At 36.6% G+C, this 144,179-nt stretch overlaps 1 long non-coding RNA gene and 1 pseudogene across 1 annotated transcript; one reads left to right on the top strand and one right to left on the bottom strand.

The window, feature by feature from the left end:
- Window positions 1-12,191: 12,191 nt before the first annotated feature.
- LOC121493886 lies at window positions 12,192-117,038 on the bottom strand. The gene is made up of 4 exons (XR_005988579.1): window positions 116,928-117,038; window positions 116,556-116,642; window positions 13,591-13,613; window positions 12,192-12,729 (listed from the first exon to the last, which is right to left on the bottom strand). It is a non-coding gene; the product is annotated as an uncharacterized LOC121493886 (long non-coding RNA).
- Window positions 117,039-143,676: 26,638 nt separating this feature from the next.
- Window positions 143,677-144,179, top strand: part of LOC121492496 — a 772-nt pseudogene continuing 269 nt past the window's right edge.

Consider the following 144,179-nt stretch of genomic DNA (forward strand, 5'->3'; position numbering starts at 1 on the left):
CTCTAGGAGGGTTTATATATTTAACTATTGCCAAGTAAAAGATATTATTTTAATACATAACAGTTTCTTATATTAGGACATGGATCCAAAAGCAGTAAACAAATTATGTTTCTTGTGTAACTGGCTTTCTATGTTCATAAAAATTCCTGTATTTTGCTGACATTATTTCAATCATTAAAAATAAAGAAATCCACCCCCATTCCATATGGCTAATATTTCCTTGATACCTTTGAAACTATTAACAGATTTGGTAGCTCTCTTGTATTCCTTAAATACAACTGTTGGCACATTTCAGCAAATGCTAATAGAAACTTTATTAGAAAGTCTGCCTTTAACAGTCTGCTAGAAAAATTAAAATTAAGAAAAACAACTCATCCATCAAGAACTGCTATGCTGGATACTTCTCACAGTTTTCTTTCTAGTTTTCTCAACCACTTTGCCCTTCTCTCAACCTGGCCATTTACCAGAAAGCCTGGGACCTGCAAGTCAAGCTTTCTCACACTGTAATCTATCCAATTCTCAAGCTAGTAGATGTTAGCCAAACCCTACACTCACACACAATGTTGTGTCTTGATTAATCATTTGTTAATTTGAAAGCAAAGTGCTATATTTTCTAGTGGAGAAAACCAAAATAATCAGATGGCTTGCATATTGTTTTCCCTATTTTGGCCCAGGGCTGGTGACAGTGAACAAAGCAGAAACTCATCACTTGGGGGAAAGGCTCTCAGTTTTAGGCCTACATCCAGCATGGGCATGGCACACAGAAGTAAAACCTTGAAAGCAACTTTAAAATAAGTTTAGATTAAAAAAAAGATGGGGACCCTTGGGTGGCTTAGCAGTTTAGCGCCTGCCTTCAGCCCAGGGCATGATCCTGGAGTCCTGGGATCGAGTGCCACATCAGGATCCCTGCATGGAGCCTGCTTCTCCCTCTGCCTGTGTCTCTGCTTCTCTCTCTCTCTGTCCGTGTCTCTCATGAATAAATAAATAAAATCTTAAAAAAAAGATAAGAATTCATTTTCAGACCTGAAATGTTTAGGGCAAATACTATAATCATTTGAAATCAGAAGCTAATAATGCTCTTGAATTATTGTGATGGTCCCAAAAAACGATTATTTGGTAGTGCTTAGGGAACATTATTTTTAATGGCAATCTTTCAGATCTGTGTAGAAGTGTTATTATTCTGCTCTTTCTCTTTTGGTCTGTGGTGGTTTTATCTGTGTGGCATTCTCCTTCCATGAGCTATGCTCCTGGGAGCCTCTTAAACATGACTTCACACTCTCCTCCCCAGTGACAGGTGTGGAACAGTCTCATCCAACAGTACTACCCTACCCACCAACAATAGCAGCTGGTTCAAGAAGTGAGCACAAGAGCCAAGCAGAGACAGATGCCTTTACCTGGAGAGAAATATGGAGACTGGGGAAAAATGAAACAGTCCATCCACATGATTGTTGTCATGCCTCGGCTTGCAGCTGCCATATTCTCTACTACATGGAGAGATCTGATCTATAGTTAAATACAATGAGAGAAGAGCACAGACAGGCAGAAATAAGAGCTGGGTGGAAGCTGTGTTGTGGCTCATCTGTTCCTTAAATTCAAGGATCTCTGAAAAATAGTGTTTGTAAGTGGGCTGGAAACTTCAGTGATGACAAAGTGTATTTCCAGAGGCAGCACGTTGTATTTTTTTATAGTTCATATTGTTCTTCCAGGTTATCAAACAAAAATTTCCCCCCTGTAAATTACATTTTGATCGGCTCTCCAGAATAATGGAACGAGCCATCTAACTCTGGTATGACAGCTTTCTACATATTTGAAGCTATCTTACATTCCCTGAGCCTTGTTTTCCCCAAGATAAACATCATCATTTAGCTCCATTAAGAGAGACAAAGCTCTTTGGGGTTGAGTATGAATCTGGTGCAGCAGGACAGATCTTTTTGTTTCTGAGAAGCTTCTCTGCCAGGTCAAGGATAACAAACAAGTGAGACAGTAGAGTCTTTGATGCAATTCGAGTGTAGAAGGGAAGTATAGGAAAGATAGCACAAGGCAACACAGAAGAACATCCTATGCTAGAGATAAGATGTTGTGAAATGTCTCATGAGCAGTATTATTCGCATTTTTTATAAAGAGTGGGTGGAATAAAATAGCTGAGCAAAAATGTAAAATTCGAACAAAGTTCTGTCCTTTGCCTAGGAAGTGCTAGAGGGAGTTAATGGGGAAAAGTCATTCAGTAACAAATTAAAAATGGAAAGATGAAGCAAATTTGAAAAATAGTGGCATTTCAGGATTTTCAAGTTGATCAGTTTACTGACAGACCATCCAATTTGTTCTTAAAACAGGTTACAGAAAAGAAGATTAAATTGAGACTACCAAAATATGAAGATAAGAATTTAGACCAAAAACCAAAGTATGATTGGTTGAGGGGACAATTTTCCTTTGTGTGACATCATCCCAAACTCCAGTATTATGTCAATTCTGAGTGGTTTCGGGACAATTCTGTGATCTCTCAAAGCTGGAGTAGTGGTTTTAAAAGGTCTAATAAAAATTCCTAGGGGTATCTGGGTAGCTCAGTGGTTGAACATCTGCCTTTGGCTCAGGTCGTGATCCCGGGGTCCTGGGATCGAGTCCTCTCTCTGCCTGTGTCTCAGCCTCTCTCCCTGTGTCTCTCATGAATAAATAAACAAAATCTTTTAAAAATTCTAGCTTATGTTCTAAAAAGACAGTAAAATTAAATCCAATTCAATAATCATGCACCTATTTAAGGGTAAAAGATAGGACCACCTGGGTGGCTCAGTCGGTTAAGCATCTTCGGCTCAGGTTACAGTCTCAGGGTCCTGGGATTGAGCCCCTCTGTCAGGCTCCCTGCTCCATGGGGAATCTGTCTCTCCCTCTCCCTATGCCCCTCTCCTACTTGTGCATACTCTCTCTCTTTCTCTCTCTCAAACAAATAAATAAAATCTTTAAAAAACTGTTAAAAGTTACATTTTAAAAATAGAAATTATTTTAAATTATCTGGGCCAGTAGTTTAGCCTCATACATAAAAAAGTCTTTGTGTGGTAAATCTCAAATAAACCCAACTTAATGTTATTTCAGCTTTTGACTGAAAAGGGGACATAATACTTTTTTCAATTCTTTGTAGATGATTTTTTTTTCATCTACAGTAGATGACAGTTTTTATATGATTCCAAAGAATACCTGTACCATGCATTTTTTGGTCCTTCACTTGGGCATTCTCACATCCTAGTGACATAAAAGGATTTCTCTAGACTTCACTCTGGGGTGTCATCTCTGTCCTAGTTTATACAATGAACCCCAAACAGTTATTTTCTTGGTAGTGAAATTTGCCTTACTACAGTGGAAGAATGTACAGCAGAGCAGAGAACGGTTCTACAATCATCTTTGACATCAGAAAAAATCCCGGCTTCAACTCCAAGCTCTCCAACACACAGCACCTTTTGAGCCTTATTTCCATATCAATAAAACAAAATCATACTGTTTATCAACAACAACAAAAATCTGGTTAAAAAATGTGCAGAAGATCTGAATAGACTTGTTTCCAAAGAAGACATGTAGATGACTGACAGGTACATGAAGAGACATTTAACATCACTAATTATCAGAGAAATGCAAATCAAAACCACCATGAGAGAGCACCCCACACCTGTCAGAATGGCTATTATCCAAGAGACAAGAAATGGCAAGTGTTGGTAAGGATGTGGAGGAAAGAGAACTCTTGCACACTGTTGGTGTGAATGCAAATTGGTGCAGCCACTATGGAAAATAGTATGAAATTCCTAGAAGAATTCAAACTAGAACTATCATATGATCTAGCAATTCCACTTCTGGGTGTTTACCCAAAGGAAATGTAAACACTAGCCCAAAAAGGTATTTGCACCCTCATGTTTACTGTGGCATTATTTACAATAGACAAGGCACACATAACCTAAGTGTTTATTGATAGATGAATGGGTAAAGAAAATGTTATGCAAAGACACACAATGGAATAGTATTCAATCATAAGAAAGAAGAAAATTGTGCCATCTGTGACAGAATGAATGGAATTTAGGGAAACTATGCTAAGTTAAATAAGTCAGATAAAGAAAGACAAATACTTTATGATTTCATGTATATGTAGAATCTTAAAAAAGTCATATTATTTGTTTTATTGGCTTGTCAGGATGTTTTATTTTTTCCAAGGCCCTTAGCATGTTGTTAAAAATATTAATCTAATAGAAACTTCTTTCATTAATACAAAAACTTGGGATACAACTTAGCTAAAGAGCAATACATTACAATTATTAAAGTGGAAATGCATAAAAATGGAACATAATATCTATGACTCACGTTCAGAATTGGAAGATATCATTAGGATACCATTTTTCTCTAGAAACTATTTAATTATCTTTTGCCTCGCACTGTGGTTGTGCTTGGAAATAGGTAGTTGAATAATATCAAGCTGACCAGGCTATAGTTTAGAAGCAGATGTACAATTTCAGAGTTGTGTGCTAATTACAGTGTTTGATCTGTCTATAAGGTATTTCAACCCATGCAGGGAGTGCTCTAGTCTCAGGTTAGGTGAGGAAAACTATCTGTTAAAGCTTTTTGGAGGAGGTAACTCACAGGATAGTTTTGAAGGAAGTGCAGGAACTAACCAGGAAAGAATGTCCTAGATAGAAAAAAAAAGGTTAAACATACTGAGGCAGGTAAAATGTGACCAAGAAACTGTAAGCCCTTTGATGACACTAGATTGATAGTTTCAAAAATACACACTTTAAAACTTTAACATTCCATGAGATTCCCATGTTTGACCATATTTCCAGGATAGAGAAAAAGGCCAAAAGCATTTTGATAAAATGACTAAAGTCAATAAACAGAATCATTCATTATTTTGAAAATATAGCAGCAATCCCGTTAGGTTCAGACAAAGGATGCCCACTAATGTTTAATATTTTTATGGCCTTCCTGGTGATGCAATAAAGCAGGAAACTGAAATAATATTTATTATATTAACCAATATCAGAGAAAATATAAAACTATCATTATTTGTATTTAACAAGAACTTCTTCCTGAAAAATCCAACAGAATCAAACTATTAGAACTAAGATATAAATTTGATTTTATTTACACAACTAACAAACATATAAAACTTGATGGATGTCTTATGTAACTAATAATATTATCAGATAGTCAACATACTGTGGGAAAAGTTTCCATTCATAACAGGAGCAAAAACAAAAATGTTTGGAAGTCATCGTAATAATAACTCTTCTGAACTGAACCAATCTGAATGTTTTTTGCTGAGAGATGCAAAAGAAGGTTTAAAAGTGGAGAAAATACCAAGTCCACAGATGGGAAAATTAAATATGATAAGCCAATTCTTCCCTTTTTAGATTTTATGCAAATCTAGTAAAAATCATAGTGTGACTTTTTCTGAACTTGACAATATGAATTTGTGACTCATTTAGAAAAACAATCATTGAGAGTTGTGAAGAAACATTTTAAGTATAACAGCTAGTTTGCATTCAATTACATTATTTATAATCAGTCATAAACATTTTTAATAAAACTATAACAATTAAAGCATTTTAGTATTGGAACAAAAAACACAGATATGCCAAATAAAATATTCACAAAATAGACAAACATATGAATTTATAACAAACCAGGAGGTAGATTCAGTAGGAAAAAAATATTTAAAAATAACACTAATTTGCTAACTCCTTTAATTACAACTTCTATAAACCACACACAAATATAAATTACAGAGAAAATGTAATAAATGACATTAAAATGACTAAAAAAAGATAGGTGGAAATTTACCTGACTTAGGAGAAGGTGTGATTTTACAAAAATATCAGAAGTCTCAAAAGAGAAGTTCTATAAGTTACCTCATCCACAAATTTAAGGTTATTGTGCTTCAAAAAGTATCATAGAAGTTAAATATAGAAAAATTTGCAACAAATATAAGAAAGGTTAATAGCCTTAATATGTTTGCAGAGGCTTTTAAATAAAACAATAAGAACTTGGGGGGAAAAAAAGAAACAGGGGTTTATAGGTTATAAAATATGAATGTCAAAAATGCATTTCAATACATGACTACCCTGACTGATAAGACATGAAACAATAATAAAATCGATGTATTATTTCTTTTGCCAGTTAAGGAGAGCAGAGTAGTTGTTTGTTGTTGTTCCTTCTCAAAAAAAATACTCACGGTTGGTGTGGCGATAAGGCATCCACACCCCCTGCATGGAAGTACAAGTCTAGGAAGCACAAACTCTTGGAAAATAATTGGTTAGTGTGTTATCAAGTGATATGAGAAGTTTAGAGCTCTAGATCATGTGATATTCTTTCTAACAATTTTTATTAAGGAAATGAAGAATCCTGAAAAAATATTTATTTTAAATAAGGTCTTCATCACAACATTATTTTTTACTCAAGCTTTTGATTTGAGAACAGCTTTAGACTTGCATAATGATTGCACAGATGATACGGAGGGGTCGCATGTACCCTTCATCTGGTTCCCCTGTTAACATTTGAAATTAGTACTGTAAAAAAAAAATGAAATTAGTACTCTGTATTCATCATGGTGGATGAACTGATATTGACATACTGCTAACTGAGTTTATACTTTTCCCCCATATTTCCTTAGTTTTTATCTAATCTCCTTTTTCTTTTCCAAAAATCCCATCCATGATACTATATACTACAGTTAGTATCAGGCCTCCTTAGCTCCCCCTTGCTTTTGGATGACCTGGAGAGTTTGGAGAAGTACCGATCAGGTATTCTGTAGAATGAACTAGATTTGTGTGATGTTTTTGTAATGATTATACTGAGTTTATTGGTTTTGTGAGGAAGACTGCAGAGGCGAAGTGTCATTTTCACCACATCATATCAAGGATAGATACTATTACCATGTCTTAACACTAGAGAGGTCAATCTTGATCACCTGGCTGAGATACTGTTTGTCAGATTTCTCCACTTTTTATACCTTTTACTCCTTTTATATACTGTACTCTGGAGAAAGTCATTATGTGTTGCCCTAGTACACTAATGGAGTGGGGAATATTACTTCTGAAAAAAAAATAGTAGCTTTACTTCCAGAAATATAAAACTAGTTTATTCTGCTTTTTCTATAAAATGAGTCATTATGTATATAAACATTACAGATGACATTTAAAAGAAAAAACAAGCTGACTTAAAGTGTTTTTCCCACAAAAGGAATACATATAACAGGTGACCTGGACACATTTATGTTGGCTGGGCAGTGTATTCATTCTCCTGGTTGGGCTGCAAGTCCACAAAGCATACTTTATTGTGTTCCCTTTTGGCTCACTTAATAACTGACCCCCCAATGCACACACACCCATACTCATATAAACAAATACATATTCTTCTTTAGGTTTTCTAATAGCATACAAATATAATATTAATGGTCATACATTACCAATGTCCTGACCTGTTACCCATTTATAGACTTGTATTGAATGAGGGATCTTGCCCATTGAAATTCTTGTCTTTGTTTTTCAATTTTTTTTTTTTTTTGGTTTCTGACAAGATCTAGCATATTGTCATTCTCCTACTATCAAAAAGTTAATTAAACTTTTTACTCTGAGGAAAACATCAATCCACAGGCTGCCCTAAGAAAGAATACAGAGAGATCTCATGAAAACTTTATTCAGTTTCCCTCAATGGGAACCCCTTTTAAGACTAGTATAATAGTGCAACCAGGATTCACCTTTGATACAATCCACTGATCTAATTCAGATTCTGCCTGCCTTGTACTCACTGGTGTGTGTATATTTGCTTCTGAGCAATTTTATCACATGTGTAGATTTACGTACCTACCACCACTGTCAAAATATGAAACAGTGCTAACACTCCAAAGATCCTTCACATTAACCTTCTATTAGAACATCTTCCTCCTTGTGGACCTCTTTGTCCCTTCTCTAACTCTTGGAAACCATTAATCTGTTCATTGTTATAATCTTGTCATTTTAAGGATGTTCTACAAATAGATTCCTATTGTCTATGCCCTTTTGAGATTGATTCCCTACTTCCATCAGCAAAGAATTCTCTTGAAATTCATCCAAGTTGTTGTGTACATCAATAATCCCTTCCTTTTTATTACTGGGTGGTATTGTGTGGTATGGTTGCACTACTGCTTATTTATTTACTGCTTGTATATTTATTTATTAAAAGAGAGTTTGACTGTCTCTGTTTGCTGTGTTGGACTCTAATAGATAAATCCAATATAAATAAATACTTTATAAAGGTTTTGGTGTGAACCTTATTCTTTATTTCTCTGGGATAAATGCCTAAGAATGCTTAGTTGCATGTCAGTTTTCAAGGATTTGCTGAACCATTTTTCCTTTAATCCTCTCCTTCCTGTATACCCTATTAGGAAAGGTGTATTTGTGAGGTTAATCCATGATTCTGTATACTGTGGCTCATACCATAGTTCATCCATTTCCATTGCTGTGTAATATTTCATTGTATGAATCTACCACAATGTAGTTACCTATTCTGTTGTTAAAATAATGATGATGATGATGAAGATGATGATGATGATGATGATGATGATGATGATAATAATAATAATAATAATAATAATAATAATTGTGCCTGGGTGGTTCAGTTGGTTGAGCATCTGACTCTTGGTTTTAGCTCAGGTCATGATCTCATGGGTCGTGGGATTACATCACGCCCTGTGCTTGGCTCCACGCTCAGTGAGTAGTCTGCTTGAAAGATTGTCTCCCTCTGCCCCTTCCCCCACCCACCCTCCCTTTCTCTCTAAAATAACTACATCTTTTTTTTTTAAGGGAAATGCATTAAAAATAACAATAGCTAAAATTCTTGCTACACGTTGTCAGAATAGATTCAGATATAAATACTTTTCATGTAAATTTTAGTATGTAACCTGAAATGTATATGATCAGTAATTTAATAATCATTTACAAGATTTACACATCAATGCTTTCAGCACCTAGAGCAGGTATCAGAACATTACTCGAATCTTGGAAGATTGCTCAGGTCCCTACTAATTGTACCCATAACTCACACCTTTGAAGTAAACACAGTCCCAATTTCTAACACTACAGGGAGCTTTTGTCTACTTTGCTTACATGGTTTCACATAATATGTACTTTTGAATCTGGCTTCTTTTGTTTAACATTCCCATTGCTGTGTAATATTTTATTGTATGAATCTACCACAATTTAGTTACCTATTCTGTTGTTGATACCTTTCAATTGTTCTCAGTTTTTAGCTATTATGGACAGTACTAGTATGTGCATTTTATTATGTGTCTCTTAGTGAACATCCAGAAGTATTTCTTTTCATTTTTAATAAATATTTATTTCAGAAAGAGAGAGACAGAGGCAGAGAGTATGATTGGGGGTGGACAGGCAGAGGGAGAAAGTCCCCAAGCAGACTCCCCACTGAGCACAGAGCCCAAGACAGGGCTGGATCCCAGGATCCTGAGATCATGACCTGAATCAAAATCAGGTTAGATGCCCAACCAGTTGAGCCACCCAGGCACCCCTAAAAGCATAATTTTGAGTGTGTACTTATCATGTGATCAGCTACTCAGGTGATGTGCAAATATTCAGCTTTAGTAGATATTGCCAAATGGTTTTCTAAAACAGTTGTGCTCACTTATGATCCCACCAGCAGTATATGGGGACTCCATATCCAAATATGTGTTTTAAATCTCCTTTTTTATCACATGTGAAAACAGAGATTAAAGCTATTAAAAAGTGGGGCACCTGGTGGCTCAGTGGTTGAGCATCTGCCTTTAGCTCAGATAGTCATCCCGCGTCCTAGGATCAAGTCCCACATTGGGCTCCTCACAGGGAGTCTGCTTCTCCCTCTGCCTATGTCTCTGTCTCTGTCTTATGAATAAATAAATAAAGACTTTAAATTAAAATAAGGATGTTAAAAAGTTTTGTTTGTTTCTTTTCATGTTACATAGCGAATAAGAGAAGAATCCTTGGTTGATACTCCGGTTTCCCTAATACCAATAATACTATTTTTCTTTTTCTTTTTCTTTTTCTTTTTCCTTTTTTTTAAGAACTTATTTATTTACTCATGAGAGACAGAGAGATGCAGAGATACAGGCAGAGGGAGAGGCAGGCTCCATTCAGGGAGCCTGACATGGGATTTGATTCAGGGTCTCCAGGATCACACCCTGGGCTGAAGGCAGCATTAAACCTCTGAGCCACCTAGGCTCCCCCACTATTTTTCTATTAGATCATAAAGTTAATTACTTGACTATGATCAATATACTTCAATATATCTCCTTTTTTTCCATAAATGAGTGCTTCATATGTTTCGTTCTTCTGATGCTCTTCTACTCAAGGTCCAGCACAGGAAAATCATGGTTCCTCCTTAATTTCACCAGCTCACAGCTATCTCCTCCCACTTTTGATCAGCCTTACTAACTTGCCACTACATCACTTCAATAAATGCTCTTGTTAAATATTTAACTTTTACATATTCTTAGTTGATATCTTGCCATCTAGAGTGCAGGCTCTTTGAGAGGTAGATATATCCTTGGATATCTATTCTCTTTATTGATGCAGATAATTATCAATTACAATTATCAAATTAATTAATTAATTTAAAAGTTTTAGCTATTGCAAAGTTAATAAGGTCATCTAAGGTTTAAATGAGGTAGTATACCAACTCAAAGCAAAGTCTGGAAACACAAAGTTTTAAGGAATCCTGCACATACATAGCCTGGAATGGCAGACACATGGAGTTCTGGCACAATGAGTTGAGTTAGGTTTTATTTTGCAATATTATTTATAACTTATTGAGTTCAATAAATTTGAATCAAATAAAAAGCTCAAATAAAAGTGAGTTGAAATATATTACTTGGGGGAAATATAAATTAAAAGTAATAAGTCGTATGCTAAAAGTTGGTTTAGATGAAATGTGAAAAATCGGGAATTAATGAGATAGAAACTATCTGACAATAATTATTCTCAATCATAAGGTCCACGAGGGAAAGATTCTTACCTCTACAAAGGAGATTTTTGTTTAATTCATCTTTGTTAGGAGAGTACTTGCTACATATGTCTGAGTGTTTTAGATGCTTTGATATGAATTAACAGATGGGAGAAAGAAGAGATAATCTAAAGCCATAAAAAACACAAGGAAAACCGTGGCTAATAGTTTGTTTTGAAACTTTTAACAAAAGAAAAAAAAAGAAACTTTTAACACATTTTTTTTTTTTTATAAAATGGCTTTGTTTAGATCTTTAGAACTTCCTATTAGGTCTTTAGGATGGTTCCCTATAAAATTATACACTAAATAGAATCCACAATTAAAATAATGAAAATAGTTCACCACTAGAGAAATTTAATTTCTAATATCATTTGATCATGTGGCTTCTTGTTAAATAAAGAAAATTTGTAATGAGTCTACTCTGAAATGGAAGAACTGAATTTGTACCACAAGTCATTGGTGAAATCAAGCCTCAAAAGTGTTGCTCCTGGCCTCATTTATAGATTCTGGTCAGTGAAAGGCAAAGCTCAGAAGCAGAATTTCAATATTTGATCTGAGGTCCTCTTACTTGAACATTTACATTCCTCTACTGCCTGAGTAATAATGATTCTACTGGAACTCTTTCTGTGCAATTCAAGTTTCTTCAGTGGGATACAAAAGACAAGTAACCTAAGAAAACATGCAAATAATTGCATAATAAACTTGAAAACATGCTACAGTTTTAATGATCAGCAATCCAAATCATAATAACGAAATGCCAATTCCTCCTGTCATATTGCCCAAAATTAAAGGATTTATGAAATCTAATACTGGTATGTATGTGGGGAAAGAGTCACCCCCATACATATGTTGTGAGGATATTATATAATACAACACTTTTAGAGGGTAATCATAATCCAAATTTGAAAAAAATATATCCTTTTACTTAACAATTTATTTGTAGAAATCTATAACTGAAAAATATTTGCTCAAGTGTTTAAGGATACATGTATATGTGTTTGTGTTGTATTTATACTACATATAATAATTATTATTACATATATATTTATATCAAAGTGATTTGAAATATAAAATGACACCTATTATAGAGCCATTAAAAATAACATCCATAACCATTTATATACAGATTTAGAAGAGTTAATTCAGATTGTTAAATGTAAAAAGCAAATTGCACAAAATATATGTATAAGATAATCTAATTTTTTATTTTGTAAATGAAAATTCACATAGTATACTTTGCGTTTTAAAGCATATATCACACAAGAGTAAAAATCTGTGAAGGAGTGGTGCAAATCTGCTTGGATGAAACAGAGAAAAGCAGTCCTGCTGTTCATCAGTCTAGGTGGAAAAACAGATGCAGATCCAGTCAGTCACCAAGTTACCAGCAAACAGTCTTTCTTCCAAAGTCATGCAGCAGCTGGATCGTGCCTCAGAGACACTCTGAATGACGCTGCTTCTTTGCACTGATGCATCTGGTATGGTTTGCTACCCCCATCTGCTATTGGGGATACCTGATGGCTAACCCCTCCCACCTCTGACAGCTTCCAACCCCTGGTAAATCTCACTTCTCCTACCCTCAGAAATCTCAGCCAGTCCAGAACTAATCCCAGCTTCCACCAGGTCCCCATTAGACCCCTCAGTGAGAGCCCAAACCATATACTTGATGCTTTCCTTCTCTGGCTTGTCAAGAGGCATCTCATGGTTTGTCTGGTGCATCTGCTCTGGATTCTGTGAGTTGAGAAATAAAATTCTGTCAGACTACAAATTTAATTAGATTTTAACAACAATATGAACATGCATGTATACAGAGAGGTATATGCATGTATCTGTCTACCCACTCATCTATTATCTCACTAGGTAAAACAAAAAGTTCTGGAAGGTACATATCACATTTAAGCAGCTGTTACTCTGAAATAAATAGAGGAAGGTTGAAGAAAGCTTTTTTTTTTGATCATTTAAATTTTTCTTATTATAATGTTTATAATTGATCTGTATGACTGGGTTTTTTGTTTCTTTTCTAAGAGGGAAAATTAATGATTAAAAACATTATTCTACTTCAGCCAATTCTTTGTGTCTCTAGAACTACACACTCATACCCACACCCACATATGAACACACATACATACACATACCCTTGCTAAGAAAGCTGAGTGGCTCAAGTGTAGATTAAGAAACTATAAATATAGGTGATTATTCCTTCCACTCTTTTACGAAATTCAAATCTACTTTAACTTTAATTCAAAATGTATTTTCCTCAAAGGAAAACTATTAAAATGAGTAATAGCATATTATGTATACATGTAATATACAATTATATTTTTATTTATGTATATCGCTTTTTATATTATATGATATACTTTAATTGTTTAATAGATATTTATCTACACCTATTCCCATATCTAAACCTAACAACTGCCTGCTTAAAATAAACTGGGACCAAGAACCAGAGTAACAGTTTACCTGACCAGGATTTGATTAAACTACTCTCAAGGTGTGCTTCTCCCATACATTCGTGTTGGCAAAGAGCATGTGGACTAGAAAGGAAACTGAGTACTCAAGAGGTAATGGGCCATAGTTAGTCTTAATTACCTGCCTTTGCTGTTTCTTCTTCTCTGAAAGGAAACACAGATGGAAGAGTAATTAATGCAAACACTAATTAGTCATCTCATTTGCCAATTGTACATGATAAATAAAACAGATTGCAGGAAATGCTCAGCAGGTTGAAGTAAGGTGAGGCCAGTAGGATGAGATAAAGAGATGCTTATGGTTGGATTGGTAGTTAATCATAAAACAAATCCTGCATTTCCTTACATATAATTTTAACAGAGAGGCAACAGAAAGAAAGGTAAATCTAAGGGTTTGCCTGTTTTTAAAAAAATAAAATAAAAATGTGACCAAGGACATTTTATACTTTGTCAGAAAGTATTTTGGCAAAGAGTTTGATTTAATGCAAGTAATTATTATGCATAAATCCAATTTTTGAAAAACCCATCCAATATACCAATGTAAAAACAATTACTGACTTTTTATAGAATGTCAGATAAATTTTCAACACTAATAGTTGATATAAAAATAGAATTTTTTGAGGTGTACCTTCTCTTTGGAACCTTTTAGTCTGAATTAATTTACATCAGAAAAATATTTATGCATAAGTCTTGGATACAAGGCAGTGTGTTAATGCTGTGAATGGGATTTCCATATACTTTATTAAAAATTGCAGAAACTGGTAGAAATTAAAGTCAAAGTGTAGCGTAAATATCATCTGTGCCCCTTCCTCTCGATGTTGACTGGGCTCTTCTTCGTAGTTAAGTAAGAACTTTTGAAAGCCTGTGGGGGGAAAAAGTCAAGATAATAGACAATTGAGAGATGCCACTTTCCATGAGGCAAGAACAAGTAAATGAGTATTGAAGAGACAAATAAAGATTTTAAACATTTTTTAGTCAATCTTCCATCTCATTTCTTATTTTAGGAATTCCTAGTAAACAAGTTGCCTAAACATTTAATGGTGAAGTTGGGCCTCCAACACATTGACTTCCAGGCCGGTGACTTTTCCATTAACAAAGGGTATCACTAGTAGTGGGAAAGAGGATATAAAGGATGGACAGAGTCATTCTTTCAGTTGAAAGAAATGTGAGTCAATTTCCTTTTCTTTCTTTCTTTTTTTTTTTTTTGATTTTATTTATTCATTCATGAGAGACACACACACATAGAGAGAGAGAGAGGCAGAGGCACAGACAGAGGGAGAAGCAGGCTCCATGCAGGAACCGACATGGGACTGGATCCCGGGTCTCCAGGATCTCACCCTGGGCTGGAGGCGGCACTAAACCGCTGAGCCACCCGGGCTGCCCCAATTTCCTTCTTTTATGTTTGATTAAGTTCAACTTATTTCCCTCTATCCCACTCTCCCTTCCTTCTGTTCTCCCTCTCATCATTCTCCTTTTCCCCTTTCTTCCTCTCGTGCTTCCCTTCTTCCCTCCCTCCCTTTCTTTCTTCTTTCCTTCCTTTCTTCCTTCTTTTCCTCCAACTCCCTATTTCCTGTACAGAAATATCAGAAGCAGAAGATGAATCAGAAAGAACATGTGATATTTTCAGCTCTACATACAGCAAACTCTTCTACAAATCCCACAAAGCCACTCGGTGACATATTTTGAGAAAATCTAGACCATGGCAATATAGTGAAGTTATTTTTCAACAGCAATGGAAACATTGCTATTGAAATTTTGTTGGGAAAAAAATATTCATTACATGGGACTCTTTGGCACCTTGTAGGACACTTAGTATTCTTGGCCTTTGACCCTAAATGAGCAAGCTACACTCAAGGGTTGTGACAACTTAAAAAGCCCCACACTTTAAAACACCAAGAGCAGGATGACTGTATGCCTTATTAAGAATTAAGAATTAAGAATTCTTAAGAATTAAGAATTAAGAATTACTTAGGCTTCAAAAATTAAGGCTTCGATTTGTGTTCAGCTCTTACCACTTAATGGTCGTGAAAAAAAAGAAATAAGCAAACAACTTTTTTCTTTTATTATAGAAAGTTCATCTCCTTTATTGGTTCTTATAAGTTCAATATGACATGTTTGTGAAACCATTCTTTCCAAATTTCAAAAGGTCATATGAATATGAGAGTGTGTTCTCATTTTCCCTAAACTTTGAATATAACCTTACGTTATTACCTATTTTTTTTTTAGTAAATAGAGTGATCCTAAACAGAGTGATCTTTAGTTTCCTTCTAAAGAATAATGTAAGGAATTCAGCATGTTGTGTAGAAGCAACTCTCTTCCATGGTTTCCAAACGCATCCTTCAGAGCCCAGAGCCCAGCGTCCCTCTGAAATGCAAGCAGAAGTTGGATCAGACAACTAAACCCCACGCTTCTCAGCTCTACTTGAAACCAAGCAGTTCTGCTACTAACTTTTTTTTATAATGGACTTTTCTTATCTTTGAACATAAGGTTTTGTAGCTTAAAAAGTTCTCACAAATATATTTATGGAGCCCATATTTCGTATTTTTTCTGATTATAGTTCAGCCTAATTATAAAAAGGAATGGGGATATAATTTTGTTCTTCGTGCGTAGGAAAATTCTCCATAACCCTGAATCTAAAAATAATCACTGTTGAAATTTGGCCTCTATTCTTCCGGAACTTCTCATGTGGATATGTGCTTATATAAAAGAGATTGCACTCTGTATACTTCATAATGTAAAGCGTATATCTAGCCACATCTGTGTAAAGTCTATGTCATCCATTTTTATAATTTTATAGCATATAATCTTCTAAATTTTCTTTGCAGCTATTTTATTTGCATTTAACACTTCATAGCACATATAATTTGCATAGTATAATTATGCATTTCATATACAAATTGATCAATAAAAGACTTGTTGGGAGAATAAAAGGACAAAGAGGCAGTCCTAGTGAATTGTCTCCTTTGGACAGAGAAATGTTTATGCATCATAAATTAATGACAGATAATAACAAATTTATTTTTATTAATAATAGAAAACTATATGCTTAAGATGTTTTATATTTTCAGAGTGACTTCATACATATGATGTGTATAATCACTAGAGTATCCCCATTAGAAAAAAAATGTTAGCTGCAATTTTTTTGCAATTATTTTGTTTTGATATTGAGCTGACAACAAACACTGAGAAATTTAAAAAAATAATAATAAAGTCTCACATATGGGCAGCCTGGGTGGGCTCAGTGGTTTAGCTCTGCCTTCAGCTCAGGGTGTGATCCTGGAGACCTGGGATCGAGTCCTATGTCAGGCTCCCTGCATGGGGCCTGCTTCTCCCTCTGCCTGTGTCTCTGTCTCTCACTCTCTCTGTGTCTCTCATGAATAAATAAATAAAATCTTAAAAAAAAATGAAATCTCAAATATGATCAAAGTCAACTAATTTTTTCCAAAATTATTATTTTCCAAAATAGCATAAGCAGTTGCAAACATATCTAACATACACCCTATTTAGAGAACACAATTCAAAGGCATATCTCACTTAATTTTAACAACAATAATGCAGCTAGTTAATCTTTGTTTTGCTCTTAAAAATGAGTAAGTCAGGGGTGCCTGGGTGACTCAGTCAGTTGAGTGTTGGAATTTTGGTTTCAGCTCAGCTCGTGATCTGAGTCCCAACATCGAGCCCCGAGTCAGGCTCTAGAGCCTGCTTAGGATGCTGTCTTTCCTCCCTCTGCCTCTCTTCTCTCTCTCTCTCTCAAAGAAAAAAAAAAAAATTATCAATCAAAATGCTAAACACTCCTATGTAATATGTGTTTTAATCTTCATAACAAACACGAGAGAGCCCGTATTCTCTTCTCTAAATTTACAGATGAGGAAACTGAAGCTCAGAAAGATGACAGTTGTCCCAGGTAATTTGCTTAAGGAAGAAGTGCCTATTGAATTCTGGACTCATGGAATTAACTACTATTCTATTCTGTTTCTCTAATACAAATCACTGCAAATTATTAATATATTTAATTCTATAATAGAACTCTTCATCTATATTGTAGGGAAAATCTTAGATTCTAGTAATCTAATTTTCATTTCAGTATAAGGGAGATAAAGAAGCAAACAAACACAAAAAAAAAAAAAAAAAACCTCTGAATGAAAAAAACAAGTATTCTATCAATGCAGTCACAAACATTAATTTAGTGTTTACTTTCTGCTGATTGCCTTAGTAATGCAAATATTGCTCTAATGAGAATCTTGCCCTTAAGGAGCTATGATCTCACACATGATGTTGAATCTCTAACAGATGTGGTCACTGATCACCACTCATGCTCGCTTGACATGAGTGTGTCCCGGTTTATCACATTTCCGGGTCAAGAGGCTGGGGTCTGTGTCCTAGGGCTTTCTGAAGATTTTTGTGTTTGTCATGGGCTGTGCTGTTTCCAAGAGCAGTTTCTGTGCATGGACTGGAATACGTGTGTTATGCCATTTTTATTTTTATTTTGTGGTGAGAGACATTTGTCCTGAGTCCATCTTTTTCATTTTTATTTCTTTAAACATCATTTCACTTCCTTCAGTTTTTTCTTTCTTTTTTTTTTAAGATTTTATGTATTTATTCATGAAAGACACAGAGAGAGCAAGAGACATAAGCAGAAGGAGAAGCAGGCTCCCTGCAGGGATCCCAATGCTGGACTCCATCTCAGTACCTCTCCCCCTCCTCCCCCCTCCAGTCATGACCTGAGTCTAAAGCAGACACTCCACCACTGAGCCACCCAGATGCCCGACCCTCAGTTTCTTTTTGCTGTTCTGTGCATTTTGATGTTGGAAAGTTGACAGAGAGACAGGTAAGTTTAGCTTTATAGGAAGCTTCTCTTTTAGTAGCGGTCAGAAAAAAAAACAGACATTTTTCTCTCATTTTTCATGAGTGGACTACAGGACTTTCTAGGGAATATTTCTTGAAATGCCAAACCAGATGTTGTAAAATGTCTTCTACCCTGTGCTAAAACCTTTTCTCCTAAAACCTCTTAAACTTTAATAGCAGAAATATATCATATTAACGCCCAGACTGCTACATTAAAGTAACATTAGTGTTCTTGAGTTACACCCTCCATGATCTAGTAAATTCTGAGAAGGAGCTTCCACTCTTGGTTTTGAGCATCAACATTGCAGTATTTAAGGTTTACAAAGGTGGATATTCAACGCAGGAAATAATTTATATTCGCCAATAGGCACTGACAGCTTGGGTCCAACAAGGTTATACATTATATATTTCAACAATTGTCAGGAATATTTATTGAGAGCCCATTGTGTGTGAATTGGTGGACTTCATGCCTGTGGGGGCACACAAAATAAAATAGATGGCAGGGACCTTTACCCTCAACAAACTTAAGAGTTTTTAGAAAGGATCCATAAATCTAGTTGAAGATTATATTAGATGACTTCTGACATTTTTTTCCCAACTGTGAACTTCTAATAGTCTTTTATAGTGTCCTCCTTCTATATATTTCAATTTAATTCCACTTGACCAGAAAGAAAAAGAAAAGAAAAGAAAAGAAAAGATTTGAGGTGGTTTATTACAAGGACTTATTTATTTAGTCTAGGAGACTTAAAAATAAATGGGTAATTGTAGCAGGAAGTTGAGACAAGATGGTTACTTAAATTGAGCATTATATTATGCTACTGTTATTTATAAGAGTGATACCTGAAAGCCTTCATACTCTACTCTGGGGCAGGAAGAAGAGAAATAAATGAAGCAGCTCTCTCAGACTTTCCCATCAAAAAGACCAACTTGATTGTTGTTTTGAGAAAGAGAACTCAGAATTTCATTCCAGTCCGTGCAATTGAATTCTGACTTAAACCAGGAAAAAAAATATTTTCTGACTTACATCAGGAAAAAAAAAATAGTTTCTACAGTTTAAAAAAAATAATCCTGTAAACTCCGTGATAGAGGAGAGAAAAGGAGAAGCATGATGATTTGTACTCCCTCGTGAATTTATTATCTCCTTAGTTGTGGAGTAAATGTTTGGAAGTTAGGTGGCTAGAACTGTCATCAAGTTGTATTTGCTTAGAAAGCACACTGTTCTACCTCAATAATTTGTTACAGATTAATATGCTGAATAAGATTTATAAAGATGAATCCTTCACCCTTTGTAAGATGTTGATAAAATAAACAGTTTCCATATCAAAAACTATCATCAAGATTGTTATTGGAAGGCTGGCTTTGTAAGGTAGAGAAAGAAGTAGGTGCTGGTGGTGGGGCTGGGGGGGAAGTCAATCTGTGCCCCCCCAGCCATGACACCATCTCCATTTAAATCATCCTTTTGTCAGATAAAGAGAAGTCTTCCAGTTCTTCAGCGTAGTCACTTTCTTGGCATGGGATTCTAGAAACAATTTATAGATGAGCATTCAATTAAGTCATTTTGAGGAATATAATAGAAAATATACCTTTAACAGGGATTTTGCAGAGGATATAAATGCATTTTTTGTAGTGTTGCTTTTTATTTATGCGAGCTTCAAGATGTGTTCAAAATGAGATATCAAATTGTAGTTCAACCGAACAATATCTGTATATTCCTTTTAAGTCTGAAAGAGAGTTCAGAAAATCCAGAGAAATGAAATTTTTAAAAGAATTTATTTATTTATTAATGAGAGACAGAGACACAGGCAGAGGGAGAAGCAGGCTCCCCGAGGGGAGCTCAAGGCAGGACTTGATCCCGGGACCCCGGGGATCATGACCTGCGTCAAAGGCAGATGCTCAACCACTGAGCCACCCAGGTGCCCTAGAATTAAATTCCTAAGTCCAATAATACTGTCTAGAGAAGTAATTATTGGGCCAACATATAGGTTTTTGTTTTGTTTTTAACTAGAGGGAGAAGAAAGGAAAAAACAGACTTCTTGAGTACTGGTAAGTGTGCCACGTGATGGGCAAAGTGTTCTCCAATCTGTCTTGTTATTTGATCTTATTTTGTCCACATATCAGTCTTAGAAGAAAGTTTCACTCTTTCAGTTTTTTAGAACTTTTACAGGTTCAGAGAAGCTAAGTGACTTGCCCTTGATGAGGTCATGTCATGAATAATACTCTCTATCAGAGTATGATTCCAAACCTACAGGACTTTAAAAGTCAGGCACTTTTTGCTGCAGACTGGCTCATTTTGATGGCAAAAATGTTCCCCTCTTGGATATACTATGACATTTACCTTTCAATGTAATACTGATTACTTAGTCCCTCATTATAGATTGTAAGCCCTTTTGAAAATAGACTGTACCTTACTATCATGTTCTTGTCTCCTGTAATTTCTACCCCAATGCATATATAATACTATATAGCCCCATTTCTACTCCAGTGCATATATAATATAATGCAGCCTCTGTCCACCTGGAGTCTTTCCTCTTTCCTAATTTAAGAAAATCCAGATGTGATTTTTCTAAGGGAGACTTGTTAACGTTTATTTGTTGAAAACAATTTTAGACAGAGAAATTGTACAGGAACAATTATAAATCAATGTGTCAACTGGTTTAAATTTAAAGTAGTTGGAACAAGTCACTTCAGTGCTGAAGGAAGGGCTTCATGAAATAAATACATTTCATGCCAGGTTTTGAATGAGTAGTTGAAAATGGATTGCCAGAGGATGTGGGAATTAAATCTGATGACTTCAGATTCAGCCCTGAAATGATGGAAGGACTGATTCATGTTTTTAAAAAAAAGATGAGATTGGTTACAAAGCTCACATTGACAATCAGGAGATATCAGACCATTAGTAATGGTAGTAATAATAGTTCCAATTTACTGAATACCCCTCTGTGTCAGACGCTACGAGATGCCCCTTGGCAAATCAGTTTTTACTTATCCTTCAAAACACCTAAGAGGTTACTTTTTCAAATACTCATTTTACAAATGAAAACATTTAGGGATAGAGTCTAAATTTCTCTAAGTTTCGATAATTACTAAATGATAGAGGCATTTTTTTTCTTTTTTCCTTTTCTTTCTTTTCTTTTTTTTTAATTTTGAGTATAGTTGATGCACACTGTTACATTAATTTCAGATGCACAACATAGTGATTCAACTTCTCTATAAATGCTGTGCTCACTGCAGGTGTAGTTACCATCTGTCACCATACAACACTATTCCAGTACCATTGACTATATTCCCTATGCTGTACCTTTTACTTCCATGACTTATTCAGTCCATAACTGGAAGTCTGTCTCCCTCTCTCCTTCACTCATTTTCCCCATCCTCTGACCCCACGCCCTTTGGCAACCATCAGTTTGTTCCTTGCATTTATAGGTCTGATTCTGCTTTTTGTTTGTTTATATTATTTTTAGATTCCATATAAGAGTGAAATAACATGGTTTTTATCTTTCTGACTTATGTCAGTTAGCATGTATACAGCTTCTAGGTGCATCCGTGTTGTCTCAAATGGCATGATCTCATCATTTTTATGGCTTCATAATATTCCTCTGTGTGTGTGCATGTGTGTACACGTGTGTGCACCACATTTTCATATTCATTCGTCTATCAATGGATATTTAGGTTGCTTCCATATGAGAGTCAGCATTTAAAAATAGGCCTGTTTGACTTCAGAATCAAAACCTTTACCTTAGAAAACAATGTCATGTTATGAGTGAGATATGACTATGTTGCACTGCCTGGATTTGAATTTGAGTCCACTCTTACAGGTTTGTGACTTCCACCTCTAAAATATTCTGTTTTCTCATTCTCATTCTCAAATTTGGGTTGTTGGGAAAGTTAAAATGCGGTAATATGCCTCATATGCTGCCTGACACAAAGTATGTGATAAATAAATACTATGTATTGTGATGTTGATGATGTTGGGTATGAAATTGATGACGATGATGAATTTATGAGCTATATATTGATACTTATATACCCAGTATCTTGTGCAAAGTGCAAAGGGTTAAACATATAGGGCTATACTAACTGAATGTTCATAGATGTTTGCTAAATGAGCACTGAGAGAGTGTAAGGAAGATATGAGTCTTATTTGCATTTTATTCTTGGTTCTCTAGAAAGGCAAGCCCATAGCCTGTGAACCTGCTCATATACCCATTTTGGGTAGAAATCCCATGAATGCTATTATTTATGTTTGAAGGAAACCTTTCCAGATGTAAGATTAGAATAATTAAATTGTACTTATTAAATTTCTACAAGAAAAAAAATGAGAAAAGGGTTCACTGGGTTTTATGGAGAAGCTCTTCCTTCAGATATTTCGTAGGAAAATGGAGAGTAGTTTGGAGGAAATGAGATACAGAGGAAAGAGCGATTATTTACTAAATCCTTTCAGAAAATTCATTTGACAGATCTGTTTGGAAGAATTTTGTTTTTACTCCTTCCTGAGAATTGTTAATAACTTTTCTAATCCTTACATAACGTCATTAAAACCCTCAGCTTCATAATTTCTCTCAGGAGAAGACCTTGAATTTTTGTTTTGAGAATAAAAACAATAAAAAAAAAAGTTTAAGGTAAAATCAGAGCAATGTTGCCAAATAAACTTATATATTTGAGATTAAACAGTCCCTGTTTTAAGTGCTGAAGGGATTTGGGAAGGACCCCATAGACTGACCCTTGACTGTAGTGTTAACAGGGGAATTCTTATAAAGTAGATAACAAATGGCCATTTGCTGGAAATGAGGACAGTTTTTCAGTATGTGTGTTACTTCCAGTGCCATTCGCTGTTTCCCTGAAGAATTCTCCAGATGTCTAAATGCTGTGTAAACTGGCTCAATGCCAAGTGTAGTGGACAAACCTATTTTTTCATCTTCCTTCCTCCCCTCCTCTATTCAGTCTCTCTCTCCTCCCCCTCTCTGTCTCCCATTTTACACCCCCTGCCTCCTGCCACCACAACTATCTCTCTCCCTTCCTTCTGTTTTTCAATAATACCATGAGGCCTTATTTTGTCCAAAGATGATGATAGATGTTGGGCAAACAAAGGTGAGCATCTGCTAGCCCTGTTCTCAATGGCCTTATTGCCTGGACAGGAAGACAACAATTAAGGAAGAAGGAACATATCAGGGTAAAGCTCCTAAAAAAGTTAAACTAGAGGCAAGTGGCATTCCAGGGAGAGGCAAGAGAGAAGACAAATCAGGTTAAATGTTGACAGAAATGCAAGACAGTTTACCATAAGAATATGCCTTAAGCAAAATTGCTCTTGTTTCACATTCTATGTTATCTTTTTCCCTGTGGTCACGAAGGAACCAAAGTGGTATTAACCATGATGGCAGCACATTCTCCTTTTTTTGATCACTGGACTCGTACTTGACTTCTCCAAGACTTTTGACATAGATGATCACACCTCTATCTCTAAATACTTGCACTGTTGACTTTCAGGACACCACACTCTCCTGTTTTTATTCTATTTTACTCTTTCTCAATCTCTTTTGCTGAGCCATTCTCATCCCTCTTACATTTTCCATTTTTAAAACACCAGAGCTCATTCTCCAGACCGCTTTTCTATGTACTTTCTATAGCTACTACGTCATCTGGTGGATTTATCCAGCTTCAAGGCTAAAGATAGTACTCTAATATATCCAGTCCAGACTTCTTATCTAAAATCTCTTGTTTCTGTTTTATTTCTCCTCCAAATATTTAATACTTTCTAACACAGTATAGAGGAATTATTTTGCTTATTTTCTATCTCCTTCTACTTAAATATAAGCTTTACAGACACAGTGCTTTTTGTTACTTACTCACTACTTTTCCTAGGACTTGGAATAATGCCTGCTCAGAACAGGCACTCAGTAATTGTTTTCTTTTGTCGTGGGGCTGCACGAGAAGAGTCAGAATTTTTCAAGACACGCAAATATTCCATCGAAGTGTTACAAGTCCAAGAGTTGAATATGTACAAGGGCAATCAGTGTAATGTGTGTTCACAGCTGCCGTGGAATCCACTATAAACTTGAAATCAGGAACTTTCATTTTTAAATTTTGTTTTAATTGACTCTATTTTCTAATACAACGTTGCTTTTGAGGAGGGCTCCTGTGCTTTTACTAGCACTTGTTAGATTTGAGGAACTGGCCCTCTGTTTCCTTTTTGAACATTCATTTATTTCATTTTCTATATCCTTAATCCACCATAACATTCTAGAATATGAACTAGGGCAGCAGATGTGTATGCACCTCACAGTGGCAACACTTTATTATATTTTAAATTCTTTATGATGCTTGGCTACTGTCATTGTATATGATATATAAGGTGGCAATTTATATACAGAATTGAGATGGTATGTGTGAACACGAGTAATGCACACTTCAGTTAATCCAGAATTCTTCACCTCACTTTTGCTTTAAGGAGTTCTATTAACCAGGATGTAACTCATTTGTGTGCACAGTGAATAGAGCAGCCCTTCTCTACCAGTTCATAATTTAGCCAGAGGGATTCCAGATTGATTCTCAGCTGGCAGCCACACAGAACAGAATAGCTCCATAGGGCCAGATGTGAGCGTTGTGCTGGTTTTCATGCTTGTTTTTTCTTTCTTTTTTCCTTTCCTTTTTGTAAGTATTATTATCATGAGTCATCCACCTGAAATCCAGAGAGAACTAGCAACTGGTTCTTTATTCAACAATGAAAAAGACACAAGACTTGGTAAAGCGGTTCAAATAATCACACTCAGAATCCAGGGGTTTCAACTGCCACCTGAGTATCCTTCCCCACCTATTACCAAAAGAAATAGCAAAACAAACCAATAACAAACAACCAACTTGAGAGAATAAAGAGGTACCGTATCCTTGTAGTGCTTCACTGCCTCGCTCTTTTAACAGCAAGTCTACAACCTCCCGTAATATTTTCTATATTCTTTTCTTAGAAGAAAATTATTTTTGATGTTGCATATTAAAAGTGTTCATAAATGTACTCTACTATTGCTGAGTTCTAGATCTACATTTTACACTAACTATCACAGAATTACCTGTTTGTAAATAATGGTTAAGAAGGCAGATTCTTAAATAACCCTCACTGGAAAACTGGAAAGTAATTGCCACACTATAACTAGTTAAGTGGAAATGAAGTAAATAAGAATACAGGAGTAATTGCTGCCTTTGGGTTAGTTCATACCTGTAATCCACTGTGAGACTGAAAATTTTCTCTCAAAATGCCCTTTTTAAGTTTTATCTTATTGTAATAGATGTCTTTTGAAACCGCTAATAGCATAACTTCACATGCAAAACCTGTTATTATACTCTCTTGTCTAGGCATTCCAGTGGAACCTTAGCTCCTGTTCCACCAAATGTAATTATTCATCGAACTGTGATTTATTCATTATTGCTATTTTACACTATCTCAGGCACTTGAAATTGGAGACAGGTATTTCATTCTTAAAAGGGAGAGTCTTGAAAGCCTTTGGCTCACTGTTCAAGTACACTTTTGGGCTATTCCATCTGATACTTGCTCAGCATCTTGTGTGTTACTTTCATGATCCAACTTCAGTTCCTTTGTAGAGACAAACACATAAAAACAAACAAACACATCATTGGGAGTGACAGAACTATCTCTGTCAGTTACAATACAGAGGCAAGGGAACAAGAAACTTTCAAGAATAAAATGTCTTACCTCCCATTCCTACTCAAGGAAGAGATTTCTTAGCAGAGTCACACTTCTTTCGGTCTTGGTTCTGATGAGAGATCTTATCCCTTACCTCTTCCTTCCAGGGTAGACTTCATTTACTACCTTGCTAGATGTTTTCTTTCTAAATTTACAGCTACTCGTTCAATGTCATACACTATTAAAATACTGAACCTGGCTTTCCAGGCTCACAGGTTCATAGTCTGTCTACCTCAGTTGGTGGCCAGGTCTAGGGGAAAAGTCAAGCTTGAATACATGGTTTCTCTATATTCAGATATTGTCTTTTAGATAACTTCCTTTCAATAAGTCTTTTGAGAAAAACAAAAATGAAACACTACTTGCTACACTAAAAGTACACATTGAGTTAGGATGCATTCTAATCCCAGAAAATTTTGAATTGAAAATAAAGGAATATAGTAATTACTGTTGGTAAGCTAATCATTTGGGTAATTTGGAGAGATGATGGGAGACTTTTGCTTTTTCTTTCTCCCCTCTTCTCCTTCTTTTGTTCTCTTACTCTATTGATAATGTCTTCCTCTATCTGAACTCAAGTCCAGTCATTAGAGAGGCCAACAGCTTTTTAGAAAGCAAAACTTGGATACAGCTCACTTTCTTGAATGTTTGTATTTTGAAAAAAAAAAAAATTCAAGATTTGTTGTTGTCCCTCAAACACAATTCTCAGACACTAAAGAATCATTTATGATGAAAAATAAAAAGAGGAAGATAAAATGAACTTTTAGAATTTGAGGTGAAGGCTATCCACCTTGGAATTTACAGACTGGAGCATACCTTGAGAAGAAACATTTTTATGGCCTTTGAGATTTATGATCTACTGGTACATTGAAAATAATTGGCCGTGAGAATTCACAGGAAGCTACTTGTATAGCACCCACTGGGTGAGCTCATTTTATTTAAGCCATAAATTTCATTGAAAAAATTACTGAAAGTTGATGAAAAGTCTGGGAAAAAAAAGGAAAAAGAAGCAAAAACAAATAACACAAAATTCTCCAGAAAATCTGATGATCCCAGAGACAGGTAATGTAATTTCTCAGAATCACATAGATAAATGTGTTTAAATGAGTGCCAAGAAATGGACATTGAAGACACATTCCTGTTCAAAGCCAATATTCAAGCCCAGGAAATCACAACATAAAAATATAAGAACACTCAAGAGAAAGAGGTTAATATGTAGTTTCTTAAAGTGAATTTTGAAGTTCTTTGAAATAAATGGCATAACTGCTAGGAAAATATATATCTACCTGTATAGACTACACTTGCTGTAACTCACTGTTACATTCATAAAGTAGTCTTACCAAATAATGGATTGTTCCTTGACTTTATTTTGTGATAGGTAAAGGTATAAATACAGATATGAATATATATGTATATATATATATAGATGTATATTTAAAGATAAAGATATACAAATTGGTCTGTGAAACCTTTCTTTGTTCCTCAGGATCACAGCATATGCATATTTCCCACTTTCTATGGTAAATAATGCCCTGAGGATATTTTAGCCATGAATTAAATATAACTCTTTTAAAACCCTGGTGATGAATGACAATGTATTTTATTCAGCATAGTAAATGTTTCTAGCCATAACTAAAAAAATAATTGAGTCATCCTTATAGGTGCAAACATGAGAAAAAAGAAAAGAAAAAGAAGAAGACTAGCTCTATCTTACCCTGGTCAAAGTCTAAACCTGGAATTGGTGATGATTCATTCGGTAAAGAATGCTGATGCCCAGGCATAGGCATTCTGCTTTAACCAAATTTATTGTTTTTAGGTTGCTTGAGGTTGGAAAGGGAATTTCCAGGAGCATCTTTATCTCTTCATTTCTCTCCACACTCCAGCAAGCGCATCATTTGGACTGTCTCAGAGAGTGAAGAGAATCAGATTCATTATCTAGTTCACCTCATCCTGGTTGCATGAAACGTACATTAAATGTTTCATTCATATCAGCAGAGTCTATGCTGATGGAACTTTCTAATCATATGTACTACGTTTTGTCTTCACAAGTTTAGTTACTATTAAGATAGAATCAACATCAACTAAATACTTAAAAACTAGCAGTTTTTGGCTTTTGTTTTTGAATTAGGAGTACATATCCTCTACTTTAGAATTCTAGATCTATTCCAAATAAGAAAGAGTTTTTAATAACTTTCTTTAAAGAGAGTAAGGGGAAAAAAGCAGAGTTGAGAGGTTTTGGGGTTTTTAAAAATTATTTTGTCTGCAAAGCAATCTCTAAGCCTGCCTAATAGCATGTCCTTGTGAGAGGGAGTAAGCTCTAAGCAAGAAGTATGGGTGGAGAGCAACAGAAGTGAGAATCACATCAAAGAAAAACCAGTTAAACTGATAAAACCTGTAGGCAGGAACACTGAAGGAAAATATGAATTGTTTATGCAGATGTGTTTTCCTTTACAGAGCCTTGTGTGCCTCAGATGTGAATTCTTATCCCTAGAAAAAGTTTCTGGAGTTCAAGGAGCATAGGGCACGAAACTAATGTTCTCAAATGGCATATTGCTTCAATTTTCTACCTAGATCCACCGACAGTGACATTTCTTCCAGTCAATCAGATGAATTGTGTCCATGGATGTGAAACCGTGAAGCACTAACACTTTTGTTGTTGTTGTTAAATAGCAAGATAACCAGAATGTACACATTCAAATGAGAGCTTTGCTTCAAAGTAGTTGTCTTACAAAGTTTTAACTTACTCCAGTGATAAAGATATCTTCACAACTTCTCAGATATGTTATGGACACTGAAAAGGGAGTATCTGCCTTGATACTGAAATTATGTTAACATTAAAAAAGTGTAGATATGGGCACCTGGGTGGCTTAGTGGTTAAGGGTCTGCCTTTGGCTCAGGTCATGATCTCATGGTCCTGGAATCAAGTCCCACATCAGGCTCCCTGTAGCAAGTCTGCTTCTCCCTCTGTCTCTGTCTCTGCCTCTCTCTCTGTGTCTATTATGAATCAAAAACTAAAATCTTTAAAAAAGGGCATAGATAAAGTGCAGTTCCTGGAATTAATTGGTTCATATTAAATATGTTTATAATAACTCATGTAAAAACATACATTTCAATAGACTGTGTTTTAATAGAACAAATGATCAAGACTTAAAGTGAGAGGATCTGAGGAGAAATATTTTAGGAAGAGCAGGACCAAAGGCAAAGAGGTGTCACAGATAAAATGTTCTGGACTATTGCTGATATGATTCTCGTATTAGGATATCAGGCTGGAGAAGCATATTCCATTGACGTTTTGAAATGGCTCTTTTTGTAATATTTTCTCACCTATAAAATGAAAGTATCACTTTTCCACTTTGCTGGCATAACCTGAGAACTTAAATGAGGAAATGTATGTGTAAGTGCTCTATAAAATGAGGCAAGATGCCTGGGGCGCCTTGGTGCTCAGTTGGTTAAGCATCTGCCTTCGACTCAGGTCATTGATCCCAGGGTCCTAGGACTCCCTGACACTGGGGAGTCTGCTTGTCCCTCTCCCCCTGCCATTACCCCCAATCCCCTGCCCTTGCTCTCTCTTTCTGTCTTTCAAATAAATAAAATCTTAAAAAATAAAATAAGAGATGCAATTATTAGGCCTAATTCATCAAAAGTATAAAAACAATACTCAGTAAATTCAGAAAAATTGGTCCAAAGACATCCAATGTAGGTGTGTTAAGGTCTGTGAAAGTGGAGAAGCTTGGGTTGGGACTGAGGGGCAGCAAGCATTGTAGAAAGGGAACAGAGAGAATGTTTTGGCTGGGATGACTGTACTGAGAAGGCTCTGAGGACCACCGTGCTTGTTTATTTCATTCACTGTCAATCAGCAACTTGTGTAGCATGGTACAGATCTGTTCTAGAGATTTCCCTAGCAGATACACATATGCTTTGAAATGCTAATTCCTTCTCTAGTTTGTATTGTAGAATGTAATTTCCTGTAACCTTCTAACCATTTGATTCTCAGTAGGGAAGTGTGAACCCTGTGGACTCACTAATGGGTCAACTGTGTTCAGAAAAGGCCACTGAAGCACAATTTCTCCTTTATTGATAGTAGTATTCTGGTCTTTGTTATCATCATTTACATATACATCATCCAAAATAAGTATAACTTGCTTTCTTCCTCCTGGAATGAGTATTTGACTCTGACTCTGCTATTTATCAGCTATTGAAAGATGGATCAACTGAACTTTCTCAGCCTCAATTTCTGTGGGGTTATTTGTGGAAAATGAAGATAATAGTTATTCCTTTCTTATAGACTGCTCTAACAAGTAATTGAGGTAATTCTGTTAAAGTTCTCAGTGCAATTCCTGGATCATAGCCATTACTTGAAAAAAAGTTGTCTGTTGTTACACATCATGATAATTCTAATAACACTTGCTCTAGATCTATTGTAGGTGATATTTTATACAAATTCATATGAAACTGGTTCATATGGATGCAATAATAATGAACATAATCTCCTTAATGAAATGGTTTATTAAAGATGTTCTCAATATTTTATCTTACTAAAGATCAGATTCTATCTGGCCAGAATGAAAACCAGAAAATTGTGAAAGTGACCAAAACTATTTTAAAGACTAGGATGGCTCAGTATCCTGTGTGACTTTCTTATGATTGGCAAGTATTTAGACTTACTGGTCTTCAAATTTTGGCTGGCTACTGTGCACTTACTGCTGTGATACAATGCAGGAACAGACTCTGAAAACATGGAAAGGGAACCAGCGGGACTGAGGTGTTTTGTCCATATTGCTAAAACTTTCTTACCTTATTTACTAAAATAAAGATATACAGAAAGACAATATAAGAAAATACTACCCATAGTGTTGTGGAAATAGAGGTTCTTTCTGAGCAGGACAAAAAATAAAACAAAACAAAACCACAGAACTTCAAAGAAAATATTGACAGGTTTATACACCTCAATGAGAGATTCAGAAAGACAAAATCCAAATGACAGACTATGAAATCACACACACACACACTCACAGAAGACAGGGTTATTATGCAGAATTACAGAAAATATACATATTTCCTATAGATCAGTAAAAAATGCAAAAATATACTATAGGTAATTCACAAAAGGAACTAAAAATAATTAATTGGTAGAAGAAAAGATATTTAATGTCACTTTTGACATAAATTCAAATTAAAATACTATGAGATATACTGCTTACTAAACTGGTAAGAATTAAAAAAGTGGAAGTTGGAACTATTACAAATGGTCTTTGGTGATCATGTCCATTCACTTCCCTTAATTCCTAGGGGACTAAGGACTGTGCATTTGCTATAATATAACAGTGAAAGTAGGAATGAAGCAACAAAGAACATATAAATTGTATTTGTTTTTGAAAATCATGTATTGGAGATTTTTAAAAAACCTCGCAAGATGTTATTTCACAATACTCTGAAGTTATAGACTAAGCAGGGAAAAGATGATGGATGTTAGTGGAAAGAATATCTCTAATCAAAATAAAGAATAATACACCTTTTTTTGCAAATTACTTTTTCTCATTGAAAAAGGAAGACTTTAGTATTTAAAAAATAAATAAAAATTAGGCACTACAGAAAAAGTTAAAAATTCAATTCTAATTCCAGCATCCGAACATAACTTCAATCTTTTTCACTTTTTATCCTTCAAAATATACACGTACATGTTTCTCTAAATAAATGAAACTGATTTGTTTTTATTGTTTTCTAAAACTCACTGTAAAAGTTTTATGTGTCAAAAACTTTTGGTCTTCATAATTTTGATGGTTACATAGTATCCCATCATATGAACATAGCATATGTTATTTATCTCACCTTTTTTTGATGGATATTTGAATTTATTCTTAAAGAGTAGCTTCTAAGGAATTGAGTGCTCCATAATGAAAGCTAGCCAGGAAAGAATGATGGTATTAATGGTAAGACAGCAATAGGACTTGATCAACTCTGTGATTTTTTTTTTGGACCCCAAGATTCTATTATTCTAGAAGTATTGGGCTGAAATAACATTTCCTTCCCAAATTCACATTTTTCCTAGAACCTCAGAATGTGACCTTTTGGGAATTACAATCTGTGCACATATAATTAGTTAAGATGAGAGCATACTGGAGAGGATGGGATCTGAATACATTATGACTGGTTTCCTTATAAGAAGAAGGGGATGAGAGGAACGTAGGAAGACACACAGACCCAAGGAGAGAAAACTATGTGAAGATGGAGGCAAAGATTGGAGTGAATCGCCTATAAGCCAAGGAACATGAAAGATTGCCAGCAACACCAGAAGTTAAGAGAGGGGCATAAAACAGATTGTCCCTTAAAGCCTTCACAGAACACATTGCCCTATGACATCCTGATATCTAGCCTCTAGAACTTTTGAGAGAATACATTTCAGTTGTGTTAAGCCACTCAGTTTGTGGTAACTTCTTATGGCAGCCTTAGGAAACTAATACACCCGGTAAATTTTGGTAGCTTGGCTATGAAATGGGTGTAGACAGATCCTTGCCAGAGTGTTGTGCTCAAGGAAGTTATGCCCAGCTGATGTCAGCTGCTTAAATAGAATTCCAGGCAGATAGAAAGATAAAAATACGGTTCTATTATAAAATACTGTTTATCTATGGGCACCAGGAATCTGGAGAATAGTGAATAATAATAAAAAAAGAGCAATGTAAAATCTGGGGTAGGCTCTACAGTACAATACCTTCATGGTCATCCTTGACACCTCTCAAGGAGCATTTCATAACTCCTTCCTTAAGGAACGACATTGATTTACATACTGTACCCTGTAAAAACAATGAATGGCCTCTAGTCAAGGTGTCTTGGAACTGCTTGCCACAAAAGAGGGACAATCTAACAATAAATAAGCCATGCTGTTAGATAAGAAGGAGTCAGATAAACCAAGCTGGGCCAATCAGATGAATCTTTCTGAGAATCTGTAAATGATAGAGAGAGAGTTGGAAGCTGAGACATAAGGAATAGCCCGATAGGCAAAGACCATTAACTTTAATGGTCCAATTCAGGTTGTGCAGTTGATCCTTTCCTAGGTCCAATTGTATCATTCTACCTCAGACTCTATGAGCTACCTTCTTATCCTCTCAATAAACATCCTTTTTTACTGAAGCTACCTTGTGTTGGCACGTCAATCAGGTACTGTTGTATAATAAACAACTGTAGTGTCTCAAGAACAGGCAACAATTGGCATTATTTACCTCAGGAGTATGCAAGTTAGCCAAGGGTGATCTAATCTAGTCTGGGCATGACTTGGGGCATTTCGTGTTTCCTCATGTTTCTTGACCTCCTCCTGGGATCAGTATGCTAGACAAGGCATGTTCTTCCATAAAAAGAGCACAAGAGAACAAATGGAACAAGCAAAGTTCCTTGATGTTTAGTGTCTGAGCATGCTGGCAATTCCTCATTCTGTTGGCCAAAGTAAGTCTTAGGGACCACTGAAGAAAGCACCTCCCATCCATAGAAAGAAAGTGTTAGAGTGTTATATCGCCAAAGACAGATATAGAGAGGAATGAAGAATTGGATTGACTTTCTGTTATTGCAAATAAAAGAGTTGTTAATTAATACAGATTCATGTCTCTTTCCATTATAAATTAGTCATAGCTTATAATATGTCTAAAGTACGTCATAGTCTATATAGTATGTTATAGTTTATATAACGTCTAAAGGCATCTTGAAAAATTCAGAAAAAAAAAGAAAAAAATGTGTGTTTTCTGTACCACGATGTCTGGGATGCGTGATGCTTTGCCTTTCTCTCCTCCTCCCTGAAGTGAGGAGATGAAACTTGCTTTTCTTCAAAATGTTTATTTTTCATAAAAGGAAAAATCTGTACTGCTGGTGACTCTTAGTTCTTCCCACAATTTAGCATTTCAAACATTTGGAATTGGTTTGGCTAAAAAGGAAAAAAAAAAAGTTTAAAAATGTTAGCTGGCAATGTTCTAACATATTCTAAAACAAACAGAACCAAGTCCCTGGCCACCCATGCCGGGACTTGCTGCCTGGACCTATGTGATTAGTCAAAATGCTCTCACAAGGACTGTACGTATTTCTTTGGAAAATCTGAGCAGGGGATGGCCAAAATGCTGCATGCTGATATATGTGTTTTAGCCACAATCTGTTCAATCTCTTCCTGTACTTATACTAGCTTTAACTTTAGGATGCTAATTATTATTATTTTTTTAATCAACATCAAATGTTAATGGAAAAGACTAAGAGCTGGTGTTTAAGAATCAGATAGCTTTTTGTTTAAATTTTGGCTCTGCTACTCTCTTGCTGTGTAGCTTTAGATAACTTAACCTCCCTAGACTTCAATTTCCTGAGGGAAAAAAAGATTATCATACCTGCTTCATGGAGTTGTTGTGAAAAATCAAGAAAGTGATGTTTGCCTAGCTCCCAGCATATAACAAGTGATGAAAAAAGAGGACTCCTCACAGTGAATGTTCTGCGGTCTATTAGTTAGTGTTTGCTGACCACACTGAAGGTTTATTTCTCACTTCCATTTTATTCTGCTCCAGGCTGAACTTGAGCTCTGCCCCGCATCTTCTTCATGCTGGTATCCAGGGGAAAGAAGCAGTACTAATCTTGCCTACTGGTGTTCCTGTGGCAGGTGAATAGGAGTGAGGGTGGAACCACACATCACCTTAAAATGTGTGCTTGGAAGTGGCCAGAGTCACTTCCATTGACATTACATTGGCCAAAGTTACTCATGTTGCCAAGCCTGCCTCCAATTAGATGGGAAGTACACAAAATGTCCCACCAGGACAGATCCAGTAGGGAGAGACAGGATGCAAATATTTTTACAAGTGTGCAGCATATTCCGGTAAGTTTGCCTATTTGTGAGCAACCCAGCTTTAGTGGGTGAGAACTGCACAATGAATCACAATTCGACACATGACTCCTGATTGTGCCAACAAACTAACACTGAGATCCCTCAAACTCAGTTTTTTATCTCAGAAAAACAAATTCTTTCCCATTCTACAATTTTAAATTCTCAAGTAAACTTATTATTTTTTTGTAGACAGAGGATAGAATTACTTTTGATATATGACTACATGGCGGCAGATTTTTAGTTAAAAAACAAATTATGTGTTATAACAAGGGTGTACTGCTGAATGAGTTTGTACATAAGAAGCAAATGTGAAGACTGGCTATGATGCTTCATTTACTGAGCACCAGATGTGTGCTGGGCACTACCCTAGGCTCACGTGATGTGCCAAATGACAAAAGAGGCAAAACTCTTTACCCTCCTGGAGCTTACATTCCAATGGAAGAGATAGACAAAAACTGTAATAAACACCACATAGAGTAAGAAGCATAGTGATCCAGATCAAAGAATTAGAGCAAGGTAAGGGGATTGAGAGTGTAAGGGCAAAGAGCAAAGGGTCAGGTTAATGATCAGTCAGGTTAAGTGCCCTTTGAAAAGAGATTTTTGAACGAAGACTTTAAGGAGGTGAAGAGAAACTGGGTTCTATGTAACAGGAATTGCTAGGTACAAGATGGCCCTGTGTGCCATGTTTGAAGAATAGCAAGGTCAAAGTGGATAAACCCAGCAAGCAACTGGACAAATAGAAGGAGACGAGTCCCAATAGAAAAAGGGAGAGGGTGGATCCAGAGAGCCACCTGAAAACCATTTCGCTCTTACTCTCAGTGACGTGGTGAGCCTATGGAGGATCGCAAGAAGACGAGGTGGATTATTTCACTTACTTTTTATTTATTTTTTATTTTTTTAATAAATTTTTATTTATTTATGATAGCCACAGAGAGAGAGAGAGAGGCAGAGACACAGGCAGAGGAAGAAGCAGGCTCCATGCACCGGGAGCCCTACGTGGGATTCGATCCTGGGTCTTCAGGATCGTGCCCTGGGCCAAAGGCAGGCGCCAAACCACTGCACCACCCAGGGATCCCTTCACTTACTTTTTAGAAGGCCATTTTGGATATTTTAATGGGAATACACTGTAGGGATAATGGGCAGAAAGAGGGATGCCTGTCACAAAGGCGATATGGTTTCCACACAAAGGATAGTGGTGCCTTGAAACAGAGTCCTAGCTCTGAAGGAGGTGAGAAATTGGTAGGAGCTGGAGATATTTTGATGGTAAAGCCAATAGGATTTGCTTACAGATTTGGTGACTTGAATCATATTGCCAGAACAAGTTTGGGCAAGAAGACGAGGAGTTAAGTATGGTCATCTCATGTTTGAGCTGCTTGTTGCACAAGCAACTGGAAACAGAGTATGTGGTTGGATTCCAGAAGTTTCACCCTGGAGATACAGTTTTGAGAGTCCCTGAAACTCAGTGGGTACTTAAAATGATGAAGCTGGCTATGATAGCAGGAGTGATTATAGACAGAAAGAAGAAAAAGCTTGAGGAGTGAGGCATGTGTGAGTTTCCTAGGATTGCTGCAAAAAAGTACCACATGCTAAGTGGCTTAAAAGCGAAATTTATTGTGTCATACTTCAAAAGGCTAGAAAGCTAAAAACAAGGTGTCAGCAGGGCCATGTTTCCTCTGACACCTAGACAGGATTTCACATAGCATTCTCCCCCCTTGCCCCTCCCCGTCTCTGTGTGTCTTCTCTTCTTACAAGAACACTGGTCACGTGGCATTAAGTGTCCCCTGCTACCCTAGTATGACCTCATCGTAACTAACAACATCTACAATGACCCTATTTTCAAATAAGTTCACATATTTGGGTATTGTAGGTTCCAAACTCAATATATGTCTTTGGGGGGGCACAATCTGGTCTTTAACGGAATCATTACATGTTAAAGGAAATGAAGTGCACACTATCTTAAAATCATAGAAGCATGTGTCTCCATCCCCATCCCATTCATATATGTAAGCCCTAATATGCCGTGTGACTCTATTTAGAGATAGGGTCTTTAGGGAGGTAATTCAAGTTACATGAGTCATAAGGTAGGGGCCTCATTCCCATGCAACTAGTGTCCTTGTAAGAAGAGGAAGAGGCAGCAGGGCATGCTCTTCTTCTCTCTGTTTGTACACACAGAAAAAGCCATGTAAGGACACAGTGACAAGGGGACCATCTAAAGCCAGAAAGAAATGCTCCACCAGAAATAGACACCTGATCTTAGAGTAGCAGTCTCCAGAACTGTGAGGACATACATTTCTGTTGTTTACCCAGCCAACCTCCAGTATTTTGTCATGGCAGCTCGAGCAGACCAATACACCAACCTGTAGTTTCTCTATTCCTCTGATCAGTACTGGAACTTCCGCATGTTACTTGACACTTAGCAGGTACTCAGTGCATGTTTGCCATGTGATTTTTTGCTACTGGTTTCATCTTCTGCAGGACTCCTAAAACTAACCATTGAACAGGGGCGGGAAGGCCAGAAAATCTAAGTTTGGACAGCTTACCAAAAAAAGAGGAAGAGCTGTTACTCTGTGATTAGAAAACCACTGAACTCTCTAATAAGCCTTTAAACTCTGGAGAGATAAAGAAGTGTCATCCTAACAATGGATGAGCAGTTGAAGGATATTAAAATGGCCCCTATGCTCTGCCTTCAAGATAAAAGGAGGAGTTGCTCAAGTGGCCTCAGATAACTTTTATGCATGTAATAAGACCATCCATTCTTCTCTGTGTCATTCTGGAGAGCTGGTGTGGAGTGATAAGTCCCTGGTTGGTGAGAAGCTCGGTGGAGAGGGACCCACCATGCAGCAGACACTACGTACAGACTTGGTATGACCTGGTCCTTGACTGGGAGATGAACACATGGCCAGATTATATTTACATGCCTCTGGTCCCTCCTATCACCTCACCCTGTCAGGATAAAGGAAACAGGGCATTGTTATTATCACTTTTTTTTTTTTTTAATGGAGAAAGGGGTAAGTATCAGAATGCTGTATTTCTAGCTAGAGGTCAATTTTAATAGTTTGTTTTTTAATCGGTGGTTAAAATACTAATCAGTGATTACTATTTTTTTTCCACTTATCCCTGGCTGGTCAGATTGCTCTTGGTAAGAAAGAGGAAGAGCTATTGTTTACCTGTGGTGTTGTGACTCTTACAGATGTTCAACAGTGTGGACCAGAACCAGCTCCTTCTCTCTCGACTGAAATTTGTTACTGGCCTTTTGTCATTTCTCCCTCTGTGTGTGTGTGTGTGTGTGTGTGTGTGTGTGTGTGTGCACGCGCCTGTCTGCCCACAGTTTAATGAGGTTATGTCACCAAGGGAGGCATGTGATGTTTCCGTTCTGCAACGCTGCCAGCTCTTATATCTGGAGCCTTTCATTTAGAAGCTTTAATACATTATTTCAATTACCTCATCAGGCTTAAGTCGGCAGCAAATGGGGGGATTTTTTTTTCCTTCTAAGGTGAGATTACATTTAAATGATAATAATAAGTGCCAGAGTAATGTGAATGCATATGCCAAAAGGGGTGATGCCCTTCCTGGCTGACTGGCTTTCCACTGGGCGCTTGTCATAACTCATCAGCTGTAATCCTTGTGTGGAGCAGAGCAAAGGGACTCCCAAGTTGATGAGAATTCTCTTCAGCAGGCCCGGGTCATGAGGCTGCCCAACATGTGTTGTTGGGGGGCTAGTTTCTGCTAGTTATTGCTGTGATCGGCTCAAGCTCATCATGTTTTGGCAAATGGCATTGACTTCTGTCTCTTTTCCCCCCTCGCTCTCTCTATAACCTCCCTTGTTTTCATTGTTTAGAGAGTATTACCTCTGCAGGGCAGCTCCAAAGATGCCCCGATTCTTTCTTAAAAAATAGGTCTGTTTTATATAAAATCCCTTTCCACGTAGCCTCACCCACGTTTGCTTGTTTTCTTTAGCGAAGGCCAGATCTTAAAATAATTAGTCTAAGATGAGGGGGAGGGGAGGAGCACCAGTGTCAGGGATGCTTTGTAAAAGGAACCCCGATAGCTTAATGTGAATATTTCATGTTTTAAAATTGTAAAATGAGCTAAGACACAAGAGCACTAGACTCCTAACTCACTCACTCTTATCTCCCTGCTATCTATACACGCAGATATGTTTTTGAAATTCTTTGGTTCTTTCGTGGGTATATACATACTGAGATTTTTATCTGGATATTTAAAATGATGGAAGTGGAACAGCAGTTGTGAGTACATTTTCTGCATTCCTCAGTGTTACAAAGGAGCAGTTGAAGGGTGTCCTGAGTCTCCTACCTTTTGAAGAATGCCTAAGTATTTCTTATGTTATATGATCAGTGATTTACATTTTATTTTTAAATAAACATGCTCCATTTATATCTTTGTGAGCTTTGAAATTCAATGTTTAAGTTGAATATTTTTCTCATTGAGCTCTAGAATTTCTTACATGAAGCTTCACCTTGAGGAAAGCCCAAAGATAGCTAGGTGGGGCTCCAGAAAAGAGAGTAGGACATGTGGCAGTAGGTAAGGGTGATTAAAGATAGGTACTTTACCCTCTTTGCCTTTCAAAATAAAAGAATTTTTACTTTTACAAAGATCATCTATGTAATTCCAGCAAAGTCAAAGGAACCAAATATCTATTTGTCTAATCTGCAGGAGAAAACGAAAGGGTCAATAATTTCAAGTCATCTTTAAAATCCAACTTTAAACAGAATGACCATGTCTGTCATTTACAGTGGTCTAGAGGCTGGAATCCGTTTAGCAGTGGATGCATTTACATTTACCCCTTCAAGGAAACAACCGTGGGCAAAATTAATGGAAACCTCCTGGTGAAAATCATCAAAGTCCAGGGTATCTTTGGGTGTAATTTGAGTCTATGCTATTTGAGTTCGGCAAACAAGATGAATCAGTCCAGCCTGGGAGTTCTTGCTCCCACATTACTCATAAATAAACTCTGCTCTTATAGCTAATATATTTAATACTGGTTTGTGGAATATTGGATTAATGATGAGCAGGCATTAAAATTGTTTGTATTTCAAACTTGCTTCAGATGATCTGGCAAGTTTCAAGCCCTCATTTGGAACAAGTAAGCACACTTATCCCATAAAATCATATAACCTCAGGAGGCACTTATTTTCAGAGGCTAGTGAAACTACTCAGCCGGACCACCACCACCACCACCACCACCACTACTACTACTACTACTACTACTATTCTTCTTCTTCTTCTTCTCCCTTCTTCTTTCATTTGAATCTCTGTGGTTTCCTTTTCAGTACCAAATGAAAAACAGAAGCTTTAGGGGTAATTCCAAACCCTCAAAATTTGCTGGACAGGTTGACCAGGAAACAGATTGGAAGACAGAAATTTGTGTGCAGAAGCTTTATGGAAGACTGCTCCTAGGAATAGCACCTGTGAAAGAAAGAGGGGACAGCAGGATTACATAGAAGGAGCTCTGAGGTGGTCCTTCAGTATTGTCTGGAGCTGAGACAAGGGGTCTGGATGTTTATATCCCCACAAAGAAGATCCCTGGGCATTGGAAACAGACCCCATGGGGAAGAGCTCCCTTATGTTGAGATAATTCTCAGCAAAGGAGGAAGCATTCAACTGGTGTGTCCATGGCAGCTTAAAGCTTAGATGACCTAGTCCCCAAGGGTAATCTAAATGGAATGACCTATCATCCATTTCAGCCCTCATTTTCAAAAGAGTACAGTTTTCTAAAATGCTAGGTCTTTAATTTGGAAAAAAAAAAAAAACTAGCTTTAGAAGTTGAGGTGAAGGGAGGCCAAGGAAAAGAGAACTCTTTAGGAGGTATATTGGATTCTATTTTCATATTTTAGACATTATTTCTTCATTGAAAAGCAGGAATCTTTGTTTAATGGAGCTACAATTTGTGATACAAGGCTTAGTTTAAAGATTATAGAACAAGGAATCCTAAAATGATTTAAATTAGCATGCTATCCCCAAAATGCATCCACCCGATTGGGACGAACACAAGAAAACCACATTAGGTTTAAGGAAAAAGAGAAAATAAAGACACCATGACAGAGGAAGAAAGGGAAAACTAAGTGGGGAATTTTATTTACACAGATATCTAAAGGCAAAAGAGATAATAACAACAATGATACTAAGGGCGGTAATAATGGTGTTGGTGATAGTGGTGGGAATTACTTACCATGTGCAGGGCACTGTGAGCTAATCACACTATACTATGTGGATGGTTTAATTTTTGCCCAACCTCTGAAGCTTTTCACCTTTGATGGGATAGAAATATGCCAACAATGTTGGAATTATTCAGGCATTCAATGTCTCCATGGCACCCCTCTCTTTTTCTTCTTCCTTCCCCCTTTTTTTCTTTTTTCTTCCTCCTCTAGATCTCTAGATCTCTCTCTCTCTCTCTTTCTTTTTTTTTTTTTTTGGAGAGGGGTAAAACTTTTGCTGTTCTTTGTGTGCTTGTTCTTATAACATTTTACCCACTTTATCCAAATCCAAAAGTAGGATAAAGTTGGGAATCTAGAGAATTTTGGAGTGATTACTGTTATAATGGGATCACTTAGTCTACATAAACTACATGGAATCAGGAGTCACAAGAAACTATTGTTTATAATCACAATTAGTCACCTTTACCTTAGAATGAATGATGGAATATTTGGGCTAAACAGGAGGTAAGAGGTGATCTAATTTAATTCTACCATTTGCAGATGAACAAACTAAAATCCAAGTGTTTATGTCAGTCAACTGAGGTTGAGGAAACAGTAGTAATGGGGAGAATTGGGCAGATATAGATACAGTGATTGTTGGCTCTATGAGTTCCTATGACAGGGCTTACACCAATTACTAGTTGTGTGACTCAGAAGTGAAAATTGTCATACATCTAACTCAGAGTGGTTGTTAAGTTTGCTGAATTAATGGAAATAAAACACAGTGGAAAACACACATTGAGTGCACAATACATGTCTTTTACCCTTACCTTACCCAACATAACTTTCAATTCTGGTATCTAGACTTGACCTCCAAGGACAACAAAGTATCTTCTGACACTTTTGTGATCACTTTTATAAGTTAAAAGCAACCCACTGATTATCACATTCTCCCACAGCTTTTTAAGTAACTTTCTCCCCCGTCATATAAAAATTTATGTTGGTGGCTACCACCTTTTCCATTTCACATCTTTATATCTTACACATTGCTCTCAGATGACTCTTCCCAACTTAAAGTGCTTATTGTGACATTTCCCTGCTAATAAAAACTTCAGAGACACCTCTACTGCCTATAGATAAAACCCACATTCTCTAGGTTAGCATTCAGGGCTTTTTACAATCTGGCCCAATCTGGCTTTTGAATCTTATTACTCATTTACCCTACCTTCCTTCATTAAGTAATGATTGATAACGTACCATATGGCTAGGTACCAAAGATGCACTGATAAACAGAATCTACTTTTCTAGAACTTTCAACTTGTGGGTGATTTAATCTTCCCCAGAAGCATATGACCATTGCCTACCTATCTGATTTAAATTCTGTGACCTCCTCTGTCTGGAATACCTTACCTTCAAATATACTCATAACTAAATCTTACGATCTTATCCACATTACCTCTTCCAAAGAGAATTCTATGCTTCTTCCCAGCTGATAAACTCCTTTTTTAATTTTGTATAAAGCATTTACAAATGAATCACTTGTATTATAGTTAATTATATGCATTTATTAGTCCTTAATAGACTAGAAGGTTCTTGAAGACAAGGCATATCATAATTTATACTTACACATTCTTAAAGCCTGCCATATTGTTTTGCAAGTAGAAGAACCTAAAAAAATATATTTCTTAAAAAGGATTGTTGGATGGTTATATGTATAATTGCTTACAATAGTGATACTGCTGTTCAAATAAGTACCTGCATGGATCTCTGTATGGAGCCTCATGCGGAGCCCCAGGTTAGGCTCCACACTCAGCACAGAGTCTGCTTAGGACTCTCTCTCCCTCTTCCTCTGCCCCTCCCCCTCTCCCTCCCCCTCTCCCTCGCCCTCTCCCTCTCCCTCTCCCGCTCTGTCTTTCTCTCTCGTTCTCTCAAATAAAATAAATCTTTAAGAAGTTCTATAAATATGAGTAAAATTTGATATCATTAATATACTAAATTTACCACTTATACACTTTTAAAAAATGTTAATGTTTAACAGTTTCATCATTCATTGTCACCTCAAAAATGCTTTTGCATTAGAGATTATGTCTAGAAAATGCGACTTGATCCCTAGGTTAAAAAGAGAAAGCCTACTATATCAGTACACTTTAGTTATCACAACTTAGAAATTACAATCAGATCAGAAATCCAAAAGCACAAGTACTTAGAGCCTAAGGACAGCTGGAAATTCAGCCCTACCATGTTCCTTATGAAATTATTAATGCCACCACATGCATTAGATAAACCCCTTAGTTGGAAAATAGCTAAACTTTTTGGTTCAATAGAAATCACACTTTAGTGACTTAATTGCAACCTCAATACTGTACAATGGAATTTAGAGAAAAACCTGTAAGCAGATGTATGATCACAACATCAGGTGACATATCTAGGTTTGAGAGTAGTAGGGTTATTTTATTTTTACATAGATCTTAATTTTTGTGAGGTTATTTTTATATCATTTCAAATAATTTTTCACTTTTTGTTCTTTAACAACTCTCTAACATTGTACCTGTTCTGCCTTGTGTAAGTTCCTGTAAACCATGTGAGATACTTCTAGCAATTAAATCAGAAGAATGCCTGAGTTGCTTGAGTCTTTATTGTTTTTCTTTTCTTATCTTTTCTTACTCAAGAATCCAGCAAGTATTTTTGCTTATCTTTAAAGCCAGAGACTTGTTGGTACTACTACATAGTTGCAAATGCAAACACTATCAGGTATTTGTCAAAGCATTTCAATCTTAGGCACAGTAAGGAAATTATAAAGGGAAGCCATTCAAACACTTAAAAATCAAACCCTTCCTTTAAGGGGTTTCTTAAGAATGGGGAAAAAAAGCAACTTTATAGAGTTTATAATTAGATTGGCTGATTACATAAAAGGCAATAGTATTTTTATACTTTCAGAAATGGTTGGGTTGGATTTTAAACACCCCCCAATGTCCAACTTCACACACACACACACACACACACACACACACACACACACAAAGGAAAAAAAAAAAAGAAAGAAAGAAAAAAAATGAGTTGGCCTGAATTCTAAGAACTGCCTGGATTTGTGCAGAGAGACCTGGCCATTTTTTAAAGCCATGTGGTAATGACATTAAAGCACTCCATGGCAGAGGTTGGGAGGTTGGGAGAAAAAAGAAAACATTTGCGGTATCATGAGAGGAAGCCAGGCAGTCTGCTGTGGACAGGAATGGAGCAAAGGGTCAAAAGGCTTCTTCAGGATTGTTTGACCTTTGAAGAGTCAATAAACTCCTCAGAATAAAGGGTCTATGTGAATGTAAGCCTTCCTATCAGAGCGTCCAATCCCTAGCCTTCTGTAGCTCAAAAGATTATTGTGAAGATGAAGAAAATCAAGTGGGCAAAGTTTTCTCCAAATTGCTGAGACCCGGGAGAAGGGGGGGGGAGATATTTATTGCCAGAGCTTTCAGCATAATATGAAGAATGTGTTGAGCTACATTGAAGAAACTGCATTTAAAACAAACAAACAAACAAACAAACAAAATAAAAACAATGTATGGTGAGCACAGAAGGAGCTCTATTGGTCTATCCCTGTGTTTTTCATAAGTGAATCTCCTCCATATGTATCGTTTGACCCTCTGCTTGGGGGAGTGTGGTTTAATATTGCAGCTGTGTAAGTTGATTTTTTTCAATGCAATAATGCAAAAATTGAACTATGAGAATCTAGTGACAGACATTATTTGAACATGATTTTTTTTCCAATTCCAGGAGAGAGCTTAATCCATTTCTAAAGATGATAAAATCAAAAATCACATAGGGGAAGAGCTAATAAGCAAAGACAGTGAATTTAAGCCTAATTCACTCAACTGTAAAAAAATGTACTCTTTAAATATAGCATGTGGGAGAATGGGTCAAGGAAGACTATGCCTGACTATAGATAATCACCTGGTGGCTGAAATACTTTGGCTTAAGTGTCAGAAACTCAATTCAAACAATGGATAAATGTAGGAATTTTGGGAGTAAATTAGCTTTAGGTAAGGCTGGATCCAGGGGCCCCTACCGTATCACTAGGGCATTGCCTCTATATTCTGATCACAGAGTTCATTTGTGATTGGACTGTCGTTTTTGCAGGTGGACTCTTTATGGCAATTACGAAGGCTGTTAACAGCACTAGATTCATACCCTCTAGTTTTTGTGCTACAAGAGAAAGGACATTTCTCTCTCCTGGTGTCTGCCCATCAGCACAGTCCAGGATTCTCCAAATTTCAAGTGCGTACTGCTGGGGTTCAAGGAGAGACATGTAAAATAAAATAAAATAAAACAAAACAAACAACAACAACAACAAAAAAAACCAGGATTGTCAACTGAGCCAAGTTATCAGTTATTTATCCAAATCTATTACACTTCATTCTTTGAAAATAGAGTTGGGCCCCTTTAAAGGTATTTCCTTTGCCAGCTGGCACATTGTGAAGCTCTGTCAGTAGAGTATAGAAAAAACACTGCAAGAAGAAGGGGTTATCCTTTCTTGTGTTGTGCTAGCTCAGCTTGGCTCTGGCAGGGTGCAGCTTTTCCAGCACCCAGGTCTTCAAGCACATGCAGCTTCTCTCATGCCTAGCACCTGGGTCCTCCAATGCACACTGGTCAGTGGCACTCAGCAGCTGGCAGGTTTCCCCAGCAACCCTCTTGCAAAGTGTTATAATGGGATGTTTCTGGCAGTATACCACCTCTGCATGGCTTTCCCCTTCTCCAGGCTCCTGCAAGGTAGATCTGCAGCAAGCTCTACCAATGAGGCCTCACAGTGTCTTCCACAGTTGAGATGTCCCCAAGCATGTTCAGATCTCAGCCCTGGGGGTGGTGGGAGGGGCTATTCTTTGGTTACTCTGTCTCAGTTCTAGGGAAATCAATTTTCTAGTGCTGCCACAACAAATAACCAACAAACTTGGGGCTTAAAAACAGAAAAGTACTCTTTCACAGTCCTGGAGTTCAAAGTCAAGATATTGGCATGATTGGTCCTTTTTGAAGATTCGGAGAGAGGAAATCATCCCATCCTTCTCTCTCTTTTCCTCTCTTTTAGGGAGGAAATTCAACTAGCTAACATATAGTACATACTTAGCTTCAGATATAGTGTTCAATAATTTATCAGTCGCATATAGCACCCAGAGCTCATCACATCATGTGCCATATCTCCTCTTTCCATATTGCTTTTGGTGGTTGTCTGCATTCCTATCCATTCTTTGCTTATAATTGCATCATATCAACCTCGACCTCTACCTTCACATGGTATAGCCCTTTCTGCAAATGACTTTATAAGATCTCCTTAAAAGAATACCTGTCACCAGATTTTTAGCCCACTCTAATCTATATGGTCTCATCTTAAATTAACTAATTATATCCACAAATACCCTATTTACAAAGAAGGCCACATTCTGAGATTTGGGGTGGGCATGACTCTTCAACCTAGTATACCAGGGTTAGTGCTTCTTCTTATAAATGGTATTCCTAAATCTCTAGAGTTCTCTTTACTTGTTATTAGCTAACCTTTTCTTACTCCAATACTCTGCTATAGTTAATCATTTTTTATATCAAATTTTTCTTGTTCAAATAACTGTGTGGTGGTTTCTGTCTCCTGATTGGAGTTTGAGTACCTTTTTTAAAGCAAAGGAATAGAGAAGGCAAATTATTTAAAAGAAATAAGGATTGTGGGCTAAAGGTGGCACCTGGGTGGCTCAGCCAGTTAAGCATCTGCCTTCAGCTCAGGTCATGGGATTGAGCTCAGTGTCAGGCTCTCTGCTCAACAGGGAGCCTGCTTCTCCCTCTCCATCTGCTTGCCACTCCGTTTACCTGTGTTCTCACTCTCTGTCAAATAAATAAATAAAATATTAAAAAAAGGATTGCTGAGCAAAGAAATACAGCATATTATACCATTCTTAATATCAAGGATCAGAGAGATTTGCTTAAATAGCAGAATGTCTAAACAATGGCTTTGTATACAGTGGGCACTTAATAATGTTATCCAAGGATTAATATTGTACAGTGGGACTTTTGTATCTTCCATTACTGTATCTTTTTGGACTGGAATCTTGTGTTCTGTAGTGATTTTTTTAACCAAATCTCTGAAGGAAAAACATAGTTCTATAACATTACCATTGATTTCCTAGAAAACAATCCTTTACCAAATCTAGTAGAGCTTCAATTTTCCTTCCCTTTCATATCTTTGGGTTATGCCTATTAATCTGTATTTAACTTTGTTGTTTTTAGAACAATGAGTCTATATCAATCACATATACCTTCAGAATTTTTGTTGTGTAGCACATACTGGATGCTTAGTCATTATCTCTTGAATAAATGAATTGCTCTCGAATCCTTATAGATACTTTACTGAATATTTACTTTGTATAGACATTGTTTGTAGTACTTTCTAATTATCTACTTAATACATCAATCATTTGATGTAGGCACAATTACCATCACTGTTTTATAGACAAGAAACACAGGCTCAGAGAGGTTAAGAACTTTCCTGAAGGTGACTCAGCTCATAAATGGGGTTTGAACAAGGTCATGGTAGCAGCAGAGTTCATAGGCTTGACCACAGCACTATAGTGCCCCTTGTTTCTCCAAGTAGAAAATATTCACACTATTAAAAGAACATCCTTTCTCACCATATAAGGTGTAACTCACCATTAATAACTGGCATCACATAATGACTTTTGTTAGTAAGTTTTATAAATTCGCACTAGATTCATTATGTCATCCCAATTCCCTGAGCTAAGTGTAACACAAAGTGATGCTGCTGATGAGCCACAAGTACAAATTAAAAATATGGCTAATAGGGAAAATTTTACTGGTAGTTAAGTTGCATGGTCTCTCAGATCTCTTTATACCACAGGGAAACTGGATTGTACACACCATGGCAAATGTTCCCATGCAGAGGGACCTCATTACCTTTGTCTAAAACTCTGAAATCCCAAGAACATAACCCATTGTTCAAAAAAAAAACAAACAAACAAACAAACAAAAAAAAACAAACAAAAAAACATATGCCTTAGATTGAGTTTACCTCTGGCCAAAGGTCCTGAACTGGATGTAATCAATCACAATCTTTATATTGGGAATTACATTGACTAATTCATTTAAAACCATCTTTAGGTGCAGGTACTATTTTAGGTTCTTGGGATATATTGGTGCTAAAGACACTAGATGCCTACTTTTGGAAAGCTTAAATTCATTGTTCTGTAATATCTCTTTCTGTTTGGATTGTCCCCACATCAGAACTTCTGTCTTTACCATTTGCATTGGTAAAGATTTTTTGTTGTTGTTTGTTTGTTTTTTGTTTTCTTATTGTGAGCAACAGACACTAGCTTAACTACCTTCACCAAGGTGAGAATTTTTAAGGGGAATACTGGTGTAGCTCGTGTGAGGAAGACGGGGCACGGCAGCAGTGTTTTTGAGCTCTCTTTCTGGAGAACTATTAAGAGGACAGGTTTCTAAGAGTTTTCAGTCTCTCTGTCCTTCCAGTCAAACCCCAGCTTCTCAGGGAAGAGAAACTTAATATCCCAAGTTGTTAGATGTCTCTGTTCCCAGACAAGTTTCTTCTGGGCAGGGCAGCAGCACAATGTCACTAGTGTTAGAGTTGGCAGCCTCACCTCCTGTCACCCCTTGTACTTCTGGTAAAGTACAGAACTGGAGGAGTCAGATATCCTAGGCTAAAATCCTGACTAGAATCCTGACTAGAATCTCCTTATATATGTATGACATAGGGGGGAAAACTAATAGATGAGCTTCTCTATTTTTTATACAAAAAAGTCACTCTCTTCCAAAGCAAGTTATTAATTCTACCTCTTATCTCTGATTCTGGCCTTTTTATGCTGTTATGCCACTTGCAGTAATTAAGAGCGGGTTCTCTGGTGCCAGACTGCCTCATCTGAATCTTCCCTCTTCCATTTACCATCTTGTGACCTAAGGCACATTCCTTAACTCTCTAAGCCCAGTTTCCTCATCAACAAAATGGGATTCATATCCGGGTGATCCACTATGCGTGTTTGTCCTACAGACATGAGACTTCCAGTGCTAGAAGCAAACCTGGGTGGTTGGATCCAAACATAACACCTACTTCATTGGGCTGCTATAAAGATTAAATGAGAATGTGTGAATTTGGCCCTTTGAACAGTACCCAACATAAAGTAAATACCCAAGAAGCATCAGCTATTATTACCATCAATCGATTATTAATCTATTTGTAGCTATTATATAAATGGTCATTTTAGGTGAAGGACTATCTTTAGAGTGTCTATATGTTTAAAAAAAATCTTTGAACACAGCCCCTGTTCTCAAAAAAATCTTAGGTTGAGAGAGAGGTAAGAAATAAATGAATATAGAAATACCTGTAATATCATGAAGGATAAAACTATAGGAGGGAAATATAAGCAAGACATTTTGGAAAAGAACAATAACATTTAGGAGCTAGGGTCATTGTCAGGAGTGTGAGGACTCAGAGGAAGTGGTGCTCCTGCTTCAGGGATGGCCCATCTCCAGGGCATGGAGCACACGAGTGACCTAAGCTGAAAGTGAGAGCAGGACGTAGGGAGGTAACACTGAAGAGTGGGCTCTGTGTGATGTTCCAGGAGGGTGCAGGAGGAATAATAGAACCCTGTGTTCGAGCTGATGAGGTAGGAGAGCTTTTAAGGGTCCAGAGAGAGTCAGAGAGGAATTAAAAAGGCATGGTGCCATTATGGAAAGAAAAGATATTTAAGATTAAAGATTTATATAGCCTATAATTTAAAAACAACCATTGATAAATTATTATCATCAACTTTTGGTATATACACTTCAAGATTTTATATATGTATATAAGCATATATTCAAAATTTGTATTAATGCTATACAACTTCTTTTTAACCATCATTCAACATATGATCCACTATTTATGAATAATTGAATCATCATTTCTGTATATATCAAATCTCTATAGATGTATTTATGGCACATACTTAAAATACTATTTGATACTTTACAAATTATTTTGTAACTAATTCTTTAATTCAGTTAAAGTATACTTGAACATACTCTTTTTAAATGATCTCCCAAACATTTGAAAATTATGGGAAATTGGTTGTCTTTTCATTTTGTAATTTGCACAATAATATGGCACTGACATCGATGGCTATCTTCAAGGTCATTGTGTGTAAGCAATTCATCATAGTGGAAAGAATATAGTTACTTGGAGAAATGAGTAGTTGCTAAAATTTTGAATCTTCTCATCTTTCCCACATACTGTCTGTGAGACCTTGGGCCAAGTACTCTATGCTCCAATTTTACCATTTGTAAAATGGTATAATAACATGATCCACGTGATCCACCTCATAACTTCATGAGGGTTAACTTAATTTATGCAAATGATTTACACAGTACACTAGGAAGCCATAACTGCATTTGCTACATTTTATATGTTATTTCTGGTAGGAAAGGACACACTGACATGGGGCTCAAAGTCATTATTTATATGACTATTGGAAGCAACTCTTTTGATCTTATTCCTCACTCTGGCAAAGTGAAATACATTCACTGCATATGTCAAAGGACTTAGCTAAATCCCCATATTACAGTGATCTGCCCCATTCACTAGGGAAGCGTAGCTTAGAACTGAAAACCCAAGCTAGAGGGAGTACAAAGTATGTAAATACTGGAGACATGTGTCAGTGCCTCTTGCTTCCATCTGTTGTGTCTAAGATGGTATTTGCTTGTTTTTCCTCTTGAATGAAAGAATAAGTTCCTCTTAAAAAAAAAAGAAAAGAAAGAAAAAGAAAGAGTAAGTTCCAATATTGACAACGAGAAGCCAGTCAATACTATATCACATATTTTATATTGTATAGAAGATTAGAGTACATCTTTGTAAGGTGTTTTTTTTTTTTTAAGATGTTTTGAATTTTGTCAGCGTTTGGTGTTTAGTTCAACTTCAAGTAAGTTTGTCATTCAACTTGGTATCTCAGGAAGAGATAGCTTATTCACTTCCCATAGCTTAAGACCTTTTTTAAAAAAAAATGAGATTATTGCTGCCTAAAGATAAACAGATGAAAATTTAACACTATCCAAAAGAAATGACTTTGTTTTTTGAAGGATGAGTAAGTTTTCTTCAATAGAGAAATTATAAGAGGATTTCATCACCCTTAATGGACACAAGGAAAACTTGCAGGGTACGTAGCTATATAGTAATGTAACTTCATACCTCATAAATCATAATCTAAAATATCCACTCTTTTTAATTGCTCCATTAAATAATTAAGTTTGACTTAAGGAGAAAGTCACACCTCATCTTGGAGGAACTCCAGTGTAGACGGGCTAAATGTTTGTTTAATGAATACCTATCTTAATAGAGCTAACTGCTTTCAACACTTCAGACTTTGCTAGTGGGTATTTTTATTCACTTGAAATAGTTCACCCAATGATTTATATCAGATTAATGAGTGGCTGCAATTTCCTCTCATTAATTAAAAACTAGGGGGAAAAAAGCATTTCTTTCATATCATTATGAATTCAAGAAAAGATTGGTCAAAAAGTATGCTTCTTTTTTCGTCATCAGAAATGTAGACTTTTAGCATATGATGAAAATTAAAACTTTGTGTAGATTACATTTTTTAACTATAGGAACACTTGTTTTTACACAGGAGATCTTACTCTGAGTCCCAATATACATAAAGGATATTTGTGTTCGACATAAGACTGAGCAGCAGAACTTCAGAGAAATCCACAGTGAAAACCATCAACATAGCATGGCCTTTCTCATTTTTAGTTCAAACATAAAGACTTACTCTAGTCCCAGAGTTTTTTCACACTAACTTTCCTACATATTTATTTCCTTCCTCCTGTCTTCTCATATTAGACTGCTTGCCCACTGGCTCCCCACAGACTGTCAGGAACCACACCAAAAGGCCCTTCTTGCTATTGCTGTTTTGTGTTGATGTTCACAACAAACATGAATATCACTCTCTGAATCCTGAGGTGTAGGAAACCTCTCACCCTTTCTTGGTCAACTCTTGGATCATCCTGATTGAGACGCTTTGGGTTTACCTTGGATGAATTTCTGTGGGAATCACTGTACCAGCACTGATGTCACAGATTAAATAACCACTTCAAAGGATAGAGGGAGAGGTTACTGCCTTTCTCTTTATTCCAATATTAAAGACATTCCAGAGACAGTTGTTAAAATGACAGAACTTTACACTGTTTCTGTTAATGTACATTAACTGTTTTTTTTTTCATTTCCTTCTTATTGATTCAATGGGCATTTATAATGTATCTTTTTAGTGGGAAATAGTGAGCCAGCAGTTCTATGGATAAACTCATGTGCAATCTCCACAAAGAAGGACACCAGATATGTTTCTAACAACACTGCTTTCCTAGTAAGTGGCACAGGGATATGACAGGATCCATAATCATTTGTTAAACAAACAAACAAAAAATGCATGTCTGAAGGAGGTAAGGTAGAAAGAAGAAACAGCAGGCACACAAAAACTCTCCTCTCTGTGCTGAAGGAAATTTTGTTCATAAAACTTTATTTAATCCCTTAGCAACTCTGTGATTTTTGAATTATTACAAATTTAGTTATGAAGGAACTGAATTTCATTAAGTTGGTGTGACTTATCCAAGTTCATCCACCAGGATAAAAATCCAAATGGTTCTGAATAGGGAGATACAGTCTGTGCTGCTTTAGGGTGGTTTTTTTTTTCTCAAACATTTTTGGGGAAATACATGATTTATTTGAGAGATCCAACACATATATAGCAAGATGCAAATTAACTCAACATTTTAAAGATATAAAGGGAGACTTTAAATACATTTGGCATGAGTTTGTTTCCTCTAAGCTATATTCATAGATTTCTGCCATTAAGTTTCCTTCTGTGGAATAATTTGAGGAATATTGATTATTCTACATTGTCTCTTATTAAAATAAAAAATGGAAATGTACCCTCTGATGGTTAAATATAAGATACTTAGAACATGGGACTGAAGTGTCACATATAAACACAATTTGCACCTTAAATACTGAATAATCCTTCAAAGTTTGTTTGGGGGAAGACAAGCCAGAGATATTGAGGTGTGCTTACTACCCAGAATCTCATATTTTCAGTCAGGGCATGGAAAAGTACTAAAATTAGATTATCTTAATTCCTTCCTTCTGAAGCTACTTTGGAACTTGTTGCTCCTGTTATGTTGGGTGCTGCTACACCCAATGTTGTTTAGCAACGTTCCCAGGGACTAAAACTGGTGCGTGTGAACAGAAACAAAAGGCCATTGACATAAATAACACTTACTGGTATGCAACTTATACCAAGGTGTTCCTATACATGCAATCATGTACCGAAGTGATTTTTAAACTCTGTCCTAGAATGAATCATTTGTTCAATGAGGAAGTCAGCACAGTGAGAAAATCCATGACCAATCTTGTGTCTTGGTTTGTGAACCTCCTTCAGCTCAGCTAACTCAGATAGCCTCATCTACTTGAATGACAAGCAATTTGTATCTGCTGTTGAACACAATGGAAACATGCCTCACAAGGAACACAACCATGTTAAGAAGTTTTTGTGCAAAAAAAAAAAAAAAAAAGGAAGTTTTTGTGCAGCAGGGTCTTGTGGAGAATCTCAAAATGGAAACATATTTATCTCTTCTAACCACGGAAACCCTCCTGGAGCAGCCTTTCTATCTGCTGAAGGCAACTGATAAAAGATCTATGTTTCAACCACAGGCAAGGCTACTTTTGTGTGGTGACCCTGCTGATGTACAAGTTGAAGGCATGGCATGGAAGGAAAAGACTGAGATCTGTGTAGTCCAATATGGTAGCCACTGGCACATCTGTCTATTGAGTATCTGGAATGTGGTTAGTGCTATATATTTAAAAGATAAACCTATGGAAATATGAGTTACATAAAGCATCCTATAACTTTACCTACTTATTTTTACTCTTTTCAGGATGTCTACTAGAAAATTTATTTTTATTTTTTTATTTAAATTTTTTAAGATTTTATTTATTTATTCATGAGAGACAGAGAGAGAGAGAGAGCAGAGGCAGATATTCATGAGAGACAGAGAGAGAGAGAGAGAGAGGCAGAGACACAGGCAGAGGGAGAAGCAGGCTCCATGCAGGGAGCCTGATATGGGACTCGATCCTGGGTCTCCAGGATCACACCCTGGGCGGAAGGCGGTGCTAAACCACTGAGCCACCCGGGGGCTGCCCTACTAGAAAATTTAAAGTTACATTATCTCTTGTGGAAGGACTACACTAGGTTATAAGGAATGTGTGTGTAATTGTGTCATTTTCTAGGTGCGATGCTTAACCCATCACTGAAAGGTAGAGTCACATATTTTACCATTCAAATTTTGAATGTAAAGCAGAATTATTAGTAACTATAGACATAAGTTAATACCTGGGGTTTCATTCTATTCAACATGAGATAAAAATATTTGATATTATAGTTGTTCAGGCTGTCAATCAAGGACATGGGCTCATTTTACCCATAAGCCATGTTTATGAGAAATGTTAACTTTCCACACCAACAGACCTAACTGACAGCAGGATATGATCAATTCTGTTCACCATTGTACACATAGCACATTGATGAATGACTATTTGTTAAATAAGTGAGTGAATTAATGGATGCAATCACTCCATGTTTTAAGTATTCAATAATGTGAGCTCTTATTGCTATACTCTCAAGTTATTCTTTTGGGGTTTAAAAAGGATTTTCCAAAGGATTTCTTTGTCTTTCAAATTAATACGTGTGATTTAATAAAGCTAATTTTTTTTTTCAAAAATAAGTTCTTTAAAAAATTTTTTTATGTTCTGTTTAAATTTTTGTTTTGTATTTTATTTCTAAACCTACCAAATATTAACAAATACGTTGAAGGAATCTATACAAGATTGATTTATAAATACACTGATAAATAGATGCTTTTAAATGTTTCAGTATTATATATAAAATTAGTATGATGATGCAAGCCTAAGTTATTTTTTCAATTAAAAATTTCAAAATAAAATAAAATAATAAAATAAAAATTTCAAAATATAATCACAAGCCACAGGCTAAATTCTCTCGAATGCCATACTTATTTGAATGATCAAATATGCAAATTGTTTAAACTCTTTGGTCAACTTAATTTCTATAGTTAATTCTAAATCTTTTTGTTTGAAAGATACTTACTACTAAGGAAATAATTATGCCATTATAAAGTATTTGGGGCAATATCTGTCAGATAGACTCCATGATCCCTGAGATGGTGCCTGATTTCTTGCTGGCAACACTAGTGGAACCCATTGGCCTTCGTGAGGGTGAATGGCGTGGACAGTCATACCTCATATGATGTCAATATCATTGTCCACATAGCTGTGTGGTTCACCCCAGGGCTGGTTACAAAATTTGGAGCTCAATGCAAAATGAAAGTGCAGGACCCTTTTGCAAAATACACTAAGAACTTTTTTTTTTTTTTGTATATTTTTTTATTGGAGTTTGATTTGCCAACATATACTATAACACCCAGTGCTCATGCCGTCAAGTGCCCCCCTCAGTGCCCGTCACCCAGTCACCCCATCCCCCCCCCACCTCCCTTTCCACTACCCCTAGTTCGTTTCCCAGAGTTAGGAATCTCTCAGGTTTTGTCTCCCTCACTGATATTTCCCACTCATTTTCTCTCCTTTCCCCTTTATTCCCTTTCACTATTTTTTATATTCCCCAAATGAATGAGACCATATAATGTTTGTCCTTCTCCAATTGACTTACTTCACTCAGCATAATACCCTCCAGTTCCATCCACGTCGAAGCAAATGGTGGGTATTCATGGTTTCTAATGGCTAATATTCCATTGTATATATAGACCACAGCTTCTTTATGCATTCATCTGTCAATGGACACCAAGGCTCCTTCCACAGTTTGGCTCTTGTGGACATCACTGCTATAAACATTGGGATGCAGGTGTCCCGCCATTTCACTGCATCAGTATCTTTGGGGTAAATCCCAAGCACTGAAATTGCTGGGTCAACTAAGAACTTTAAGACCAAGATGATGAGAGCAGAGCTTTGACCCAAGTATAGGACCATACTCAGCAAGGGCCCTTATGTGATTGCACAGGTTTCATACCTCATTCACATCCTTGTCCAGGTTTAGATTCTGCAACTCCAACTTCAGCTGCATGGTTGAATTTCATATTTAGGTTGCTCCCAAGTGACTCAAATGTGTTTTCACTGAACCCTGAAAAACCTTTGGTCATAAGGACACACTGCTTTTATTTTGTTTTGTTTTGTTCACATTTTCCCTGCCTAGTAGACCAGACGAACATCTTCACATATAAAACTATCTCAGCTTTGGCATATTTTTCATATTTATTTATCTCCCTGCAGTCACAGTTTTAATGCCACTCTTTGCAAAGGCCTGGCATCTATCAGTCTTTCTTGCTGTCAGTGTGCCTAAAGCTCTGAAAAAGTCAGAGAAATGGTTGACCTAATCCTCATCTTTTCCAGTCTCTTCTCTCCTCCAACTCCTTCGCTGACTCTATTCTTTCTTTGTCTTTATTCTTTCCTTCTGGTCTTTTTGCACATGTGTATTGCACAGAAGCGGCTTTACAAGCACCATAAAGAGGCTGAAACATTTTTTTAAAAAATATTTAGAAAGAGAGAGCACACAAGCGGGTGAGGAGTGGAAGAGAGAGAGACAATATCCTCAAGCTGACTGCTGAGTGTGGGGCCCAACAGGAGGTTCAATCCCAGGACCCTGAGACCAAGACCCAAGCCAGAACCAAGAGTCAGTGTCGCAACCAACTAAGCCACTCAGGCACCTCTCTGTTCTTTAACATTAAACATTGTATGACTCTTTTTGCTGTTGAACTGAGAATATACATTATAACAGAGCAGCTAAATAAAACTAAGAAAGTAAAATCACTTTGTAAAATCAATTAAAAAAATAATCTGAACTCATGTCTCTCTAACACTTTGCAATCTTCATGTTTAATTCTAACAGAAGTAGTACTAGAGGATCTATGGCATTAGGTATTTTCTCTTTAGAATTTGATCCAAGAGGCAGTGTTGAAAGTATGGCCTGACGTGATTCAAGGGATGAAATGAGACTTGATCTACATATTCATTTTAGTAATCTCAGTCATTTGGAAGGGTGTGTGAATTCACATGTGTGAGGTTGGTGGGAAATGATCAGAAGTCTTCACACTTATATGTGTTGGCCAATACTTTGCCTTATACAGTCCCATCAAGCTGCTTTCTCATTGTTTTCAAAACATGAAGGAAATGAGATTATCTCGTTAGTATTTTGCCTCATCCTGCAAAGTTGGAAGTGTACCTTATGTGAATATGTTCCATTACTTTGGGAAAAATATTGCTTTTTCCTAGTTTATATTTATGGTAAAATAAATTTGGGAAAGACGTTATGCTGGCAGATATTCATCAGCCTGTAGCACAGGATGCTGAGTCCACCTGTCACAGCTTGTCTGGAATATAATTGGATAAGATCCTATAGCAAGAATGAAATTCATCATGTCGCCACTGGAGAAGTCTATCAAAGTCTTCATTTGTTTCACGATGTCCTTGCCTGATCAAACCCATTTGAATCTAAAATTTTCTAATTCCAAGGACTGACATGATGACGGGAAACAGCTGGTAAAAGGCCCCAAGATGCCTTATGCTCTTTCATGTAATTGCAGGCAGTTTTCTAAGACTATTCAGAGGGATTACTTACAATTATAGTTCATTATGATATCATAGATTTTCCCCCCCAGAGTAGATAGTCAAAATGTATAACATTCTTGTTGTGGATATATTAATACCAACTTTCTTTGCAAGAATAAATTACAAAAACATCTAAGGCAGCGTAAACCCAACTATATTAGATTTATTCTTTCCTTGTATTCAGGGAGGAATTATTATGAAGCTAAGATTACATGTATGTAAATTGAAAAACTCGGGGCCTGCCACCATAACACACACCCAATCAATCAAAAGTATTTTTCTTTTGTGCAAATGACTTCACATGTTATATATTACCTTGTATGACTTTTACATCAACCATATGAGGTGGTAATAGCTGGTATTTTATTTGATAAAACCAATTCTCAGTCTTTTTGTTATTTTCTCATGGTAACAGATATGGTCAGTAGGAGTAAATCCAGATCATCTAACTCCAAATTCATTTTTTTTTACTTTAACAAGGGCTAAGAAAGCAATACTTTTTGAAAGTAATTCTTATAGCAGGATGTCCTTTAGTGCACTACACATAGGGATTACTACTTGTTCATCATGACTGGATTCCATAAATAGTTTTATAAAAATTGAATGTCATTACCTGTATTAAATCATGGAAAACTTATACACAACTAATCAAGAAAGAAAATACATATCATCTCATTTTAATTCAATTTCATCTAAAATTAGATACAGATAGATTATTGAGCATTTTGTTCAATCAAAAGCATTTTGTTGCAAGAACAAACTGATTCAGGTAGTTTATGCTAAAAAGGGAAAATGTATTAGAGCTCAATCAAAAACCATTCTGTTGCAAGAACAAACTGATTCAGATAGTTTATGCTAAAAAGGGGAAAACATATTAGAACATATGGTCTTTTTTTTTACACAATCTTATGACAGGATATATATATAAAATTAAATTTGAGGTAAATCTGAGCTATGATCAGCTTTTTATATCTGATTTGTTTTCTCTTATTGATGACCACTTTTATCACCTTTCTGTGGATGTGACTATAGGAAAGCCCCTGATATTAAGCAGTCAGATAGGCCTCCCATTCCTGAACCCCGTTTAAGACCTACTTGCATGAAAAAATATGATTGGCCAAGCTCAGTAGTGTTACCCTTTCCTTGAAAAGGAAAGTTCAAGGTTATACAGAGGAAATATGATGACCAGCTCTTGTTCCTTTGGTGTGGAGCTGGGAAAAGCTATCGCAAGCATTTATGGAATAAGTAGATTCCTCAAGAGCACCTATTAACTGCATAACATTCTATGAATTGCAAAATTACTCTGGATTAGTTTTCTCTGCTAGTTTCAAGGAAGATTGTTTTTTTAAATCTCAAGTTTAAATTCAAATGCCATCAAAAAGGAAAAACGGTTTATTTATGTTCCCTTCGTTTCTTTATTGCTTTACATTTCACTTGAGAATACCAACTCACACCACGATTTAGAAAATTGTATAGAAGTCAGTCAGTGCTTGGATCAAGTTAGTAAAAAATATGTTTTAAGGCACATGCAAGGTATTATGTTAGGACCTTTAGGTAAAAAAAAAAAAAATCAGATGAAAATTCTTTACTCTCTATAGATTTGTTTATTCTCAGTGACATGATCTTACAAACATTCTGGGCATGATCGATTCAATACTCATTGTTGTCATTTACAATTATCATTGACAATTGTCATTTACAGTTATAAAACACCCTGAAGGAAGTAAATGATTTATACTCAGCGCTAGTTAGCTATCTAACATTCAGTCTCCCTTTCTTTAGGAACAGACTTTTATGTTGTTGGAGGTGACCAAAAGCCTAACTAACATGGTGTTTTCCATTCCTTTCTTGGGTGGGTGTGGTCAGCGACATCTGAGCACAAATATGGGTGGGATTTCTGGTAAAACTCTTAAAAGAGGTCTCACCAAGTTTCCCTTTCTACCCATGACTGAGTAATTGATACTTGACTCTCCCTTTTGCTACTGTAAAACCCACTTACCACAAACTGATATATAAACAATGTGTCACACAGCTTTTCTAAAGCAGTGAGCAGCAGATAAAGCAAGACCTTTACCCTTGAGAGAAAGAGAGATGACTGCCATATTCTCTAAAATAAAAGATACACCCTGGGACTAAGGACAAAACTGAGATGGACTAGACCAGCCCTAACAAAGAATGAAGGATCAAAGGGGTCTCTCAGTAATTTATCGGCCTATAAAAACAATAGATAACATCATTTGAAGATTAGCAGCAAAAACCAAACACCCAGAATGTCCAGTACAAAATAAAAAACTCCTAGTGATATGAAGAAGCAGGAAAATTTGTGTACCATAATGGAAATGGAAAATTGATAAAATAGAAAAAAATACAAATGATCGAGGTAAGATATTTTAAAAAACAGGTTAGTGGAATTATTAAGCTCCACTAAGACAGATAGGAGAGCAAGAAGGAGCACAAGAGGAAGACGGAGGGAAGGGAAGATATCACTACAGGATAAAAAAATATTATAACAACTTTATGGCAGTTAACCCAATAGCATGGATGAAATAAGCAAACTCTTGATAATTAAAACCTACTCAACTGATGAAGACAAAAGTAGAAAATTTAAGTATCCTTATAGTTATTAAATAAATTGAATTTATAATAAAACCTTCCAGAAAAAAACTCTAGGCCCAAATGGCTTCAGTAGGAAATTCTATCAAACATTTAAAGAAAAGTAATAATGACCTTACACAAACTCTTTCAAATACACAGAAGATATATTTCTAACATTTAAAAGAAAAGGAAACTATAAGATCATATTCCTCATTAATATCGATACATTTGACAAAATGTATGCAGGATTTCTGTACACTGAAAAATTATACACACACACACATTGTCAAAAGAAGTTTGAAACAATCTTTTTTTTTTTTTTTTTTTTTTTTTTTTTTTTTTTTTAGTTTGAAACAATCTTAAAAATGGAGAAATACACCATGTTTGTAGGTTGGAAAATTCAATACTCTTCAAATTGATATCTAGATTCAAATAAATCCCAATGCAAATCTCAGTAGGCTAGGATTTTCTTTTTAAAAACTTTACAAATTAATTTTATTTAAATTTTTTAAAAAAGATTTTATTTATTTATTTGTCAGAGAGAGAACACAGGCAAAGGGAGAGGCATGTAGAGAGAGAAGCAGACTCCCCAATGAGCAAGGAACCCTATGTGGAATTCAGTCCCAGGATTCTGAGATCATGATCTGAGCCAAAGGCAAACACTTAACCAACTGAACCATACACCCAGGCATCCTGACTAATTTTATTTTATTTTATTTTATTTTATTTTATTTTTTTTATTTATTTATGATAGTCACAGAGAGAGAGGCAGAGACACAGGCGGAGGGAGAAGCAGGCTCCATGCACCGGGAGCCTGATGTGGGATTCGATCCCGGGTCTCCAGGATCGCGCCCCGGGCCAAAGGCAGGCGCCAAACCGCTGCGCCACCCAGGGATCCCCATCCTGACTAATTTTAAAGCAGGGAAATGAAAAGATCTTAGAGCTTGTAATAGAAAACACAGGATGATGATTTTGCAAATTTGTGGCAAGCAAAGATTGTTTAACAATAAGCACACTAGCCTCACAAAAAACAACCTGAACGTCATTAAAATTAAAAGACATCATTAAGGAAATGAAAAAAGAAGCCAAAGGCTTGAAAATACACTTGAAATGTTTATATCTGGGATGCCTGGGTGGCTCAGCAGTTGAGCGTCACCTTTGGCTCAGGGCCGGATCCCAGGATCGAGGATCAAGTCCCACATCAGGCTCCCTGCAAGAAGCCTGCTTCTCCCTTTGCCTGTGTCTCTGCTTCTCTCTCTCTCTCTCTCTGTGTGTGTGTGTGTGTGTGTGTGTGTGTGTGTCTCATGAATAAATAAATAAAATCTTAAAAAAATGCTTATATCTAACAAAGGACTTGTATCTAGAATACATAAACAGCTACAACAAATCCATAAGTAAATATACAAATAGCTCATTTGTAAAAAGTCAAAAGACTAAATAACACTTCACAGAACATGTACAGATGGCCAACAATCACATGAAATATATTAGCTATCACTCATAATCAGAAAAATGCAGATTAAAATCACATTGTGATACACTAGAAAGAGTAAAATTTTAAAACCTGCCAAACCAAACATTAGCAAAGATGTGAACCATTGGAATATTGTTGGTTGAAGTAAAAAAAAAAAAAAATATGCTACCACTTTGGAAAACTCTGGCAGTTTTTATAAAATTAAACATACTATGATTAGCGATTTCAATCCCAAATGAAGTTTACCCAAATATTTAGCTATTTATCCAAATATCCACAAAAGCATTTGTTCAAGAATGTTTGCAGCAACTTTCTTCATAATAGCCCCAAACTGGAAACAATCCAAACATCCATTAACAGAAGACTAGATTAACATTTGATATGCTTACATAGTGCGAAACTACTTGGCAATTTAAAATGCAGAGAACTGGGGACCCTGGGTGGCTCAGTCCTTTAAGTGCCTGCCTTTGGCTCAAGTCGTGATCTCGGGGTCCTGGGATTCGAGCCCTGCATTGGGCTCCCTGCTCACTGGGGAGTCTGCTTCTCCCACTCCCTCCTCTCCTGCCCCTGACTCCACTGGTACACATTCTGTCTCTCAAATAAATAAATATCATCTTAAAAAAATAAAAAGCAAAGAATTAATGATAAATGCAACATGAGGAAGTACTAAAAATATTATGCCTGCTATGTGATCAAAAACAAAAACAAATAAATAAAAAACAGATAGAATGAACCCATAGAGTAAGAAATAGAGTGTTTTCTAGCTAGAGTAGAGTTTGATAGGAATCAGGCATGAGGGAATTCTCTAGAGTGGTAGAAATAATCTATTTCCTGATGAAAGCCATGGTTTCATGTATGCATGTTTCAAAACTCATCAAATTGCACACTTTGTATTCATGCATTTCATTTCCTGTAAATTTTACTTCAAATGAAAAATAAAGTAAGTAGCAGACACTATCTTCATCCCATCACCTTTCTTCCTCCTTCCTAGAATGCACACCTGGTGGCCGGAACTTCAGTAAGTATCTTGAACCTTGACATGATGTTGAATATGTAAGGCATTGGCTAATAATGATTTAGCAGAAAAAAGAAACAGAGTTTAGGTCTCTAACAATAATGTTCTGATAGATTGGTTGGAGTGCTTATTTCAAAGTCTTATTTGTTATTTGGATTTTTTGTTATATGAAGCTGGATATAATCTTAATACTAGATAACTAGAGAAAATGTGTGTGTGTGTGTGTGTGTGTGTGTGTTTAAATGAGATACAGTCTCAAATATCAATTACAATATATTTGTTCACAGACTGGACAGAAACATGTGTGCATTCATCTAATTTATGCTCTTTTATTTGGGGAAAAATGCATATCAAATGCTGCAAAATGTCAGTCTGTTCTTAAAACCTCTAAAGAAAAAGATAGCTCAAGCTGTTATGCATTTCAGTGTCTTCTATTGAAATGATCTAAATGTCACTTGCTGTAATTGAGGGTCATTTTTTGGGGAATGGGACATACAAGTCTTAGTGGAAATACAGAACTTCTGTGGGTTCATACTTGGAGATTTTGAATGATGTCTCCATTCTGTAGGAAAACCACTGAGAAACCTTGAGTGTGTTTGTTAACTATTTCTTTCCTCTCCCTTTCTCTCCTCTACATTTCCATTCTCTCCTCTCTCCTGGCCTTCCTGCTCCTGCCCTTTCTCTTTTCCCTTACTTTTCTTTCTTTTTATTTATCTTTATTTTATTTTATCTGTATTTATTTCTTTTTATTTTCTTTCCAATATCGCTATTTTGCTATAATATTTATTGTACTGTAATACTAAGTGGCTATATGTAAATATAAATAATATAAATTGCCTTATATTGTATATGTTATAAATTATATGAATATATTATGAGTAAATACTGAGAGAATAGTGAGTTCAACTACTTGGTAAAATTTGTTGTATCAGGGTCCTTAGGCAGTGCCAGTACGTGCGTTCACACTTATTAGTAATACAAGCTTAGGAAATATTATTTGAAGTTTATTCCAATATGATCTGCTTCATATGATTTATGTCAAACTCCTTTTGAACACTATGGAGATTTTGGAGCTTGCTTTCAGAATTCATGGTGAATTGTGTGAGGAATTCATTGTGACTGTGGTTCAGAATTTAATACAATTGCTAACAGAGGAAAAACTGCTCAAAAACATCACTCTTCAAAGTTTGGAATTGTTTTGTGTGAATATATTCATTGATCATTCTGTTAACATTTATTGAACACCTATTGTGTGCCAAGACCTGGGCTTATGGCAGAGAAAATTCATGAACTATTTGAAATCTCCCATTGTCACGGGACATGACTGTTTTAAAGAATGAGGGCAATAAATGTGTGGCCTTCCTTTGGAGGTGATGGAAAAATCCGTTATGGAAAAAAAAAGAAAAAGAAAGGAAAATCTGTTATGGTAATTGGAGACTAGTTTTTAAAATGTTCACCTATATAAACATTTAGTATCAAAAATAAAGCAAATGATTATGTAAATGGTAAATATTGGTTATGGTAAATATTGAAAAAAATTGAAGAATTACAGCTTATTTTTTATAAATAATATATTTTTTCCAATAAGTAACTTCTATGTACTGAGTCTTCAATTTCATCTGATTTTTTTTTTAAGATTTGAAGTGAAATTGAACTCCTTGTCAAATAGACTCTTGTTCAAAAAAATCTAGTAGTGTTTTTTGTGCTAAACTTTTCATTTCTTACAATGAATAACTATAAAAGACTATAAAAATAGTGAAATATGTTTAAAACCATGAATAAAGGATAGGGATATTTCAGATGATGACATAAAAGCTTCCATTAATATTTTATATTTTTCTCATTAATTTAACAACAAATTTCATATCCATTTTTGAGAGATTCTAAAAATTTTAAATTAGTTAATGTAATGATTTTATGCGCTCATTCATTAAGTATATTTGGAGTGTTACTATTGTGCTAAAATAACTATTAGGAAGAATATGCTAAAATATATGTGAAGAAGTTACAAAAGGCAACCAAATACTCTGAATAAATTCAAACCTCTGAGTGAATTCAAAGGACAATTCAGAGTGTAGGGAGATTTTGCAGATTTAATCTTATATCTCTGTTGATCTTTTAGTGACAGTGGAAACTAGAGAGCCATTAGGCACAGAGATGCAGGTGTATTAGTGATTTTGGAAAGACAGGAACTAGTTAGATGTTACACTTTGTGCCAAAGACCCTGATATTAATTCCTTGAGAGATATTATGAAGACAAATTTTATAAGGCTATTTATAAAAAATTAATAAAAGACACCACAGACAGTGGGAACTAGCAAGGGTTTACTAGGATTACAATACCCCAGTTTAATTCATTGCTTTTTTTAAAGTATGTTAGAAGAGTAGTGCAAAGGAATCCCATAATTATAAAGTACTTTTTTTCCCCTAAATAATATAATTTAGTATTTTTCACAGACTAATCTCATGGATGTACAACATAATATAAGGTCTGTATAACAGAACAGCTACAGGAATGTTTATGTTTGAATAGACATTCCAGAAAGTGCTGATTAAGTAGTGATCAACATCAATTTTAAGGGAAAGTTCATTATATCATACAACTCTTTCATCAGACCAGTCCTGACTGTACTTATACTTTTGCCATTTGCTTTAATGAGAATTTGTCAAACTATGTCAATGCCATGAACCTCAAGATGAAAGGTTGGTACATGTTGTGATAAACTCACTACATATATATGTGTGTGTATATATATATACACACACACATATAATACATATATAATATATAATATATAATACATATATAATATATAATACAAATAAAAATATATAATATTTTATATATATATATAAAATAAAAATAAATTTTATAAAGCCCCACATAAGACCTCTGGGATAATTCACCAGGGGCAAGATAGAATCATGTCTAAAGAAGTAGTGTAGCTTTTCTTTGATGGCATAATTTATTTGAACCTTTGAGATCATGAGTGTTAAAGGTTACTGTGAAACTAGAGTGGGCTCATATAATATAGCTTATATGACAAAATGACTGATCATCCCCATATCTTTCTTGTTGGTCAGCTTATCCTATAAATATTTAGGATTCAATATACAAACTTAATAGTGTATCTTAAAAATTCAAGCAATAGGGATCCCTGGGTGGCGCAGCGGTTTGGCGCCTGCCTTTGGCCCAGGGCGCGATCCTGGAGACCCGGGATCGAATCCCACGTCGGGCTCCCGGTGCATGGAGCCTGCTTCTCCCTCTGCCTGTGTCTCTGCCTCTCTCTCTCTCTGTGACTATCATAAATAAATAAAAAATTAAAAAAAAAATAAATAAACTTGTTATAAAAAAAAAAAAAATTCAAGCAATATTATCTGACAAGAAATGGGAGACATAGATGAAAGACCAAAAACTATATCATGTCAAGAAAATGAAAGAAAAAAGCATGTTTGCCTTAAAAAAAGTCATAGTATTTGAGGGGGATATGATAATAATTTTCTCTACTTTAAGTGTTGTAATATAGAGTGAAGCATATGTGCTTTATATAGCTCCAGTGGACAGGAAAGAACATATATAAGAAAGGTAGTTACTGGACATGACAATAACAATAAGCAGAGGAACTTAAAAACAAATAGAGCCAATCAAAATTAGATATAATTGTTTCATGTGGAAAAGTTCCTTAATCTTAAATAGGTTCATTCAATTGAACTTACAGACTTTGGCCCATTCATTTGTTTGTTAATTATACCCCTGACACAGGGTTCCTAAAACCCTATACATTCCTAAGTGATAAGAACACAGGGAGCATCTTTTGTCCTCATGAAGCAACCCTGAATGGGCTCCTAGGTGAGGAATGGTCATCAGAAAGACCATGCCATGATTAGAAAGTCGAAATTTTCAGCCCTACCCTACCCACTTCTCAAGAAAAAAAAGGGCTGGAAATGGAGTTTAACTGATCATGCCTACTTGAAGAAACATCACATATAAAAATCCCAACAGTAAGGAGTTCAGAGAGCTTTCAAGTGGGAGAATACATCCACACTGGAAGGGTAATACACCCCAACTCCATGGGGACAGAAGCTCCTGGGCTCAGGACACTCCCAGACTCTTACCCTAAGTGTCTCTTCATCTGGCTGTTTTATATGTTATCCTTTATCATATCCTTCAATAAACTGGTAAATGTAAATAAGTGTTTCCCAAATTCATGAGCCTCTCTTGCAAATTAATTGAACTTTAGGACGAGGTCATGGAACCCCTGATTTGTAGCCAAATCAGACAGAAGTTGTGGGTAATAACCTGGGACCTACCACTTGTGATTGGCATCTGAAGTGGGGGACAATCTCATAGGCCTGAGCCCTTCACCTATGGGATCTGACACTACCTCCAAACTGATGGTGTCAGAATGGAGTTAAATTGTGGGACATCCAGCTGACATTACTGAAAATTACTTGGTGTGGAAGAAAAAAAATCCCACACATAAGTGACCAAAAGTGTCAGAAGTGTTTCTGCTTTACCACGCTTTGTGTGCATGGTAAAGCAGAAACACAGGCGGGAAGAAATGGGTCTTTCTCTATTCAGGAAGAGACTGGGCTGTTTTCCTCTTTCATCCTTGACTAGAAAAGGAAAATAATTGATTGTGTCAGTAGTCAGTCAAACTGTCTCCCATTTATGACAATTCGTATACAAAGACAGAAGGAATCACAAGATGGGGCAAGCTCCTAAGGTCCTAGAGAATAATGTTCACAGATTTTTGTTGTGAATGCACCCAGAGCCACCCTGTTTTCCATCTTTCCTGAAACCTGAATGTTCTCATTTTCCTTTTCCTTGTTGATACTCTGATTTTTGTAGGTGTGTGGTATGGCTGTGTGTGTGTGTGTGTGTTTACCTTTGTCAGTTCTACGTGTTTTGCAAGAAAAAGAAAATTCTTGTCTTTGACCATCATTAACAAAAATTCCTCCAGCCTTTTTAACCTGTCTTAAGCTCTTAGGTACTAAGCTGGGTTTTTTTTAATTATTATTTATTTTTTCATGAGAGACACAGAGAGAGAGACAGACAGAGACAGACAGAGACAGACAGAGACAGAGACAGGGACAGAGGGAGAAGCAGGTTCCTCACAGGGAGCCCGATGTGGGACTCAATACCTGGACTGGGATCACACCCTGAGCCAAAGGCAGAAGCTGAACTGCTGAGCCACCCAGGTGTCCTCCTTTGGTACTAAACTTAAGCCAATTAATAATTTAAAATGTTGATGTATCAATCCATATTTATATATGTATTTATTAGTAGTATTTCAATATTAAAAAGTTCTACTTTAATATATTTTAAAATAGTTGCTCACATAATTTTTTTAAAGCTTTTATTTATTTATTCATGAGAGACACAGAGAGAGAGAGACAGAGAGAGAGAGAGAGAGGCAGCAGAGACACAAGCACAGGGAGAAGCAGGCTCCATACAGGGAGTCCAACGTGGGACTCGATCCTGGGTCTGCAGGATCATGACCTGGGTTGAAGGCGGCACTAAACCTTTGAGCCACCTGGGCTGCCCTCACATAATTAATTTTTATAAATTAAAAAGTGGTTTGTTAAAAAAAAAAAAAAAAAGTGGTTTGTTTTGCCCCTTTATAGATTTATAAAATCATTTTTATTCCACAAAGTTAAGTAGACTTGCCTTCAACATTTGTAACAATAACACTATTGGCAGGTTAAAATATATGCTAAATTTACGTGGATATAATTTTATGCAATCTATTGAGTTTGTTCAAAAAACAAATTCATCATTTTCTTAAGTTGAGATTGAGGAAAGAGGAGGCAGAAAATAAATTTTGAATATTTGCAGTCTGTTATTTATGGTTTAAGCTGTTAAAAAGAAATGAACTGTTAAGGCTTTATCCCCTTAAAATTTATAATTTTGAATGTCCAATACTGGATTTTGCAAATCACATGTATTTCCTTCAAGGAAAATATCTCAGCTTTGAGTATTTTATTTTATTTTTTATTTTATTTTTTTTTTTTAAATTTTTATTTATTTTATTACAGTCACAGAGAGAGAGAGAGAGGCAGAGACATAGGCAGAGGGAGAGAAGCAGGCTCCATGCACCGGGAGCCTGACGTGGGATTCGATCCCGGGTCTCCAGGATCGCGCCCTGGGCCAAAGGCAGGCGCCAAACCGCTGCGCCACCCAGGGATCCAGCTTTGAGTATTTTAGAATATAGATTTAAAAATATTATGTTTTGTTTTCTTCTTAAAAGAGTCGCCAAAAAGGAAGCTCACTTGAGTGCAAATACAAAGCAGACAATAAGGAAGGGCCTGAGGAAAGTGAAGGAAAACCTGGTTAACTTGAAATTGACTTTCTATAAAAATAAGTATCTAAACATTGACTATTAAAAAAAAAATAGCTTTTTTTCTGTTTCATGAAATTTATTAACAATTATCTACACTGAGTGATAAATACGTTTAGATTTTGTCTATGGGATGGAGGGAAAGGCCCATTAACACTTGCTCATGATATCATGTTTCTTTTGCCTTATAAATATGGCAGATATTAAATCAGACCAATTAAATTTGTTGACTTAACATTCACAGGTTCTGCTAATACAGTATGACACCAGATGTCCATGACCTGTAGTAATTTATGATTGAGCTATGGCACAAGCTTGAATCAAACATTTTTAAAAACTGGTGAGTAATACAGCTAATGAATGAGCCCAACTGACTATTTTGCAACAATAGTTCAAGAAAGTATTGCTTTTTCCTGGTTATGGTTGCTTATGCAGTAGCTTAAAAATTAAGAAAACAAAGCATTGGGTTTTTTTTGAAAATGCCTCTAAAAAGAAAGGCATTGGTAGTGTTCACTAAAGGAAAAAAGGACAAGAAGTCAAAGAAATGATGATTCATGGTAAAAACATGAAATATTTTGCCTCAAGAGTATTCCTTTGTCCTTGGCATTTCCTTGGTTGTTGACTCTAGAGGTTTAATCATATTGAGGTTTGATTTTATTTTGGAGCAAGACCATTTCATAGATAGTAACATGGCATGTAATGTCTTGTTGTCTGTTTTTTGGGATGTTAGAGCCAAAAGCAAGGGATATTCAAAGCAAGGGAGGGCAAATAGAGTTTTCCTTTCTTACTTTTATAAAGAGAAATTTTGTCATATTTACTATTTTGTTATCACTGGTGACATTTGTGTAGAAAAGACAAGCCAAATGCTCAATTCCTTCTCTATATTTATGTTTCAAAATAGAGTTGGCTTTCTAATACCTTCCAGAGGGATCCATTAGATTTTATGTGTAATAGTGAATTTAAAAATCACCTTTATAAAATCATGGAATTTAAACACAATTGATGGATTTAAACACGTTGAAATTATAACTATACTGATATTCATAAAATCCCCGTCTTTGATTAGTGAGAGCCTCTTTAAATTGATTTGAATCATTTTGAGATGACTCCAGTACACTTGACGGTTCCTTACAATCTGGTAAAGAAGATGACCCAAGATCATCTTGCATATTTTATGATCTAGACATAAAGTTATTAATTTTTCTAAGAGTTTCTGGTTTGTTTTAATTTTAAGTGGATTTCCAAGCTTATAATTTAAGTGCTAGCAGAATGTTTGTTGCTACCCGCTTGATCGCTGTTATTTTTAGAACTTTTCAAGGGTCTGTACATATTATACTGTGTAAATGCAATAAGCAAAATCCAAATCATGGAAAAATCAACTAGATGAGCAATCTGGTGAATCAACATTTTTCTAATCTGAATTGATCTCCATAGTTAACAAGCATGGCAAAGTAATGTTTCGTATACATCTCAATTTAAGTCTTCTCAATTTGATTAAGCATTAGAAGACAGCCTAGAATTGTGTTTTTGAGTACTGAATGCTTTAGAAGGCTTATAAAAAAGGACCATTAGGCAAAACGTAGATGTTATTAGCCGTTGACTAATACTATTAAAAAATAGTTCTGTTTTGTGTATGTGTGGTAAATTGTTTAACAGTGACCAGGGGATAAGTTCAGATAGTGCTGAATTCCACATTTTTCTGTGATTACTACAAAATAATCTCTCACTAACCCTGAGTCAGTACACTTTGTCTAAGAGATAATGCAAAATTTCAGTCATAAAAAATATAAAAACTAAGTTGTTTCACTTTTTTAGAATTGTTCTTAAATGCTCTAGCAAATGCTATGGGTAGTCTCTCTCCTCTCATGTTCTTCAGTCTAATTTGGGCATGTCCTGCAGAGTTCCCAAATAAGTCCATGGCTTCCTGTGTCTCTTTGAATGCGAACAATAAGAACGTTTTCTGGCCTGGCTGGCCTGAAAGGCCATTGCTTGGGGCAGTCAGAACTTTCAGGGAGCTAATACCTCAGAAGCAATCCTTAACCAGTGACAGATGAGAGAACAAATACCCAAGTTGTCTTGCCTCTCAGTGGGTAACCTATGCATTAATCCATCTTTCCTTGGTTTCCCTCATTCCTTGTGAGAACCAGAACAACCACTCCCATTGATTATGCAAGACTGAAAACTTAAAAAAATCACCCTTATCGGTTATGCAATTAAACCACAGAATGTATTCTGACTTGCATACACATACTTCTTTGCTTAGATCTTTCTGCTTGTACCAGAGAGCTTAGATCTTTCTGGCTTGTACCAGAGAGCTGTCTTAAGAAATGAATCAATACAATGACTTGTCACCTTCTGATGTCCCACCCTAAGAACTTTTGGGTCCAACCCATAAGCCAAAAATATTGTACACTCATTTTCTGAATGACACCTTACTCAAAATTGTCTATGCAGTGTGCTTCCTTGAGTGCTAGTAAGTAATTAAAATACTGTTTGCTTGTGCTGTAACTTGTTTATTTACTTGACGAGAGAGTATCCTATGCTAATCTCAATTCTTCACCCAAATTCACACCTTGTATCTGTTTTTGTGAGATTTAAAATTAAGACAAATATAATGAAAAATATATTAAAGATTCCATATCAATTATTGTTATAAACCATATCAACATAAAATAGAAGAACAAAAATAAGGAATGAACCTTCTATGTGATCACTTTGTTACTACAAGCTCAAGTCACTTTCTTTTTTTCTTTTTTCAGGTGAACTAACTGAATCTTACAGGGTTTAAATTTTATACATGAGATCACAAAGCCAAATACTGACAGCAAAGGTCTAACTCTCCTCCTCCTCAACACTGTGTCAATGATCTCTTTTAGTGGTGATAGGATACACTCCTATTTGACCTAACCTATGATAAAATAAATCTTCACAAGTACTTACAGGACTTAGCTTAAAAATCCATGCCTTCATAATAGAGAGATTTTTTTTTTTCTTGAACATAAGGAATCTTGATGTTTACCACTTCCCCTTACTCTGGACTGAATTGTGTTTGTGTCCTCTCAAAATTAAAATGTTGAAGCCCTGACTTCCAATGTGACTATGTCTATAAATAGTCTTTCGATGGTAATTAAGGTTAAATGAGGTCATAAGTGTAGGAATCTAATCCAATAAGTTTGTGGTCTTATAAGAAGAGAGAGGGATCTCTCTCTCTCTCCCTCCCTCTCCCTCTCCCTCTCCTTCTCCCTCTCCCTCTTTTTCTTCTCTCACCTAGTGAAGTCACAGTGAGAAGGCAGTGATCTGCAGGCCAGGAAGAGATCTCTCACCAGAACCTACCATACTGGCACAGTGATCTGTCTGACTTCCAGCCTCCAGAACTGTGAGATAAAAAATTTCTGTTGTTGAAGCCACTTGGTCTGTGATATTTTATTACAGCAGCCCGAGATGACTAAGACAACATTTCTAGACCTGGCTTATGAAAACATGTCACGCACAATTTTCCATGTTCTTCTCTTGGAAACTATGTGTGGTAGCATCCTGGTATCACCACCTGAAGGATAATCACATATTGATCTTGAACATGTGTTTTAAAATTCATGTATTAAATCCATTTCTGTTTATTAAGCCACATAAATTTGGGGCAATATTGATTATAGTAGTCAGGCCTTATAAACAGAAATCAATACCTTGAAGTAGTAAGGTACTATCATAATGGACACTAGAAATAGTGTTAGTGACTTAGTGGTCAACTAACAGACAGTGAAAATGCTGATTTCAGAAGCTAAATACGTAGACAGCTGCATTATGCAGCGACAAACTATACGGGTCACTGACATCTAAGAGGAAGATTATTTACCTACTAGTCTATGTTCTTAGGTACAGAGTTGGAAAACACCTTAGTGATAATGTGTTTTTTACTTTACTTTTTGCTTATAACAAGGTATTATAAGAAAACGCTGAACCAGGAAAGGATTGGTCAGTTTGCAAGCAGAGGTAAAAGGAATAGAGTGAGCCTAAACACGGAAGGCCTCCAAGGGTCAGAAAAGCTGATTGATTCTAGACCCCAAACAGTGGGATATCAAATAGAAAAAAAGGCTTTGGGGATGCCTGGGTGGCTCAAAAGTTGAGCGTCTGCCTTTGGCTCAGGGCATGATCCTAGCCTGGGGATTGAGCCTCTCATTGGGCTCTCTGTGAGGAGCCTGTTTCTCCCTCTGCCTATGTCTCTGCCTCTCTCTGTGTGTCTCTCATGAATAATGAATGAATGAATGAATGAATGAATAAATAAATAAATAAATAAATATCCTTTTAAAAAAGGCTTTGATAAAAGCCCTCAAACACTTCAGATTTTTGTCATATAGAGAAAAACTCAAATTAAATGTGTCTCCCTATTACCTATCAGTGGTCCCCAGCTACCTTCAGCTATATTAAACTGAAAGAGTTTCATAAAGATGAGAAGAAATAAGCATATATAAATTAGCCTTCAGAACAATGTATAGGAAAAATGGGGTGTAGTCATTGGCATAAGGTACCAAGTGGAAGCAGATATATGAAGAATATAAATTTTTGAACAGTATTTCTAAAAGGTCCCTGAACCTAAGTTAACAAACTAAAAACAAACAAACAAATAAATAAATAACCATTTTATTATTAAAATGACTTTCATGTCACCCAGACTTACAATATCAGGACATGAGATGTGAAAGCTGTACATCACCCAAAGCAAACATACCTGCAAATAATCACCTCAGGTACAGGAATGTGGAATAATAGAAGAAAAAGAACCTTCTGGAAAGAGGAGCATGGGCCACAGAAAATAGACAAAAGATTTCCTCCCTGAGTAAAGAATTAGTATTTAATCTGGAGCTTCCACCATTGCCGGGGCACAGAGATCTTGTGATGCCTACCTGGCACAGGTTCATCTTGTTATAGACCAAAGACCACCATGTATCTCTCATTAATTTTGTTTTCCAAATAAGATTATTGGTTATATTTACTCTGTCTTTATTCTACCATTTGGTATTGTAGAATGAAAAGGCATAGACAATTTGTCTACTTATATTATTGATTCTGGATCATGAAGAGTCATTTTTGGACTTGATAAAGAGATGTGTTTTGTAGTCACCTAGAGATCCTGGATTTTGAACTGAATGGGACTTTGGCTTTTTCCGTTGGGTAAAGGATTGAGTATGTTCTGTGTGGGAGAAGGTCAAAGATATTTGGTACCCCAGAGGGCAGATTATGTCAGAGATTGGGTAAATATTCAGAAATCCATTTCCTCTTTCACCCAGGCACTGAGGGAAATTATATTTTCCAGCTTTCCTTGAAGTTCATTTTGGCCTTTTGAGAGAATTCTGGTCAGTAGAATGCAAGAAAAGGCTTAGTCCTAGCCTGCCTCTCAAACAGACTGAGTGAAAGCTAATTTTATTATCTGTACCTTACTTTCATCCTCATCTACCCGCCTGCTGCTGCAAAAATAAAAACGCAGGTAAAGTAAAACAAGCGCTCAAAATAAAGTAATTTTTGCATGTTTTAACTGCAGTATATGAATTTAACCCTGCAACATCCAAAATTATGAGATACTCATATGAGATTAAAAAGATCTGTTTAACTCCTCAACTTATTTTTTAACCATTAAATTCTGTTTAACTCATCAACTTATTTTTTAACCATTAAATTCTGTTTTCATATAATACATTTAAACATGTCATAGAACTTATGTGCTACTTGGAGATACAGTTCAGAAGCATGTCTATGGGATAAAGATAATAATTCAATTTGGAGAAGGTAGTATCTCCATCATTAGGAGAAGATTCTATCTTAGTGAGCATAGGTCTACTATTTCTCCCATGCATTGGGCTTTTATTGGTTTGCCATCAGCCCCAGTTTCTGATGCTCCATCAAATTCTTCTAAGATGGAACAAAACTATGAACTTCTATAAGTGGGAAGTTTCTATTTGGTCACCCACATCCCATAAATCCTTTCTCTCAGGGTTTAACTCTGCTTCTATATTTCTTGTATTGACAGTGATAAGATCTTGTGTTCGTTACTGGTAGGCCATCTAATGCCAATGTCACATGGATGTCCTCTCTTTGCGTATCCAAGAAGAATTCCAAGCTATAGGTGACGAAACATCCAGTCCACTCCTCAAAGCATTTGGGAACCACTTAGTGACAGAGATATACAGAAAAGATTCAGAAGAAGTGCCTACAGTAAAAACAATATTTGTTTGTCTGTTTGTTTGAAAGGATGTTATTTATAGGCAGGACAATGGTCCCTTCCCCATAATTTCTAGTCTTTCCTGGGAAGTCACCTCACTACTTGCTTGAGATGATTGCTTAGTTTATCATACTTCTTGGCCACACAAAAGCAGTCCCTTTTGTTGTCTCTGCACATTCAAAGTTATAATTGACAGTAGACCCACTCTGGGGCCTAGATATCTGAACCTTAACTTACCTCCTTGAATTTCCTTCTCTATTTCTATTCTATTCCATTATCTTTTTACAACTTTATTTACAAAAAGTTTAACGTTTCTTTTTCCCCACACAAAATTGCTTGATGCTTGAAGCTCCTTTTTTTTTAAATATTTATTTATTTATTTATGATAGACACAGAGAGAGAGGCAGAGACACAGGCAGAGGGAGAAACAGGCTCCATGCCGGGAGCCCAATGCAAGACTCGATCCCCGGATCGCGCCCTGGGTCAAAGGCAGGCGCCAAACCACTGAGCCACCCAGGGATCTCCTGCTTGAAGCTCCTTAAGACGTGTTAGAAAGAAATTCTAACACTTGCAACAAATACTTACATTATCTCGGAGTAATAATATTTTCTCCCTAAAGGGTAATGACAAATAATGTTCTCTTCTATCTAGAAAAGAAGAGTAGAAACTTGAAGAAACACATTCATTTCCACCTGGTGGCTCATTCTTATTTGTACATTGAATTGTGTTTCTCACCAGATTCATAAATTGAAGACTATCCCCAGGACCTCAGAATTGGACCTTATTTGGAGATAAGACCTTTACAGAGGCCATCAAGTAAAAATGGGTGAAACTTAATCCAATATGACTGATGTTTTCATAAAAAAAAAGGGGGGGGGAGTTGGAGACAGATATGTACACAGGAAGTACTCCCTGTAAAGATAAAGGTGGAAATTGGGGTTATGTTTCACAAGCCAAGGAATGCCAGTGATCATCAGCAAACAAGCAGAAGGTAGAGAAGTATAGAATAAATTCTGCTTCACAGACCGCAGAAAGCATCAATCATGCTAAACCTTGATTTCAGACTTCTAGCCTACAGACTTGTGAAACAATAAATGTCTGTTCTTTAAGCCACCCGGTTTGTGTTTATTATGGCAGAAAACAAATACATCCTCCCTCAAGGACAGACTGAAGAGTGTCTTGTTAATGCAACATCATCAACCCACACAACAAACACTGGGTTCTCATATCCTACTACCCACGAATTCCTGCTATCCAGAAGCCCTTGATCTTACATCTTACCAACACTTCTGTGTTGATTAGTCCTCCCCTCACCTTTTCTTTCATCCCACTTGTCTGACTTTTCCCTGACTGTAATGGTGGATGGCTACAGGTGGGGCTATGGGCGGAGGAAGGGAGTGGCTGGGGTGTGGTGGGGAATTGAAGGGAAGGGCTCGCTGTTCCCTGCCTACAGAGATCTTACTCTCCTTGCCTTCAGGTGAGCTCCTGGTGAACTCTTACCAAGGCTACATTATTTCAGAGAAAAAGATGACAATGAGTTTCATTTAGAGATGTCTGTGTGAAGCTTGTAATATATACCTGGAAGTAAAAGTAGGGATATAAGATAGAGGTATAGACCTGGGAATCTCTGAAATCCTGAGAGAAGATGAGGATTTATAGAATGACTCTGTATTCAATAAAGAAGACAGCTGAGGATAGAATACCATAAACCAACATTTAGAGTGCATGAAGGATAGTAAAATACAAATATAAACTGACATTTATTATCCTCCTATTAAGTACTAGATACTATAAAGATAATAAGTACTAGTGCATTCAATACCTTCTAGATGTCAGGCATCATTCGAAGTCCTTTTCAAATATTATCCCAAACTCTATGGTTGGCAATTACTATTATCCTCATTTATCTGAGGAAGAAACTGAGGATCTCAGAGGTTACAGTAGGAAGTAGAGGGCAGGTATACAAAGATAGGCCTCCTCTCTGGCTCTAGAGTCTGTATTTTTACTGACCACAGAATACTGCCTGTAGGCAATAGCTCTAACTATAACCAACAGTAGGTTGGGTGTATGTGAATTTACCGATAAAATATTCCATAAAATTCCGAAATACTCTACAAGGTAGGTGCTGATAAATTATCCTATTTTGCACACTAAAGCTCTGATAGGTTTAGAAAAATTCCCGTAGGTACAAAAATAGTAAATAATAATGCTGGGAATGCATGTAAAAGCTAGCAGAATCTAAATGAGGTCTGTGGTTGTGTTGATTAAATAGACTTTTACAACTTCTTGGAAGTCTTAAATTATATCAAAATTTTAAAAGTCTAAATACAATCTTTAAGAAGCAGTGCTTGGGGGATGCCTGGTTGAATGTTTGCCTTTGGCTCAGGTCGTGGTCCTGGGGTCCTGGAATCAAGTCCGGCATCAGGCTCCCTACAGGAAGCCTGCTTCTCCCTCTGCCTGTGTCTCTGTCTCTCTCTGTGTCTCTCATGAAAAATAAATAAAATCTTAAAAAAAAAAAAAGTACTTGATTGGAACTCAGTTTTCTCTGGCTCTAAATTACATTTGCCTATTCTTATGACACATTTTTTCTCCCAAGATCAGGATTGGGTAATGGAGCAGGACACAGTTGAGAGAGGGAAAGGAAAAATAAAAACATATGCGAATCTATAAACAATATGTGACATTCACTGCATATTTTAAATGTATCCTCGTTGTATTCACATTATCCTTCAAAAGGATATCTTACGTGTTTTTATGCCAAAGGAAATTTCAGGGATGTTAAGTCACACAGGCCTATACAGGATCAGGAAAAATCCTTAAACCTGTCTTAACTCTACACTTTTTGCCATTTCTATTATATAAAGCTCCCTGGCAAAACTTATGGAGAGAGCTGTTTCAGGAAGCTGAGGTTTCAGGGTTAGAGTAGACTCAGAACAGTAAGGTAAGTAAAATCCTTCACTGAGAAAGGTACTTGCAGGAAAAGCCAATTCACAGAATGACAGATTCAAAAGGCAATTTTGTAGTTTGAAAGATCAAATGGTGAAGGTGTGGGGACTATCTCAGTCTATTTGGGCTGCTATCACAAAATACCACAAATGAGGTAACTCATAAACAACAGAAATTGGTTTCTTACAGTTTTGAGCTTTGGGAAGTTCAAGATCAAAGTGTCAGCACAGTTGGGTTCTAACCAAAGCTCATTTCTGGCTCAGATGGTGCCATCTTGCTGTGTCTTCACACAATGGAAGGTAAAGGGGCTTTCTCAGGCTTTTTTTTTTTTATAAAGTACAAATCCCCATCGTGAAGCCTCCACCCGCAAAGGTCTCAACATAAGTTTGGGGGTTAGGATTTCAACATACAAATTTTGAAGGGATGCACATATTGCACCTGTAGCAGAAATATTCAAAGTAATTCTCTTTTCCAAAAGTTTGCAGAGCAAAAGCAGGTCATGGGTATAATTGAAGATAGGATGAAGGGAAGATTGGCAGGTTGAGGGAGAGGATGGGAAAGGCTTGAGTATGTGACTGCCCTGTAGGGAAAGATCTTACAGGTATGAGAGATGGAACACCCTGGATTCCAAGCGGCTTAATAGGTACAATTGCTCTCCAATTTTCTTTTGCATTTCCTGAAGGGTCTATCCCACTGCCAGGCCCACAGAGGTACCAGGAATAAGTATATGAATTTGGACTGGCTATTTTAACACCCCTAAATGTCATCCCGCAGGTCCTAATTAATACAGTCTCACCATAACTTGAAACCCTAACTCCCTGCACAAAAAGAGCATGCCCTGAAGAAGCCCATACACACACAGCAGGGAGGGCTTCTATTCGAGTGCTGGTCAGACTCAGCTTTGCAGGATTTGGCAGGACCTGAGCAGATTGCTGCACGGTGGCTGAAGTTTAGGTTGCCTGCTGTTTCTTCCAGACAGCTGTCAAGACTGATAAAACCTGTCATGCTTTCCAGGGCTGTGCAGCCATTTAATAGCAAAAAGACATCACCATGGGAAGCACGGTCAAGAGGAATCACAGTTCTGGAAACGGATGGATGCATGCTTTTGTTGTGTGTCTCCTTACAGCAACTTAAATGTTGAACCATTCCCCAGAGGTGTCCTCATCTACCCTTCCCCCCTGGAGTTGCTTTGGATCTTACTTCCTAGGGAAAGTCCAGGGTTTTGATGGGCATTGTATAACTTCGCAGACTGAGAGAGAAAAAAGCCAGGAGGTCGGGTGTGGAAATGTAAGGCAGTGTATTTAGGTAAGATTTAACAGCAGGGCATTTTAGAATGTCCAAAGGTACTTGAGTTTCTAGACCTGTCACACATACACACACACACACACACACACAAAAGATTTTATTTCCGGGAGGAGGGGCAAGATGGGGGAGGAGTAGGGTCCCCAAGTCACCTGTCCCCACCAAATTACCTAGATAACCTTCAAATCATCCTGAAAATCTACGAATTCGACCTGAGATTTAAAGAGAGAACAGCTGGAATGCTACAGTGAGAAGAGTTCACGCTTCTATCAAGGTAAGAAGACGGGGAAAAAGAAATAAAGACACAAAAGGCCTCAAAGGGGGAGGGGCCCCGCGAGGAGCCGGTCTGAGGCCGGGGCGAGTGTCAACAGCGCAGGCCCGCAGCACAGGGCGCCGGGACACAGCCCAGGATCCGGCCTCCCCCTGGCACACGCAGAGGCCGGAGGGCCCAGGACAGCAAGGACGCTCCTGCCCGGAGCTGAGCAGATCAGCGGCCCAGCCCTGGAGCCCCCAGGCCCTGCAGACAGAGAGCCAGGGAGCTACTGCGGGGGCTGACTCCAGGGCTCCAGAGCTGGCCGCCGCCACTGGGGTGTTCCTCCTGGGGCCTCACCGGGTAAACAACCCCCACTGAGCTCTGCACCAGGCAGGGGCAGAGCAGCTCCCCCAAGTGGTAACACCTGAAAATCAGCACAGCAGGCCCTTCCCCCAGAAGACCAGCGACACGGACCAGTTCCAGGGGAAGTCAAGGGACTTAAAGTATACAGAATCAGAAGATACTCCCACGTGTTTTTTTGTTTGTTTGTTTGTTTTTTTGTTGTTGTTGTTTTTGTCTTTCTTTTTGATTTCTGATTGCTTCCTCCACCCCTTTTTTTCACCTTTCTTTCTTTTTCTCTTTTTCTTCTCTTTTTTCCTTTTTTTTTTTCTTCTTACTCATTTTTCTTTTTCTCTTTTCTTTCCTTCTCTCTCTCTCTTTTTCTCTTTTTCCCAGTACAACTTGTTTTTGGCCACTCTGCACTGAGCAAAATGACTAGAAGGAAAACCTCACCTCAAAAGAAAGAATCAGAAACAGTCTTCTCTCCCACAGAGTTACAAAATCTGGATTACAATTCAATGTCAGAAAGCCAATTCAGAAGCACTATTATACAGCTACTGGTGGCTCTAGAAAAAAAGCATAAAGGACTCAAGAGACTTCATGACTGCAGAATTTAGATCCAATCAGGCAGACATTAAAAATCAATTGAATGAGATGCAATCCAAATTAGAAGTCCTAACAACGAGGGTTAACGAGGTGGAAGAACGAGTGAGTGACATAGAAGACAAGTTGATGGCAAAGAGGGAAACTGAGGAAAAAAGAGACAGACAACTAAGAGACCATAAAGACAGATTAAGGGAAATAAACGACAGCCTGAGGAAGAAAAACCTACGTTTAATTGGGGTTCCCGAGGGCGCCGAAAGGGCCAGAGGGCCAGAATATGTATTTGAACAAATCCTAGCTGAAAACTTTCCTAATCTGGGAAGGGAAACAGGCATTCAGATCTAGGAAATAGAGAGATCCCCCCCCCCTAAAATCAATAAAAACCGTTCAACACCTCGACATTTAATAGTGAAGCTTGCAAATTCAAAAGATAAAGAGAAGATCCTTAAAGCAGCAAGAGACAAAAAGTCCCTGACTTTTATGGGGAGGAGTATTAGGGTAACAGCAGACCTCTCCACAGAGACCTGGCAGGCCAGAAAGGGCTGGCAGGATATATTCAGGGTCCTAAATGAGAAGAACATGCAACCAAGAATACTTTATCCAGCAAGGCTCTCATTCAAAATGGAAGGAGAGATAAAGAGCTTCCAAGACAGGCAGGAACTGAAAGAATATGTGACCTCCAAACCAGCTCTGCAAGAAATTTTAAGGGGGACTCTTAAAATTCCCCTTTAAGAAGAAGTTCAGTGGAACAATCCACAAAAACAAGGACTGAATAGATATCATGATGACACTAAACGCATATCTGTCAATAGTAACTCTGAACGTGAACGGGCTTAATGACCCCATCAAAAGGCGCAGGGTTTCAGACTGGATAAAAAAGCAGGACCCATCTATTTGCTGTCTACAAGAGACTCATTTTAGACAGAAGGATACCTACAACCTGAAAATAAAAGGTTGGAGAACCATTTACCATTCAAATGGTCCTCAAAAGAAAGCAGGGGTAGCCATCCTCATATCAGATAAACTAAAATTTACCCCGAAGACTGTAGTGAGAGATGAAGAGGGACACTATATCATACTCAAAGGATCTATCCAACAAGAGGACTTAACAATCCCCAATATATATGCCCCGAATGTGGGAGCTGCCAAATATTTAAACCAATTAATAACCAAACTGAAGAAATACTTAGATAATAATACACTTGTACTTGGTGACTTCAATCTAGCTCTTTCTACCCTCGATAGGTCTTCTAAGCACAACATCTCCAAAGAAACGAGAGCTTTAAATGATACACTGGACCAGATGGATTTCACAGATATCTACAGAACTTTACATCCAAACTCAACTGAATAGACATTCTTCTCAAGTGCACATGGAACTTTCTCCAGAACAGACCACATACTGGGTCACAAATCGGGTCTGAACCGATACCAAAAGATTGGGATCGTCCCCTGCATATTCTCAGACCATAATGCCTTGAAATTAGAACTAAATCACAACAAGAAGTTTGGAAGGACCTCAAACACGTGGAGGTTAAGGACCATCCTGCTAAAAGATGAAAGGGTCAACCAGGAAATTAAGGAAGAGTTAAAAAGATTCATGGAAACTAATGAGAATGAAGATACAACCGTTCAAAATCTTTGGGATGCAGCAAAAGCATTCCTGAGGGGGAAATACATCGCAATACAAGCATCCATTCAAAAACTGGAAAGAACTCAAATACAAAAGCTCACCTTACACATAAAGGAGCTAGAGAAAAAACAGCAAATGGACCCTATGCTCAGCAGAAGAAGAGAGTTAATAAAAATTCGAGCAGAACTCAATGAAATTGAGACCAGAAGAACTGTGGAACAGATCAACAGAACCAGGAGTTGGTTCTTTGAAAGAATTAATAAGATAGATAAACCATTAGCCAGCCTTATTAAAAAGAAGAGAGAGAAGACTCAAATTAATAAAATCATGAATGAGAAAGGAGAGATCACTACCAGCACCAAGGAAATACAAACAATTTTAAAAACATATTATGAACAGCTCTATGCCAATAAATTAGACAATCTAGAAGAAATGGACGCATTCCTGGAAAGCCACAAACTACCAAAACTGGAACAGGAAGAAATAGAAAACCTGAACAGGCCAATAACCAGGGAGGAAATTGAAGCAGTCATCAAAAACCTCCCAAGACACAAGAGTCCAGGGACAGATGGCTTCCCAGGGGAATTCTATCAAACGTTACAGAAGAAATCATACCTATTCTACTAAAGCTGTTTGGAAAGATAGAAAGAGATGGAGTATTTCCAAATTCATTCTATGAGGCCAGCATGACCTTAATTCCAAAACCAGACAAAGACCCCACCGAAAAGGAGAATTACAGACCAATATCCCTGATGAACATGGATGCAAAAATTCTCAACAAGATACTAGCCAATAGGATCCAACAACACATTAAGAAAATTATTCACCATGACTAAGTAGGATTTATCCCCGGGACACAAGGCTGGTTCAACACTCATAAAACAATCAATGTGATTCATCATATCAGCAAGAGAAAACCCAAGAACCATATGATCCTCTCATTAGATGCAGAGAAAGCATTTGACAAAATACAGCATCCATTCCTGATCAAAACACTTCAGAGTGTTGGGATAGAGGAAACTTTCCTCAACATCTTAAAAGCCATCTACGAAAAGCCCACAGCAAATATCATTCTCAATGGGGAAGCACTGGGAGCCTTTCCCCTAAGATCAGGAACAAGACAGGGATGTCCACTCTCACCACTGCTATTCAACATAGTACTGGAAGTCTTCGCCTCAGCAATCAGACAGCAAAAAGACATTAAAGGCATTCAAATTGGCAAAGAAGAAGTCAAACTCTCCCTCTTCGCTGATGACATGATACTCTACATAGAAAACCCAAAAGACTCCACCCCAAGATTGATAGAACTCATACAGCAATTTGGTAGTGTGGCAAGATACAAAATCAATGCCCAGAAATCAACGGCATTTCTATACACTAACAATGAGACTGAAGAAAGAGAAATTAAGGAGTCAATCCCATTTACAATTGCACCCAAAAGCATACGATACCTAGGAATAAACCTAACCAAAGAGGTAAAGGATCTATACCCTAAAAACTATAGAACACTTCTGAAAGAAATTGAGGAAGACACAAAGAGATGGAAAAATATTCCATGCTCATGGATTGGCAGAATTAATATTGTGAAAATGTCTATGTTACCCAGGGCAATTTACACGTTTAATGCAATCTCTATCAAAATACCATGGACTTTCTTCAGAGAGTTAGAACAAATTATTTTAAGATTTGTGTGGAATCAGAAAAGACCCCGAATAGCCAGGGGAATTTTAAAAAAGAAAACCATAGCTGGGGGACCAAAATGCCAGATTTCAGGTTGTACTACAAAGCTGTGGTCATCAAGACAGTGTGGTACTGGCACAAAAACAGACACATAGATCAATGGAACAGAATAGAGAACCCAGAAGTGGACCCTGAACTTTATGGTCAACTAATATTCAATAAAGGAGGAAAGACTATCCATTGGAAGAAAGATAGTCTCTTCAATAAATGGTGCTGGGAAAATTGGACATCCACATGCAGAAGAATGAAACTAGACACTCTCTTTCACTATACACAAAGATAAACTCAAAATGGATGAGAGATCTAAATGTGAGACAAGAGTCCATCAAAATCCTAGAGGAGAACACAGACAACACCCTTTTTGAACTTGGCCACAGTAACTTCTTGCAAGATACATCCACAAAAGCAAAAGAAACAAAAGCAAAAATGAACTATTGGGACTTCATCAAGATAAGAAGCTTTTGCACAGCAAAGGATACAGTCAACAAAACTAAAAGACAACCTACAGAATGGGAGAAGATATTTGCAAATGACATATCAGATAAAGGGCTAGTTTCCAAAATCTATAAAGAACTTATTAAACTCAACACCAAAGAAACAAACAATCCAATCATGAAATGGGCAAAAGACATGAAGAGAAATCTCACAGAGGAAGACATAGACATGGCCAACATGCACATGAGAAAATGCTCTGCATCACTTGCCATCAGGGAAATGCAAATCAAAACCACAATGAGATACCACCTCACACCAGTGAGAATGGGGAAAATTAACAAGGCAGGAAACAACAAATGTTGGAGAGGATGTGGAGAAAAGGGAACCCTCTTGCACTGTTGGTGGGTATGTGAACTGGTGGAGCCACTCTGGAAAACTGTGTGGAGGTTCCTCAAAGAGTTAAAAATAGACCTGCTCTATGACCCAGCAATTGCACTGTTGGGGATTTACCCCAAAGATACAGATGCAATGAAATGCCGGAACACCTGCACCCCAATGTTTCTAGCAGCAATGTCCACAATAGCCAAACTGTGGAAGGAGCCTCGGTGTCCATCGAAAGATGAATGGATAAAGAGGATGTGGTTTATGTATACAATGGAATATTCCTCAGCCATTAGAAACAACAAATTTGCTTCAACGTGGATGGAACTGGAGGGTATTATGCTGAGTGAAGTAAGTCAATCGGAGAAGGACAAACAGTGTATGTTCTCATTCATTTGGGGAATATAAATAATAGTAAAAGGGAATATAAGGGAAGGGAGAAGAAATGTGTGGGAAATATCAGAAAGGGAGACAGAACATAAAGACTCCTAACTCTGGGAAAAGAACTAGGGATGGTGGAAGGGGAGGAGGGCAGGAGGTGGGGGTGAATGGGTGACGGGCACTGAGGGGGACACTTGACGGGATGAGCACTGGGTGTTATTCTGTATGTTGGTAAACTGAACACCAATAAAAATTAATTTATTTAAAAAAAAGATTTTATTTCCTTTCAAATGTCAAAAATAATGATAATTTTAAAAACAGCTTGAATGACAGAGCCAATGGCTGGTTTGATTCAAGTGCTGAAACAAGATGGAGTAAAATTGGATAATGCTGTGCCGCCAACCTGTTCTTTTCACTTTGGAACAAGAAAAATCTTGTTTACCAAAACAATTATGTGATTCTAGGTTTTTCAAGTTTTTATTAGTCAAGGAGGAGTTGGTCCAAGAAGGAATTAAATAAGCCCTCATGAAAACTATGTAATATGGAAGAAGAGTAGGTTCCACAAAGGGATAGAGCTCAAACATAATGAGAGTGTCCAAAGTCACAAGATAGATGCATGGAGAAATAATTATGTAGTCAGACACCTGTTCCTAAAACTGTCTTCTAATATTCGGTATGGTCCCCACCCCTCATCTCTCACTCTCTTTTTTACTAGGTCTTTCTGTACATGTATACATTTTTGTGCCTACTCAATTCTCTACCACTTCTTCAGTTTCGCCTTTATATAAGTGCATATAGATTACTTATCTATCTTCCATAGAATTTATTGTAATTTTGAATCTAGGGACTCATGGCTTTCAGTCATTTGAAAAAAATTTCAGGCCTGTCTTTTTAAATTTTGTATTTTTTACATCCCCTCTCTTCTCTCCATTGGTACTTCTATTAGATACATGGTACAGCTTTTCATATCTCCTACACTATCATACTTTTCATCCCTTTGCCTTTCTCTGAGTCATAGCACTTCATTTCTTCCCAGCTGGATCTTTCAGTTCACTAATTTTATCTTACCTCTGTCCAAACTCAACTCAGCAAAACTAGTTTTCCCATCAGTTTTGCAATTTTTTTAGTGTGAATACATGTTTGACAGGATTTGACATTGGAATCCTGGGACGCATATTTGTTCCTATAGGAAGAATTTACTTTTGTTTCTCAGAATCCCTTTAAGGTTTGTTTTAGATGTTTTTGTTTTTTTTCAATTTGAGATTATGGATATTCAGGAAGATTATTTTTTTCCCATGCTTACCTAGATGATAGCCTGAGGCAGAAATATTCTCCTTCTTTAGTGTCTCACTTTGAATATGGGGGAATTTATTTAGACTACTCTTTCACTGATTGTACAGTGTTCAAGGCCCTGGCTTTGTGTGTGTGTTTGGTGGAAAACTGGAAAAAAAACTAGCTCCAGCTTTATATTTCATTTGGCTCCAAGTTTCTATATTCTGTCCTCTACATGAATCTTGACACCCAAGACCCAATTTTCTAAAATTGATAAGTGCCCTCAGAAAATCCTTAACTCCAGCCCCTGTTCACTAGGTTGTTGTTGGTGGCGGTGGTGGTTGGACATTTTCTTTATGTTCTTGAGACATCATATATGATTTCAAAAAGACATTTACTTGCTGTAGACCCAAACTGCTCTAAAAAATGAAGTCTATTCTTTAAAAGATATTTATTATGTTCTATCTGGAATATTTGGAGGTTTTTGTTGTTGGTGGTGGTGGTGGTGGTTGTTTTGTTTTGTTTTTGTTTTTGTTTTCCACATGCATGTGGGTTAGAATTTGTCGTGAAATGCTTTTTCTCAGATAATTAGTTGAAGATATTACTAGAAACAGTGTTTTTCAAATGTCCTGAAGGAAGGACATATTTAAGTATTTTAAAAGATTTTAAAAAGATACTTTATAAAAACCAGAAAGAATAAGAACTCTATCTGCCTTCCATAAGAATTGACTAATGCTAGAGTGAGTTTTGGGGAACCCTGGGTGGCGCAGTGGTTTGGCCAGGGCGTGATCCTGGAGACCCAGGATCGAATCCCACGTTGGGCTCCCGGTGCATGGAGCCTGCTTCTCCCTCTGCCTGTGTCTCTGCCTCTCTTTCTCTCTCTCTCTGTGTGACTATCATAAATAAATAAAAAATAATAATAATAATAATTAGAGTGAGTTTTGAACCAAAAAATTCTTGGGTATTATAATTGTTGGATGATGTGTATATTTCAGAGTTGCACTGCATAATTGTTGACACTTTTTCAAATGATCAAAGTATTTACCTAAATTAATTAATTTTCAATATTTGTACATTCCTCTTGCTGAACTACTGTTGAAAGTCTTAGTGTTTACAGTAGGAATCTGTCCTCATTTTCATCATTGCTTTCTATAAAACATTTCATTGTAAGTTTAGGAAAGCATTGTTCTCTTCCAATAAGATTACAGGGGAAAAATATCTGAAGTATATAATATATGTCTATAAATTAAATATAAATATATAAGTATATAATATACATGTATATATAAATATATAAGTATATAATATACATGTATAATATACATGTATAAGTATATAATACACATGTATCTATTATATATAGATATGTATATTATATATAGATATATAGATACTATATAAATATAGTATAGATATTATATAAATATAAATCTATATATAATATATTATAATATATGGATATATGTAGATTTTATATATATATATATTTACCTTCTAAAGTATTTTGGCAATTGTCTTCCAATTCTAGGAAAATATGATATTTTTAGAGATTATTTTATGAGCAAATATTTTATTTTATTTTATTTTACTTTTATTTTTTAGAGAGAGAAAGGAAGAGACGGAGAAAGAGAATCTTGCACAGGCTCCATACCCAGCATACAACCCAATTCAGGGCTCCATCTCACAACCCAGAGATCATGACCTGAGCTGAGCTGAAATCAAGAGTCAGACAGTTAACCAACTGAGCTACCCAGGCACCCCAATGAGTAAGTATTCTAGTGTAGACAATTTTACACAGTAACACTTCACACTACATATCCCTCTTTTCTTATTCATTCATTTATTGATTCATTCAAGAACTTTTTAATACTTGCTATGGATCAGAAACTATTAAAAAACACTGAAGACAGTGGAATGATAATCATGTGTAGAAGCAGAGGAACTTTGAATTCTCAATATTATGTTTTTTACAAATGGGAGAATTTATAGATGGCCAGAAATGGTACTGGTGCTTTACCAAATACTGTCTGAGACTGGGTTCAGAAAAGGATTTTCTTTCTCGTTATTCTCTGTGTATTAGTCAAATTGTGATAGGCTTACAAGTCCCTTGGAGAGCCACCCAAGCACCATAGTCTTTGTTTGATCATTAATACAGTGTATTGTATTAAGTCAGTGAATTTCCAGGGGCTCCTTAGAACATGTGTTTGTTCTTCAGTAGTACATCCCCCTACCTACTCATCTACTTAATAGCTTATTTATTCCAGTGCCTGAGAGTATGGATCCTGGGGAAGAACTGTTTGGGCTCAAATTCTTCCTCCTCCGCTTCAGCAAGTTATTTAAACTCTGTGCTTCAGTTTATTTCCTAATGGGATAAAAATATAAATATAGCACATAAGAGTCAATAGATTCCCATTTCCAGAGTTAGGCAAATGGAATTGTTATAAACACTACCATGTTCCATTTTATTGTCATGGTTGTCTGGCCCATTTGGGAATTTGGGATCCCTATCTTTAGGTCTAAACAATTTAAAAAGACACAAAACATGGGGAAAGAGGAGATAATTAAATTATAGCAATGACAACAAAAGTTATAAATAGAGTATTATTAGCACACAAAAGGGGCCTTTCACTTCCTGCCTGAGAAATCATGTCATGTTTGTTCAAGAAATGGCAAGAAAATACATCTTAAAGCGTGGGCAATAATTATTCTAGGCCCAGAAAACATTTAAAATAAGAAAAAAAAAGGCCTAAATATATATATAATATATATATATTTATATATATATTATATTATATATATATAATTTTATATAATTATATATATATTATATATATATAATATATATATATATTTCCTTCAGAAAACAATTCTTAAATTCTTTCTAAATGTTGGACTTTGAGGATGAATCATAAAGGGTCTCTGCCGCTTGGGAGTTACAGTGCAAGGACTCAAGGAAAGATGGATATATAAATGAGGAATTACAAGTGATATGGTGAAGAAGAGCCAGGAAAGGAGTGCTTAAGTATGATTAAGAGGAGAAGTGGTTGCAGGTAACAGGAGATCTAGTTCTTTGGAAGTATGTAAGAATTACACAAGTGAAAAAACTAAAAGAAAAAAAAAAAGAATTGCACAGGTGAAAAACACCAAGACTTGTTGAGTAAAGACAATCCAAACAGAAAGGAACATTTGAAAAAGTTTCAGTAGTATGACAACAATGATAATTTCTGAAATGACAGTAGATAGGTGAATTATGTGACTCAGAGATAATTCCTTAAATTTGTGTATGGCAAATTTAGACATGATTAGTCCTTTTACATACTTTACACTTTTTTTGAAAAAGTCTTCATAGTAGCCTAATATGATAGTAGGTAGCATTGTCCCATTGCACAGATAAGAACAATGAGGTTAAGATAGTTGCCCAAAATTGTTTACAATATTAATAAATTGTAGAGAGATTCATATTTGTTATGAAAAGTGTAGGGAATAGAGAAGATATGAAAGACTTTATTTGGCCGAAATTAAATGTCACATTATAAAAATTGGATAAGAAGGTGAAAGAGGCTCATTTTGGGTGAGATCAACGTTTATGTGGGAGGGAAGATCATTTTATTAATGTCTAAGAGACATTCTGAACAACCAATTTCCCTACATCTTGATTTTCTGGATCCACGTTATCAAACTTCCAAAAATCTGTGGACCTTGGTACACTATTCATCCTATCTCAAGCTCAATGGTTAAGTAGAGAAGATGACATTCACAATAAATGCATAACATTTTAAATTTTTTCTCCAATTTAAACTAATGAAAGTCCAGATTACCTTCAGAAAACTAATCTCCCCATCATCTTTCTCTTGTATATCTAAATACAAAATGTATTTTAATTTTCCCTTGAAGTTACATGATTAAAAAGACAAGTTAAAAAAAATGTTTCCATTCTCTAAAAATGATCCTGTCTAACTAACATATTTAAGGACAGTTCTAAAAGCAGATTAAATGCGCTTTATACAATTCAGGTAAAATATATTAAAAACATTTTTTAAACATTTGGAAAAATGGCTTTGGGTAAGCTTTCTTGCCCCTTGGTATCTGGTAAAGCAGGACTTTGTCTTAATTCTTTTTCTCACATATCATTTTATGTACTTAGAGTAAATCTCTGTTAACTTAAATGAATTTGACAAATGGATTTAGCAGATGAACAGATGCATTTAAAATATAACAGATGGGTCTCCATTTTCCTAGGTGAGATGATCTATATCCATTTTATCAAGTTACAAGGATTCTGGAATATGAGGCTTAAATGGTATACAAAGAATTAGAAAATATTGATGGTATCATGCAAAGATTAAATGGACTTTAATATTTTATTAGGGCTGAAATATACATTTAGAGAATTTGAAAACTTTTAAAATATATTATTGGTAAGAATCACAAATGTAAAAGGGTAAGTAAGCTTACACAGCACTTCACTTGATATTTTCAAAATATCTCACAAATTATGAGCAATAAGATTAGTTTCTATAACCCTTACAAATATGTGACTGTTGTAGTGGTTAGGAAAGAATTATTTGGAAGCATACATTAAATATCTTTAGTCATTATAATGGTATGGTCAAAATGATTAAGCAACTTGAAGAAAAGGAAGCAATGTCAAAGCTCAGACTGTAACCTGGGTCCCATGAGTTCTGTTCTAGTTGAAAGAACTATGAATACTTCAGGAATTAATAGTACTTATGGAACATTACCTACAATACCTATAGTATTAGAATATTAGGGGACACCTGTGTGGCTCAGCGGTTGAGCACCTGCCTTTGGCCCAGGGCGTGATCCTGGGGTCCTGGATCGAGTCCCACATCAGGCTCCCTGCATGGAGTCTGCTTCTCTCTCTGCTATGTCTCTGCCTCTCTCTCTCTCTCTCTCTCTCTCTCTCTGTCTTTCATAAATAAATAAAATCCTTTTTTTAAAAAAAAAGAATATTAGTTCTTATAACCCCTTCTTGTAACACTGCTTCTCAAAACATGAGTTCAATAGGTTGCCTCCTCATTAAAACTTGGTGAGCTTTTTTCTCTACTTTTTTTCTATAATTTTGAGAAGTTTCATTGTATCTTTAAATAATAATGAAGTCACCATCTAAAATACAAAATTAATTTGAGCATTTGAAATTCAATTCCCAAGTATACCAAAACTAGAAAATACATGGGACTTGAAGATTTGTCACAATAATATTTTTCATCATTTATATTTCATTTAAAATTAAGATACTTAAAATACCTGAGAATTATGGCTAGTGTAGTTTTTACTAACACTGTAGATAAAATATTTAAAATTCAGTAAATATGTGTAAATCACTGCTACAGTACATAACAGTTTTATCTATATCAAAACTTCAGTTTGGAGGATTTGTTGACTGGCTTTTGCATGGGTTAATGTATTGCTAATGAAAGTAACAGCCAAACCAGAAATGTTAGTTGCTTCACAAATAAAAAATGTTTAATTGTCCATTACTGTATAAAACACAACTCCATAATTTTGTGGTTTAAAACAACAAACTTTGAATTGTTCCACATTCTTTGGGTCACAAATTTCAGCAAGTCTCATGGTAGGGCTCATGTCTGCTCTATATGATTGGAACTAAAGGATCAAGGATGCTCTATTTACATTTTATGCCTTATTTTTAGCTACCAGTGTGGTATTGTGTTTCTTCTCCTTACAGCTTTGCTTTTCACACGTTCTCTCATTATTCAGAGTATTGGCTCTTGCTTCTTTAAATGATACCTCACTTCCAGGAGGGTTAAATAGTTCTGCTAATCTTGAGAGAGAAGAACAAAGCCAAAGGAATCACAATTCTAGATTTCAAACTATACCCAAAAGCTATAATAATCAAAAAATTATGGCATAGGCACAAAAATAAACACATAGATAAATGGAATGGACTTAATAGCCAAGAAATAAACCCACACAAATATGGTCATTTAATCTACAACCAAGGAACCAGGAATGTACAGTGGAAATGTAGGCTTAAAGTCTCTTCAACAAATGGTCCTGGCAAAATTGGACGGCTACATGCCAAAGAAAGAAACTGGACCACATCCTTATACTATACACAAAAATAAACTTAAAATGGATTAAAGATCTAACTGTAATACTTGAAATCACAAAACTTCTAGAAGAAAACATGTATGATAAATGCTTGGACATTGGCCATAACAATATGTTTCTAGGTCTGTTTCTCCAGGCAAGGGAAACAAAAGCAAAAGCAAAAACAAAAACAAAAACAAAAACAAAAGATAGAAGCTAAAAAACTAAGAAGACTGAATAGAAGGGAAACCATCAACAAAATGAAAGGGAAACTTACTGAATGGAAGAAGATTTGCAAATTATATGTCTGATAAGGGGTTAATATCCAAGATATATAAAGAACTCATCCAACTCAATACCAAAAAAGAATAAATTTTCTGATTAAAAAAATGGGCAGAGGACCTAAATAGACACTTTCCAAAGAAAACATAGAGATGGCAATGGACACATGAAAAATGCTCAATATCACTAATCATCAGGGAAATGCAAATAAAAACCACAACATGAAATCATCTCACAATCAGAATGGTTAGATCAAAAAGACAAGAAATAGCAAGTATTGGGGAGGATGTGGAAAAGGAAACAATTGTGTACTACTGGAGAGAATGTAAAATGGTGCAGCCACGATAGAAAAGAGTATGGAGGTTTCTCAAAAAATTAAAAATAGAAATACTAAATCTTAATACCTAGTCCAAAAAGATATATACACCATTATGTTTATTGTAACATTATTCACAATAGCGAAGATATGGAAGCAACCTAAGTGTTCATAAATAGATGAATATAAAAATAATATGTGCACACACATATACACACATACAATAGAATATAATTCAGGCACAAAAAAGAACAAATCTTGCCATTTATGACAATACGGATGAACTTAGATGGTATTATGTTAAATGAAATAAATCAGACACAAATGAAACACAGAAACAAACTCATAAATACAGAGAACAAACTGGTGGTTGCCAGAGGGTAGAAAGGTGGGGAGATAGAAAGTTGGGGAGATAGACAAAATAGGTGAAGGTGATTAAATGCACAAACTTCCAGTTATAAACTAAGTCATGGAGATCAAAAGTACATCATAGGAAAAATATTCAATAATATTATAACTTTGTATGATGATAGATGGTAGCTACATTTCTTATGATCAGCATTTTGTAATGTATATAATTGCAGAACCACTATGTTGTACACCTGAAACTAATATAATACTATGTGTCAACTACACTTCAATTTTAAAAAAGAAAAATATAACAACAATAGTGCTGTTAATTCTTACGATACTTAGCCTAAATGTCACAAAGGTAATTTCTGTTGTCTTTTGTTCACCAAATAAATTTACAATATCAGCTGAGAGTCATATGGAGAAAAACCAGATTCCACGCATGGATGGTAGAAGTAGCAAAGTTACATTATGAAAAGGCATGATTAGACATTAGAAATAAGGAAAATTATCTGGGGCATCCGGCACAATCAGTTAAGGGATCAACTCTGAGTTTTTGGCACAGATCATGATCCCAGGGTTATTAGATCAAGCCCTGACTCAGGTTGAGGAGCAGAATCTTCTAATCTGCTTAATCTGAGCTCTCTCTCTTTCTCTTTCTATTAAATGCATTAATTAAAAAAATAAAATCTCTCCCAAAATTAATCTGTAGGTTCAGACTTCTTTTGTAAGCAAATTCCTCATGAATGTAAAGAATCACCAAAAATTTTATAAAATTTCTTCCAGAAAATATAACAATAAGGAACACCTTTCAATTAATCTTATGAGGCCATTGTTACCTATTACTAAACAAACAAACAAAAGATAATACAAAAATGGAAACTATAGATAAATATTTTTCATTAATTTAGACACAAAAATTCATGGGAAAAATAGCAAATTGATTCCAAAAATGTATAAAAGGAATTATGCATTGTGACCAAGTAGGATTTATTCCAAGGATTCAAGGCTAGTTTGACATCCAAAATCCAAAGTATTTCATCATATCAGCAAGCTAAAGAAGAAAACTCAGTGATCTTATCCATTGACAGATTCCAAAGTCAAAGCATCATAAAAACACTGAGCAAGTTGACAATAGAGAAGTATTGCCTCAATTTGATAAAGAGCATGTAGGAAATACTTAGACCTAACAACATAGTTAATTGCAAAAGATAGAACGTTCTCCTCTAATATAAGGCACAATGAAAGGATGTCAGTTCTCACCACCACTACTATTTGACATTTTGAAGACTCCAACCACTTTGATTAATAAATAAATAAATAAATAAATAAATAAATAAATAAATAATTGAAAAGGAAGAGTGTCTGTCTTTGCAAGTGAAATGTTGGTCTACATAGGTAATCATTTCTAAAGACTCTACAAGAATACCTTCTAGAAATAATAAGTGAGTTCAGCAAGGTTGCAGGACACAAGATTCAGATGCAAAAATCAATCATACTTATGTATACTAATAATGTACATGTGGAAACCAAAATTAAAAACAGAATGCATATGCATCTCTCCAAAGAAAACTAAATATGTAGATGTATACTTGACAGAAGATATACATGACTTGTATGCTAGAAATTATAAAACCACTGTGAGAAATACTCAAAGACGCCTAGACTCCGTGCTTGTGAACTAGAAAACTCAACATACTAAAAATGTCTATATTCCTTGTCTACAGGTTTACTAAGATTCCTAACAAATTCCAGCATGAATCTTTATAGAAATAAACAAGTTTATTCTAAAATACATATGGAAAGGAACAGGCCCTGAAGTGACAAAAACAATCTTGCCGAATAAGAATAAAGTGGAAAGAATCCTTCTACCTGATATGAAGTCTTATTATATAGCTACAGTCATCAAGAGAGTGTACCACATTTTGGCAAGATTGACAAATGGATGACTGGAACAGAATACAGAATTCAGATATAGTCCCACACAAATATGCTCAACTGATTTTTGACAAAAATGCAAAAGCAATTCACTTTAGAAAAGATAGCTTTATCAACAAATGTGCTGGAGCAACTGGACATTTTTAAGTTTAAAAAATGAACCTGGAGTAAAATTTCATGCCTTATGCAAAAACTAACTCAAAATGGATCACAGACTTAAATATGAAATGTAAAACTATAAAACATTTAGAAAAGACATATAAAAAATATTTAAGACAAAATGTAGGGAATGAGTTCTTAGAAGGGAATGAGTTCTTAGATTTGACACCAAAAGCACAACCCATAAAAGCAAATTTGATCTCATCAAGATTAAAAACACTTGCTCTGCAAAAGCCTAAAGAAGATGAAAAGACAATCTATAGATTGGTAGAGTATATTTGCAAACCCTATATTCACCATATTTTAGTGTGTAGAATATGTAAACAACTCTCCGAAGTCAATAGTAATAAATATTTCATTGAAGAGGATTTATAGATGGCAAAGAAGTATTCTATATCATTAACCATCAAGGAAATGTAAATTAAAACCACAATGAGAACCACTACATACTTATCAGAATGATGTTTAAAAAGAAAATAGTGGTAACATCAAATCCTGGTGAGAATGCAAAGAATCTGTGTCACACACAGATTTACCTTCCCAGTGGGAAGGTAAAATGGTATAGCCATTCAAAAAAAAAAAAAAAAAAAAAAACTTTCACACTTTCTTTAAAAAACTAAACATGCAACTACTTTATGTCCTACCAATTGCAATCCTGGGCATTTTATTTCAGAGAAATGAACACTTACATTCATACAAGAAACTGTATCAAATATTCATACCAGCCTTATTTAGAATAGCCTAACACTGGAAATAGCCCAAATATCCTTAATGGGTGAATGGTGAAACCTGGTATATCCATACCATGGGATATTTCTTAGCAGTAAAAAGGATAACACACAACAACTTGGATCTATCTCCAGGGAATTACATTAAGCAAAAATGCCACTAGCACAAGGTTACATACTCTATAAAATTTTCTTAAAAATAACAAAACTTTGTAATGAAGAAGAGATCAGTGGTTGCCAGAGATTAGGGACAAAGTTGGGAGAGAACAGGTGATGGAACTGTTCTGAATCTTGACTGTGGTGGTAGTCACATGGATCCACACATATGATAACTAAGTACACATACAACTAAGTACACACACACACACAAAAAAAAGTACACACACGCACACACACAAAAGTAAAAATGTTGAAATATAAATGCTATTGGTAGATTATATTGATACTAATGTCCTCTGTGTGATATTACACTATGGTCCTGCAAAAAGTTACCATTGAGATTATGGTAAAACGTAGAAGGAATCTTCTTGCATTATCTTCTTATGATCTGTGTGCATCTACACATGGGAGATGCGACGTGGGAGGAATCATTGTGGACCGCCCCCCCCCTCCTTTGGAAGCAACCTAGCAGCAAACGTTTCTTACTTATGTCAAGTCCAAAATTACTATGGACATTCATGATTAGTGGAGACTTCCTCCAGTGGTGATACAGCTTCTTCCTTCTTGAGACTCCATCATTTTCAACATCCGGCTTAAACATGAGTCACACAAGTGGACTGTATGTATGACATGCATGTATGATACAGCTTGAGAGATTTTCATGGGACAGGCCTAAAAGTGTCCAAATTTGCTTTCCATTTTTCTATTATTTTGAGAAATTCCGTTCTATATTTAAGATAATAATGCTGTCTGATGAATAGTAGTTTTAATACTCAAAATGCAATTCCAAAAGTGAACCAAGATGTGTCAAAACATGAAGCTCAATTATTTGACACAATAAGATTTCTCACTATCTATGTTTAATTTAGGATTAAGATATTTGATTTTAAAAATTATAGTTTTTACTAATCCATTGAATGGATCCTACATTCCACTGAAGAGAACTCCATCATTTTCCAGTACTTAACTATAAGTACAACCAGTAATATAATCTTACTGTCTAAAGAAGCTACAGATTTCAAAAGTTGTAGTGATCAAAGAACAGTATCCTACTCTAACAGTTGTGGACACAGATTATGGAGAAATTTGGGTCTAGGATCATTCTATAGCTTTCACCTTAAAGAAGAAAAAGTAATAAGAGAGTAGTACCTATAAATGGGTAGTCATAGGTGCAAGGCGTACTTCAGCAACTCTAGGTGTCCATGCAAGTATCTCAAGTTATTGCTACTATACTGAAAAGCAAGAGCTGTATATCACATAAGGAAGTCAACTGGATAATCATCCCACATATTTAAATAAGAACTATAAATCTAGAAATAAAAGTTAATAAGTTTTAATATATTATTGCATTAGAGTATTTTTTAAAGGTTGTTAACTTGCTAATAAGTAAGACAAACAATTTTCTCAGCTAAGGCGAAATAGTTAACTAGAGTTTTACATACTCCTATACATTGACTCCTAACATTTTTGTCTGAATCTAAAACAAGAGAAGTATTCTAAGACCCATAGTCAAATTTGTATTCCCATTTTGGGCTACAGTAATCTAATACTTATATTTCCAGTGTTCAAATATAATTACATGAGTGAGTGCTTTAATAATCCTTTTCCATTATAAACAAATATGGATGTTTACACAACTTGAAGCTAAAACAAATCCCAACCAAAATACAATTAGGTAAAAGCTGTAGTAATTGTATAAAGTTTTAATAAACATTATTCATGTAGAAAGTCTTAGCTTCTCTCAAAGTTGTCCTTATTACAAATCAAGGAGCCAGGAGACATTTCAAGATACCAAATAAAGACACTCAAACATTTAATCCAACAGTTCAGAAAGAAATTAATATATATCTACTTAAGTGTTTGAAAACTTGCATTAAATCATAAGACTTAGATCTAAAGAAATTCCACCTAGGAAAACAATTTGGTAGCACTGAATTTTAGCTTTCATTCCAAGAACAGTTCCTTTCATAATTTATAATCCCACAATGAAATATACACAGAGCAAAAATAGGTAGACACCTATGTGAAAAACAAAACAACCATACTGTTAATGCCCACATTTTCAAAAAAAAAAAAAATTGCCCTCATTTTCAATATGTACTTCGCAGAATTGAATTTTGGTTTACTACACTAAATGAATTTCTCCTTCCAAAGCTATCCCATTTCACATATGTCTCCAGATTTCATTATCAAGACTACCCCAAAAGATAAGCTAAGTGGTCACATATTTAATATAACTTGAGATCTGATATTGAAAGGCATTATTCTCAAAATAAATCCTCCATCTGCCTTACAGAGCCTTTGAAATTGCATTATTTCAGGTGTATCCTTTACTTATAGTCTTCATGTTTCAAAAATCACTGTTAAAATACAATTAACACCAAAGGAGATTTTGGATAATATTATTACTATATCTTTCTACGTTGATGTCTACATCTTACAGAATTAAAATAGGCCAAAATCTTTGAAACTTTGATCTTTAAAAGATCATATTTGGGCATAAAATGCATAATGCAAAAACTGTTAGAAATATGAAGAGCATTTGAATCTTAGTTTTATGTAGATCATTATATAGCTTGCTTAGCCCTTACAGATCAAATAGATGAGGATAATTAGAGAATCCAAACATCATATTAGCATATTTCACTTAATATATGTGTAAAACTTTATACTCCACAAATAGAGCATTCCAGCACTGTTATCAGTCAGTTGCTAATGGCTAACAAGCAGTCCAAAATCTCACTGTCAGATAAAAGTAAACATTTATTTCTTATGTCTTCAGATGACATGGAACAATTGTGTTAATGTCAGGTGTACTCACTTCATGCATCTGTAGGTTGGTAGGGGGTCAGCAAATTTAGAATGAGCTTGATTGAGCTTAGAAACTTGAGTCATGGGCAGCCCAGGTGGCTCAGCGGTTTAGCGCGCCTTCAGCCCAGGGCCTGATTCTGGAGACCCAGGATCGAGTCCCACGTCAGGCTTTCTGCGTGGAGCCTGCTTCTCCCTCTGCCTGTGCCTCTGCCTCTCTCTCTCTCTGTGTCTTTCATGAATAAATAAATAAAATCTTAAAAAAAAAAAAAAAGAAACTTGAGTCATATCTGTTTCACTTCTCTCTCAACCCGTTTGGACTCACCAGCTAGCCAACGTGCTTTCATGGCAATGGTAGCAGCAGAGGTGGAATATGGAAACATAATACTTGTTAAGGCTTCATATCATGACCAGCTAGCTCCCTGTCATTTCCACCTGCAATCCATTGGCCAATAAGACAAGGTTGAGCCCAACTTCAAGAACAAAGGTGTGTGTACTCTACAAACTTTGAGCCAAAGCAAGCCACGGGACTAAATTCAACATCAGTGGAGTAGACTCCTCCACTGGAAGTCTAGGTTAGAGGTAAAAGGAGTGTATATTTTTGAACATTAGTAACCTACAAGCATCTTTTTAAGCATCATGGAGTGTTCACAAATATTAATCATTAACTTTACAACAAAGTGAACTTCAACAAATACCTTGAAGAAGAAATTTTACAAGTCACCTTTTCTGAGCATAAGGCAATATGACTAGACAAAATTCACAAAAAAATTTATGCCAAAAAAATAAATGAATAAGTCTAAAGGACTCCAAAACTGATTACCTGTGGTAAGAGAGTAAAGAGGATCTCTCAGAGGATCACCGTGTTTCTATCAAGGTGTTGGATGGTCAAAGTCTATGATTTGCTTAGATTGAAAAAGTGCTTCACTGAGAGTTAAATTTTATCAGTTAACTATAATCAAAAACTTAACTGAGATGCCTAAAAATATAGTGGGCTGCTGGAAAGACACTGTTTTCCCTGTCAGAGGAAGGAGCTCTGCAATGTTGGTCTAAATGGTAAACTGTGCTGTGATGAAGTGTCACTGGTCCACAACAAATACAAATAAGAAGTGGCTTTCCCATAAAGTTAAATATACTTAATTACAAGGACTGCCTCTTATTATGAGATCTGATTCTTCCTATATTTAATCGTTTCTCTGCCCTTTTCATTTTAATAAAATATTTGTGATTTCTGAGGGCAGTATTTTTTTTGAAACTAGTCAAATGTTATGAAATTTTACATGTTCCTGAAATCCAAATGTCTGATAGTATCCATACAGTGTTTTTATACTATTTTTTTTTCTCTTTGAGTTTTTAGGAAAGGAAAGAATTGGCTACTTCAGTTCAGTATTGGGTCTTTGGCACCAGCAGCCTATACTGGGTATCCAGTGATTATTTTGAATAAAAGTCATAACAAGAACATGATTCTGGCAGAGACTGGTGAGAAACTCACCAATCTCTTTTCCCTTCTCCTAGGGATATATGCCTTACCTATTCCAGTCTCCTAGCAGTCAGATGTAGCCATAGACAGAGCCAGCCCTAGAATATAGGAGGAAGCAATGTTGGACGCCTCCAGAACTGGCTCTTTAAGTTTCCTCACACAAGAGCATCTATAGCCCACTTTCTTTTTGCACTGAAGAAAGAAACGTTGGCCAGATCAATTTATTTTTACGTTTTTCTTTCTTTATTAACATGGACAGAGCCACGTGAGTCAGTCACTGAATATCCATGTTTCAGAGAGCACTCAGAAAAAGACATTGGCTCTTGTACTGATTAAAGAACCATCTGGTCGCTAGAAAAATCATATAAAATTTCAGTTTAGGCTGGAGGATACCTACTGAGGATATACTGAGTGTCTCATAAAACTCTAGCAAAGACCAGAGAATCGGTAAGACATGGGTGACTCTTTGTCTCTCTCTTTCTCTCTCTCTCTCTGGCCTCTGCTCTGAATAATTGCCTCTTAAGAAGATTAACTTGAAATTCTTCTGAAGGAAAAGAATCTTAAGTAATTTTTAGAATAATTATACTAGTTATGTCTTTCTGCCCGATAATTGAGGCAAAAAATACTGATTTCTATTCTGCCAATATCTTAGGGACAGTACTGAAAATAATTTTTAAAACTATTTTTAATTAACTACTACAGGTGATATATCTACATAACTGAAAACTCTAAGTGGAAATGACAGCCTAATGATTTCTTGTTTCCAAAAGGTTTTAGGCCCAATGAGTTGTCCAGTTACTGACATCCTGCTGAACAAATGCATAGTGTTCCCTCAGTAATGTCCTTCTGAGTGTATGTAATAGTCATTGTCTCAAGTATAAAGATTACTTCTAAATCCCATGGTAGTATGGATTTTACATTATGTTAGATAGCTTCTCTTTCTCTCCCTGTCTCTCTGTCTCTCTCTCTCCTCTTTTTCTCTTTTTTTTTCTGGACATGGAAGATCATCCTCACTTCCCCTTTCAATAACCTGTCAAAATCAACTCAAAGAAATCATTCTTGAAAATTCACACCTGTTAAAATATATAATATCATTTACCAAAGAATATCTGTTCTTAACCATATAGGCTGCCTTCATATGATTGGATAGTTATAATGGGGCAGTAATTGGTCACACTGTTATATCCTCTCTTCTCTCAACTAATTACCAACTTGATGTCCATTATTTTTAGGTTCAAAGATTTTTGTTTTCATCAGATTATAAATTCTTTCATCACTTAACACATGGAATAGGATTTTGTTTTGAATGTGGTAAAAGAGCTGCTTAGAAGAAATTTCTAGAAGATTTTATATAACAGTATCCTGAAGTAAAACACACCAGGTTTCTTGTCCAGCATATGATCACTTAATGATGTTGAAAATAATAGCCTGATGTACCAGATATTTTTAGACAATGTCTTTGTCGCTACAAAGAATGAAACTATGGCATGGCTTGTGATTAAAATACATGATCTATGAGTAACATTTTATAACCACATTGGATACCCAGACTACTAAGAATAGCTATCATTTACTGAAGATCTGCTATTTCTAAGTCATCTCCAGCCATCTCCAATTTCTATCATTCTCTACAAATTATGTACTATAATTCTTGACTTACAGATGAAGATATGAAAGATAGAATAACTTCAATGTCATAGAGACAGTAAATTACTCGGCCAGGATTCAAACACAATTTCTGCTCTTTTTTTCCATACTACCATGGAGAATATCTGACAAAATCATGCAATGATGAGATAGCTAAAGTGCTTAGTCAAAGCAGTGCTGGTGTTTATTTGACTGTACACAGCCTTCTTTCATAGAACCATGTGCAATGTATATTTTTCTTTTAAAAAGCTTCAATTACCATATATTGTAGATTTAAGTCAAACTGGCATATAAAGTGACCTGCATTTTTCTGTATAAACATTTAGTTTTGGTAATGTATAGGTTTACTCATCCAGCTGCTCCTCCAGGCCATTGCAGCCCTGGGGCAGAGATCATTAGATTCCTGTAAGTAGGAATCTGTCTTCCTGTAAGTAGGTTCTTAGCCATTAGCAGGAGATCCAGAGGTAGATGGAGGTCTAGGCTGAAGCCTTAATCAGGTTTAAGTTGAAGTCTTACTACTATAAAATGCTTGACTTGGAAAGAAGTTGAAGATCACTCAACTTCACTTCAAGGGAATTCACTGTTGAATTCCCTTATCTTGTGGAGAAAATTCAGGACCAAAAGGTAATGGGTGCTATGCTCAAGACCACATCATAAGCTAGTAGCAGAGCCCAGGTCATTGAACAACTAGTGAAGTGCTCTTTCCAATCTCCATTGAGATATGCGTTATCTGGATATGGAGAAAAAGGCTTATTACTTTGTTTAACTTGCTTTATTTTTCTGCATGGGTTTCATGACTGGTGGGAGTTCCATGAGCTAGGAAAGGCAGATGTTGAAACTCTGCGTGTGATGAGCAGCTTGCTGGAAGTACATATGCTTTATTACTTTTATCACAATTCTTGGCATTTTTTTTTCATAAATGCATCATGAATGTCATTGTCAATGATATTTTACCGGCCAATTCTGGGGAAATCTCAAAATAACATCACTCAGAATCTTGTGCAAGAGTTGGATTCTTACAGTGTGATCCACTGAATGATGTGGCAGTGATGAAGGTGATTTTAATGCAGAGATTGGCAGGTTGAGCCCTGAGTGTAGTAGTGTAAACCTTTAGTGACACTGTATTGTATGAGGTCTACACGGGCTCCATTTGCTGAACTGATCAAATGAACCAAATGAACCAAAAACCTAACTTCATATTGTTTTTTTTTTCCAGATAGTTAGAAATGTATTAACATTAACATATTTCTCATTTTCCTTCCCCAAAGACACACACACACACACACACACACACACACACACACACTCACACACGCACACTCATGTGTAGCTTGTGAGGCTTAATTACAAAGTATATCAGGACAAACATTTGCCAAATTTTTCTCTGGAGTAACAAAATACATCTTGCATATTCTTTTCTGTTTTTCCTCCAAATTCAAATCCCTCTTCTATCAAATTCCCTATCTTTACAAAGGAGAAAATTGGTTTTACCTTTCCTTTATATTCATCAATAAAACAACTATCATGATGATAAGTTTTTGCACCATTACTTTGTACTCACAAGTGACATAAAACATGGAAAAACTTGCAAAAAAAAAGAAAAGAAAAGAAAAGAAAGACAAAGAGAGAGATAAGCATCATATTTTAAGTAGACTTTGGTAGAATTCGCTGACATTCCTGATCATTTTTCTTTGCTCATGAGGCACACAAAGGGGAAATAGTGAATGGACAAACTGCAGGCTACAGCAACCTCTCACGGAATTGTTAGTCAGTGTCAGCAAATGAAACTGACAAAAGCATCTGGGGAAAGACTGAGTAATTATTTTTCCGTGTTAATGGCCATTTTTTTGTGGTTTTTATGCCTGTATTTGTTAACAGTAATTGCCTGTACTCTACTGTTTATTTTTAATGAGTCCCTTAAAAACGGAGCAGTAACTACTGTAGGATTTATTCTCATTTTGTTTATGCCATAGAAAGGACAGTGGACAACAGGGCTCCCATCTCCTTAAAGGGAAAGCTAATCTTGTGCAGCAGTGAGTGTAAGAAACAAAACAAAAATGTCTTTGGAAACATGCGTGGGGGGGTTTGAAAATGGAAAGGGGAAAAAAAAGAAAATGGAAAGGGAATCCATGTACTGCACTATGTGTTGGTTGGGTCTCACTAATCTGGAGATTCAGCTCAATGTCATTATTTTTTTTCTTTGTCGTAATGCTCATCTTGGTTTTACAGTGTCCATGGAAGAGTACAGATTGTTTATAATGCAAAATAGATCTCCTTTGTTCATCTACAGCACTATTACAGGTCTCTCTCTCTTCATTCTATATTAAACTCCCTGCTTTCAGGAATTCTCAGTGTCTCAGTCATCTTTGTATCATCAGTGCTTAATAGATACATACATTGTAGATAATAAATATGCAATATTTGTTTTCTGGATAAATCATGTATAATATAAGTAATTACATTTATAGTGTAGATTTTTATAACTTAAAAAAAATGCTTATTTGTTTATCTACAAACTCAAGCATTCATTTCCTAGGGCTGGTATAACAAATTACCAGAACTAGTTGGCCGAAAACCATAGGAATTTATTTAGACCAGAAGTCTGAAGTTGAAGTGTGATCAGGGCCATGTTTGCTCTGAAAGCTCTGGGAAAGAATCCTTCCTTGTCTCTTCCTAGCTGCTGGTGGCTGCCAGCCATCCTTGGCATTCCTAGGCTTGAAGTTCCCTCTTCAGCTTCTCTTTTCACATGACCGCCTTCCCCCTGTACATATCCTTGTGTTACTGTCTTTTTTTTTTCTTTATAAGGACACTGGTCATTGGATCAGGACCCACCTCAACCCAGTACAACATCTTGGCTATATCTGCAAAGATCCTAGTTTCAAATAAGGCCATGTTCTCTCTCTCTCTCTCTCTCTCTCTCTCTCTCTCTCTCTCATTTCTAACTTTACTGAGGTTTAAGTGACAAAGGTTAAATTTTTAAATTTTTAAAAAAGATTTTATTTATTTATTCATCAGAGACACAGAGAAAGAGAGGCAGAGACATAGGCAGAGGGAGAAGCAGGCTCCCTGCAGGAAGCCCGATGTGGGACTCAATCCTGGGACTCCAGGATCACACCCTGGGCTAAAGGCAGGCACTCAACTGCTGAGCCACCCAACATCCCTAATTTTTAATTTTTAAATGTACGTGATGATTTGATATATATAATGTACACTGTAAATAAATTCCTACAATTGTGTTGGCATATCTGTCATCTCATATATTTATTATTTCTTTATATCTCACTTATTCACTATTTTATTTTGGCAAGAACATTTAAGTTCTACTCTCAGCAAATTTCAATTATACAACATAGTATTATCAACTATAATCATCATATTAATACATTAGACCTTCTGACTTTATTCATTTTATAACTGCAAGTTTGTACCCTATTACCAAACTGTTCTCATTTCCTCCAACCCTCAGCCCCTGACAACCACCATTCCATTCTCTATTTCTATGAATTTGATTTCTTTCTAGATTCTACATATAAGTGATACCATGCTGTATTTACCTCTTTCCATCTGGCTTATTTTTCTTAGCATAATGCCTTCCACGTCCATCCATGTTGTCACAAATGTCAAGAATCCCTTCTTTTTTATAGCTGAATAATATTCCATCATGTGTGTATGTATGTGTATATGTGTGTATATACACACAAGCTTTTATATGTACATGTATATGTGTGTGTATTTACACATATATATGTATACACATCAAAAAAGTATATATGCACACACATATATATCACATTTTTTTATCTATTCATCTGTTGATGGACATTTAGGGCATTTCCATTTCTTGGCAATTGTGAATGATGCTGCAAAGGACATGGGAGAGCAGATGCCTCTTTAAGATAATGATTTTGCTTCCTTTGTGTATATATCCAAAAATGGGATTGTCAAATCATATAGTAGTTCTATTTTTAACATTCTGAGCAACCTTTACACTATTTTCTGTAGTGGCTGCACCAGTTTGCCTTCCCACCAGAAGGGCACAAGGGTTCCCTTTTCTCCCCACCCACATCAGCGTTCATCATCTCTGGTATTTTTGATAATAGCCTGCTAACAAATATGAGGTGACATCTCACTGTGGCTTTGATTCTCATTTCCCTGATGAATAGTTATGTTGAGTACCTTTTCATGTGTATCTATATCTTCTTTGATTATGTTTATTCAGGACCTTTGCCCATTTTTAAATTGGGCTGTTTTTTGCTATCGAGTTGTATGAGTTTCATGTATATTTGGGATATTAGCCCCTTAACCAGGTATATGTTTGTATTTTCTCCCATTTCATAGTTTGCCTTTTTATTTTGTTGGTTTCACTTGTCACCTTGTTGTGTTGAGGATTTTTAGTTTGATGTGGTCCATCATGCTTATTTTTGCCTTTTTTGGAGGGAAGGCAGTTCAAGTTTTTATTTAAATTCCAGTTAGTTAACATACAGTGTAATATTGGTCTCAGGAGTAGAATTTAATGATTTGTTGCTTAATACCATACCCAGTACTCACCACAACAAGTGTCCTCAATGCCCACCACCCATGCAGTCCATCCTCCCCCAGCTCCCCTCCAGCAAGTCCAGTTTATTCTCTGGAGTTAGCTCATTTTTGCTTTAATTTCCTTAGTTTTTTATATCAACTACAAAAAAATTATTGGAAGGCCAATGTCAAAGAGTTGTGTTTTCTTCTAGGAGCTTTAAAATTTTAAGGCTTAATCCATTTGGGTTGATGTTTGTGTATGGTGCACGATCAGAGTACAGTTTCATTCTTTTAAATGTGGATATACAGTTTTCCCAGAATCATTTATTGAAGAAATGATCTTTTCCCCATTGCATATTTTTGGTGGCTTTATGGAAGATTAATTGACCATTTATATATGGGTTTATTTGTGGGCTCCCTATTCCACTCCATTGATTTGTCTGCTTATATGTCAATACCATATTGTTTTGATTACTATAGCTTTGTAATATACTTTGAAATCTAGGGCTGTGATGCCTCCAGCTTTGTTCTTTGCCAGAGTTATTTTGGTTGTTCATGGTCTTTTGTCATTCTATTCAAATATAAGTTTTTTTTTCTATTTATGTGAAAATACCATTGGAATTTTGATAGAGTTTTATCTATAGTTTGCCTGGGCTAGTACGGACATTTTAACAGTATTAATTCTTCCAATCTGTTTACAATCAAAAGAGTAAAATACTTAACACTAAATTTAACCAAGGAGGTAATAGATCTACACACTAAAAGTATAAAATACTGATCAAAGTAATTGAGGAAAAAACAAATAAGGCTCCATCTTGTGGTTCCTACTAGACATGAATTTTGGGGGAACACTAAGTTAGTACACTCTGGACTTTGCATCCTGGTCACATCACTTGCTGGTTGTGAGACTTTGGGCAAGATGCTTTATATCCCTAGTTCTCAGTTCCTTTGTATGTAAAAGGAGGTCAGTGTTATTCCTACATACACTGCAGAGCTGCAGTGAGGACAGCCCAAATGAAGGTATGTAAAGAGTTTAGCGCAGCACCTAATGTATCAAGTAAGCTCTAGGAAACAACATCACTGAAATGAATATAGTAGAGTATAATAGGATATTTATGATAAAGTCTTTCACTAGAACAGTGATGAAATACTAGAGCGAAATTCCTTCACATGGTTTTATGAAACACCAAGAAATGGAGTTCAATGATGCCAATCTCTTAAAGACCAAAGGGCACAAAAGAATATATAGAGTAGTTGCTCATAGGGTTTCTAGGTATGAATAATGCATTATTCTAACTGAATTGTACCAAAAGTCTTATTATATGAATTCAAAAATTAATACCAACAACTCCAAAAGGGACAGTATTGGGTGTGATGGTTTAGAGTGGAGAGCTAATGCAGTGAGCACTGACTTAGAGAACTCCAAAAGGCACAGTTTGAAAAGAATGAACCCTGGAGAAGGATGTACCGCATGTCCTTCAAAGAGTGCTTTGTGATTACTGTTTCTTACAATCGAACTTGTGTGAAGACTGGGAAGTAGAGAATCGAAGGTTAAGAGTGGTTACATTCACTTAATAGATGTGAGAGCCGAGAACAGCTTTAAATTCCTTGAATAGTAAAGCCACAGCAGTAACAGCAGCAACAATACTAGTCGTCTTGGGAGGGATGGCTTTGTACACTGTTCTACACATGTTCTGTGCATCGTTTCCCTTAATCCTCACTGTCTTCTGAGGGATATGCCATTAATTTTTTCCATCTTTCTTAAAGATAAAACTGAGGCACAGAGAAGTGAAATGGATTAATGAAGTGCTACTTGCTGACAGGAAAAAAAAAAAAGCATTGGAATTAAGCAGTCTGGTTCTACTGCCTGTGGTTTTTACCCTATGTGGTTTTCAATTGTATTACAAAAATAGCAAGATCTTTGTACATTCTGGAATGTGGGGAGACCCAGTCACTCCCTCTATTAGTGAGCAGCATGACTTTAAGGATGAGATATTGCCCAGAAAGGAGTGTGAGGACACTAGATAACTAGAAGCTTAACTTTCTTCCATCAATTTTATTTATTAAATGTTTCTCTTTTAAGATTTTATTTATTTATTCATGAGAGATACATAGAGGGGCAGAGGGAGAAACATGCTTCTTGCAGAGAGCCCGATGTGGGACTCAATCCCAGGACTCTTGGGATCACACCCTGAGCCAAAGCCAGATGCTCAACCACTGAGCCACCCAGGTGCCCAGTCTTATTTATAAATGTTTATTGTGTGCCTCTTCTGTGTTAGGCACTCAGAAAATAGAATTTTTCTGAACCTTGACTTTCAAGGTGGCCATGTGGCTTAAGAGACCACCATGTCTCCTAACCCTGCCCCCATGACCAGAAAACAAAATGACACTTTCCATTTAGGGTTTTGCTAAAAGTCAGGGGGAAAAGAAAGTTATTGAAGGGATTCAAATAACATAAAAGTATAAATATTGTATATTGGAATTAGGATTTGAGCTGAATATAAAACATGTTTTTTAAATATATGAATAAAAGACTTGACTGAATATTGTGCTCTTTCATGCTGGGTTAAAAATGGATTTTTTTGGTAGAAATAATGTTTCTTTCTAACCCCCCAAATTTATGTTTCTTTCTCTCCCCTTCAAAAAAAATATTGATTGATAAAATCCAAGATCGAGCTAATTGTCAGTGTTCAAACAGTTGTTTGACTCAGAATATATCATGAATCAAAAATAATCTTTTAACTCATGCAAATTACTCATCAAGAAGAATAATATGATTTAATAAATGTGTCTCCCTATTTAAGTTAAAATATTTGAGCCCAAATTAGCAGCATGTCTTGTTCTTTTTCGACATCTTGGAATGGAATAAAACACAGGAGAGAGAAGTTTCCTTTGTCTGGTTTAATTGCTTTTGGGGAGATGGACCATGTAAAGCCACCTGAATTGAATGATAAGAATGTCAAGATAGGAGTTAAAGTACCATAAAAGTTAGGAATTAACCCTAATGTGGTAAACAACTTGCAGTCTTAAAGATACTCTAAGACACATTTTTACCTTTGTGACTTCCCTTTAGGAATAAAGAAAGACAACTAAAGATGAATACACACCCATCTTGTCCTTAATACAAATAAGTTCATTACTATCAGCTTTGTTGCCAGGAATACCCTTTCCTTAGAAAACTGTGAGTAAATTATGAGAAAATTATTCTGATACCAAGATTGAAAGGGAAAATTGGTGCTATTTTAATTTGTTTTGCTTTCCTCACATCTAATGAATGGGGGTTTGTGCCTGCCTGTGTGTGTGTGTGTGTGTGTGGTGTGTACATGCTTAATTACTTTAATAATTTGGAGGGAAACGGGATGTTGGAAGAGATTCTCTGCAAATTCAACTTGAAAGGAATTGTCAAACCACTTGAGTAGGAAAAGAGACTGAAGAAAATTGAGTGCTTTCCATGAGCCAGACCCTGTGCAATTATCTATATACACAAGGATGAAGATATTAAAAAGTTCTTGTCCTCAAGAAACTCAATGGTGACTCAATCAGGACTCAGAGCTGTAAGCAGAATCGAAAGCGAACATTCAAGACGAGCTTGCCTGGTACTAAGTAGCCAGGGTAAGGTGTAGTATGGATATGGGAAGATAAGAGGTTGGAAAAATAGGTTGGAACCAATTTTTAGAGTGACTTGAATTTAAGACTATCAAGTTAATGCTCTTCTATTTTTTTTTCCTTTCTTCTATAGCCAAACAAGGAACAATGTCAAAAAGCTACATGAAAAGACTTACTTTTTATTATTTCATCTGTATATATTTCATCTGCACTACAGATTAAATGTTTATGTCTCCCCCAAACTCATATGTTGAAAACCTAATCCCCAATACAATAGTACATTGAGATGTGGCTTTTGGGAGGTGATTAGGTCATGAGAGTGGAGATAGGATTCATATCCTTACAAAAGAGGTTCACAAAAATTCCCTTGGCCCTTACACCAGGTGAGGTTAATTTAAAAAACAAAACTAAAAGCAAACAAACAAACAGAAAAAGACTCTCCTGAGATAAAGAATCTGCCTATGCCATGATCTTGGACCTCCCAGCCTCCAGAACAGGAAGAAATAAATGTCTGTTGTTTATAAAACGACCCAGTTTATAATATTTTCGTTATAGAAACCCAAACAGACCAAGACAGTCTAAAAAAGAATGCAGAGGACAGGGATTTTAAAGGCTGTGAAACACATAACTATTTTGCCCTTGCACATTGATATCGACAATTTTTTTCATTTTAATGGTAAGGGTCTATTTTAAATCGTGTTTTGCTTTTCTGATGTTTAGAAGGATTTCCAGGTTTGCTGGCTTGTACTGTTTTTTAACTTTATTTTAGGGTTTGAGCGAGAAAGTTCTAAACTGTGAGCGATAATGAGAAATTTGATCTATGTAGAAGCACTCTGTGGGGATGCTGGGTCTCTGTGGCTTACATATGTTTAAATTGGGGTGGATGAGTCAACCAGGGCAGACCGAAGGCTGTGATTTGGTCCTAAATTTAGGACATACTGTGGCAGTGTCCCTTCCTTTAGCAAGTAGCCAGCTCTGGGAGTTTTCTTTCTACGGCGCTATTTGAACGTGTAAAAACACCGCACAAAACCTGTGCAACAATCAGAGCCCTGCAAATCTAGATTTTCCCCACTCTCCTTGTAATTTTTAGATCAGAGCCCAAGTTAAACAAGGCAGCCAGCCAGTGGGTATGCTGCAGGGAGGGAGGCTGAGCAAGGGGTAGCTTTCTTTCCATGAGCAAATCAGGAGGGTTTATATCTGGATGCTTAATTATTTGCAGTTTCTTTTCTCTATTTTCACATTTATAAAACAACAACAGCAAAAATACCTTATGATTGTGGTAGTTGAAGCTTTGCTGGGAAAAGTTGATTCCATAGCAAAAATTTGAGGTGGAAAGAGAGGCTCAAATCAGTGTTTCTCAAATACCTGAGGCAAATAACTAGTTTTGTTTTTTTTTTTTGTTCGTTTGTTTTACATTTTCAATATGTTGAAGACCATAACTTTTGTAAAATCCAATAAAAGTTACTAGAAAATGAAATAAAAGGCATGCAAAATATAAGCCCCCAATTTTTATCATTAGATTCAACAGATATGTTTTTTTCTTTGTCAAGCTGCTCTCTGGGTTTCTAAATGAGTACAATTTCTGTTACTTATCTCTTCACATTTTGCGGAAAGGCTCCAGTAAGTGAACCACATTTGGAGCAGCACAGGCTTGGAGGATTCTGAAAGCAGTCAGAAAATCCCAGAGCAAATGATACAGTTTAAAAAAAAAACCCAAAAGCTATACATAAAACATTGCTTAAGTCAGAACTACCTTTGTTTCTCTGCATTTTTGTTTTTTTTTAATTTTTTAAAACTTTTTGTTTGTTTATTTCTCTGCATTAACCCAAAATGCAACAAGTCACAAGTTGGTTGCTTTCTGATTTCTGTAAAAGTAAAGTAATTGTCTTTTGAGTACTAAAGTGGTAGCTGTTGGTAGAATTCAGAAGCAAAACCCTTTGTGTGTGTGTGTGTGTGTGTGCGCACGCACGCGCGCATCTGTGTGCATGTGCACATACACACTCATGGGTATGTGCAGAGCTATTTTAAACAATGACCTATAATTTGGAGGAATATTGGGAACTTTATGAATTCTCAAAAGTAGCATCAAAAGAAATATATATTCTGGAATTCTGGCAATTGCTTCTAGTTGTTTCCAAATTCATCTTTGTAAAACTTACAAATATAGAATGGAAGCCATCTCGGGGAGTCTCACTGAATGATATTACCTCATCTTTTAAGCTATTTTTTTGGCTGCTTTTTTTCATCACCCAACCTGTCCCTCCATAAATCATTTCCTCTGCTCCTCCCAAGTTTACATTTCCTCTTATTAAATGATGAAGAAGAGGCTGACAGTCATTTCAACCTGCATTTCCCCCTGCTTCCCAAACCATAGAAGTCCTGATACTCTTTCTAGGAAACAAATGGTTAGCCAAAAAAATCGAAACTCATTCCCAATTGTCTCTTGCAGTCAAGCGTAATTTTTTAAAAGATTTTATTTGTTTATTCATGAGAGACAGAGAGAGAGAGAGAGGCAGAGACACAGGCAGAGGGAGAAGTAGGCCCCACGCAGGGAGCCCGATGTGGGACTCCATCCAGGGTCTCCAGGATCACGCCCTGGGCTGAAGGTGGCACTAAACCACTCAGCCACTCAGGCTGCCCAGTCAAGCGTATTTTTGAGACTAATTGTAAACAATAGGATATGGGAAGTTTTGAGACCAGGTTGTGGGAACCATACTTAAAAGTTCACACTTGGCGCACCATCTCGCTCTTTGCCTCCATCTGATTTCTGGCTGAAATGAGGATTTCCATTCATCTTGGTGATAACGTTGTCTTAAGAGTGGGAATGTGGTAGAATGAAATGTTAGGTGGAATAAGGAATTCTGACGTCTCCAAAAACCATCCCATCTCCATATCATTTCACACAGATTTCCTCTGAAATTTTCGACCTTGAAAGAATGTAAACATCTGCCTTGTTTAACCAACTATGACTCAGAAACAAACCTTACTCTAACTGAGAGGAGTGATAATAGGAGAAGTAGATCACAAATACATTTCTGTGTCTTTTGGCTGTGGTAGCCGTTAGCTCTATGTGGCTATTTAAATTTAACTTAAATAAAATGTAAAATGCAGCTCCGAGGTCACCCTAGCACATCTTATGTGCTGAATAGCCACATGTGGCTAGTACAGAAATTTGACCAGTACAGAAATTATGGCTATTTCCTTCATCATAGAAATTTCTGTTGAGCAAAGCTGATCCAGAGGACAACAAGACCTGGATTATTCCTTATTGTAACAAAACTAGATATTTACTAAAAATTTTTCATTTCAATATCTTTAAAGTACTTACATACTGAGTCACCCAGGTAAGTCAAATAAATATGTTAAAAATAAAATGATATATAGTAAATTGTGAGACAATGAAATATTTGATCACAAAGAACACATGTATATTCCTGGGATAGATGGAGACAAATTTCAAGGGTTGATCCAGGGCCTGAAGTAAGTCATTCTGAGCCTTTCTACCTCCCTCCTCCAACTTTCCCACTGATTCTGGAAAAACACCCCAATTGACCTTAAGGCAGGACCTGAGGATAGAGGTTTGATGAGACTTATTTATTATACGTGTGCATGTATATGACTATTTCCACACATAGGCATAAAAAATATGTCTATACACATAAACACATATGTATACACACAAATATGTGGTCTACTAATTAATTATACATAGCCCGCCTATGTAAAATAACCCAAGAAAACTCAAACTCTGTCTAAAATGGCTTATCTTGTGTGCAAAACACCCATTGAAAACAAAAGCTAACACATTCCATGGACGGGCTGTCATTGTGTTAAGGCGTCTACATATATGTGTTTATTGAATCCTCAGTTCTAGGAGGCAGGTTCATCTGTTAGTTCCCTTTCAGAGATTTGGAAATTGATCCTTCTGTGATGTTACTTTGCCCAAAGTTTATCTTGGAAGTAATCAGTGCAGATCCACCCTAAAGTGACCCCCCCCCCCACCCATGGGCTATACTTTTATATATACCCCATTCCCTTGAGGTGGCCAAAACCTGTCACTTGCCTCTGACTAATAGAATATGACAATGGTAAACATGGGTTTTTTATCTCCGGGAGTTTGACCTCTGAGTTTGCATATCTAACCTCTGTGATAACCAGCCTCTTAAAGGATCAAGCTTCCTGTCCGGTATCCTAGAGATACACAGAGATTTACTTTGAGGTCTAGATGTTTATGAGGCCAAGGATAACAACAAGGTGTGTTGCAAGCATAATATCTTATGTGGGTCATTTTTTTGTTTTGTTTTGTTTTATTTTGTTTCTATCTAGAGTTTAGAGGTACTTAGGTAACTGGTAGGTAGGGCCAGATATAGATTGAAGGAATGACATTTATATATTGGTACTGGTTCTGCCCTTATTTGTATGACCTTGGGAAATTCCCAGGTTGCCCTCTGCCTTCTCATTTCCTTTGTGACACTGAGTTATTTTATTCCATTTTCAACTTGAAGCTAGGCCTACTGATTATACCACACAATGATGATTGCAAAAATGACTTGTTTCAAATGACAAGCATTTACAAAATATTAGCTTCCACATCTAAAATCCATTTCAAAACTCACTTAAGTGAGTGCTTACTCAATGCAGAGCACGATTTATTTTCACAGATTGCATAAGTATTGATTCTTCTTCCCTCCTTTAACAGACTGGAACTAAAGTTCATAAGCTGCATGATTTGCCTCTATGACCACAAGACAAAAACTCAAAAGTCCCGATGTATTGAGCTGTTAGATACAAATGTGGCTTCTGGATCTTTGGATCTATATCCATGGCCTGCACATCTTCCATATGTTAAGGAACAAATAAAAATGACAGATGATTTTAATTGCATGTTTTTTTTATTCTGCCAGATGAAGCAAGGTCTAGCCCAACTATCCGAAAAACAAGGCAGTGGGGCTCTGCGTGTATTCTTGGCTCTCATTTAGGGAGCTGTGTTTTGAAAAATTAGCATTGTTTTTAAATTTATTTCTTGAACCCCATCCCTTATAAATTTACCACTGCATCTACCAAGAATTTAGGAACATTAATTTTCTCTTGTCAGACATCCTCTCTAAAACACACATTGCAAAGAACCACTAATTTCATTTTCTTTCTGTTTCATTTCATTTCTTTCTTTTAGGGATCTCTGTTTAAAAGAGCTTTTAACAGTCTTCAGTCGCATATGGTGCATATGCTTATGGAATAGACAAACCAGCTTGAGTAAAACAAGAATAAAAATAAACCACACAGACCTAAACTCCAAACTTTTTGGGAGGTCCTCAATGGTGCTTTTTTTTTTTTTTTTTTTTTTGTACTGTCAATTATTCCTGTTTGGAACCAGGAATGGATTTGTCCCAAATACCCAAATACGGCAAGAAAGAAGGCATTGTTCTCCAGATCAAAGAATCAAAGTAGGCCTATGAGTTCTTGAAAATTCTTCATCTTACAAGATTTGCAGGCTTTCTTCATGAACAAAAACCTTCAGCAAAAGATGAGAATTATTGCATGTGCTTTGCTCAAGGATGAACTTGACAATTTCTATTTGACAGATTATAAAAAGGCAGACATTAAACATAACAAGCCACATAGCAAAGCGTAAAGTCCTCAAACCCAAATATTTAAATTTTGGCTACTCAAGAAGCCATGGAAATAAAATGGAATTTCCTAGTGAAATCCCTTTGGCATTGTCTTCCTGCTGAATATTTTCAAAACATACTGAGCAGTCTATTTCCTTAGGGATCACTTTTCTCTGGTTGCTTTATATGTTTACACATGTTCAACTACTCATTGTATTGTCTATTATAAGAGAAAATTCATACCATGCATTCAGGTTTGGATCCAGGTGATTACCAGATTGGTCCAAGATGTGGGTGCAGAATGCATTCATGTCTAGATGCTATTTCAGCCTGTGTAGGGAGAAGGGAGGGAAAAAAAAAAAAAAAACAGAAGAAAGGAGGAGAGAGTTAGGTTTAGTGGCTTCACTGCTCTAAACTTGCCAACACTGCCTTGGAGATCTGACAAGTTCTCTGCTCCTTGCTGCTTGAATAAGAATCAATCAGGAAATCAATTTTAAAATATTAGGCATGCACAAAGCAGAAAGGAAAAACAGAGCAACTGGAACTTGTTCTCTAGAGTTTGTAAACATGATGGTGTGATAAGATAAGAATTTAAACAACATATAAACCACCTACCTGAGAGAAGTCATCATGTTCATCATTACTGGCTCATCATCGTGAACATGGCACAGGCTTCAAAGTGAAGATTGGGATGTGACCTGTCAGTGAAGGAACTTGTAGTTTTAAGAGGACGAAAGAAGGCAAGAGGTCATGCCAGGAACTGAAAGCTCTGTGAATAAAAGGCTGGGGGGGGGGTAACAAGATATATTAAGGACAACAGTGGTAATGAATGTAAATTAGAGAAGCAAGTTGGTGGTTATACTGTGTTAAAAGCACTCACTTTAAAAAATAATTTTGTTTATTGAACAAATATTCTTCCTTTCACCAAGAAAACAACTCCTTTCCCTTTTGCATTTTTCTCTAATGTCTTTCCTCTTTGTAATATGGCCAGAGAGCAATAATATTTCTCCTGTAGAAAAAGAAACAGTGTGGGAACAGGGACAAACTTCCACTGACCCTTGGCTTCCTATCGGGAAACCACAGGAGGCACGAGGAGTCCAGCCTACTTGGGCTCCTGTCCTATCTGTGAGGGGTAGCTGTTGTGACCCTGTGAGGAAAAGAAGCCATGAGGACCAGGGTTTTGACTTTTCCAGAGAAACTTATGCCTGAGCTTTAGTGTAAAAGTTCTCAATATCTTTATTGTTGGCTCAGTCTTTTTTAAAACGCTGTGCAAGCCAAAAATGCACATGTACAAGCAAGAACACCCTCCCTGGCCACCAGAGTGCAACTTCTAATATTAAAGACAAGAGTGCTATAGGACTGCAAAAATAAGAACTTTTAGGAAATTAGTGGAATTAGTCTTCAGGTTTCAGTACATAGATCCAGATCCGGGCTTTTACACAGAGCCCAGATTTGATTCATTCGGTAAATGCTAAAACCATTCTATTTGCATAGCATGTTCTCTAAAGCATTTTCAATTGGAACTGATTTTGTATTTGAGAGTGAAAGAATGTATTCCGGCAAGCTGATGTTTCCTTCTGTGAAGAGCTGCTTTTCCAAGGGGTTGACAAACACCCGTCTTGGCCCTTCAGCATTTTTCTATGTGCTGAATGTGTTCCAGGAGCATAGATCACTTTTATTGCAGCATGCAATATGTTTGATAATAAACTTTTAAGCTCTGTTTATTAGACTCCACATACAAAACCATTACTTTCTTGGCTAACACCGATACCTTATCTAATGGGAAAGATAAAGAGTGATTTCAGTAAGAAATTTTAAAGAGCATTTATACTTGGGAGAAAAGAGTAATCAAATCACCTAACATTTATTTTCTCCTGTGTGACTGGCATTATAATATTGATTGATACTGCCTTCTATCCATCTCATGCATAAGCATGTTGACTCTTTCTGTGTGTGGTGAGCTCTAAATAATTGTTTCCTTGGAGTTAGACAAACAGATTTTACTGCCTGAGCAGAAAATATCTGATAATTGCAGGAAATTTCAGAAGGACTGCAAGAGGAAAAAAAATACAAAAAACTTTTGAGTCTGCTGTATTTGAAGCTAATGATTACTAGATAATTTATGAGCAGTTGGCCTCATTCAAGTATAGATCTGACAAATGGGGATGACATTTTAATGCCAGTTGAAAGGCACAATGTATGTAATACTTCATTATTTTCCTTTTTTTTTTTTTTTTACTTTTCTTAGATAATTTGATATATAAAATAGCACAATGAGACTGTAAGCCTTGGTTTAAAAAAAAGTGTGTGTGTGTGTGTGTGTGTGTGTGTGTGTGTGTAAGTGAAGTTCAGGAATTATCCTCATCACACACCTATGATCATTTAGCTGAGTTTGAATGATGTACCCATTGTTTCAAGCTAGTATGTAGCAGAGCTGAGCCTCTGCTTCTTAGCCACAGTGATTTCTATCACGATATAGAAATATATATGACATACATGTGAAATATCAAATCACCTAGCATTTATTCTCTCCTGTTTATTTCTCCATATATTTCATATGTGAATGTATCTGCCTGTCCGGTATGCCTTGAATGCATCTCCCATTGTGTACCTGCCAAAAGTTTGGGTCAGATTAGCCCCATCCCTTCATTGATCTAAAATAATTTTTTGAAAAGTATGCTCGCATCAAAGTGATAAGCTCAAGACGGACATACACAACTAAGTTAAGCCTGCAGTTTTGTTTTGAGATCGTGGGGAGAAACAAGCTCTCTTTCATTCACAAAATATAAATGAGAAAAAGAGAGCATCTGGCCCTACGAGCTGCTTGCAGACATCTTGAAGCCACACAAGTTGTCAGCTTTGAGATGAAGCTGACCCTTTCCGGGCTGGAAAGAGACTGACATTAGAAACAACAAGCTAAGTACATATTTAAGCTACTGGATAAAACCTTAAATGGCCTTTTTTGTGTACCACATAGGTTAAAAAAGTAAATTGTTTTTGTAACTTAAGCCAATTTCAGTAGTAGTTTTTATTATTCATAACTTAAAGAACACTAAATGGTTCACAAAGCCACATCTGAAATCAAATTGAACACTCTTCCTTTTTAGAGAAAACCTTTAAACTGAGGAGGAGATACAAGCCTCATAGGGTAACTATTTTTAGGCTATTTCCAAATATTTTTAAAATCTTGATGCAGAGAGGAGAAGCATGTATCTATGGGAATTGGGGGGGGGATATTAGACAAAAGAAGCAGTTTTGGGGTGCCTGCATGGCTCAGCTGGTTATGCATCTGACTCTTGATTTTGGCTCAGGTCATGATCTTAGGGTCCCAGGATGGAGCCCCATACTCAGGAGGGAGTCTGCTTGAGGATTCTTTCTCCCTCTCCCTCTGCTCATTCTCTCTCTCCTTTTTATTCTCTTTCTCTCTAACGTACATACAGATATAAATCTTTAAAAAAAAAATAAAAAGAAGCAGATTTAAGTACATGTACCAGACTGTGTGAAACATGGAATTAGAAATGGAGACATTTTCTTTACTACTTCTCATTGCTTAGCACTGGTCTGGCTCCAGGGAGTGGGAGCTTTGTGAGCAAGGAAGAACAGTGACCTTCAGACACAGGCACTGCCTCACTTCGGGGTCATTAGCCAAGGCAAAGGTGAGGCTCCTGAAGGTGACTCTGAGAGTCATTGCCATCAGCCTGGGAAGGTGAGGATCTGACAGCTAAATGGAAACTATAACATTGTATGATATGTGTAGCAGACATACTGGTTAGGTGTGTGTGATACCTTGATTGGAGGCGGCCAAGATTTTGCCATGCTCACAAGCTAACAAGTTAGCATAATGCAATTTTTTTATGAAATCTTGAATTAGAAATGAGACTCCTGCATCAAACCAAAGGAATTTATTATTCACAACACAACAGTCAACATGAGTACCAGTTAACCTTGCCTCCCAAGTTCCAGAGGGACAATGCAAAGGAGCCCACATGGATGCTGCACATACAGTGGGCTTGCAGCACACCCCAAGCAATCCTGAGCTGAGGGAACCCAAATCTTTTATATAAGGCAGTAAAAAAAAAAATCTGCCCGCAGATCTGGAGGGAGACATTATCTCTATCTTACAAGGCTCTTTGCTAACGAAGTATCTCTGAAAATGAAATTTAAAACAAAAAGGAAGTTAGTGTCTTTTCTTGAAAAATATACAGAATTGCATGGCTCCCATGGAGCACTGTCTCCCAATAGTCTCCAGACTATTGTCTGAGATTTTTTTTTTAATCTAAGTGTGGATGTTGAAATAGTATAATTTTCACATAAAAAAATGAGTCCATTATAATATATATAAAATAAATATTCATCAATGTATGCCAATGAAAATAAATAATCAAATAAATCAACATGTGCTGGAGAAGATACTTTGCCTTCAGTGAGGGAAAGCATAACTACTCCTCAGATGTGAGCTGAGTATTGACTTCCTTCCAAAGTATGTACTTTGGAAAGGGGTGGGGGGCAATTTACAATGAAGGTAAAGGGTACAGTGAAGGGTAAATTTACAGTGAAGACACCTGACAAACCAGACCTATGTTATGTAATAAAGACCAACAATAAGTCATATTATGTTAATAGTATATTCACCTCATTTGATACAATAAAAATAGCACTTTATTTCCAAAATCTTCCTTCCAATAACCCATGACCCCAGTCTTATCATAAGAAAAATATCAGAAAAATTTCATTAGGACTTTCTCTAAAACACCTAGCCAGTATTCCTCAAAACTTTCAAAGTCATCAAAAACAAGGAAAGTCTGAGAAACTATCACAGCTAAGAAGAAAATAAGTAGACATGACAACTAAACATAATATGAAATCCTGGATTGGGTCTTGGGAAAATAAAATAGGGTTAAATCCAAGAAAATCTAAATAAATCATGGACTTTTGTTGATAATAATGCATCAATAGTGCTTCACTAATTGTAACAAATGTATCACAATAATATGATATTATTAATAGAGGAAATTGTGGGATATATTAACAGTCTCTGTTAGCTTCTCAATTTTTCTGCAAATCTAAAATTGTTCTACAAAATAAATTCTCTTAAAAAATGATAAGCCTTCCTATGTCGGAACAATTCTATTCCTGAGTATATAACCAACAGATATATATACATATATTTACTTAATATATGCAAAACAATGCTTATAGCATATTATTCTTAATAGCTTCAAACTGGAAATAACTTAAAAGTCTTCCAGTAGTACAGTGGATATATGTGCCGTGATGTATTCACAGTGATTTTCTGTGCAACAACAATGGATAAACTACAACTACCTGTAGCTATAAATTTCATAAACTGCGAAGAAAACTGTGTAAATAGAAAGCATCCATGATTCTATTTATATAAAATCAATATAAGCAAAGTAACCTCTAGTGTTATATGGAGGAGAGTGGGCACTCTTGAGAGGAAGTAACTGGGAGGGAAGTATGGAGCATTTTGGGTCTGAAAGTGCTGGTAATATTCTCTTTCTGATCTGAGTTTTGGTTCTAAGAGAGTTCAGTTCATGAAAATTCATCAGGCTGTATTCTCATGATTTTTGCATATATATATATATATATATATATATATATATATATATATATGTTATACTTTCAATGAATTTATTTTTCTTAAACAATTTTTTCTTTATATTTATAGGCTGTTGAAGTATGGTTACATCATATTCATAAATAAACTCTCTGGAATAAGAAACTTTTAGAAAATTAAGTTCTCCAAACATGTGTTGGAGAAAAGGGCACAGATCAAGGAAGAAAAAAAGAGAAAGGGTAAGCCTTAGGAACAATGTGGAGAATGTTGTCTTTTGAATCAAAAGTCTAATTTTAGCTTTAATTCTCTGAAATGAGGAAAATGGTATAAGCAGAATAAGATAAAGAGGAGTGATAAATGTCTTTATTGTACAGGGTTGAACAAGCATAGGAAGAATGACTAAAGCTATCGTCTCATTCTTCCAAGGGGTTGATGGAATGAGAAGAGTGGAACCTCCTCTCATAAATGTCAAAAGTTCCCCTTATAGAAACAACCAAATGCTATGTCACCATCAATTAACCCATGGGCCTTTTTTAGTATGCTAGTAATAAATGAACTAGTATCAATATAACATCAACTGTTAATGAATATCTATTCAGAAAGGCGGTATAAAACATGAACTCTCAAGCCAGATTGCCTGAGTTCAAATCCTGGCTCTATTACTTATTAATTGTTTGACCTTGGGCATGTAGGATGCCATTTCTCTGCCTAATTTATTCCCCTGAAAATAGAATACTGCCAATAACATCTTTATAACAGTGAGTTATGAGGATTAAATATAACCTCTCTTTACATATTAAACTATGATTATATATCATGTCCTGTAAATTAATTTATTAAATCATAGAACAAACATACAAGAAAATCACTTTTTACCCCCATCTTATAGCAGAGAAAACTGAGGCTTAGAGTCCTTAAATGTTTTATCAAAGGTCACATAACTTGTAAATGGTGTAACAGAATTTCAGCTTCATACTGTGCCCTTCCTTCCCCCAACCTCTTTCTTTGCTCCCCACTCTCCTAAAACAAACAAACAAACAAACAAAAAACCAAATGATTTCAACTACTAAGATGGATTTTTTCATTAGGGATAGAATTCAATCTATTGTATATTAAAGATCTCTGTGTCGACTATGGGAACACATTTCCCATTATTTGGGGGAAGTTCTACATGTTAGCTCATCTAATGCTCTATTCAGGTGAATTCAATCCACTTTTTTCATCTTCTCGCTTTTGTGTTGATGAAAACCAATGCTCATTATCTACAGTATAAAAGGCTTCTTGTTATGTGAAAAGCAATTATTAATCTTACAGGAGATAACAACTAAATCTAAAATTTCACATATTCAAGAGCTAATTGAGGGGCCTTGGGCCATGCAGTCCCATTCTCCATAAATGATCTCTGACTTCTCTGCATTTCATTTTAAAATTATTCGAAATAATTAGTCACCTTAATATATTTACAATGGCAAATCTTGAAAATTCATCAATTACCTATTTGTAAAATACTTTCTGACCTTTGGGTGAATTAGCTGTGACAATACGGTATGTCTTTCCTGTATTTTCCATTCTACTCTCAGCCATGCATTTGAAACTTTAAGAAGCAGGCTGAAGTTCAGATTTCATGTTCACTTGTTAGTTTTGACCAAAAACTTTTGTACTTTTCATTTAAAGAAACAGTAGAAATTGAAACCACAAGATAACTGGATTGAAGCAATTTCTAAATTTTCACAAGCTCAGATTTTTAATTTGCATTTAGTAGAAAATTTACCTGAGTACATGAGTTTACATTGTTATACTTCTGTAATAATCACTGAAACTTTGGTCATTCGTGTTCCATTACTTTGCACATATGAAAGCAAATCCTTTAAATCAGTATCAATATATCAGACAGTTTTTTTGACTATTGTATTTTATAGGATGTCTCATATTGTTACCATTGCCTTGATAGTAAATATAGAACTAACCTACTGACTCCTTATTTCAAAGTGTTTGAACAACTACTATTACTTACGTATAAGGCCTGGAATGTTTGTAATAAATCCTGAGTGTCTCTAGTCAGGAGGCCTGCTTGGTAATGGCACATGGGAAGTAGTTCAGGACCCAGCTCATTAAAATCCCAGGATCTCAGCTAAAACACAGGGAAAGCTAAACTTAAAAGTAGTAGAGGTAAATCTAGTCCTAAAAATACTGAAAAACAGCCCAGAGTCAGTTCTTTGGTTGATTAGATTAAGACTATCTGGCCCATTCCAACTAATGTGTAAGAAATCAAATGAATTGACTCTGTAAAAAGAGGACACTTTTAAAATTCTACAATTTTATTTGGCATTCAATCAAAAGTTACTAGGCATACCAAAAAATATGATCAAGAAAAAGAAAAAAACAGACAGACGATCCATTATTGGAGCTATTAGACATGGGCTTTAAAATAACTGTTATTAGTATGTTCAAGAAAATGTGTGGCATGACAGATGTTCATTTAAAAGAAAAAAACAATTTTAAAATCAGTGAAAAATAATCTAATGGAATTTTTAAACATAAAAACTGCAGTAATTGAAATTCAAAATTCAATAAATGAGGTGAACGAGTATCTGCAAAGGCAGTTAGACAAATGAAAGATGAACTGGCTGAAAATTTACACTCTGAGACTGGGAGAGCAAAAACATGAAAAATATAGGGGCTCCTGGCTGGCTCAGTTGTTAGAGCATGCAACTCGATCTCCAGGTTGTGAATTGGAGCCCCGTGTCAGGTGTAGAAATTTTAAATAAATGAACTTTAAAAAATGAGGAATATACAAAAAGACATAAAAGATAGGGTTGGTGTAAAGTGTAATGTGTTTGTATTCAGAATTCCAGAAGTATACCAGAAAAGAATGGGCAAAAGCAATCTTTGGAAAGAAATGGGCACGAATAACAAAAGCTGCACTGAGGTGCTGCAGGGAAGGGTGTTTTTTAGTTACTTTGTTTTGTTTTTCATAGAGAGCTAGTCAGTTGGAAAATTGGAGGTCCATGTGGGGAAAATTGAATCTTGGGCCCCAAATTATAGTAAAAGAAAAAAACCCTCAACGGCTACTTTATTCTTAAGAAAAACCACGAGAGAACATCTTCATTTTTTGGGTAGGCAAGCATTTCTTAAAGTGGAAATTAAAAAGCACTAACCATAAAGAAATAAATAATAAGATGGACTACTTTGGAATGAAAACATAAAACATTATTAGGATAATGAAAATCGGAACAAAGAGGGGGAGAAGACGTTTATTATACATCTATCCTATAAGGACTTATGCCTAAAATATCTAAAGGACATTTATCAATTAATAATAGAATAATAACCAACACAAGAGAAAAAATTTTAAAAGTGAGCAAGAGACATGAAAAGACACTTTACGAAAGAGAACATATAAATGCCAATAGGTATATGAAAAAAATTCAATATTATCATGATCAAAAGGATGCAAACTAAAACCACAATGAGATATCACTACATGAGCCACAGAATGGCTAAAGTAAGAAGAGACTGATCAAACCCAGTGCTCACAGAATGTGGAACTCTCCTATTCTGTGAGTGGAAGTGTCATTTAGTAAGATCACTTTGGAAAATTTTTTAGCAAATCTACCAAATCTGAAAATACACATATTCTCTTACCTACCAGTTCTATTCCTAAGTCTGTACTCCCCAAAATCACATGCATGATTAACTAAAGTCATAGAGAAGAAGGTTCATATTAGCATTATTTGTAACTTAAATATTTATAATGGGTTACTATTCAAGTAAGCACGAATAAACAAACCACTACTCCACAAAAGAAGATGCATGAATCCTACAAACACAACAATGAGTAAAGAAGACAACATATAGTATCATTCTATTTGTATAAAAATCAAAATGGGCCAAACTAACTTATGGAATTAGAAATGAGGATGGTGGTTACCCCAGAGTCTAGTGACTGGAAGGACACTCCAAGAGTATTTCCAGCATGCAGGTACAGGCACACCTCAGAGATATTGCGGGGTCAGTTCCAGACCACCACAATAAAGCAAATATCACAATAAAGGAAGTCAAATGAATTTTTTGGTTTCCCAGGACATATAAGAGTTATGTTTATGAGTCGCCTGGGTGGCTTACTTTTTGGGCTTCCAACTCGAGATTTCAGCTCAGGTCATGATCTCATGTTCATGGGTTATGGGACGAAGTCCCTCATCAGGCTCCACACTCAGTAGGGCGTCTGCTTGAGATTCTCTCTTTCCCTTCTCCTCTGCCCCTCTCTCTCCCCTCTCTCTCTAAAATAGATAAATAAAATCTTTTTTTAAAAAGTGTTTACACTATACTATAACCTATTAAGTGTGCAATAGTATTATGTCTACAAAAACAATATGCATACCTTAATTAAAAAGTAGTTTATTGCCCAAAACACTAACCATCATCTGAGCTTTCAGCGAGTTGTAATCTCTTTGCTGGTGGAGGGTCTTGCCTCATTGTTGACGGTTGCTAACTGATTAGGGTGGTGGCTGCTGAAGCTAGGGGTCCCGTCACAATTTCTTAAAATGAGAAGTCAAGGAAGTTTTCCACATTGATCAACTCTTCCTTTCGCAAATCAATGTCGTTTGGTAGCAGTTTACTCACAGCAGAACTTCTTTCAAAATTGGACCCGATCCTTTCAAATACTGCCACAGCTTTATCAACCAAGTTTATGGAAAATTCTAGGTCCTTTCTTGTCATTTCAATAGCTTTTCACAGCCTCTTCACCACTTCCTTGGCTCATTTATAAAAAGCAATATATCTGTTAAGGTTTTATCATGAATTATAGGGATTCATCCGTAATAACAGTGGAAAGGTTTGACATATTGAGAGAATTACCAAAATGTGACACAGAGACACTAAGTGAGCAAATGCTGTTGGCAAAATGGCATCAACAGACGTGTTCAAGGCAAGGTTGCCACAAACTTTCAATTCGTAAAAGAAAGGAATATCTCCAGAGCGCAATAAGGCAAAACACGATTACACGAGGCATGCCTGCTATGCTTTATTTTTTTGATGTGGGTGGGAGTTACATGGTGCATGAATGTGGTGGTATTAAGATTTGAGAAACTTTCTGTATTTTGATAAGTTTCAATTAAAAGTTTATTTTAAAAATGTAGCTAATATCTGCCATTAATCCACTGCAGTACAGTTCATATTCCTGCCAAGTACTTCATGAAGGAGGAAAAAATGTGTTTTTGGAGACCAAATAATAACAAACAAGTTTAGGAATGAGGTCTCTGTGAGTGAATCCATTTGAGGCAGTGGCCAGTGCTAATTGCTCCTTAGAGCCTTGGGAAGTGTGAAGGCTATAGAAAAGGCTGTAATTAATGTGGCAGGAATCCCACTGGCGGTATTCATAGACACCAGCTAAGAGAGCTCTGAGATAGTATTCAAGCTCTCTTCCAGATGCCAGTTTCCCTCAACATTTCCAGGAAGCAGGGGAGGGAGGGAAAGAGAGGCATTTTCTTTGCCAAGGAGAATATCTCTGTGGGAATCTCAGCACAGGGGCTTTCATGTCCTTGACTGCTGACAGTAAACGAGCCTGTCCTTACAAAATGCTTTGCCACCTGGAAGGGTGCCCCAAGCACGTTTATGAGTAAGAGACTCAGACACATACAAAGCTGGAGGTCGCTTCTTTTGCCATAGATGAGCTGCTATCTTGGTTGGGAACACTGCAGCAATTTAATGGATCCACAGAAACAAAAATGTAATTACCACTGTTGAAATTTGTTCTGACACGTGGTTAATGCTCCCATTTTGTGCAAGGTGATGGAGGAGAGTGTTTCTTGCTCCAGATAGGAGAGAGAAACTGACCTATATTTTAGAAAACCTAGCATACAGGCCTTTACCACTGAGGCAAGTAGGCTCAGGCTTGGGTGAATTCATCCTGTTTATTACACTGTCTTGTTTTCTCATCCTCACAGAGAGATCCAGGTTACTTTTTTTTTTTTTCCTTTAAGAAGAGACATGATAAATTAGGATAAGTGAATACATAAAAACAAACAAACAAACAACCTGGATTCAACCTCTTATTACCTCTCTGATCTGAGCTTTACTTTCTTCATCTACAAGTGAGAATAATAATAATGATGATAATATCAGAATGAAATCACGTTTATGAATACAAATGAGATAATAAACATGAAAACATCTTTAAACTGAAAAACAACTGTTAAAAAACATTATTAATCGAGAATATATAAAACAAGACTCATTAGTCTTTACCTTTTTAAAGTCTCATAGCTCATATTTCCTGTGTTCTAGATATCTGTATAACCATCCTATTCTTTTTTTTTCCAAGATTTTATGTATTTATTCATGAGAGATACAGACAGGCAGAGACATAGGCAGAGAGAGAACCCAGCTCCTTGCAGGGAGCCCGATGTGGGACTCAATCCCCCAACCCAGGATCACACCCTGAGCCGAAGGTAGACGCTCAACTGCTGAGCCACCTAGACATCCCACCATAGTATTCGTCGAAGGAAAAAATTCCAGTAAACTTCTGGTATTGCCTCAGGACACTTTTCCCCAAATTTCTCATATACTTTACATGGTGTCTAGTACATAAGTGATGCTCAGTAGACATTAGGTGCATCTATATGTTGAGTGGAAATCTAACTCAAATTTTAAAACATCTTTTTTTTGAATAGACAAAGTTAGTTAAGCTGTGATATCAAAAAAGTTAGGCAAATAAAATTAAATATCTACTCTGGATGAAAGTACTGTGATAAATTAGCTCATAAAAGCATTTTACCTTTTCATAACATTTAATTCATTGCTTGAATTGTGAAAATTATGCTTCTTTTGAAGTTCCTGTGTTCCACCTAATAGAAACAAAATTTCCTTTTTCAAAGAAGATTATTGCATGGTTATAGGTAATATTATTTGTACTCTATTATTACACAGAGTTTAATAAATTTAAAAATTACAGTAGTATTGTTTTATCGTGCACTAGGATGCTTGTGGCAATGGATCTATCCTCTTACTAATTTCCTATGTTGCTCTATGTAAGTATTGAGAAAAGCCTCTCCCCTCTCCCTTATCATTGAACTACAAAGTCTTGCTAGCTGGTTACTTGTTAAAAATCTGAATCCCAAAGACAGTAAAGTGCTATGTAGTTGGAAAAGATGTAAAGAAGTAATAATTTCCAGACTTTCCAGCTGCATAAAATCATCAGTCTAGACCTAAGAATTTTCTTCAGAGAAGTTAACTTGACTTTAGATTAGACTTAAAATATTTACAAATCACAAGATAATCATTGAACTTTTTTTTAAACCAACAATCTTCTATTGATTATGCTGGATATTTTCCACTTGCCCCTCTAGATTCACTCTCCACCCTTCACCATCCTATGCTGTTTCTGAAAATGGATTTTTACCTTCTCAACCGGATTCCCTTATCTTGTAGCTTTCATCTGGGATGGTCAATGGAAAGCATGGGTAGGAAATTTGAAAGTACGAAGGGTCATGGTCCCAGGGTCCTAGGATCGAGTCCCACATGGGGCTCCCTGCAGGGAGTCTGCTTCTCCTCTGCTTATGTCTCTGCCTCTCTCTCTCTGTCTCTCATGAATTAAAAAAAAAAAAAATCTTAGAATCTAGGAAGGGAGTAAGAAGTAAAGTTGGGGATATCTTGCCAAACTCACTACCTATTGGGTCACAAGTTGGCATTGGCTGTGTTTCTACCCATTGCCCAGATCATCTGTTAGGCATCCATCTTAGAGTCGTATCCCCTGCATCTGGGTTCCAATGACCACTTTTTCCCCTTCCCCTTCAAATTTAGGGGTGGTAACAGTTCCCAGTTCTTTTTAGCTCTGGAACACTACACAAGCATTTATAATGGATCCTTTCATTATATTTTCCTTAATTATACCAAATGAGTGCATCTCATTTCCACTGAGACTTTGACCTGTCAGTGTGATATACCAGGTATCATGGCAGATTAAGAATACATGGGAAGAATGAAACTGAAAAGACTGTTCTAGGTAACTTACAACTCAACTATAGAAAGTCAATGAATAGTGCTGCATCTTTAAAAAGATTTTATTTATTTATTCACGAGAAACACAGAGAGAGAGGCAAAAACATGGGCAGAGGAAGAAGCAGGCTCCCTGCAGTGAGCCCTATGTGGAACTCAATCCCCAGACCCGAGATCATGCCCTAAACCAAAGGCAGACGGTCAACCACTGAGCCACCAAGGTGCCCCTGAATAGTGATGTATTATACAGCTCAAATATATTATGAGTCTAGGAAAGGAGAAATTGGTAATGAATACAAATGTCAAGAAAAGATTCAACCTTCAGATCTCAAAAAGTCTTTCTTGACATTTGAATGAAAAGTCCAACTATTACATGTTCTTATGGTACAGAGCATCTGTAATTTGTAGCCATGGTTGAGATTTTACATGTTTTTATTTGATTATTTAACTGGCATTGGTTTCATCTACTGGATAATTAGCTCTATGGTGACAGAGATCATGTCTGCTTTTTGTCTTACAGTTGTAGTCTCAGCACCTAGCACTATGAATGGCACATAGTAAGCCCTCACTACTTTACTTGTTGATTAACTACTTAAATTAGTGAATGGATAAGAATACTAAAGTAGCTATGGTGAACAATTTTAACAATATCAAATCAGGTTTAGAGATCATTTACCAGGTTCAGGGATCGCAGTAACATTAAATATCTCTGGGAATCTTTCTTCAAAGATACAGAGAGATATATCTTTTTGACTAAGTTCTTTTTAGGAGTAGATCAATCAAACTCTGTGACTTTTGTCCTCATCCAGAGCATAGTCTTAAATAATAAGACTTCCAGGCCAAATTTTGTAACACATAATTGCTTTCACTGACACATCCAAAGGACAATCAAAAGCCTCTTCAGTTGATGACAAGTGACATTCTCTAGGGTTGATTTAGATTTGCACACTTGTTGCCAAAAGTATGAGTTCCCTGGGAATGTGGTTGTTTATGATCTAAGTAGTCAATGGTTCTCAAACTTTTGTGCATCAGAATCTATTTGTTATGTGCAAATTACTTGCCACCTGTGGAGTTTCAGACTCAGTAGGTCTGAAGAGGGGCCCAAGAATTTGCATTTCCAGGTGCTGCTGGTGCTGCTGGCCTGGGGAACAATTTTGAGAAGCACTGCACTAAGGAAGCCTTCTTCATCAGAACTCCTGAGTATGACTGGACAAATAATTTTGCAACTAAGAGTTTCTCTTTTCTCACAACTTATATATTCTATTTTAATCTACTATGTTGTTCTTGAAGATTCAACTTTAGCAAACATTTATTGAGAGGTCATCATAGGATAGCACCATGTTAAGTGTCTGAAACAAACAAACACACAAAAAGATTCCTTGCCCTCATGGAGTTTAAATTTACTATTTATAGTAAGAAATACCAAAACCACATTTTGTGCTTAATTGGTGGGAAATAACCTTTCCTAAGAAAGCATCTTTTGTTGTAATGGTGATCTTATTCTATCCACCTCACTAGTTTTCAACTCCTAAGTTTTTCAGAGAAAGAAAGACAGCATTACAATGAAATAAATCTATTTTGTGTCCTAAAAAAACAGCCCTTGACAGACTAGGATACATAATGCCTTTTTTCATAATTTCTTTTAATTGTATTCAAATACCTTGTTTATTTGTTTTTCCATGGATATTCGGCAATGCCAGAGAGGATGTTTGAAGTTTCTCTGCTTCATATGAAAAAAGTGCCCAAGACTTAAATTTCTCAAGCTTTTCCTGGTACATAATATTAATCATTATAGGAAAAGACCTACCTAAGCCAACATGGAGAATATGTAGGCTAGAAATTCTGCAATCCACTTTATGGAAAACTTGCATTAAACAGTGATCACTGCATTTGTTTCCTAAACTGACTAAATCTGGTGAGATCAAAAAAGGCCATCTTAATATTTTTGTTCACACGTTTTTGCTACCTTTATCCTCACATATAGACCAAGAATTTGTGCACCCTTGCATGTATTTATAGTTTGTAGAGTTTTCTATTGACTTTATTATAAAATAGAATTTAAAATATTTTTAAGGAGATTAATGATCCAGATAATTAAAAAATCATCACTAACTAAGAATTAAAGCATACATACATTCACTTACATCACAGTAGAACTATACATTAGGAACATAGTAAATAATTTCTATAAGTTATTCTATTACCAAATGACTAATGACAGGAATGAGATAAGAAAGATGGGTGGCTCAGTATCAGAATAGAAAGTAAGTTGCATACTTTGATAAGGAGCTTGAACTCTGACATTGGAATCTGATAGCCTGAGAGCCTATCTTTGCTCTACTATTAATTAAATCACTAAGTGACCTTGGACACTTCTAGTCTCTCAAATTGACAATTTCTGTATCTGTAAAATGGGTTTAACAACAATACTTCAAAAGATTGCTTTGAGTTAAATCAAGTAAAAGTTCTGAGCTGAGAATCTCTCACATAGTTAAGTATGTAATACATGTTAGCTGTATAGGGCGTGATGCATATTAATTGCAGACAGCTAAGTCTATTGACAGAACAAGAAAATGGAACATGGATAAGAGTCAGAAACAGAGGCAAGCCAAGCATACTGAAGTGTTCCTGATCAGTGTTTCCTCCAGAGTGCAATGGACCACTAGTTTAGACAGATGTTCCAAGAAGTACGATTTCAGGGCCAACTATATCTAGGAAACACTGAATTTTGTACCATCTTTTTGGATATATTTATTTGTATATCAGTATCCTTGAGAAAATTTTCAAAATATCTCTGAACATCTCCGAGTCCTTCCAAAACTTGCTAACTATGGCTCTCCTACACTGCCAATTTTGTCCTATAGAGCTTTGGTTCTGTAAAACATGTTGGGAAATGCTGATCCCATACTTAACATCACTTTAGTAGGGTGAGGGACTGGTAGTAGGACAAAAAAGACAAGTGAGAGTCAAGGAAGATTACAAGTAGAATGGACAGAAATTTTATAAGCAGAGGGACCATGGCATGCATGCATTACCTCAGTGTTAACTTCTCTTTCCTTTGAGCAGCAATGGCAGTTTTAAAAAATGTAAAAACTAAGAACAGAAGATTTTATAAGCAATGGCATGTGTCCGATACGGTGGGAAATAGTAGTGTCAGCACATTCCACATCGGTAATTAGTTGTCATTGTGCATATTCACAACAAATTGGGCCCTTTGCTCCTAACGTAAACACCCATTTTTGCCTAATTAAGTTGTGTATTTACATGTCACATTATCTTTGTTAGTACATGGAAATCCAGCTGGTGACCTAGCAGGAAGTCCCTTGAAGTCATAACTCTTAATTACCTTCCCTGGAGCCTTCCCTTGAATTGAGAGGTAGTCAGAATGGGTTACAAGGAGCATCTTAGGAACAACGTGCAGATGTACAAGCCCTGGTGTTTTCAGCTAGAAGCCCTTGCTTAGTTCTTTACAGTAGTGGCATAGGTTTAGACTCAGATGGAGCTGTGTTCAAATATATTAACTAGCTTGTATAACTTTGACAAGTTACTCAATCTTTCTGGGCCTCAATTTACTCAATATTAAAATGAAGAAATAATAATACCTAAATCCATAGAACTTGAGAGAAGAGAAAATGGAGAACTATGTGTAAAGCACTTAACATGGCCTCTGAAATACAAGACATGCTCACTAAAGAGTGACTTTCTTTTTATACCATTATTGTAATTATGACTATTATTATGTCCTCGTGTGCAGTAACAAATGGTTACGTATTTGTTGCCAAAAAATTATAGAAGTGTCAGAGCACCTGGGTGGCTCAGTCAGTTAGGCACCTTGGGCTCAGGTCATGATCTCAGGGATTGAGCCACATCAGGATCCCGGCTCATCGGGGAGTCTGCTTCTCCTTCTCCTCCTCGCTCCTGCTCTCTCTCATTATTTGTGTTGCTATCTCTGTCTCTCTCTCAAATAAATAAGTAAAATCTTTTTTAAAAATTTATAGGAGTATATATAATAGATAAGATTAATTAATAATAAGTAAATCATTGTTAATGTCTCCTATGAATCATTTGTCAATTTGATCTTTTCTGTCTTCATTAAAAATGCATCCTTTTTTGTTTCATATTTCATGTTAAAATGTTAGATTTCTTTTTGGTGCACTATCTGCATTTTTTATTTTTATTTTTATTTTTTTATTTTATTTTATTTTATTTTTTTATTTTTTTTATCTTTTTTTTATCTGCATTTTTTTTTTTTTAATTAACTTTTATTGGTGTTTAATTTACCAACATACAGAAAAACACCCAGTGCTCATCCCGTCAAGTGTCCACCTCAGTGCCCATCACCCATTCCCCTCCAACACCCGCCCTCCTCCCCTTCCACCACCCCTAGTTCGTTTCCCCGAGTTAGGAGTCTTTATGTTCTGTCTCCCTTCCTGATATTTCCCAACATTTCTTTTCCCTTCCTTTATATTCCCTTTCACTATTATTCATATTCCCCAAATGAATGAGAACATACACTGTTTGCCCTTCTCCGATTGACTTATTTCACTCAGCATAATACCCTCCAGTTCCATCCACGTTGAAGCAAATGGTGGGTATTTGTCGTTTCTAATTGCTGAGTAATATTCCATTGTATACATAAACCACATCTTCTTCATCCATTCATCTTTCGATGGACACCGAGGCTCCTTCCACAGTTTGGCTATTGTGGCCATTGCTGATAGAAACATCGGGGTGCAGGTGTCCCGACGTTTCATTGCATCTGAATCTTTGGGGTAAATCCCCAACAGTGCAATTGCTGGGTCGTAGGGCAGGTCTATTTTTAACTCTTTGAGGAACCTCCACACAGTTTTCCAGAGTGGCTGCACCAGTTCACATTCCCACCAACAGTGTAAGAGGGTTCCCTTTTCTCCGCATCCTCTCCAACATTTGTGGTTTCCTGCCTTGTTAATTTTCCCCATTCTCACTGGTGTGAGGTGGTATCTCATTGTGGTTTTGATTTGTATTTCCCTGATGGCAAGTGATGCAGAGCATTTTCTCATGTGCATGTTGGCCATGTCCATGTCTTCCTCTGTGAGATTTCTCTTCATGTCTTTTGCCCATTTCATGATTGGATTGTTTGTTTCTTTGGTGTTGAGTTTAAGAAGTTCTTTATAGATTTTGGAAACTAGCCCTTTATCTGATATGTCATTTGCAAATATCTTCTCCCATTCTGTAGGTTGTCTTTTAGTTTTGTTGACTGTATCCTTTGCCGTGCAAAAGCTTCTTATCTTGATGAAGTCCCAATAGTTCATTTTTGCTTTTGTTTCTTTTGCCTTCGTGGATGTATCTTGCAAGAAGTTACTGTGGCCAAGTTCAAAAAGGGTGTTGCCTGTGTTCTTCTCTAGGATTTTGATGGAATCTTGTCTCACATTTAGATCTCTCATCCATTTTGAGTTTATCTTTGTGTATGGTGAAAGAGAGTGGTCCAGTTTCATTCTTCTGCATGTGGATGTCCAATTTTCCCAGCACCATTTATTGAAGAGACTGTCTTTCTTCCAATGGATAGTCTTTCCTCCTTTATCGAATATTAGATGGCCGTACATTTCAGGGTCCACTTCTGGGTTCTCTATTCTGTTCCATTGATCTATGTGTCTGTTTTTGTGCCAGTACCACACTGTCTTGATGACCACAGCTTTGTAATACAACCTGAAATCTGGCATTGTGATGCCCCCAGCTAAGGTTTTCTTTTTTAAAATTCCCCTGGCTATTCGGGGTCTTTTCTGATTCCACACAAATCTTAAAATAATTTGTTCTAACTCTCTGAAGAAAGTCCATGGTATTTTGATAGGGATTGCATTAAACGTATAAATTGCCCTGGGTAACATTGACATTTTTACAATATTAATTCTGCCAATCCATGAGCATGGAATATTTTTCCATCTCTTTGTGTCTTCCTCAATTTCTTTCAGAAGTGTTCTATAGTTTTTAGGGTATAGATCTTTTACCTCTTTGGTTAGGTTTATTCCTAGGTATCTTATGCTTTTGGGTGCAATTGTAAATGGGATTGACTCCTTAATTTCTCTTTCTTCAGTCTCATTGTTAGTGTATAGAAATGCCATTGATTTCTGGGCATTGATTTTGTATCCTGCCACGCTACCAAATTGCTGTATGAGTTCTAGCAATCTGGGGGTGGAGGCTTTTGGGTTTTCTATGTAGAGTATCATGTCATCGGCGAAGAGGGAGAGTTTGACTTCTTCTTTGCCAATTTGAATGCCTTTAATGTCTTTTTGTTGTCTGATTGCTGGGGCGAGGACTTCCAGAACTATGTTGAACAGCAGTGGTGAGAGTGGACATCCCTGTCTTGTTCCTGATCTTAGGGGAAAGGCTCCCAGTGCTTCCCCATTGAGAATGATATTTGCTGTGGGCTTTTCGTAGATGGCTTTTAAGATGTCGAGGAAAGTTCCCTCTATCCCAACACTCTGAAGAGTTTTGATCAGGAATGGATGCTGTATTTTGTCAAATGCTTTCTCTGCATCTAATGAGAGTATCATATGGTTCTTGGTTTTTCTCTTGCTGATATGATGAATCACATTGATGGTTTTACGAGTGTTGAACCAGCCTTGTGTCCCAGGGATAAATCCTACTTGGTCATGGTGAATAATTTTCTTAATGTGTTGTTGGATCCTATTGGCTAGTATCTTGTTGAGAATTTTTGCATCCATGTTCATCAGGGATATTGGTCTGTAATTCTCCTTTTTGGTGGGGTCTTTGTCTGGTTTCGGAATTAAGGTGATGCTGGCCTCATAGAACGAATTTGGAAGTACTCCATCTCTTTCTATCTTTCCAAACAGCTTTAGTAGAATAGGTATGATTTCTTCTTTAAACGTTTGATAGAATTCCCCTGGGAAGCCATCTGGCCCTGGACTCTTGTGTCTTGGGAGGTTTTTGATGACTGCTTCAATTTCCTCCCTGGTTATTGGCCTGTTCAGGTTTTCTATTTCTTCCTGCTCCAGTTTTGGTAGTTTGTGGCTTTCCAGGAATGCGTCCATTTCTTCTAGATTGCCTAATTTATTGGCGTACAGCTGTTCATAATATGTTTTTAAAATCGTTTGTATTTCCTTGGTGTTGGTAGTGATGTCCCCTTTCTCATTCATGATTTTATTAATTTGAGTCTTCTCTCTCTTCTTTTTAATAAGGTTGGCTAATGGTTTATCTATCTTATTAATTCTTTCAAAGAACCAACTCCTGGTTCTGTTGATCTGTTCCACAGTTCTTTTGGTCTCGATATCATTGAGTTCTGCTCGAATTTTAATTAACTCTCTTCTCCTGCTGGGGGTGGGGTCTATTTGTTGCTTTTTCTCTAGTTCCTTTATGTGTAAGGTGAGCTTTTGAATTTGAGATCTTTCCAGTTTTTGAATGTATGCTTGTATTGCGATGTATTTCCCCCTCAGGACTGCTTTTGCTGCATCCCAAAGATTTTGAACGGTTGTATCTTCATTTTCATTAGTTTCCATGAATCTTTTTAATTCTTCCTTAATTTCCTGGTTGACCTTTTCATCTTTTAGCAGGATGGTCCTTAACCTCCACGTGTTTGTGGTCCTTCCATATTTCTTGTTGTGATTAAGTTCTAATTTCAAGGCATTATGGTCTGAGAATATACAGGGGACTATCCCGATCTTTTGGTATCGGTTCAGACCCGATTTGTGACCCAGTATGTGGTCTATTCTGGAGAAAGTTCCATGTGCACTTGAGAAGAATGTGTATTCAGTTGAGTTTGGATGTAAAGTTCTGTAGATATCTGTGAAATCCATCTGGTCCAGTGTATCATTTAAAGCTCTCGTTTCTTTGGAGATATTGTGCTTAGAAGACCTATCCAGGGTAGAAAGAGCTAGATTGAAGTCACCAAGTATAAGTGTATTATTATCAAGGTATTTCTTGAGTTTGGTTATTAATTGGTTTAAATATTTGGCAGCTCCCACATTCGGGGCATATATATTGAGGAGTGTTAAGTCCTCTTGTTGGATATATCCTTTGAGTATGAGATAGTGTCCCTCTTCATCTCTCACTATAGTCTTCGGGGTAAATTTTAATTTATCTGATATAAGGATGGCAACCCCTGCTTTCTTTTGAGGACCATTTGAATGGTAAATGGTTCTCCAACCTTTTATTTTCAGGTTGTAGGTGTCCTTCTGTCTAAAATGAGTCTCTTGTAGACAGCAAATAGATGGGTCCTGCTTTTTTATCCAGTCTGAAACCCTGCGCCTTTTGATGGGGTCATTAAGCCCGTTCACATTCAGAGTTACTATTGATAGATATGAGTTTAGTGTCATCATATCTATTCAGTCCTTGTTTTTGTGGATTGTTCCACTGAACTTCTTCTTAAAGGGGAATTTTAAGAGTCCCCCTTAAAATTTCTTGCAGAGCTGGTTTGGAGGTTACATATTCTTTCAGTTCCTGCCTGTCTTGGAAGCTCTTTATCTCTCCTTCCATTTTGAATGAAAGCCTTGCGGGGTAAAGTATTCTTGGTTGCATGTTCTTTTCATTTAGGACCCTGAATATATCCTGCCAGCCCTTTCTGGCCTGCCAGGTCTCCGTGGAGAGGTCTGCTGTTACCCTAATATTCCTCCCCATAAAAGTCAGGGACTTTTTTTCTCTTGCTGCTTTAAGGATCTTCTCCTTATCTTTGGAATTTGCAAGCTTCACTATTAAATGTCGAGGTGTTGAACGGTTTTTGTTGATTTTAGGGGGGGATCTCTCTATTTCCTGGATCTGAATGCCTGTTTCCCTTCCCAGATTCGGAAAGTTTTCAGCTAGGATTTGTTCAAATACATATTCTGGCCCTCTGTCCCTTTCCGCGCCCTCGGGAACCCCAATTAAACGTAGGTTTTTCTTCCTCAGGCTATCATTTATTTCCCTTAATCTATCCTCATGGTCTTTTAATTGCCTGTCTCTTTTTTCCTCAGTTTCCCTCTTTGCCATCAACTTGTCTTCTATGTCACTCACTCGTTCTTCCACCTCGTCAAGCCTCGTCGTTAGGACTTCTAGCTTGGATTGCATCTCATTTAATTGATTTTTAATTTCTGCCTGATTAGATCTGAATTCTGCAGTCATGAAGTCTCTTGAGTCCTTTATGGTTTTTTCTAGAGCCACCAGTAGCTGTAAAATAGTGCTTCTGAATTGGCTTTCTGACATTGAATTGTAATCCATATTTTGTAACTCTGTGGGAGAGTGGGCTGTTTCTGATTCTTTTTTTTGAGGGGTTTTCCTTCTAGTCATTTTGCTCAGTGCAGAGTGGCCTAAAACAAGTTGTATTGGGAAAAGGAGAAAAAGAGAGAGAAGGAAAGAAAAGAGAAAAAGAAAAAAGAGAAAGAAGAAAAAAATAGGGGAAAAAGAGAAGAAAAAGAAAGAAAAAGAAAGGAGAAAAAAGAAAAAAGGGGGGGGTGGGGGAAGCAATCAGAAATCAAGAAGAAAGAGAGAAAAAAAAAAGCACAAAAAAACAAAAAACAAAAAACAAAAAAACAAAAAACAAAAAAAAAAAACCACGGGGGAGTATCTTCCGATTCTGTGTAGTTTAAGTCCCTTGATTTCCCTTGGAACTGGTCCGTCTCGCTGGTCTTCTGGGGGAGGGGCCTGCTGTGCTGATTCTCAGGTGTTAGCACTTGGGGGAGCTGCTCTGCCCCTGCCTGGTGCAGGGCTCGGTGGGGGTTGTTCACCCCGTGAGGCCCCGGGAGGAAGCCACAGTGGCAGGGGCAGCTCTGGGACCCTGGATCCAGCCCCCGCAGTAGCTCCAGGGCTCTCCTTCTGCAGGGCCTGGAGGCTCCGGGGCGGGGCCGCTGATCTGCTCAGTTCCAGGCAGGAGCGTCCTCGCTGTCCTGGGCCCTCCCGGCCTCTGCCTGTCCCGGGGGAGGCCGGATCCTGGGCTGTGTCCCGGCGCCCTGTGCTCCGGGGCCTGCGCTGTTGGATTCGCGCTCCCGGTGGTGCAGCCCCCTCCGCGGAGCCGCCGCCCGAGCCTCTCCGAGCTGTTCCCGGAGCCGCGCAGCCCCCTCCGCGCGGAGCTGCTTCCTCTGCGCGAGCCGCCGCCGCTGAGCTGTTCCCGGAGCCGCGCAGCCCCCTCCGCGGAGCCGCCGCCCGAGCCTCTCCGAGCTGTTCCCGGAGCCGCGCCGCCCCCTCCGCGGAGCTTCTTCCTCCGCCCGAGCCGCCGCCGCCGAGCTGTTCCCGGAGCCGCGCAGCCCCCTCCGCGGAGCCGCCGCCCGAGCCCCTCCGAGCTGCTCCGGGTCCCGCCGAGCGCTGCAGCCCTTAGGGAGCTCGGCGCACTCTCCGGGGCGCAGTTCCTCTGTTACTGTCCCAGGGAGCCCGAGGGCGTCCCCGCCTTTCTGGGGATCCTGCTCCAATTCCCGGGGAGCCCCTTTCCGCGGGGAAGGTTGGTGCAGCTCCTGCTCCTCCGGGACGGGGCTCTCCTGTCCTGGGGACACTCGCCCCGGCCTCAGCCGGCTCCTCGCGGGGCCCCTCCCCCTTGGAGGCCTTTTGTGTCTTTATTTCTTTTTCCCCGTCTTCCTACCTTGATAGAAGCGCGAACTCTTCTCACTGTAGCGTTCCAGCTGGTCTCTCTTTAAATCTCAGGCCGAATTCGTAGGTTTTCAGGATGATTGGATGGTTTTCTAGGTAATTTGCTGAGGACCAGGTGACCTGGAGACCCTACTCCTCCGCCATCTTGCCCCTCCCCCCTTATCTGCATTTTTTAAAACATACAATGCTTCAAAGATTTTAAGGGGTTCAATAAATATTATTAAATAAACCATTGAGATGAAAACAGGACACAATGTCACCAGGAACACAATGAAATAATTCATGATTACTGAAGATGAAGATGTGTCACCAGGAACACAATGAAATAATTCATGATTACTGAAGATGAAGATGAATAAATTTCAGCAATGCCACAAAAGTGGGTGAGAACGCTTAGCTAATCAAAAAAGTTAAGGCTAAGAAAGATGTATGTCTTATGATGGGATTCAAATGATGTAAGTATGTCTTATCTCATGTAATAAAAGGACTGATCACACCACTGAAAATTATTTCACATGCCTCTTTTAACATGAATACCTATTAACTATTTCATGGCCAAGATCTGTGCTAAGGATCACATTTATTATGCCATTGACATCTGACAGATACTCTAGAATAAGTACCATTAGCCCCAATTTACAGATGAGGAAGCTGAGGGAAAATAAAACTGGGAATTGCCTCAATCCAGCATTTCTGTCAGTACCTTTCTTTTAGAGAAAGAGGATACATCACTAGCCACAGGAGCATTTGGGGTTGAGTTACAGCATTCCCATCATCTTGCAGTTTTTTTCATGGATGAGCATTTTCTCCAGCTGGACAGAGTCATTCTGGTGGGTTTTTCTGGCTTATGTTGGTCAAGAATATTTTTTTCTCTGCATTTCTGGTTTAAAATTCCATGTACATCAGATATGATTCATAGTGTATTTTTTTCTGCATAGAAAAGGCCTAACTATACTGAAAGAGTTTGACAAAAAGAAAGGAAAGAGAGATATGGACGGGGTGAAGCTTTGGATCCAATCATTCCCCCATTTAGCTTCCCTGATGCCTTTTTGTGTTCTCATTATGTCACCAACATGTTTTTTCCTTTTAAGCTAATTAAAGTCAGGTTTCTGAAACTTTCAATTAGAAGAGTTCCTCCTATTTAAATCAAAGAGGTTAAGCCCAAAATTACATGGCTAGTTAGTTGTAGAGGCACAAGTCAAACGCAGGTCAGTTAATGCAAAAGCCCCTTTCTCGACTACTAGAAACTGAATCACAATGTGACAAACATATTCAACCATCAGTGTGAGCAAGATAAAAAAAAAAAAAAAAACCTTTTAAGGACTCTTGGACATATTTCTAATGCACTAACAATGCAGTGTATAAAATGAAGCCTTGAACTGTCAATACAAGTAACTACTTTCACACTAAAATATTTTAAACCAATTAAAATAGATATTTATGGCAGATGATTGATTGAATAAGCAGCCCAATCCAGCAGTTCATCAATTGTGATACCATGCTCACGCAGTTTTAAATTCTGGTTTTAGATACCATGCTCACGCAGTTTTAAATTCTGGTTTTAGAAATTATAGCTGTAGTAGAAATTATAGTTGTAGAATAGTGGCATGTTCGTGGATAGCAGCTAAGTAGCAGGCACGGGGCAAAAGGAAAAGAGACAGCTGTCTCTTTTTTTCTCTTTGAGAAGCTCTCTCAGTTTCTCTGAGTCATTGAAAATAATGTACCAACAACTCACCTAATGACAAAATGCTAATGGTGGTGATGAACTCATGAAAGTGTATAGTCTATAACATTTTCATTATATAAAGAACATCTTTTCTAGTTTAGAACTGATAATAAGCTATAAATACAGACATGTACATGTAAACATCTTCCTGATACTTTGGCATTGAATGTTGTTTTGTTACCAAGTCTAGTCGTTCACATGAACAATGGATCTTGGTCTTGACCTGTAAGAACCTCAAATGGATGCCATTTGGTAAGTAAAACCATCATTTTCTAGGTTGCCAAAAAGCAATCTGCAGGGGCTGGAAGTGACTTTATCCCTATGGGCAGATGTTATGATACCCCACACTATTCTAGAAAGCCCACAGCTGCCAGGCTATTTCATGGGGTGCTCTTAAACATCACCCAACATGAGCTAATATTTCATTTTAACTGTAGTTCTGGGAAACACAAATGGAGATGTTGGGTTGGAAATATACGAGGTGCATTGGACACGGGGTATTTTGATTCTGAATGCAGAGTATCCCCCCAAAATATGTACTCCTCTGAAACTGTTTCCGTATGTTTCCTGATCCACAGCTTTCACGACAGACATGGTGTTATCTTGATTAATGCCTTTGTCGTAAATATATGATGAATGGAACTTTATGCCCATTCTTGGCCTTTCTCACTGTAACAAAATCAAAGTAAATATATATCATTCTGCTACAAATGTGTTTTTTTCATCCAGTGTAATACACAAAGATGCCCCATTCCGACAGCAGCTCCATTTTCATACATGCCTAGAAAGGAATAAAAATGTATTTTCTGAAGCTAAGGTCTCTTTTCTTTTCTTTCTTTTTTTAAAAGATGTCATTTATTTATTCGTGAGAGATACAGAGAGAGAGGCAGAGACATAGGCAGAGGGAGAAGCGGGTTTGCTGTGGGGAGCCCAATGTGGCACTCGATCCCAGGACCGGATCAAGACCTGAACCAAAGGCAGACACTCAATCACTGAGCCACCCAGGGGCCCCAAGGTCTCTTTTTTCCTATAAGAAGTAATACTCATATTGTTTTTCACTTATATCAAGGGCTTACATAAATCAGAAAATTCCTTTCCTTTCTATTATTTACCAATGCCAAATTTGGAAAAACAAAAGAAAGTTGACATTCATCAGTCATGTCAAACAAAATTTTATCTAATTTTTGTTCTTTTGGGTTATTTGGCATTTTTCATTCTATGTTTAATTCCGATAAAAAATTCCCATATTTCTCTATTAAAAGCAGTCCCTCAGCAAACATTCTGTGTACCTGTTTATCGTAAATTCTTAACAGTGGGAGCATTGAGCCAGAGGAAGTATGCATTTTAGATTTTTTTCACATACCAATTTGAACTAACCCTTGAAAAGTCACACCAATTTATGTGTTTACCTGCATGCTTGTTTTGTTTTGTTTTGTTTTTTGGTGTTTTGTTTTGTTTTGTTTTGTTTTTCCTGCATGCTTTAAAAAGCTTGACTTACGTCCTCTTTTCTGGCTGGAACCATGGAGGGTGCAGAAGAGAAGAACAAGAAGGTTCCTGCTGTGCCAGAAACCCTTAAGAAAAAGCGAAGGAATTTCGCAGTTGAAGGTCAAGCATCTGAGGAAAAACATTTGCCCATAAGATGCTTCGAAAGGCAAGGAGGAAGCTAATCTATGAAAAAGCTAAGCATTACCACAAGGAATACAGGCAGATGTACAGAAGTGAGATTCGAGTAGCAAGGATGGCCAGAAAAGCTGTCAACGTCTACATGCCTGCAGAACCCAAGTTGGCATTTGTCATCAGGATCAGAGCTATCAATGGTGTGAGCCCAAAGGTTCGAAAGGTGTTGCAGCTTCTTTGCCTTTGCCAGATCTTCAATGGCACCTTTGTTAAGCTCAACAAGACTTCAGTTAACATGCTAAGGATTGTGGAACCATATATAGCATGGGGGGACCCAAACCTGAAGTCAGTGAATGAATTGACCTACAAGCTGGTTATGGCAAGATCAACAAGAAGCGAATTGCCC

Source organism: Vulpes lagopus, chromosome 6 (genome assembly GCF_018345385.1).
Source record: "Vulpes lagopus strain Blue_001 chromosome 6, ASM1834538v1, whole genome shotgun sequence".
Taxonomy (NCBI): Eukaryota; Metazoa; Chordata; class Mammalia; order Carnivora; family Canidae; genus Vulpes; species Vulpes lagopus.